The following is a 144,179-nucleotide window of genomic DNA, read 5'->3' on the forward strand; positions in this document are numbered from 1 at the left end:
CCAATAATTAAATGTAAATTGACTACACATTTCGAAGGAAAAAAGCAAAATTTCCCCCCAGAAGGGATTACAAACAAGCCAGAACTAATGGTATAGTATCTCCAGGAATTTAATTTTCAATGCAACATGAAAGTAAAAGGTTGAAAAAAGATATACCATGAAAACCACAACAACAGGAGACTCCTTGAAACTGAAATTATATTCAAGAGAGAAGACTTCAAAACAAGAGCATCACTAGAATAAAAGAAGCATATTTGTCAGGGCCAATGGGCTGTTTCATCAAAGGCACATAGTAATTCTAAGCACTGTTTTCATTGGATTCATACAGCTTAAGTATTTGTGTATTTTTAAGCATAGAAGGAAAATCTGCAGGAATTTTTTTTGGCAGGTTGTTCTCTTTTTCCTTTTCCTGACTTAATTCTCTCTATCACTTCAGTTGATTGCATACTTAGATGTTGGATCTTGTTTTGTAAGTCAATGAATGCTATTTTGTGCATCATTATTATTGCCTATTCTTTTCACTTCCTGATTCACTGGTCTTTAGTGTCACTACTTAATTGTTGTATATCATCATTTTGAAACAAATTGGTGCGTTAAAATATATAGCTTTAGAGAGTCTGGGAGAAGACGGCAGAGGAGCAACAGAGCCCTAGCTGAGCTCCCTCCAACATCGCAGTCTTCCCATCCCAGAGAAACTTTTACTTCTAGAAAGACAGCAAAAGTAAGTTATAACACTACAGGGATTCTGGCCAGGAAGAAAAAAATTGACATTGCTGGCCTGAAAATACAGATTTGAGCTCCGGGCGGTGACCCGCGCCACACCAGTGCTGGTGCTGGCACAGCGCCCCACACTCCCCGCAGCTAAAGCACTCAACGGAGACCGGGGAGAAATCCTCCAGACGGCGGCATACAGACAGATTGCAGGCTGAGCATGGACGGGCCGAAATCACAGAGAAAGCTTGAGTACGCCCACGAAAGACATTCTCACTCCCACCCACAGAGCAGATCCTTCCCCCAAGGCCAGAGCAAAGCGCCATCTTTGACACTGGCATAGGGTCAGACCAGACTGGAACTAAAGCGGGCCTGGGGAAAGCGAGGACAAAGCAGCCATCTTTGAAAAGGGCAAGAGGGACCAATCAGTGAGAGCCAGCTCCGCCCAGGAGAATGCCCCCTGCCCTGGAGGGAGGCTTGTCCTGGGTTGCGGCTCACACACTCAGGTGAACTCAGCCAGAGGTGCCCCGCCCCGCCCGCCATAAATTCTAAATTAAAACCGAAAGCTGCTAACAGCTACCAGCAGCACGGAACAGCCAGATGGGAGAACAAACAGTTCCCGAGACAGATAATCGGTCCTGTCACAGGGGAAGTCCAACTCCCAGCCTGAAAGGGAGCTGAATTCCATAGCCAGCTCTGCCCAGACCCAGGAGGGAGGAGCCTCCCCCAAGCAAGTGTCTCTCAGCCAGGAAAACAAGGCCAGAGGCGCCCCGCCCTGCTGAGTTCACAGCCTATTCAAAGCCAGGCGTTAAAGGCTGTGGCCCCACAACAGACGGAAGGAGCCACGGTTCCCAAGTCTGTTCACGTCCCCATCTACAGTTGATGACCAAGGCCTACCTGCAAGCTGTGTGAACCACAGAGCCCCAGGATTTCACTAACAGAAGAGGGTCAGAACAGATCTACCCCCTGCAAACTGAAAGCAAGTCAAACCAGCCAAGCAGCAAAATAAACTGCAGACCATCACAAGGAAACCAGAGACTGGGGAAAGACCACCCAAACAAGGAGGACTCCATTTTTTTTTTTCCAAAACATTTTTTTTTTTTTTTTTTTTGGCCAGTCCTGGGCCTTGGACTCAGGGCCGGAGCACTGTCCCTGACTTCTTCCCGCTCAAGGCTAGCACTTTGCCACTTGAGCCACAGCGCCGCTTCTGGCCGTTTTCTGTATATGTGGTGCTGGGGAATCGAACCTAGGGCCTCGTGTATCCGAGGCAGGCACTCTTGCCACTAGGCTATATCCCCAGCCCCCAAAACATTTTTTAAGCTTTGTTACTTTTTTTTTTTTTCTCATTTCTGAAACATCATTGGTTTTTTGGTTCTCCATTTATACCTGTTTGTTTTATCAGTTTTTTTTTTTTGAGGTTTTATATTTGCTTTGTTTTTTTTTTTTTTGGTTGTTCATTTTACTGTTTTTTTTTTCTTTTTTTAAATAACTTTTCTCTGTTTTGTGAATTTGTCTTCCAGCATTTTTTCTTTATTTCTCTCTTCTCATTCTTTTTCTTTAAAAATTTACTTTCCTAGGAATAACTCCTCTACTCTTTTCTTCTAACACCCCATTGACTATCATTGTAACCTTGTTCTTTCTACTGATTCTACTCTTCTCCACATTTCCACATCGCTGAAACTAAACCACATCATCACCCCCCATACACTTTACTCTATTACCTTTACTATCTCTAACTTACCCTCCTGACTTACTTCCAGGACCTCCAGATTCCATTGACCTCTGGTTATTGGATAGAGGCTATCCCTGCTCAGTCTGAGTGAATCAAAGGAGTTCAAAGACAAAGCCTGCCAGTCCAAAAAGAACTTACTATAAGAATGAGAATTGCTCATAGGGTTGTAACAGTAAATAAATAACTACTGACTATAGGGCTCAGAAGTGGTTGTTATATCAAAATTGTATTCTTTAGGAATACCAAATCTAAATGTATATACAGGTATACAAGGCATCTGTATATAACTGTGAACTTCTAAGATTTACACAACAGTGCTTGGTAAGGTCTGCTTTGAGTCTTAAACGGTGCTCACGAGTGCTTGTAGATTGGTATTCCCAATCCAAATGGGCAGAAGAAACACAAGAAAGATGGCAAACAATGAAGGCTCATCTCCCACTCAAAACAAGTAGGAAGCAGAGCAGTCAATCAAAGACATAGAAGAGAACCCTCAAAAAGCTCTACAAAGTCTACTGATCAGAATGTTAAATGAAAAGTTTGAATCTCTTCAGTCAACTATTCTAGAGCGTGAGAAAGTAAACAAAAAATTAATGGAGAATTTCATGGCCTCCACAAATAGAAAGATAATTGAACTTCAAGAGTCAAACGAAAAGACTGTTACCCAGCTAAAAGATTTGAGAGACAACACTCAAAACCAAATCAATGAAGTAAATGAAGTAAAGAAGTCCATGCAGGACCTAACAGATAAGTATAGCAAGGATATGGAGATCATCAGGAAAATCCAGTCAAAAGGAAAAGAGATTCGAAATCAAGTAGCTAGCCTACAGTCCCGACTAACTGAAGCAGAGAATAGAATCTCAGGAGCTGAAGATTCCCTAGAATCTATGGAGAAAAATAAAAAAAAATCAATACAAAACCAATCCAATCAACAAAACAGATACCTCCAGGAGATTCAAGATACAATCAGGATAATAGGTATTGAGGAAAACCTGGAGAAGGAAGTTAATGGAATAGACAAACTCTTTACCAGAATATTAGCCGAGAACTTCCCAAATATCCAAAAGGATAGGCCTATACAGATACAAGAAGCATTTAGAACCCCAAACCGACCAGACCAGAATAGGACATCCCACCGACACATTTTGATCAAAACAGGATCAGTAGAGTCCAAGGAAAGAATCCTTAAATCTGTTAGGGAGAAGAAAACAATAACATATAAAGGAAAAGCCATCAGAATTACCCCAGACTTCTCAGCAGAGACCATGAAACAAGGAGAGCCTAGAATGGGGTATGCCAAACCCTAAATAAAAATGACTACCAACCAAGAATAGTGTACCCAGCTAAACGCTCTTTCATAGCCGAAGGTCAAATAAAAGTCTTCCACAGTAAGGAAAAACTGAAACAATATATCTCCACCAAACCAGCTTTACAGAAAATCCTCAAAGATGTACTATACAGGGAAAATAAACAAGATCCCAATGCAGACAGAGAAATGGACCCTAAATAGTAAACCAGAATATCAGATCAACAAATGGGAAGACTCAGCCTTTAACAAGATAGGGATAATGAAAGGAACAAATGATCAGCTCTCAATCCTAACCCTCAACATTAATGGACTTAATTCTCCAATCAAACGACATAGGCTCATAAGTTGGATCAAAAATCAAGATCCATCTTTCTGCTGCCTCCAAGAGACACATCTATCCAGCAAAAGTAAACATCTTCTAAAAGTGAAAGGCTGGAATCAAATCTATCAAGCAAATGGCCCCCATAAGCAGGCTGGAGTTGCAATCCTAGTATCAGACAAAATTAACTTCAAATTAAAAAAGGTAAGAAGACAAATAAGGTTACTACATACTAGTAAAGGGATCTCTCCTACAGGAAGATATATCCAAATATCTACACACCAAATACAAGAGCACCCAACTTCATCAAACAAACACTACTGACTCTAAAAATACTCGTAGACCCAAACACATTGATAGTTGGGGATTTTAATGCTCCACTATCACCTCTGGACAGATCAACATGCCAAAAACTGAACAAAGAAACCACAAAATTAAATAATTGCATAGACCAACTAGACTTAATCAACATCTACAGAATATTCCACCAAGCAACAACAGAATACACATTCTTCTCAGCAGCACATGGAACATTCTCCAAAATAGAGCACATCTTAGGGCACAAAGAAAATCTGTACAATTCACAAGTATCAAAACCATTCCCTGCATTCTCTCAGACCACAATGGAATAAAATTAGAGCTCAACTCAAACAACCATCACAGAAAATCCTTCAGTTCATGGAGATGAAACAACACACTGCTGAACCATCAGTGGGTCATTGAAGAAATTAAAACGGAAATTCAAATGTTTATGGAACTCAACCAAGATGAGGATGCAAAGTACCAACTCCTTTGGGACACAGCAAAGGCAGTACTCAGAGGAAAATTTATATCACTGAATGCATACACCAACAAACTGGAGAAACAGCAACTCAATCATTTAAGAAAGCACCTTAATTTCCTTGAAAGAGAACAACAAGCCAAACCCCAAGTCAATAGACAGGAGCAAATAATTAAAAACAAATCAGAATTAAATCAATTAGAGATGAAAAAACCATCGAAAGAATCAACAAAACAAAGAGTTGGTTCTTTGAAAAAATCAACAAGACAGACAGACCCCTAGCAAAGCTGACCAAAAAATGAAGGCAGCACACTCAAATAAACAAGATAGGAGATGAAATAGGTAACATCACCAGAGATACAACCAAAATTCAGACCATAATAAGGGACTATTTTGCAAACTTTTATGCCAACAAATTCGAGAGCTTGGAAGAAATGGATGATTTCCTAGAAAAAATTCATATCCCCAAACTCAACCATGAAGATTTAAACCTTCTAAACAGACCCATTTCCAGTATTGAAATAGAAACGGCAATAAGTGATCTCCCAATTCAAGAAAAGTCCAGGTCCAGACGGATTCACAGCAGAATTCTACAAGGCCTCCAAAACAGAACTCACTCCAATATTTCTCAAACTCTTCAATGAAATTGAAAGAGAATGTTCACTATCAGACACACTTTATGAAGCCAGTATAACCCTCATCCCAAAACCAGGCAGGAACTCTTCACGGAAAGAGGACTACAGACCGATCTCCCTGATGAACATAGATGCAAAAATTCTCAACAAAATTCTGGCCAATCGACTTCAACAGGTCATCAAAAAAATCATACACCACGATCAAACTGAATTCATCACAGGGATGCAAAGTTGATTTAATATACGCAAGTCAATGTAATCCACCACATCAACCGGAGCAAGGTAAAGAACCACAGAGTTTTATCTCTGGATGCGGAAAAAGCGTTCGATAAAATCCAGCACCCATTTATGCTAAAAGCCCTGGAAAAACTGGGATTCCAGGGAACATTCCTGAATATAATCAAGGCAGTTTATGACAAACCAACAGCAAGCATAACTCTAAATGGTGAAAAACTAAAGCCATTCCCTTTAAAATCAGGAACAAGGCAGGGATGTCCACTCTCTCCCCTGCTCTTCAACATAGTACTAGAATTCCTAGCCAGAGAAATTAGGCAAGAAGAAAATATAAAGGGGATCCAAACAGGAAAAGATGAAGTTAAACTTTCTCTCTTCGCAGATGACATGATCCTATACCTAAAGAACCCCATAGAGTCTATCCCCAAGGTACTACAGCTGATCCAAAACTTTGGCAAAGTTGCAGGATATAATATAAACCCTCAAAAATCGAACGGCCTTTCTCTATGCTAACAACTCGAAGACCGAGGCTGAAATCAGGAAAGTAACTCCTTTTGCAATAGCCTCAAAGAACATAAAATACCTAGGAATAACCTTAACCAAAGAAGTGAAAGACCTCTATGATGAGAACTATAAAAACATGAAAAATGAAATTAAGGCAGAACTAAAGAAATGGAAAAACCTCCCATGCTCCTGGATTGGGAGGATTAATATAATCAAAATGGCAATATTGCCAAAGGCTATCTACAAATTCAATGCAATACCCATTAATATCCCAACACCATTTTTTTTAATGAAATAGAGGAAGTAATCCAGAAATGTATATGGAACAATAAAAGACCCAGATTAACAAAAACAATCCTAAGCAGAAAGAACAGTGCTGGAGGAATTACAATATCAAACTTCAAGCTGTATTATAAAGCTATAGTAATAAAAAACAGCTTGGTATTGGCACCGGAACAGGCCTGAAGACCAATGGAACAGAATTGAAGACCCAGAAATGAACCCACAGAACTATGCCTACTTAATCTTTGATAAAGGAGCTAAAACAATAGTTTAGAAGAAAGATAGCCTCTTTAACAATTGGTGCTGGAAAAACTGGTTCAACACATGCAACAAACTAAAATTAGATCCTTATATATCACCCTGCACCAAAATCAATTCCAAATTGATCAAAGACCTCGAAAACAAATCAGACACCCTGAAAACACTAAAGGAAGGAGTAGGAGAAACACCTGGGCTCCTTGGCGCAGGACGGAACTTCCTTAACAAAGACCCAGAAAGGCTACAAATCAAAGAAAGGTTGGACAAATGGGACTGCATCAAACTGCAAAGCTTCTGAAGGGCAAAGGACTTAGCTCACAAGATAAACAGAAAGCCCACAGACTGGGAGTAGATCTTTACCAGCCATTCAACGGACAAAGGTCTCATATCTAAAATATATGCAGAACTAAAAAAATTACCTTCTTCCAAAACAAAACCGCACAGAACCAATAGCCCCCTCATCAAGTGGGCTAAAGACTTACAAAGAGACTTCTCTGATGAGGAAATGAGAATGGCCAAGAGACATATGAAAAAGTGCTCTACATCTTTGGCCATAAAAGAAATGCAAATCAAAACAACATTGAGATTCCATCTCACCCCAGTAAGAATGTCATATATCAAGAAAAGTAACAACAATTGTTGGAGGGGATGTGGCCAAAAGGGAACCCTACTTCATTGTTGGTGGGAATGTAAACTGGTTCAGCCACTCTGGCAAGCAGTATGGAGATTCCTCAGAAGGCTGAACATACAACTCCCCTATGACCCAGCGGCCTCACTTTTGGTATCTATCCAAAAGACCACCAACAAAATCACACTAAAGCCACCAGCACAACAATGTTCATTGCAGCACAATTTGTAATAGCTAGAATCTGGAACCAACCCAGATGCCCCTCAGTAGACGAATGGATCAGGACAATGTGGTACATATACTCAATGGAATTTTATGCCTCTATCAGAAAGAATGACATTGCCCCATTTGTAAGGAAATGGAAGGACTTGGAAAAACTTATACTAAGTGAAGTGAGCCAGACCCAAAGAAACATGGACTCTATGGTCTCCCTTATAGGGAATAATTAGCACAGGTTTAGGCTAGTCACAGCAGAGGATCACATGAGCCCAATAGCTATACCCTTAAGAACACATAAGATGATGCTTAGTGAAATGAACTCCATGTTATGGAAATGATTGTTATATCACAGTTGTAACTACTTTCAACGTCCCATGTGTATCTGTAGCTTCTACTATTGAAGATGTTCTTGTATCGCCTTCCTGTGGTTGTACCTACACTATCTCTGTATCTTATCTGAGTATATTGGAAACCATGTATAGTGGTATTAGAACTAGGAAATTGAAAGGAAATACCAAAATCGAGAGACACAGGGTAAAAAAAGACAAACAACTACAAAAGCAATACTTGCAAAACTGTTTGGTGTAAATGAACTGAACAACTCATGGGGGGGGGGGGAGGAAGGGAGGGGGAAGGAGGAAGGGAATGAGGGACGAGGTAACAAACAGTACAAGAAATGTATCCAATGCCTAAGGTATGGAAATGTAACCTCCATGTAATTAGGTTTGATAATGAAAAAAAGAATCTGGAAAAGGAAAAAAATATATATAGCTTTAATGGTTTTTCCAATATTCCTTCTTTGCTGAAGTTATCCATCTATTAATATATTCCTTTCATCTTTTCCTATTGAACACAAATTTTTTAAATCCTTTCTGATCATTCCAGGATCTTGATAACCTATAGTAGCTTCTGATGTTTTTGCTTCCTTATAATTCTGATGATTGCGGCCACTTTGCTGGCCTTATCATTTATTCCTGTACTTCCAATATTATGGAAGAAAAGTGAGGATTGAAGATTAATGTTCTTCTTCCTCTCACCTCCACCAGAAATTTCTATTTTCTTTCCTCTTCTGTTGGCTAAGGTGAAGAGGAGTTATTGGGATTTCATCAAGGTTTTGGAGATAAAGCTTACCTCTGGTTAGTCCTAAAGGAATTTTCTTTTATTTGAGATAAAGGGAGAGGGTGGAAGAGAGGGCTGATTGAATGATTTCTTTCTCTTTGTTGGTTCTGTCTTTCTTTCATTTTCTCAGCCAATTCAGCAGTGCCCAGCAGTCACTACTGTGTTGAGCTCCTAGCTGTAGTGTGTGGCCATCTTTCAAGCCCTAATTCTTCCCTATCATGGCTGAAGACTCAGCTCACTTCATCTCAAAGAAAAGTTATGGGACTTGAATAGCCTTTTGCAATTCTGGCTTCCTTACCTGCCAGTTGCATTGCTACTTATAATAAACTTTTCATCTATCCTTTGCCATGTCTATTGAATGAACATTGATATGTTTTATGGGATGATTTCTGCATTATTCTTTTTTTAAATTGTTCTTATGGAAGTTAAGGTCTCTGTACCCTGTTTGGAAGAAGGAATTGACTATTGAACTTTATAACATATTTTTGAAAATCAGTTCAAATGTTAGTTTGTAGGAATCTTTATTGAACCTTATATTTAATACTAATTCTGCCAAGTGCTGATTTCCAGAGACTCTTGTCTCTAAGAAACCAATAAGAAGCCGGAAGTGGATGCAATGTGGCTCTGAGCTCAAGTGTCAGTACCAGCACACACACACACACACACACACACACCACCACCACCACCAACAACAACAACAACAACAACAAAAACCAAACACACACACACACGCGCACAAACAATATTGATTTTTCTCTTGTCATCCCTATATACAACCAACTCAGCTAGACTACCTCAGAGGACTGAGTTGGACCTAACATTTAACCTTCCAGATGATATTACACTATCTGAGTTCCAGCATAACACCTTGCTCATCTTTTTAGTTCCAATAATTAGTTGGAATGCTGATTCACAATACATCCATTAAGAAAAGTCATAGAGCACACTCTTTGTTCTCCTGCCTCTGTGGCCTCAGTCATATCAGGGTTTCCTCATTGCATGAAAGCCTCCTCTTCATCATTCAGCTCAGTGAACTTCTTTTCATGCAGACTCAGACCCCTTCCCAGAGCCCTCTTCAGAGCAATTGCAAACTTGGTAGCTTGAGTGATGTTCCAACCTACAGCAGAATACAAATATGGAAGATGGAAAGTGGCTTAAAATGGCTCATGGTTAGAGCTCTGAGTTTCCATTTAATCCATCTGAAATCTTACGTGTGTGTCTTTCTTTTTCTGAACTCTGTAAATACAATGACTGGCACTCAATGGGCACTCTATATTATAACTGGCAGTTGTTATTGTTATGTATAATATCAATAAAATGGTTTTCATTGTTATAGAGCAATTTGCAAATATTTTGTGAATGAGTGCATGAAAAAATGACATATGGAATGAATGTTGTTTTATGTAGTAATTTGTGTTGTGCTAGTCTTCAATTAAAATAAAACATTGCAAATTTCAGATATATTAGACTGTCTTTTGTGGGTCATCACAATTTTTAGACAGAAATAAATAAATAGCAATAGTAACAGTAAATGCTGATTAAGTCTTTATGTAGCAGATTGATATATACTATGTAGGAATATCCGCCCCGCAGATAAAACTTTTGCTAGCTAACTGAACAGACATATAACAATTTATGTTCTATAATTCTCAAGTACATAAAAATTCAGACTGAATATTTTTTTCTGAATAACTGAGGAATTTTTTATTTCCCACAGTAAAAGCATGTTATAGATGATATCTGGCTGTTAGAGAAACTTATCTCTTTTTTGTTGTTGGCCAGCAATAATATATTTGACACTTCAAGTTGATATGCATTTGCATTTCAGTTGTAGTCATCATCCTTGTTTTTTTCCTGTAATAAAATATTGCAAAGGCAAAAGAAGAAGAAGATAAATCCAGGAAGATAAATGGACACATCTACACACTTCCAAAACATAAACAAAATGAAGATTGTGAGAGTCCACAAATCAATTTTGCGTTGTAGAGGCTCATTATCTGTTATCTTGCTTGACTGAACAGTTCTACAATCAAACAATAATTAGAGCCCATTTATTTGTTCTTTTATGGCATATTTCACAAAGCACTGTGTGGGATTGAAACAGGCTTTCTACCAACGAGGCCCATTTTTCTCTTGGATGTCAGGAGACTCTCATCCTCAATGTGCTTTCAAGTTGTCTCTTTCCTCTTTGCTTGATTTTCCTTGTCTACAATTTACAATGTGCTGAGCTGAAAGTCACTTTACAAGCAAACATACCTAGTGTATTGTTTCTTCTTTTGGCAGTGAGTTAGTATAGTATTTTGAAAATCACAGAAGTTTGTTTTTTTTTTTTCCTGCTGATTCAGCAGCATTTCAAATGAAAGTACTCTTAAAGATGATTTGTTTTTTCGTAGCTTATATGTTTTGTCATGGTCTGCATTTCTCTTGGCATAAAAGGCTCCCTCTTGCCTTTTCCTTTTATTTATTGGCGACTGCACTAACAATAGTTTTCCTGGAGGCAGAGAAATTTCTTACCTTCTGACTTCTTGCTGGTCAACACAACTCTTTACTTTGACAGGTTACATTTGGGAATGAAATATTAATACATAAAACTAAGCAATGTTTCAAGAAAGACAAAACAAGGAAATAAAACCTCTGATAATTTTCTCACATCTTAAGAAAAGTGTTTGTTTCAAATGCATGTGTATGTTGCAATGGGTTATTAATATATTTTTGAATTAATGTAATTTACAAATCTCCCTTTCCTCCCTTCTTTGTTTTTTCCTTCCTTCCTTGATGCAAATTCTCTTTGCTTTTTGTATCAAATAAATTAAATTCAATATCCCTGGAGGGATTTTTGGTACAGCTCACTGTTCAACTTCTGTTTTATAGAAGAAACAGGCAAGGAATATTATTAATATAGTATTTCCAATTAAAATGTTAATATAGGCAACTTTGATGACTTGAAAAATGAGATAAATTGTGTTTATTTTGAAAGGACTGATTGTCACTTTCACTCTCCTTTAGAACATGCGGAGACACTGATGCTTAGTTTCAACAAAACAGAACAAAACAAAGCAAGGTACTACTTGTAATTGCAGCAAAACTGAATATGAACAGATAAGAAAAAATTCCAGGTATATGAACTCCAATTTTGTCTCCTTATTATTGATTGATAGACTGATTGATAGTGCTAATACTATGGCTTGAACAAAGCTCCTCAAGCTTGCTTACTGTGGTTGGTGTTCTACCACTTGGGTTATGCATCCAGCCTTGATTTTTGCTGGTTATTTTGTAGATGGAGTCTCAAGGGTTTTCTTTCCAAATCCAGCTGGCTTTATACCTCGATCCTCAAATCTCAGCCTCCTGTGTAGGTGGGATTACAGGTAAAAACCACTGGCACTCAGCTATTCACTTAATTTAAGGTATATGTAAATTCATTTGGATACTAGATCATAAATCTATTACTCTACTATACAAATAAGACTTTTCAATTATGACAGAATTGAGGTTTAATAAAACTTATCATCATACTTATTTAAAATTTGATCCATGGGCCATCTATTTTTATAATTATCTACATTGAGGAATTCTTATTTTTTTTTGAAAAGTGTATTTTTCTCTCCTTAATTTGTGAAGGCCTAAATCATTTATGCTATTCATTGTGTGCTGCAAAAATGTCAGATCTCTAAGAATGTTTTATTCTGTTATTCTCAACACCTGTATTTCTTTCTTCTATGATGAGCAAAAAATATGTCCTTATTAGCATCATTTGTGAAGGTCTCTAATTACAATCTCCTCAAGAATCACATTCCCAACAAGACCCCCACCCCACAGGTGCTATTTATGCATTTTAAACTTTAGGAGCCATTGTTTTCAGATAAACCTAAATATTGCCATTGTTATCAGTGACAAGCCTTTGCCCTTAACGGTGGCAGCCATGTGTTGGAGAGCAAAATGATTTAGAAAGCAAATAAAGTCCACTGTCAAGCACACGATCTTCTCATCCTTATAACTCTTTAAGAGTGACTGCCTGGACGGACGAGGGTTTACCTTCCACACTGGCTGAAGTTCCCATCTTCTATCCAGTAGACACATTTGGTCATCTTTCTTGTCCTAGTGTACCTGGTGAGTCATCTACATTTCCTTATTGGTCCTCTCCCCTCCACCCATCTCCCTAGCCCTTGCTAATTCTGGCTAATTCTAAACTTAAACTTACCTCTGTTGCATTTGCATTCCTACTAACTCCCTGGTGATTTCATCCTTTCTAATGGCTTTCCTCCATCACTTCTATGATAAAATAAGGGTGTCAGCGATTCTAATTCTTATCTACTGTTTTTCCTGTTACTCTATTCTACCAGTATCCTCACCATCTTTAAACCATTTTCTTCCACCTCCCATTTCTATGCATGCAGGACTAATATACTTTCTGCCTCTTTCAGCAAGCCCTACCTGCCCCAGTCTCTTCATGTGCCATCAGGTACATGTCTGCTTCAAAGTAAGTGTTGCTGCCTAGAGCCTTCCTGACCTCCCAGTCTTTCAGACTCACAACCTTGAAAACTGCAGTGCCATTGTCACTCATGATGCATTTTGACAATGGGACCACCTGACCCAAATCCAGGGAAGTGCATTCTACAGCCCTCAGCTTCCACAGTCAGCAGGCAGAGTTGATAAAAGTTAGGACAGATCTAAGAACAAATAGAAGCCAAAGAGAAGCATAACTTAAATATATTTGGGAATTATAGCCTATCAGAATTAGATGGGTCATTTTAATTTGCCTGAATTTATCCATGGCTCAGGACTGAGAATGGATTCAAAATGGATTAATTAACATATTGGAGCAAAATATCTGTAAAGCTAACCTCCAGTCTCTCTGTCCTTTCTCAGGCTGGGGTTTCCTCATGGAAAATTAAAGATTGTAATAAAATGTTGATGTTTTGGAGCTTTACCTTTGCCCCACTAAATCTGAATTTCCAAGGTTGAGTGTTGATATTTACTTATACTTTAGTTAGAAATACTACCAGAGAGATAATACTGAGACTAGATGGAGAAGAACCTTCAGGAATAAGGAGTTCCCCTCCACAGATGTCAAACTTCTTGGCAGCTTTCCACAGCACCTGCTGGCAAGGATAAAAATCAATGCAGCTTTCTTTCCTTTAGGCACTGAGCATTCTGTCTCAGCAGAGTTGGAATGCAAAAGGCTTACTGCATCCTGATGGCAGGAGAAGGCCTGGAAACAACAATCACCAAACATATTTTCCTTGTTCTGTTGTTTTCATTTGGGGTGGATGTACAGGGTGTTGGAACTCAGGCTTTATACATGCTCAGGTAGCTACTCAGCTCCTTGAACCACTTTTTGCTATAATTTTCATTTGAGCTAAGATATGAATTTTGGCAGAGGCTAGTCTAGGTCAAGATCTTCTATTAATGTAGGTGGAATGACAGGAGCAAACCTCCACAACCTTGCCTTTTCTGTAGCTATCTTATTTTGCCCAGTTGTCGTGGAACTATAATTCTTCTTACTTCTACCTTTAGAATATCTAGAGTTACAGGAAAGGCATTGGTTAGAATAACATTTTTGTTGTTGTTTGCTTGTTTAAACCAATTAATTATTACTTTCATTTTTAATCCCTTAATATTGTATGCTTTTTGGAAAATAAGCAACTGTATTTGTTGACAGAATTATTAAAATCCTAAATTGAGGCGTGTACATAATGCAATCAGAAAACAAATGACATCTAAGCCAGGAATCTAAACCATGACTGTGGGAATAAAACTTTTTTTTAAGTCTTCAAGAAGAATTGGTATTTTGACATTTGCTGTGTAAAGACTCTGAAGACGTTAAAAGAAAGCTGACAAAACATTTTTAAATGTTAGGTTATAGGACAACTCCACCCAATGGATTTCTGTTGAATTTCACCTGGGTTAGGAAACTATTTCTGTCCACCAAATATAGTCTGGACATGCATTTAGCTAGTCACAGCCATATGAAAAGAAAGCAATTAGGGAAGTGGACAGAAAAAGGGTAGAAAAGAAATACATCTAGATAAATAGACCTTGACCTGTGTGGGGAATGTGGAGTCAAATATATTTTCTGTTTTGAATGCATTTTTTCCATTTCCTCTCACCCTATCTCTCTCTGTATCTGTTTATATGAACTTAGCTGAAAGGGTCAATAAAAACCATTTTGGAAGAAACATTTACACAGGGCTTGCTGGCCAGTTTCCGGGCAATGTAGACAACAAAAGGTTAAGCTCTTAGTTGTGACTTGTAATCCAATAGTACAATGAGACCAGAAGTGAGATAATTGCATTTTACTCTGACTCTTTCCATTAAATTGATGTGCTGTTATGGACAAATAATTTAATATATCTTCTTTGGTTTCCTCCTTAGTAAAATACAGAAAGCCACATTAGCTGTTTTAACTTTTCTCCCACTCTCCCTCCTTGCTGACTGTTTCCCCACAAGTTGTAAAGTTCATTTCTAACATAGTGTGTTATGAGTATCACTGTTGCATTGGTCCACCTTTTGTCCTGTGTCTTACTACTTTGTGACTCCCCTTCCCTTTCCCAAGTCAGATAAATGTATATGCAAGACACAAGGTGACAAAAATAAAAAAAAAAAAACAGTGACAACAGGGGATAAACCACAAGGGGAAAATGAAAGAAAAAAAGAAAGAACTGCATATAGTACATTAAAAAAACAAAAACAAAATCCCTCTTGTTTCCATATCACTGAGTTCATTTCCATTAGCATCTTTTTATATGGTCATATGCACATAGCTGTTAAGCTATTGTGATCCTCTCCTAGGACTATCTTAGACATATGCTAATTATGATAAATAAGGGAAGCCATGGAACCTATGTTTTTTGGGCTTGGCTTGGTTCACTTAATATGATTTTTTTCCATGGTGGAGTTTTTTCAGTTGAGTATTTCTCATGAATCCTTAAGTTTTAAGTCTCAATCCATATGCAATGTCTGAAGACAGACATTATTTTTATTTACATAAGGGTTGGTCTTGGAGCTTACTTGGACCTGCAGGAAGATAGTTCCCCACAACATAAGAATTTAGTCATAAGACGTCTCCCTTGTCAGAAGAGAGGCTTGGAAATATAATCTCTGAATAGTCTGCTGTATTAGTTGGTTAAACATGGGAGCAAAGGGTGTTTTATTTATACTTAACAGTTTTCTCTCAGAAAAAAAAAGGGATTATGAGACAGAGACATTGGATGGAATCTGTCCATTATATTTTCTTCTATTTGACTTGATCTTAGTCTCTGGCTTTACCTTCAGTATCTACATGGTAATTCCCAAACCTGTATCTCCAGCTCTGATTTCTACCTTGAGCTCCAGATTGCCACAATAAACAACATGAGTCAACTGTTCATTTGACATGATTTGCCATGTCAAATCATTACATCTTACTAATACACACCCTAATTCCAGAAGACAGCTTTCATTCCTCTACTTCAAAGGAAAGCAATGGCTGATATTTGCTTTTAGTTTATTTTAGAATAAAAGCCAGGAGTGTTGGATGGGAGCGCTCATCCTAGCAGTGGACTGTCTTTCTAGCTTTCTCGTAGTCAGGTGCGGTTCAGAGACTAAGATTTGCCCCACGGGATGCAGTTCCAAGCCATTGGTGTGAGGAAATGTTCTGGGTAGCTTCCAGAACACATGCACATTGTTCCTGAAAATGCTTCGGAAACCAGTTTGGCAATTTCCTATGAAGTAAAACATAAAGTTACTATTTGACCCAGTAGTTCTACTTCTAGAACTTGAGAGATATGAAAACGTTTACTCCAAGGAAAGGAAAGTACTTGTTCACACAATAACTGGCAAGTGAATTTCTATAGCAATATTATTCATTATGGTCTCAATCAACTGTCCATTAAAAGGTGAGTGTAAAAACAAATTTCAGTGCATCTATTCCATGGAATCTTCCTCAGTAACAAAAGGGAACAGTCTGTTAATATATATATAGACTCAAGTGAGCCACTGTGGGCAATGCAGCAAGTGATGCACAGAGTGGTACAAACTAGTGTTCGACTTCTAATGTATTGTAAAATAGGGAAAATTATACCATGGCGGCAGAAAGATTGGTGTTTCTTTGAATTCCATTAATGTAGGGGTATAGAATGCAAAAGAGGCAAATAGAAACACATACGCATATGTATATGAAGTATGTGAGTATATGATCTGTATACCCATATATTATTTATATTAAATAAGCATTATGTTGGTAGTTCATTTAAGCTTTGGCAAATATGTATCATATACGTGATACATACATACATGTATATATGTAGTATACGTCATATATATGCATTAATCAATTGGTTTAAAAGAAAACATGGCTTTAAGAGAACAATGGGAATCAACGGAAAATGGATCATTTTTTGCTTTGAGGTAAGCATGTCAGCTCTGCACCCCACCCATGTCCCCTATGAACCCCTAGTCTGTGAGCTAAAATGCATAGTTCTGTTACTATGTAGTAGTTTATGAGAAAAGAGGCCCGTTGCGCCACCTTGTTCCAGGTCTTTCATGTCCAAACCAAGGAATTGAGTAGGACCCAGAGGGATAGTCTCAAAGGAACATGAGTGTTTATGAAGCTGTTGAGGGTCAATGTGAGTGTGCAATGGAGAGACCAAGAAGTTAGAGACATCAGGAATGCAGGACATCTGCCAAGGAGAAACACCACCATCAAAGGCCAACAGAGATCAGGCAGGTGGTAACTGGAGAGGCCACACAGCAGGTCTTTGCAAGCTCGAGCTCACATGTACTACCCACAGTCTTTTGTTACAGCATGGAGTGAGAGGATTCAGTTCGTTCTGTTGGCTTTCAGCATGGATCTCTCTTATTTTCTTATCCCCCCCTCCCATTTTGGGAATGTTTATTCTGTTTCATTGTATAGTGATTATGTAATTTTCCTCTCAGAATGTGCAAGGAATTCCTAAAGATGAAAAATCATGAGATCCCTGACAAATGAGTCATTGTTTAATTTACCGACAGATTCAGAATTTGAACAGACTACTGGGAGGTGATGGTGATGGAGTGTGGTTGGCGGAAGCAGGACTCTGGAGATGTATCTTTGGGGGCTCCATTTTGTCCCGCCTCTTCCTGTTCCTGCTGTATTCTGATTTCAAGCTGATGTTATGTGAGTTTCTCTGATTTTCCACATCCTCCTGATCGAGGTGAAATCTCCTAAAGAGTGATTGAAAAGAAACCATCTCTTCCTTAAGAATAAATGTAAAAATTAATCATTGTGAAAAGAAGCAATTCTCAAAATAGAAATGACCAGTAGGGAAGTCTCAGCTCATTACCTCAAGTGCAAATTTTGAGATCTAATTTCCACAGAATTGTTATTGAAAGAGATATAAAAGATGTGTCTTCACTTGACAACTCTTTTTTCCTTCACATCTTTTGGGCTTGGCTGGAAGCTTGATGACAAGTTGAATGAAAATTTGGAGACCTTTCTATGAACTTCAAGTTTCTGAGATCCTTTTGTCCTTCAAGACTAAATTTCAATCTGTATTGCGTACACTTGAGAGAGAAGTCAGTGTTTATCTCGTTTAATCTACTGCTGTGCTAGATGTTGTTTTAGTAGTCATTCTCTAACTTTATCCAGTTACTAAATCTTTAATACAATCAATTTGTGGTTATCTTGTCCATACTATTACATTTAAACTACTCTCTGATCCTTCTGTTAGCTTGCTGGTTCTCTGTCTCCAATCTCTAGTTACTGATGTAATCTTGTAAGTCTAGAAATTATTTATCATTCCTTTGTGTAGACCTTGCGCATGACTTTCAAAATTAACTAAATTAACCACCTGAGCCAATGCACCCCTTCTGCCTTTTTCTGTTTATATGGTACTGAGGAATCGAACCCAAGGCTTTATGTATGTTGGGCAAGCACTCTACCACTAAGCCACAGTCATTGTCTACATTTTTTTTTATTCAACCCATTCTGAGTTTTCCTGCCCCAGGACATTGATGTTTTCCTTTGAAAAATATCTCAGCTTTTCCAACAGAGGGTCCCAATCACTATGGAACTATTATAAACACAACTTCTTCAGAGAGGTTTTGTTTTGACTATGCAATCTAAAAATAGCATTTCACTCTAAGAAAGGGTCTAACTGCTTGATTTGTTTCACTCTTTTGATGGAATGAACTAATAAAATTAGTGCATGAATAGATCATATTTTTCTGTTTAATAAGATATACATTAAAGAATAATAACAGTTTATTAATTTTGTTACATGGTATACCACTAAAAAAATACCACCTATATAATAGGTATTCAATACTATATGTTGAATGAATGAATGTTACCTAAAATTATAATTCGAATATTTTTACCCTAACAGTCCTACAAAATACTTGTGTGTGGGGTTATTCATTCCTAAGCCTTTTATCTAATTGATTTCAAGACTTTTGATAATTATTTATGCATGAATACTGACCTCTCCTCTCCTCTCTTTTCCTCTCCTCTGCTCTCTTCTCTTCTTCTTCCCTCCTCTTGTTCTTCTCTCTCTCTTTTCTGAAGATTAAACTCAGATCATTGTGCTTGCTAGTTAAGTTCTCTACCACTTGAGACCCATTACAGTTCCTTTGGCTTTAGTACTTTGCAGGTAGAATCTTGTATCTTTCTTGTCTGTCTGGCCTTATGCTGTGATCCTCTGACCTCTGCCTCCTGTGTAACTGGTATCTGAGGCATGTACTACCACTTACAGATGCGTACTCGAGGTCTTACCTTACTAACAGTTCTGTTTCCCATGTATCTGTGATTATACGAATGAGGAGCCGCATCTAGTTTCCTTTCAGTTTTCTTCAGCCTTGATCTCTTTACCTTGGCTGTCTTCTAAAGTTGGTTTCTTATTTAGTCTCTCCTTGGTCTTAACTGTATGATTTTGTCTTACCTCCTCTCACCCCTTCTTCTGAATGATTCCTAAGTATCTTGCATGTTGAATTAGTTCTAGAAATGCACAGATTCTCTAAAGTTTTCATATTTGGAATTTTTTGTGTATGCTGTTGCAGGTTGAGCCCAGTATCTGTTCAGCATGTTAACCACAGACGCTATAATGAGCATTTTTTTCCTGTGACTCATCATCATCATCATTATCATTATCATCAATCATCATCACCATCTCACTGGAAGTTTGCCTATGTTTTACTCTATCTAGAACATTCCCCATTTGCACACCTTCTCAAAACAATCTGGAGCTCTTACTCAACCCCCTGAGCTCAAATTAGACATCACTCTCAGCTAAGAAGAATTTCTCAAGCCCAAGCTATTGTCCTCTCAACTTTCTGCAGTTATTTTCCATTATTGTCAGTAACCTCCGTCTCAATCATGTTCTCCTCAAACACAGACTGTAAATGTCTTGTTTGCAGTTACAGACTTTGTCAGAACACTTGGAACACAGTAGGATCTCAAAAAAAAAAAATGGTGAGTGTCTGAGCAAACATGGTGTTTTACCAAAGCTTGCTATGTGAGACAGACTATTGATTTCTGAATTAGCATGTAAACAGGTTCATAGGTTATACCAACTTATTGTGGATCTAAAGAATGGTAATGCTGGTGAGCTCCCTGTTGGAGAGAGAGTTGAGAAAGCCCCCTTAGAATGTTTCATTCTGTGGAAGTAGTACTGATACTATAACATGTCTCACAAAAAATCTAATGAAAAATCTACCCTTGGGGATCAAAACTGTAGGAAAATAAAGTTGATGAAAGAAAATTACTTTCAGACATCTTATATCAGACAAACCCTGGAACTCTTGCTTTGTGCTTCTCAGCTTGCGTGCAAAAAAGAAAATGCAAATTCCCAAATTAAGTTCAGCTTATAGTACATAATCTCTCAAAGAGTAGGATTCACTTATTAAAACTTGGCAAGGATCAGAAATGAACGACGTTTTCATTCTAAAATGCCACCTTTTCTCTTTTCCAGACTAGCTTTTTCCTAAAGCTCAATCAATTATGAGTAATTGTCTGCTAGCAAAATGAGCACAGCTAAACTTAAAGCAAATAAACTAAGAAATTAAAGTGATTAAAAATACACAAGAACTGTTAGCATTTTTTAGGGAAATGGCTTTAAAACTATGCCAAAATAATCGTGTTATATACATACATCTATCTAGGAAGATGAACGTAAAACTATGAGAATCATAGATTAAATCTCTTCAGCAGTTTAAGGAATTTTCTAGAAATTTAGAGCTGGACTTGCTTATCGAGATTGTGCATTTTACACACATTTTATGACCTTTCCTGTAGTCATTTTACTCATAGTTATTTGTTCTGAATAATCAAATCCATTCATGTCAACTTAACAAAAGGGAATATGTTTTAAGGAATGCGCTGTGTAGAATGTCATCAGGAAAGAAAAAGTTTCCAGAAAGATGTATTCCTCATCTTTTTATCTCGCCATCTCCTTCATTGTTTCTTCATTTAATCCTACTATTTTCCTTTCTGTTGTTCACATTCTAGGCCATGTGATAGTTTTTAAATCTCAGTTTTTCATTTTCAGAAGATAGAATCAAACAGACTCTTGTCCAATAAGCCATCACTCGGGTGAACTGGGCTAAGGGTTAAAACATGGCCGCCAAGACCCACAGATCACTGCGGGCCCACAGAGCATGGAGAGGCTTGATCTAGCTGCTCATCAGGCCTCTGAGTGGAAGCAAGGAGTACCCGCTAGGAGATCTGAGACTACAGAGAAGATAGTGCATTCGTGTGCAAATAAATGTTCTCAGTTTGCATTTGACTTCATCATGTGAATTATATCTTTGCTTTCCCTGGACCTATTAACATGAACAACTGAAACAGTATCATTTATAAGAGTATTGATGTTGGCAACATAAGCTTGGAGGACACTGACAGTTATTTAACCCTCCTCTCTTTTCCCCTCCCTTCCCTCCTCAGTTCTCCCCCTCCCCTTTCTTTCCCTCCTCTTCATCCCCCTTCCCTTCTTCTTTCCCCTCCTTCCTTTCCCTTTACAAAAACATTTTTTCTTCTTCATTTCTATTTTTTTTCCATTTCCTTTTGCCACTCTGTGACTTATACGCTTGTCGGCAGTGAAAGCACGCACGGCTCTAAAATGAGTTATAAACATCAAGTAATAAATTCAGTCAGATTGTCAGGGCCTTTCAGTGAACGATGCTGGGAAAGGCAGTGGAGTTCAGATTCCATATCGCTCTATTTTAAGGATGCTGGATGAATGTCTTGCTGAAAAACGTCTCTACAGTTTTATAAAGGCTCCTAGGATAATTTGAACATATTGACTGAGGGCTGCTTAATGAAACTTTGCCTGTTCAACAACCTGAATGTTAATTTTGCAACTTGGAAGGCACTGTACACTGTGCACAATGCCGTGATGATTTCCCCCCAGTTGTAAAACAGATACAATAATTTCCTGGTGTTATGGAAATTTATCTACTGGCTACTTCTCTGTCATGAATGGTGGCTAGAAATGACATGCTAAGGAAAATTATAAAAGCAACCTCACCTGTAAACTATAACATGTTTCACCTTCTTAAGCTTATTTACTCAGGTGGCATTTAAACATATCTATATCATACCAATTTAGGTTTTATAGAAGTCTCATTTATAATTTTTTACTAACTTCTACATCCCAGTTATCCTTGGCAACTTAAGAAACACAGCACAGTGGCTGGGGATATGGCCTAGTGGCAAGAGTGCTCACCTCGAATACACAAGTCCTGGGTTCGATTCCCTAGCACCACATATACAGAAAATGGCCAGAAGTGGCGCTGTGGCTCAAGTGGCAGAGTGGTAGCCTTGAGCAAAAAGAAGCCAGGGACAGTGCTCGGGCCCTGAGTCCAAGGCCCAGGACCAGCCCCCCCCCCAAAAAAAAGAAACATAGCACATACGTAATAGGATGTGTTACATATGTAATATATAATAGGATTAAATTGAGAGACTACTTTGGGAAGTGACTGATACCTTGTGTCCCATTTCCTATCAAAGGAAGAGGCATAGTGCTATCAAAATATCATTTCAAAGCCAGGCAGTGGTGGCTGTAATGTGTAATTCTAGCTTCACAGGATGCTGGAACCTGAGAACTACATCTTCAGGCTGGACAGAAAAGTCCATGAGACTCCTATCTCCAAATAACTTGCCAAACCAGCCAAAGGCCTGCTTGGGGCTTTAAGCTATCAGGTGTGGTTCATGTAGTAGAGTATCAGATGTGGGTGAAAGAAAAAACAGGTGGAAGTGCAAGGATTTAAGCCTTTGCACCAGCATGCATGCATGCACACACATACACACATGCATACACACATAATTTCAATACTTAAATAAGATGTTCTATAAATATAGACTGCACACGCATCCTCATTTATTTCATTCCTAAAAAAGGAAGCCATCTGAATAGCAAAGCTATCTTAAAGGAAAGTTGACAGGGTGACTATATATAGGCACTGAGAAAAAAATATTGGTACAAGATTTCTAAGTTACATAGTAAGTTGGTTAATACTTACCATGCAGTAAAACCACCATTCTTATTATTTTGTTGAAAAGGAAGATAATTATGTATCTCCATACAAAAACTAAAAAGTGCTACAAATAAACATATACATTTCTAGAATGTAGAGCCCTTCTCAACAATAATGATATTTAAACATTTTGTTTGAGAATAAGATGACATTGCATAATCCTAGAGAGAAGGACATGAAAATACCTGCAGTTGTGTTTCTAACCTTATATCTAAGTTTTTGATAATATTTGTTTGTGGTATCTAACGTCATTTTAAAATGTTATTATTATAGCTATGACAAATTGTGCTGCGATGAACATTGTTGTGCTGGTGGCATTACTGTGATTTTGTTTGTGGTCTTTTGGATAGATACCAAAAAGTGGGGCTGCTGGGTCATAGGGGAGTTCCAGATTTAGCCTTCTGAGGAATCTCCATACTGCTTGCCAGAGTGGCTGAACCAGTTTACATTCCCACCAACAATGAAGTAGGGTTCCCTTTTGGCCACATCCCCTCCAACAATAGTTATTGTTAGTTTTCTTGATATATGACATTCTTACTGGGGTGAGATGGAATCTCAATGTTGTTTTGATTTGCATTTCTTTTATGGCCAAAGATGTAGAGCACTTTTTCATATGTCTCTTGGCCATTCTCATTTCCTCATCAGAGAAGTCTCTTTGTAAGTCTTTAGCCCACTTGATGAGCAGGCTATTAGTTCTTTGCGGTTTTGTTTTGGAGGAAGGTAATTTTTTTTTAGTTCTGCATATATTTTAGAGATAAGGCCTTTGTCCGTTGAATGGCCGGTAAAGATCTTCTCCCAGTCTGTGGGCTTTCTGTTTATCTTGCGAGCTATGTCCTTTGCCGTGCAGAAGCTTTGCAGTTTGATGCAGTCCCATTTGTCCAACCTTTCTTTGATTTGTAGCCTTTCTGGGTCCAGATGCCCCTCAGTAGATGAATGGATCAGGAAAATGTGGTACATATACACAATGGAATTTTATGCCTCTGTCAGAAAGAATGACATTGCCCCATTTGTAAGGAAATGGAAGAACTTGGAAAAAAATTATACTAAGTGAAGTAAGCCAGACCCAAAGAAATATGGACTCTATGGCCTCCCTTATTGGGAATAATTAGTACAGGTTTAGGCAAGTCATAGCAGAGCATCACAAGAGCCCAATAGCTATACCCTTAAGATCACATAAGATGATGCTAAGTGAAATGATCTCCATGTTATGGAAACGATTGTGATATCAAAGTTGTAACTACTTTCAACGACCCAACTGTACCTGTAGTTTCTATTATTGATGATGATCTTGAATCAACTTCCTGTGGTTGTACCTACACTGTCTCTGTATCTTATCTGAGTATATTGGAAACCGTGTATACTGGTATTAGAAGTAGGAAATTGAAAGGGAATAACAAAGTTGAGAGACACAGGGTAAAAAAAAGACAAGCAATTACAAAAGCAATACTTGCAAAACTGTTTGGTGTAAGTGAACTGAACTCCTCAGGGGGGGGGAAAGGGAAAGTGGGAGGAGGGAGGAGGGGTATGAGGGACAAGGTATCGAACAGTACAAGAAATGTATCCAATGCCTAACCTATGAAACTGTAACCTCTCTGTACACCAGTTTGATAATAAAAATTTGAAAAAAATGTTATTATTATAAAGGTGATGTACAGAGTGGCTAGTTATATAAGTCAGGTAATGAGTACATTTCCTTGCTCTCTCCCAGTTTTTCTCTTTTGTCCCGGCCCACAAGTTGTGGCTTATTTTCCATATAGTATTGAGTGAGTACCACTACTGCATTTATTCCCCTCCATTTTTGTGTCTCTCCTTTTTCCCCACAAAGACAGATAAATGAACAAAAAATACAAAAAAGAAGAAAAAGTGTTCTTTTCATTTCTTGGAGTTCACTTCAACAAATATTATTAAATGATCAGAGGAACAGAGAGGCCTTGTGCCTTTGCGTTCCTCCCCTGAGTGTTCTCCTTTGGTCTCACTGAGTGTGACTGCCTAGCTTCAACCTCATCTCGGATGCATTAGTAGTATTTGCCACCATGGGTCCCTGAAGTTGGGGACCAACGAGCTGGTTCTTTTTCCAATTTTGTGCAAATTTTATTATGATAATGGTTTAAGTAGTTGTACAGAAGGGTGCCATTTAACAAAACAGTTTATGAATACATGCATCTTGATCAGTGTCACCCCTTCAACATTCCTACCCCACTTCAACCACCCCACTCCTTCCCTTATGTTACTTCATTCTGTGGTACATACAAATAATTCTTCCCTCCATTTCCCCCCTCCTTTCTCTCTTCAATCATCTACCCTTCTCTCCTTGCCCTTGCCCCCTTGGATGCACCCATTTCCTGGTGTTGATTTTGTTGTCATTTGAATATCAGAAGTGCATGTGCTAGGCTGGGTGCAGGTGACTGTGGTAGCTACCCTGTCCTCCTCAGCCAAGAAGGAAAAGACTGCAATGAGATTCTCTGGAGGTCAGACAGGAAATGGGACAAGAGCAAGCCAGCCATTGTGAGTTATGTCTAGAACCATCATGATCCCATACAGATAAGCAGGAACAACCAATCCCTCAATGGTGTGGGACTCAGAAAGCAGAAGAGCTGAAGGGATGCAGGGCAGGCTGTTAATGAGGGCAGGGAAGATTGTCTAACACAGGGAGATTGGCTGGTTCCTCCAGGAAGGCTTGCTTTGAATACCTGGCAAGAACAAACCCAGTGAAACTGGGCTTTTCTGACTCAATCCAATTACCCTTTCCTACAATTGCAATGTAGGCAACTCATAAAACTGAATGAAACCAGTTGGCTGATGAAGAAAATCAACAAACCTTTCTCAACAGGTCCTTGATTTCAGCTTTCTATTCTTTAATGGCCACTACTTCAAAAGTTGAAAATATTAATGCTAACGGGCACACAAAGTTTTGACAGTTAAGGGGGAGGGCATTTTTAGGCTAACTTCAAGAACTTGTATCCCCTGTGGCTGATCAGGAACATCCTAAAGCTTGCCATAAGTTTCCTCTAGTTAGAGTCACAAAATAAATATAGGTTAATGTGTTTAATTTGATATTTAATAGTAATATGTGGTGTGTGTGTGTGTGTGTGTGTGTGTGCATGTAAGAAAGAGTGGACAAGTGAGTTTTGGGTGGTAGTGGGGTTTGAGCTCAGCTCTTTGCACTTGCTAGGCTGGCATATTATCACTGCACCTATAAACCCAGCCCATTTTGTGCTACTTACTTTTTGAATACAGTCTTTCATTCATGCCCAAGGCTGATCTGAATTTTGTTCCTCCTATTAATGCTTCCCTCATAGTAGAGATGGTTCTGTGCTACCGCACTCGGCCTTTATTGCGTGAGCTGGAGATCTTGTGAGTTTGGGGCCTAGCTTGGCCTTGAACCATGATTCTCCTGGTCTCTGCCTCCAAAGTTGCCAGGATTGAAAGTGTAAAGTACTGTGTGGAGATACAATGGGTCTCTGAAAGCATAACCTGAATCTATGTTTTTATAGTCTGTCCTTGCCATCTCTACATGGTGGGGGATTGACCTGTCTTTCAAGTGAATATACTTGGTTGGGAAATCGTGTGTTCAAATTGTGCCTTCATAGTATAGCACAATGAAGCACACCTTTGTGAAACCCTCTCCTGACACAGGCAGGCAGCTCATTTGCAGGATTGCTGGCAGGTCAGCTGGCTGTGCTCTGTCTCTCTGGAGAGGATACAGGTTTCCCAGAAGTGTCATTGGGTTTACACGTGTCATGTCATTTTGTCCTTAGTCACACTTTCCACTTCTTAGTTTGCTGGGACTTTGAACGGGCTCACACTTTGGCTGTGCAGTTCCTAAACATAAATAAGAGAATGGGTTTTTTTTCGTTTTGTTTTGTTTTCTTTGTTTTTCTTTTTTTCCCGTCCTGGGGCTTGGACTTTGGGCATGGGAACTATCCCTGAACTTCTTTGTACTTCAGCACTCTACCACTTGAGCCACAGCATCACTTCCAGTGTTTTCTGATTGGTTTATTGGAGATAAGAGTCTCACGAATTTTCCTGCCTGGGCTGGCTTGGAAAATCGTTCCTCAGATCTCAGCTTCCTGAATGGCTATGATTACAAGCGTGAGCCACCAGCGTCCAGCTGATAATGTTCTTCTAGTACTTTGAAAAATACATTTTATATATTATATTTTTTTATGATTTATTTTTTTCCTGGTGATGCCAGGAAATGCATTAAGAATTCTTTCTTACAGATGCCACTGCTCTTTGCTGGAACAACGCGGGGTGGGGGTTGGGGGTAGGGGTTATATACTGTTTTCTTGGAATGTCCCTGGCCAGGGTGGCTTTGAGTCTTTCTCTTTTACTACATTCCAACACACTCTTGACTATGTAAGCTAAACGAGAATCCTTAATTACTTTTCATGTCTTTATTTTTTTCTTCATAGCACCAGGCATGCATTTATATGTATTTATAGATTGTATTGATTGTTGTGTATATTTATAGTTCCTTCCCTTCTAGCCCTTTCCCAGGGACTCTCTGGCTCCCTCTGCCGGTAGACAGCGGCAGGACCAAGTGTTCTGGTTGCCAAGGCAGCGAGATGACGCGGTAACCAAGGAGACCAAGGCGGAAGCTCTGGCCTGCCCTTGGATGGCAGAGGGTCCCCAGGTGAGCCGGCGGACTGCGGGTGCAGCAGGGTGGTGGAGGGTCCTATCCAGCGGTGGGGCAGGTCTGGGCCCTGCTGGAGCAGCAGGGCCATGGGAAAGGGGGGCCCTTGCGGGGTGCCATGGGTGTAGCCAGCAGGTGCTGCTTTGCACTGTCAGTGTCCGCCCTCAGGCAAGGAGGGACTCTGGCCCAGGAGTTTTGCAAACAGCTTTTCAGCCCATGATGCTAACAGAGCCACGAACGGAGGCTGAAGCCCAGAGAGAGAAATCTGGGCCTACACCAATTGTACATTTCTGTAGTTTCCTCTTTCCAGACGCTCCTCTCTTTTGTCCTTTGAAGTCCTTTGTGCCTGTGAATATTTCATTCTCTGGGAAACTCTACCACATTCTCTTTGGTTAGCTTGCTGCCTGCCTGCCTGGCCCCATACTCCCACTCCACTCTTGACGTCCACTCCTGTCAAGCAAAGGAATGTGTGGGCCCTGCTTCTGAAGAATATTCCCCCTTCTATCCAAAATAGACATTAGAGACGCCAAGGTACATAAGTTCAGTTATATTGATAGCTAGCTTGACTTTTAAATATATATAAAGTTAGCAAGTCTCATTAGAAAAAGTCTGGTGGAATTGAAGGTACACAGGACTGAATTTATGCAAACTATATACTTATGGCAATCTAACAACTTCTACACTTGGCTTTAATAACAAATCGTACAAGCTACATAGAAGCCAGCCCTGATATCTTGCAATATTACCCGTTCTATTATAAAAGAGTTACCTGCAAGGAACTCCTTTGTGTACATTCTTTAGTACATGAACCGTTCTTGTGACTGTATTATTTGCTGCTTTGTCTTTTTCCTGTTTCCTTCTCTGGAGTTCAGAAGGATTGGCCATTTTTCCTGATCTCCTTCACCTGGTTAATCAGTCTGTAACTTGATATTAGGCCCCGGGACAGATTTGATGTATTATTTAGTTGACTGTAAATTAGTCTGATGGCAGTTGAAAGAAAAATAAAAGCAGGTTTGTTTTAGGAAACAAGGTGTGTTTGTTTAAATTGTTTGTAGGGCAGATTGTACAATAAATTGATAGCAAATGGAAAAAAGAAGCACATTGTTATCCGCATTTACAGTGTGTAGATTGTAGTAATTGCTGAGAATTCAAAGATCAAAGGTAGGATGGATTTCACTTGTATATGTAATGATGCAAATAAATAATAACACAAGACAGCAGATACGTAGAAAAGGATCTTTCTACACTTGATGCACTTTAAGAGTAGCTCATTTTTGATTGAGGACATCTTCAGGAGAGGGTGGCCTTCAAACTGGGCAAATGAAACTTGAAGAGCAGTAACGTGGAACATGAAGCAAGGGTGGGATGCTTAGAAGAAAACCTTCAGTTCTAAGCAGGACAACTGGGGATTATTTTTCTTCTGGATACAAGGAACAATTTAGAACCTAAAATGAGAAACATCAAATTGGTACACAAGGGTTTTCAGTGATAGCTACAGACATTGCTGTAAACTTTGGGAATTAATATCAAAGTCCCTACATTTCCTTTTAATGCATGACAGGTAAAGAGTGAGAGAGGGAAGATCACTTCAAGTCCCCTAGAGGATATGACTTAGCGATTTTAAGGGGATAGATTTCAAATGTTTAGATTTTGAATACTAAGAGGAATTCATAAGACTGGGAGTGAAATAGGAACTCTGGTTTTCACCAGAACCTATGAACTTAAATATCTGTACGCCTAAAATACTCAACGAAAGCACCCAGGGTGATAGTATGCAAAAATGTCACACTGAGAGATATTTGAGTGAGATTTAGAAGAAACACAGTACTTTCACTGTTGCTTTTAATCATAGATAGTCTTGTTGATGTGGAAATAATAATAATTGAATGCTTCTTGACCTGTGTGTTGGTCCTGCTTTTTTGAGGTAGCTAGAGAGAGGTCCTCATGGTGTCAGAGATGGGAGGGAGCAGAGCTGAGGAGGAAGCCCGATTGCCACACTGTGTGCTAGCTAGTTCCCAAGCTGTCACTTTCCCCAACCTGGAGTGCTCTTGCAGCCTCTGCAGAGCCCATTGCTTTACAGCTCAGAGATCTGGAAAATTCCATTTCATACCCGGCACATAAAGAGGATCTTTCTGATCCCAAGGTTCAAGCTCATGCTCATTTAAAGGTCTTTTGACCTTAAACGTGGTGAATGTAGGATCTCTATTTCCTCTGAGGTGAAAGGGTGAATGCAGCCTGGAGCTGCTCCTAGCAGGCTCCATTTAGGGCCCAAGCTGCCTGGGTGTGGCCAAGTTGTTCAAGCGTAAGGTGTTATACCAGGAAGTGCAGTGGTCACTGTGCTCCTTAGATTTAAAAAAATATTTTAATATGATATATTCACTTAGGAAAAGGAATACATTGAAAATTCCTTTCCTAATTTATCCATTTAGGAAAACCTTAATTATCAGGTAAAATAGCATTCCTTTGATAGTATGAAGCAAATGCTTTTAATGAAATTATTATTTTTTTCATTTCAAGTTCCTTCCTGACATCTTGCCCTCTGTGACACCTAATGGCCTAAATGTGGGAATGCATCCAAGGATTACTGGTTAGACTCTTTAAAAATATATATTAAGTTTTTAAGGAGACCTTTATGGTAATAAAATTGTTTGGGGGAGGGGCTAAGGTGATCTGAGTTAATGGACGAATCAACTCACCTCAGATTCATGTTTAATGACAATGTCTCATCCTGAAAACGATGGTCTCATGTTAGTTTCTAGGGTACCAGGGGCACCCTGGGTGCATGCAGGTCATCCTCCCCACCCCCACCCCATTCTATGGCAGCACACCTTGATGACTGAGCTTTTTGCCAAATGACATCATCAAGCTCATGAACAATTTTGGGTCTTATTGGACGCCTCCATGTGGGCAGAAATAGGATTGGAAAACAGTGAAACAATGCAATTGAGTGAATCATAAAGCAAGGAAGTTTTCCAAATCATTACTAATCTTTTGGTATTTAACTGGAAAACAAAAATGGGGTAAACTAAGGACACAGTAATGATGAGGTTTGCGTAATACAAGTGATCTGTATCCCTCTGGCTTCATCAGGTAACTGAAGTTCTGTGCTTGGCTCTTCATGCTAATGACTTTGTTACAGCCTTGCTGTCCCTAGAAAAGGTGACTAATTCTCTATTGGCTCTACCAAAAGGAGCAGAGAGAGCAGCATGACTCACAATTACAGTCTTCCTATTGTTTTCTTCATGCAAAAAATTGGCTTAGGTGTGTGACTTGATAAGACATTGAATTGAGAAGAGGCCTTCCTAATTGCATTCAGTGAAGTGAAATGCCCTCTGAATAAGACCATTTATTGGCTAAATCACATTACCAGCAGAGTTATAAATCACAATCATCTAAATCTAATGAGATCTACAGACTTCTCTTTCATTTTCTGTGTAGGCAAAATCTGTCATTGTGCCCCAGCTTGCCTCAAATGCATGTATGCATTCAAATGTGCTTGCATTGTACATCTTAGTGTGTAAAGGAAACTAGGAGGATTTTACATTCTCCAGATTAACCAGAGAGATTAATTTTGCCGTTTTTGTCTTGTATTTCCAATGAGACTCAGATAACCATATGGATTTTCTCAGAGACAGAAACAAGAGTAGTGTGGAGTTGTCCATGCTGGAGGAGGCAAGCGGGTGGCATGGCTCTTCACAATGAGACAAGAATGCCGTGCACCACATTTCTGAGCCAGATATTGCTCATGATTTTTAGAGACAGCTTTTGTAGCTTCTGTTTTCTGAAAAATAGACAAAGGTACTTCCTACAAAGATGACTGTCTAAGATGGGGGAGAAGGGAGTTCCATTTGAGAAGGTGGCCCTCTCTTTCCCCCACTTCAAACAACACTTTAACTTTCTATGCCTGGGGTATATCTTTAGCTCTATCTGACACTCATTCATAGACAAGACTTAGTGGCAGGGTCTGAGACCGTTCTTTTACTGAGAACACCTCAAATAGTACAATTGCGTCTATGAGCTTTCCCTGGTCTGAGCTCCTCTAACCAACTCCCCCTCTCCTTTACCAGGACATTCTATGCTTGCAGTAGGGATTAGAAAGAAGCAAACAACTTATTTTTTCTTCTTTTTAAACTGGGTTGGAGATGCAAATATTTTCAACTACTATATTACTTAAAATGCAAAATTATCTTTTTGAGATCGTGTTTTGAAATTATACTCAGAGAATAATATCTTTCCAAATTTCCTTCAAGGAAATAAAAATCTCAGGGTTAGGTTTGATTTTTGGAGTTAGTTCCTTCCAATAATTTAGATATGAGAGATTGAATTAGTTGACCCTGGTACATAATCATTTATTTTATTTTTTGTTATCCTTTCAACTTTTTACCATTGGTGCATAATATTTGTACATGTTTATGTGACAGAACATGAGAACTATATATAATAGTTAATGATGAAATTCAGTTAATTGGTCAGGGGAAAGAGAAGGATAGTTTGATACATGGTGAAATCTATGTGTTTAGTGTTACTACTTCTTTAAGCATTTATTTCTATGTGTTGGAAGCCCTCAGAGTCTTCTAGTTATTTAAACATACAATGCATACTATCAACGTCTTACGGTGCTAGACAATATCAGGACTAATTCCTTTTCTCTGTGGTCTACTAGCTATGATTCCCTTTCATCCCTTTTCCTACTCCCCTTCTTAAACTTTAGTGATCACAGTTCCACTCTCTTCTATTTTTTTAAAGCTTCCATCAATGACTGAGAACCTGTGTTATTTGCCATTCTGTGCTTGGCTAACTTTACATAATATTTTCTGGTTCCATTTCTGTTCTCACAAATGACAGAATGTATTCTTTGTTTCCTGGCTGGAACACTGTTGTATGTATATACATTATACTGTATGTATATACATTATATTTATTATTACATTATTATTATATACCATATAGTATTATATAAATTATCATTAAATTCATACAATATCCTCCCAAGGGACCAATGTTGGAGAACTTATTTGGTTGTGTGAACTTTCCATGTGATTACTCCAATTCTGCAGTTGTCTTCAAGTCATTCAGCAAATTTTCCAGACATATCTTCTGTTTTGTTTTTCTCAAAACTTTCCAATGATTCTTGTTAGGTACAGAATAAATTTCATGTGATTGAACTTGGCATGTAAACTGTATTTCTACGCTTTGGGCCAGGGTGTAGCTCAGTGGTAGACCTCTTGTCTGGCATGCACAGAAACTGTGGGTTGAATTCACAACACCGAAGAAAATAGCCACCGTGATTGAGTCTCAGCCTCTGTCTATACCCATGTTCACATTTCCTTTCATGTACCTTGGACGTCAACTAGGTTAAAGTAGCCCACAGTCTCAATGCATGGCTGTTTTGTTTTTTTTTTTGCCCTCACAGATTGGAATATTTATCCAACCTTTATCTTCAGCCATAAGCTTTCTTTCTCCTTCAAGGCTTCACATAAATGCTGGCCAGCTTGACTTTTCTCCTCTCTACTGCTTCCTATATTATTACATCTATAAATTTTATGGCCCTTATAATTCTACCTTGTTTTATGGCTTTTATATGCAGGTATTATATGCCCTGTTTTATGCGAATTCATTTGAACCCAGAAAACAAGTCTCCTTGGGCATTGCTATACTATGCCTTTCAGCTGAGGGCCTTGCTTATATCAGAGATTAATAAATATTTATTGGGGTTATAGGCAAATAGAAAGCCATCTGTAAATTGGCAGCATTATCACTTGGACATTTAAAAATATGGCTACTGTTATATTTCTTTAGGAGCTTTTGAAACTTAATTTTTTATATGAAAAGTTAGTAATTCCTATGATTTAGTAATGTGGTATTACAGGGTAAATTGTTATAGAACCATGAATAATTGGGAGACTCAGGATGCTGGGTGTACTGAATAATTTAATTTTCTGGCTAACTCAGAATTAAAGACAAGATCCTTTCGACTTCATTTCTTGTTGAAAATTTCTTTCTGAAATATGCTAATTTCTGATCTGAGCCAAAGAGTATCATTAAAATTTTCTTTGATAAGTGAGAATATAAAAATGCCTTTGGGTAATTATTACATACTTTTAATTCTCCTTTTACGTTGCCATATGTGTAAAGAAAGGTGTTTGGGTTTGGATTATGCCCAAAAGTTCTTTTCATTTTGCAATATATGTAACCTTTTAAATTACGTTTGGGTGGGAATGAATAGCTGATAAGCCTACATGCATGGTGCAGTAATGGGAATACATTTTGAGAATCACATTAACAGGAAATTTTGTAGTTGTAGAAACATCAAAAAATGTATAAATATGAACTGAGATTGATATAAATTTAGTGATCTGGTCTTTATCAAAATTCTATGAGGCAATAACTAAATATATTTTTATATCTATGACCACAGGGGGAAAAAAAAACTGTAATCAATGCTTTACAATGTCTTAAACCAATGCATTCTTTACTTTAATTGCTTCACTAGTAAATTGTTAAAAAACAGATTAGTGAAATTTCAGTTCCATTTGATATATTTATTTAACTTATGACATAGTGTATTTTTGCTGTTTAACTTTTGAGCCTTTTCTTCCTAGAGTGTTTTTTTTAATGTGTGGTTTTCAACTTTAACTTGTATTGCTTTATGTGCAGAGTAATTCTTTTGTCTTTGTTATTTTTCAGAATTTTTCACAAACTAGAATAATCTGAAGTCAATATTAAGACAAGAATCATGAACACCAAAGATTTTGTAGTTATCCCATGGGGCAAGCCTGGAAATTCGGTAAAGCTAAAATATAAGTAAGTACACACACGTACAGAAAATGTATGCTTGCCTATTGCCTTATTCCTTAGGTAGAAAGAATTGACAAGTTTTCCACACATTGTAAACTATTCTTTTTGTGCAAGTCTGATGAACATTAAACTCAAAATTTCTAAATGGGTGTCTTTAGTTTCTCCATATTGTTACATTTTTAACTGTAAGATTATTTATTTACTTATTGGTGAGATTTGAACTCAGGTTCCATACCTGCTAGAAAGCATCATTAGTATCTGAGCCTTGCCTCCAGCCCTTTTTTTTTTTTTCCAGATGAGGTCTAGCATTTGTTTTTGTTTTTTTTTAATGGTTACTATTTTATTGAATTTGAGAATAGGCAAATCTGATCTATGGGAACATAAATCAGAGTAGTTTATCAGGAGTGAGGATTGGAGGTAGACTGGTAAGGACTATGAGGAATTTTTAAAAATTTCTGTATTGTTAAAGTGATGTACAGAGGGGTTATATTTTCATACACGAGGCAGTGTGTACATTTCTTATTTAACATGTTACCTCCTCCCTCATTTTTCTTCCATCTTTCCCCTTCCTTCCTCCCCCCCCCACACCATGAGGTATACAGTTAGTTGGTCTACAGCCTATAGTTTTGTAAGTATTGCTGTTGCATTGGTTCATCTTTTATACTTTGTTTCTCCATTTTGATGTTCTCCTTCCCTTCCCTAGTTCCAGCAAACATATATACAATTTCCAGGGCACCAAAATCAGTTCCAGTGACATCAGGGGTAAAGGAAATGATAGAATCCATGTTCTTTTGGGTCTGGTTCACTTCACTTAGTATGACTTTTTACCAAGTCCTTCCATTTCCTTACGAATGGGGCAATGTCATTCTTTCTGATAGAGGCATAGAATTTCATTGTGTATATGTACCATATTTTCTTGATCCACTCATCTCTTCAGGGGCATCTGGGTTGGTTCCATACTTTAGCAATGGTAAATAATGCTTCTATGAACATGAGTGTGCTGATAGCTTTAGTATGGTCTTGCTTGTATTCTTTTTTTTTTTTTTTTTTTGGCCAGTTCTGGGCCTTGGACTCAGGGCCTGAGCACTGTCCCTGGCTTCTTCCCGCTCAAGGCTAGCACTCTGCCACTTGAGCCACAGCCCCGCTTCTGGCCGTTTTCTGTATATGTGGTGCTGGGGAATCGAACCTAGGGCCTCGTGTATCCGAGGCAGGCACTCTTGCCACTAGGCTATATCCCCAGCCCGCTTGTATTCTTTTGGGTAGATGTCCAAATGTGGTGCTGCTGGGTCATAGGGGAGCTCTATGCTTAGCCTTTTGAGGAATCTCCACACTGCTTTCCAGAGTGGTTGAACAAGTTTACACTCTTACCAACAGTGTGGTAGGGTTCTTTTTTGGCCACATCCCCTCCAGCATCTGTTGTTATTAGTTTTCTTGATAATGGACATTCTTACTTGGGTGAGGTAGAATCTCAATGTGGCCCAGAAACATAACAAATCAAAGAAAGGTTGGACAAATGGGATTGAATCCAACTGGAGAGCTTCTGCATGGAAAAGGGCATAGCTTGCAAGATAAATAGAAAGCCCACAGATTGGGAGATGTTCACTGGCCATACAACAGACAAAGACCTCATATCTAAAATATATGTAGAAATCAAAAAATTAAATTTCCCCAAAACAAATCCTCAAAGAACCAACTTCCCTCTTAACAAATGGGTGAAAGACCTAAAAAGAGACTTCTCTGAAGAGGAAATGAGAATGGCCAAGAGATACATGAAGAAGTGCTCAACATCACTGGCCATAAAAGAAATGTAAATCAAAACAACATTGAGATTCTAGCATTTGTTTTTTGACAGGGCTAGTCTGAGACTGAGATTGTCTTACTTAGGCCTCCATTGTAGCTGAGATTTAAGGATTTGAACCCTCACACCTGACTTGTTTGTTTAGATAAGGGTCTCATCAAGTTTTTTAAACCATAATCCTAGCTCTTCAGAAGGATTAGATCTGAGGATCACAGTTCAAAGCCAATCTAGACAAGAAAGTGTGTGAAGCTCTTAACTCCCATCTCTTCCAACCCCACCCATACCCTCAATTTACCTGGTTCCGTTTTCACATACATATGTTGAACATTATGACTTTATTCATTCACCCTTTATCCAAATGGAGAGGTTATTCTTGATGTGGAAGGTGTATGTGTATTTTTTGACAATGAAGATGTGACGTGCATTATTTGATCCTGGGTGTATGTTTTAGCTCTTTGTGTCTGTATTGACATTCATTTACTGAGTATTAATCGATGCACACGTTGCCTATGCTGTCCTGGGGACCTGGATTGAAGAAGCTCGGGTCTTTGTTTGCCCAGTGGGTGGCACAGAGTGTGAAGTCTGATCCCAGCCACAATGGAGCACAGAGTGCGGCGTGTGTGTGTGTGTGTGTGTGTGTGTGTGTGTGTGTGTGTGTGTGTGTGTGGTGAACACGGAGCCTCAGAGAACAGGGTGCAGGCTGCAGGGGGTCGGGATGGTTCCAAGATTTATACAGAGTAGCAGAAAGTTTGGGTGATTGTTGGGTGAATTATTTGCTTTAAATCCTCTGCTTCTGGCGACTTGGATATACTAAAATCAAGAGTATGCAAATCCGAAAAGAAAATGCTCTATTTGCTTCTCATAGATACATATTTAAAGCCGGCACCTATATGAAGTGGATTACAGTTGCAAACCATCAGCAATTGAAGGTGAAATGCTTTGTGAGACTTGAAGATGTACAGTGCTTTAAGGAGAATACTCGATGAAAGATGCTAACGTCATAAACCAAACTTCTAGAAATTCCTAGAAATGGCTATTACTTAATTATCATTACTAATTTTTGATTAACTTTAAGGGTAAAAATATGATATAAAATTACTTTTTCTCTTTGGCTTTGTTTGCTTGCTGTAAACAAACATTTAAATCTCCTGTCTTCAGAAATGCTCAAGAACTGCGAATGGAGAAAGTACAGTTAGAATTGGAGAATGAAGAGATGAAAAAGACATTCCAAGAGTTTCAATCCACAAGAAGCAAAGAAAAGGAAGAAATACAGTGAGTGACATTTTTAGAGCCATTTTTATAAGAGAAGAAAATTAAAATGAGAGGAATAAGCAGAATCTTTCTTAAGATGCTAATTTAACTGTGTAGTAATTGTGCTACTTAACAGTGCTAATTCAGCTGAATTATGTAAAGAACTGATTTAAATGTTAAGATTATTGTAGCAAAATTTTTAGTGCAGGGACAGTATAATTTCCCCCCAGTGAATGGGAATATTGGATTTGACTCCCTGGCTCTGACTTTTTTTCTGTACCATTTATTTAGAGCCCACTCTAGTAAAATTTCTATGGCTTTCATTTCTCCTCAACTTTATTTGGCTTAATCCCTTCATGTTTCCCTTCTTACATCAAAGTCAATGGTTTGTAGTACAGAATATTTATGACAACAGTGCAAATTTCCTTATTTCTCAGAATACTACTATCAACAACACTTTATGTTAGGGCAGCTTTATTTAGTATAAAGAGTTTTCACTTACATACACCAGAACCAGAAGAATCTATGAGTAGGATAGAAATATTTTTAGCAAATACTAGTTAGTTGGTATTTTGTTACCGAATACTCCCAAATATCACACTTAAATATAGATTCTAATTTAACGGAGAGGTAAATGATTTAACTGTGGTTTTTTACTATAAAAGTAATTTACAAAGTGGTTTGAAGGACAATAGATCTGAGAGCAGAGTGATGGAAATGACCTCTTTTCACCCCATTTTTTTTTTCTGGCACCAACTGTAGTAGTGAAAATTCTTTGCAACACAGATGGCTCATGCTTGCACAAGTCTCTCAGTGCTCCTATGCAAGTTCAGCATATGTAACTGATGCCCATTGTGTTCTATACATGATATGGTCTCTCAATTTTGAGATAGTATGTAAATTTTGTCTTACTATGGTGCTTAGTACACTCATATCTTACTTTGTATGTTCATATCTTGCTATGTTCCTTAATTGATATTGTCACACAGTGACTTATCTCATTTCCTTGGGTCTAAATTCCATGGTCTGTGATTACTTCATCATATATTTCTCTGTATGTGTGTGCCTCTCTCTCTCTCTCTCTCTCTCTCTGTGTGTGTGTGTGAGTGTGTGTGTGTTCCACTCCCAGGACTTGAACTCTGGGCCTTGGTGGTGTCCCTGAGCTTTTGTGCTCAAGCTTAGTGCTCTACCGCTTGACCCACACTTCTACTTCTGCCTTTTTGGTAGTAAGTTGTTAATAAAAGTCTCATGGATTGTCCTGCCAAGGCTAGTTTTGAACTGCGATCCTACTATCCCAGCCTCTGGAGTAACTAGGATTGCAGGTGTGAGCCACCAGCACCTAGCTCAACATGTATTTTTGCTTACATACAAGGACATTTATGGGGATAAACTCCTCCTCAATAAATTTAAGTTAAACTGTGTGTATATCTAATACTGGGTAGACATTGAAATGTTTTCTAAATCTGCTTTAAAGATTTTTTTCAATTTTTTATTATCCAACTGATGTACAGAGAGGTTACAGTTTCATATGTTAGGCATTGGATACATTTCTTTTTTTTTTTTTTTTTTGGCCAGTCCTGGGCCTTGGACTCAGGGCCTGAGCACTGTCCCTGGCTTCTTCCTGCTCAAGGCTAGCACTCTGCCACTTGAGCCACAGCACCGCTTCTGGCCGTTTTCTGTATATGTGGTGCTGGGGAATCGAACCTAGGGCCTCATGTATCCAAGGCAGGCACTCTTGCCACTAGGCCATATCCCCAGCCCGGCATTGGATACATTTCTTGTACTGTTTGTTACCTTGTCCCTCACACCCCCCACCCTCCTCCCCCTTTCCCTTTCCCCCCCTGAGGTGTTCAGTTCACTTTCACCAAACAGTTTTGCAAGTATTGCTTTTGTAGTATTTTAATGATCTATGGAGCAGAAGAGGCCATGTTCAGTGCATTTATTGATGGTGATCTGTACATTCAATGTACTTTTGTTCTTAAAGTCAGGATCATTAGTTGTAATTCATTATGACCTGAAGAGTATCTTCTCAACAATTAGTGACCTTCCCAATATATTTATTCTAGTTTCAGTGATAAGTATTTTTAGAGTTCAATTCTTCAACAAGATTGCATGGCATACATACATTCACTTTATAAGTAGAATGTTGTTTTCTTCAAGGCATCTCATGTTACCTGTCATTCAGGAAGATAAAGTTTGTTGTTGGACTTTACAATAAATTATAACATTCCTCTATGAGTCAGAATCACCTCCCCAAATCAATTTTTCCTGGTGGCAGAAACTCTTCTGTTTTTTTTTTTTTTTCCCCAAAAGCTTATTCTAAAGCTTGACTGAGTTTTTAGAATCGTTGTGTTCTTTGCTAAAGTCGCTAAGGTCACACAGATGGCAAATGCTATATCCAAAATGAGAACCTGCCACTCAGTGGGCAGGGAGCTAGAAGCCCAGTGTTCTAATTTAGGATTTATTATTTATTAACTATATGACATTGGCCAACTTGTCTTATTACTTTTTAAATGAAAATTGGACTCTTTCTGCTGGTACTTTCAGAAAAATTCTGTGAAGCTCAGCTAAAAAATACTCTGCAAACAGTGAAAGTAAACATTGGCTCCTTTTACCCTGTGTCACTTTTTAATGGGGGAGCAGCTTTTAAGTCTTTATAAGAAATGTGTCACCAAATAGATCTGCTGACTCTCTAAGAAGGGGGAGTGGGGTTGTTTTGTTGTCTTCTTCTCTTTGCATTTGTGGATGCTTAGTTTTAAAAACTGCATATGTCTCTGTAAAGTTTCCTATTAACCTGAAAAACTATCCCCAGCCATTCTAAATGTCAAAATCAGAATTTCTTCATCTGTGTTTGGAGATTTGCCTTTTATTCATTTATCTGCAAACATCACATATATGATAGTCATATTTCAAAATGATGATATTAGATCATTATTGGTATTTTGCTTTCTTTTGGTGGTGGTTTGTTATGCTTTACCTTCTGAATTTCTATTCCCTGAAACAGTGACAGTGTATTTGTTTTCATTAAAAGGGGAAATGTTTTAGTAATCACATTTTCTTTTGTTTATGTCTGTTGAAGGTCAAGTGGATATCACTGGAAATCTGGAAAAGTGGGTAGAGTGGGCAATCAGTCACACGCAATGTCACAAAATAAAAGAAATGCAATTAAGGTAAAAAGATACTATTTGATTATCAGGCAGGTTGCAAACCAAGGAGACATAAATTACTTTTCATTGTTTGCATTTTCTTCCATACTCAGGAATCAATTTTTTCTTGTTTTAACAACTTCACAGAGTATTAGATGTTTAAATTTATTTTGTCAGTTAATATGCAGCTTTCATTATTCTAATATGTTTTTGATTTTCATTCATAAAGTTGATTTGGACTTTCTCTCCAATTCCAAACAGAAAAATTTCCATTAAATTCAATTCTGGTTTCAAATATGTACAAGGGAACTACATAATAAAAGCAAATGTGAATTTTTCTAACAAATTATAGGCTTTACTTCTAACTTGGTATCATTTCACATATGTTTAGTTCTTTCATATCCTTCATGACATATAATTATTCATATAGTGCTACTTCCATGTGTGATATGAAAGAGAAAATTGCATTCAATTTTGAACTATCCATTTGCTTTATCTTTACTGTGTATTGTAAACTATAACATTGCATTGTATTTAATATTAACACCAGCTAAAGGGTATATATATATATATATATATATATATAATAAAACTAGTTTCTGTATCCTTTAGTGCAAGTCTTGTGGCTTTGAAGTTTTAACACACATACATACACACACACACAGTTAAAATTTATTGTCTCAACTGACATCTAGAAACTTCTTGTTTGGCAATTCTAAATATTTTAGCTTCAAAAAAATTTATTTTATAGTGTCATTCTCTTAATGAGTTTCTTTAATTGAGTTAAAGCTTTATAGTCCACTTTAAGTTTTCATTATCTTTTGGAGGAGTGGCCCATGTTTCAGAGGTTATTATAAATGTATTAAAAATGCTGGCTGTGGGCTGGGGATATAGCCTAGTGGCAAGAGTGCCTGCCTCGGATACACGAGGCCCTAGGTTCGATTCCCCAGCACCACATATACAGAAAACGGCCAGAAGCGGCGCTGTGGCTCAAGTGGCAGAGTGCTAGCCTTGAGCGGGAAGAAGCCAGGGACAGTGCTCAGGCCCTGAGTCCAAGGCCCAGGACTGGCCCAAAAAAAAAAAAAATGCTGGCTGTGATGATTGAGCTGGTAATTTGGTTTTACACATAATAATGTTTATAAAATGGTGTTTTAGACTTGTAGTGAGGTATCTTTGTTCTCAAGGAGACTCTCTTCTAATGTAAATAACAAGGTGCCTCAAAATACTTCTTTATTAAAGTCAATAAACACTTCTGTAATCAACTCCATGTATGAGGAATAAAGTCTTTGAGAAGTAATATTTGGGTTCTACAGAGTTGAGAGTTTACTGGGTATATTTTTAAGTGGGAAAAAGAAGAGGAAATCAAAATCCCTCTTGCCACAATCAGAATTAAGGAGGGCGATGACTAAATTAGGTCTGACACATGTTGGTACATTGGGTGCCATTTTTATACCAGTCAGGTATTGATTTGGGTTTTTCTTTTCATGTACCTAAGTATTTATGACTTATTTCATTCCTGAGAGGCAATGTGTTGGTCTATGAATTCTTCTATATATTATTCAGATAAAGTAACTTGATATCAACTTGATGTCAAGTAACTTGACCTTGTTCTTGGTCAGATATCAGAGTGAAGGCCTGGGTTGGGTTTATTCTAAGATAATGGGTAAGGATATCTTGTACATTGCAAGAATGTGGAAAAGGAAAATATACAGGAGGCAAGTTTGGAAAACACGGGCCAGTAAGTGTTGTCTAATACCTGGTTCATTGAGAAGTATTTGTTGTGTATCTGTGTAGACCAGTGTTATTCATGGAGATGTTTTATACTGCCCAGGGATTGAAGATACACTCAGTTCTTATCAGTGAGCCAGGCCTTTTTGAAAACTTAAGTACAGACCAGAAATGTCATTACCTTCTTTGACACCTCCCATGACAAAGAATCATTTAGTACAGAAGGGAAGTGTGCTGAGGTCAGGAGAGCCTGAATTAGAGTCTGTAGATTGAAATGATTACTTGTATAATTCGATTTGTAATCTCGGGCAAGTCTTTTAATCTCTGATCCTCTTTTACCATTGGTGGTTAAACACTAGGTACTGTTGCTTAGAAATCATAACAAAGTCTCTATGAAAAATGAGAATACTAAAATAACTGATTGGATCAAACAACTCATTGGACGAATACACTCGATCTGATAATGACTAGCTCATCCTTTAGTTGGAAAGAGTGGGTGTCAGGAATAAAATCAACTGTGGTGGTGAACACAGGAGCAAACATTGACCTTTTGAAGTTTTAAGAGATTCTATGTTCCACTTTCCTATGTGAATTTTAGGACTGGGGAAATGAACTACTTTCAAGGAAATAGAGGAAGGATTGAAGCTACAGAGGTTCCAGTTGCTACTATGGTCTTTGAGTAGTTGACTTATTAAAAGAAATCCTCTGAGTTGAGGATGATGGAAGGAAAAGAAAACATGTAGAAATTTACATATCTGTCTCTATCATCTCTCTCTCTCTCTCTCTCTCTCTCTCTCTCTCTCTCTCTCTCCCTATCTATCATCTACCATCTATAGAGAGAGGTTGATTACAATAGGAGGTCAAATTAGATGCCATGGAATGTTACAACAGGAAAGTCATAACAGGTAACATCTGCCCAGTGGAAGGAAAGGCTCTGAGAAGAGAGAACTGGGGATACCACTGTGGGCATCGGGGCTGGCGGTTAGGAGGAGCAAGGAGTGGATGATCTCCAGCGGTTATCGGCTATCTGCATGGCTTTGTAGGAAACCCACGGTGTTATTTCATCACAATCGTGGGTAGACAGGGGCGGTCCAGGAGGGAGAGGAGGAAGGGGATGAAGGTTAGCACCGAGAAACTGTGAATCAGGGAGCGTGAAGGTGTGTCGTTCAGAGGCTGCTGGGGTGCCAGATTTGGTCACAATGGTGCCCGTTGGGCTGAAGAGGCTTTCAGAGGCTCCCAGGCGCAGCATGGCGAAGGTCTGCGCCTCCAGGTCGCCAGGAAAGCAGGGGCGGTGAGGAAACGCATCGGGTGCCTGGCGTCCTCAGTGCAGGGCCCTGGCGATCCCCTGTAGGTGACCTTGCTGGATGATGAGCTTGGGGCACCTTGCGGGGCCGTGGCTCCCAGGAGCGGATCCGGAGACCTTCGTTGTTCTCCTGTCCTGGTGAGAGCAGGCAAGGGGACTCACTTATCTGGACCACGCTTTGCAGAAAGTCATGTCCAGTGTGGGGCGGCATGGTGGAAAGGAACGATTTAATGTGCAGGGTAGTCGAATGCACATTTGATAAGGTTCTACGGAATTGTGGGGGAGCCTGGATGCAAAGACCGTCTAGAGGACGCGGCAGAGGTCCAGGCGGCCAACAGGGCGGGAGGGAGAGCATAGGCCCAGTGGCCCGCAGTGGACTCCGTGGACGCTGCCCTTGCGCATGGGCCAGTGGGCCGTGATGGGCAGCGAGGTTTGGGGCTGAGTGCCCCGTGGTCCTCACGGATTGGATAAGCACGAGTGCGCGCGTGTCACGTGGCTCTAACCCACCCCATTCCAACACCCAGCTTTTTCTGAAATAGTCAGATTTCCACTTTAAGGAGGAAATTCTCTCTCCCCAACCCCCACTTCAAAATAGCCCCTGGCTGCTTGCTCACTGAATCATTTTCAGGCAATTTGAATAAATTGAAACAAATATAACTCCATTCATAGAACAGTCAAAAAAAATCAGGGTAAAGGAAAAAAAATTATCACGTTTCTTGCATAGTGGTTCTATTTGGCTTTCAGTTATCTGTCCGTTCTGTGCAAGTAGCTTAGATCTCTGGCGCATTGCTATCCAGATGAGTCATTAAGGTAACCAGATCAGACAATTTGGTGATGAAAAAAAAATTTGAGATTAAATTGTGTCACTGGGATAATATTCCCAATTTACAAACAAAGGAGAAAGTGTGAGTCCTCTGAAAGTTGATTACTTGCATCTCATTTTCTTTTCTGCTGTGTTTGGGACGGAAAACATCTGAGCAGCTATTTCACAGAATATGGACAATAAGTATCATTTTCAAGCAACGCCACAGAGAATAATTAGGCTTAAATTTTCAAAGTGACTACAGTCAGTACAGCCAGAGATAGAGGCTGCCATTGTTCTCAGAACCTCATAGGCAAATTGGGCAACTGAGCATACACACTGCAAATTGGAAACAGTGTGTGAACTGACAGTGCTTGTATAAATGCACCCTGGATCGCTGCTTGTTTGTGGATTTTACATGTTGGTTTTAACAAGACCAGGGAGAATATGTTCAGCTAGCAGGTCTGTTTGGTTTCCTAAAATGTTCAGATCTGAGAATTTTAAATGACTATATCTAGAAGTGAACCATATGTATATATATGCATATATACATGTTAATAAGAGGAAAGTCAGGTCTCAAAAATAATATTTGAAGGTGAAGACCATGATGTGAAAGCATGCGGTTCTCCAAATTTGGCACATAAGAGAATAATACTTGTTTCTAGAGTTGTGTAAGCAGAATAGCTCAGTCAGAATTCAGCTCAGACTCAGTCTGTACAAATACTGGGCTTTGCATGCTTTCCAAAGAGGAGAAATGGAAAGAATTCATTCAGCCCTACAGCACTGTGAATGCTTGCAGTCCTTTGAAAGATCATTTAATGATCATCTATAATGGTTTGTGTTTTAAAGATTAATTTCTGATATATTTTTAAAAACTGGCTTATATGTATTGTATTTACATTTGCTTTTTCTTTTCAGTCAAATTTTAATTAAGTTTATGTGTACTTTAGTAATGATCTCCTACTAGTTTTATATTATTCTTTCACAAATTTTGGCACAAGATGTACCTCAATGCTACAGTTTTCTTATGCTTTTGTTAGAGATTTAATTAAAATTTCTTTAAACAAGAGAATCGATACCTGACAAATAATATCTATTTCATTCATAGTTTCCTGGTGGAAAACTGAAATTAAAACTACTGAAGCACGAGAGTAAAGGTAAACAGTTTATGTCTATATTACTGGTTGAAAAGTATGTGGTTCAACGTTCTTCGATTTCTTCTGAATTACATGCAGAGTTAGAGTGCCAGCCTTCTCTATATAGCAGAAGGGCCCTTAACCAGCACTTTCCTCCTTCCCTACTTTCCTTCGTGTCTCTCCCTCCCTGTCAGGAGCAGGCATGAAATCAGGACCTTTTGCTCTCACTCAGCTTTATCACTTACTGGTGTTCTACCATTGAGCCACACCTCCAATGCAGCTTTTTGTTGATTGATTGGAGGTAGAATCTCTTCAACATTTCTGCTGGCTTCTAATCGAGATGATCAGTTCAAAGAAACCTAAATAGATTACAGGCAAGAGCCACGCACACCAGTGACATTTTGATTTTCAAAATTAGTTTTATTTAGTCATTTTTGGAGGTCTGGTTATGTGGCAAAAATACTACCTTACAATGTAATTGTAATAACACATCTTATAGGTGAGGGATTTCAACGCATTGTTCCTTGAATTGTGTTGATATATTATTCAAACCATTGAGAATATTTAACAATATGGAATGGTAAATCATACTATTTCAGGAAATTAAAATAACATTGAAAAATTGCTTTATATTTAATACCATAATTTCAAATTGTAAAGAAAAAAAATCATGGTTTTGGATTTGTAATAATTCCAGAGGATATAAGCTATTTTTCCTGGAGGATAAAGAAGTTCCACTTTGAATGATTCACATAGTTTGGTACAATGAGTTATAGAAATATAAATACAATATTTACATAATATACATTATATACAAACTTTCATGTATTTTTGTATGAATGTATACACATATATATGTATATATGCACATACATATATTATTATATATGTATAAAACTATACTTAAGATTCTACCCAGATATGGGAAAGCATCACAGGAATTTGTCAAGTATAAGATTTTTAGTGCTTTGTAGTTTAAAATGCTCACCGCACTATAGTTTTGAGCAGTGGATGTGGCGGCTGTATGTGGTCTTGGGCCCGGGAGTGCTCCAATAGGCTGCTATGAGAATTACAGTAAAATGATCATCAGATTTGCCTACCTATCATTCTCACAGAGTATCAAATACTGGTAATTTTGAAATGTTTACAGTTCCCTGACTGAATCAGAAAACTAAGCATCATATTTAATAGTGATTGGTCTGACATGCTTTTCCTTTCAGAGACAGTGAGACCGCCAGTTAAGTACAAAATGGCAAATTCTCCTGGAAGTGAAAAACCCAAGACAAAAGGGAAGATTTGTGGACAGTGTGAGAAAAAAGCTGCTCTCCTAGTACGTACTCTATGGTAAAAATATACATGAAATTTCCATGGCCTTACCCACCTTTCCCAACATAATTTATCTCCATCCCCAGCCATCTCTTATTCTTATGACTATGTGCTTTCTAAAATGGATGTCTGACCTTACTTGCTGAATTACATTCTCTCCTTCCTTCCTTCCTTCCTTCCTTCCTTCCTTCCTTCCTTCCTTCCTTCCTTCCTTCCTCTCCACCTCCCTCCCTCCCTCCCTCCCTCCCTCCCTCCCTCCCTCCCTCTCCACCTCCCTCCCTCCCTTCCTTCTTTCCTTTCTTTTTTGGTAGTGCTCATGCAAGTGCAAGGCACTTGATGCAATTGAATTATTTGCTCAGCTCTCACTCTACAATTTGAGCTATACCTTCAGACTAGCTGTTGGTGGTTTTATGGAGATAAAGCCTAGTAGAATTTTTCTGCCTTGAAATGCAATCCTGTGAATCTTAGCCTCTAGCATATCCAGGATTACAAATGTGACCACTGGCTCTCAGCTTGCATCCTTTTATTCTTCTGTAAAGATTCCACTTTCTCTAGTGACTTCCCTTCTTCCAGCCATACCTGTCAACCCAAGCATGCAACAATGTCTACCATCTAAAGTCAAAACTCAAACTAAACAACAAAATTCTTTTAGATCTCCAAATCTCCCTCCTCACTCTGTTTTAACAAACCCCAGTGGGAAATTGCCTTTTCTTGCTCGCTATCATACTCTCTTCTTTTTGTTCACCATTCTGGTGAACAGATGCCTTTTGAAAGACTATGTCAAGATACAGAATGGTATTTAACCGCAGAAAATGCCGCTTCCAATCTATAACCAACACACATGACCTGCTGGTCTTCTTTCAAACCACAGATTCAGTACTGTCTATTCTTTCACTTTATATAAAGTGAACACACACACACACACACAGATACACACACATTAATCACCTCTTGGCCTTATTTCCTCCATATGGTTAGTAATCCATGCTGTTAAATTTATTTTTAATTTGTTTCTTTCTATTACTAAGTACACTTCATGGTATGGCGATACCACAATTTGTTTATCCAGTCTTGTGCTGAATGTCATTTGAGTTATATAGATTTTATTGCTTATGTTCTCTGAAAAGCTATTAACTGAAATTGAAATAAAACAGGTAAAGTCCTTTTTCATGATTCTCTTTTCATTGGTACAGTATTTTGAACACTCAAATAATTGCGTATTGGGTACACAGTCACTCAAAAGACTGAGATCTCAGGATTGCAGTTTGGGAACATGGCCTAGTGGCAAAGGGTGCTTGCCTTGTATACATGAAGCCCTGTGTTCAATTCCTCAGCACCACATATATATTAAAAGGCCAGACGTGGCACTTGGCTCAAGTGGTAGAGTACTAGCCTTGAGTAAAAAGAAGCCAGGGACAGTGCTCAGGCCCTGAGTCCAAGGCCCAGGACTGTCAAAAAAAAAAAAAAAAAGAACTCCATGCTCTGAATTAAAGCCCAAGTTCCTGGCATACTTTCACTTCAGGCTTTTGGTTGGTTAATTTAAGATAAGAATCTTTCAGATTTTTTCTGCTTCAAAGTGGGCTACTCAGTCTCCTGATCAACTTTTGTTCAGGATTTGTGCATCTGTATTTATCAAAGATAAATTGTTTGTTGTGACCATGTTAAGCTTTAGTATTAGGTTACCACTGGCCTCATAAAATAAGTGTATTTATTTGAGTCTTTTTCTTCTTAGTTGAGCTAGGCATTGCTTGAAGGCTATGGTACATATAGTGTGTTGTAAATAGGGCTTGAGCTGGAAATAAAGAATTCATTTTTTTTTTTTTTAGAGAAAAGTAAAGTAAGACAGAATTGCAGATAGGAGACATATGTCTTGTCTGGAAGCAGATGAGAGTGACAATCATCTAATAACTGGGTTGCTTGAAAATTGTTAGATGCAGCGGCTGGGATTTAGATCCTAAATATTCCTGAAGAATTTTATTAAGATTCTCTCTCTCTCTCCATATCATTATATATGTATACACACATACACACGCTACATGTTATTGGCCTATCTTAAGTGTGAACACAGATTTCACTATGGCATTTCCACACAATCATATATATGTACTTTAATCACTGGCCCTACCTCAATTACTCTTTTCTTTCTTTCTTTTTTCCATTTGCTTTTTTCTTTTCTCTTTGTGCTGTGATTAAGGCTTGAACTCTGGGCCCCATGACCTTGCGTGATTTTTTTTTCACAATTGACCTGCTACCTCTTGAGCCCTACCTCCAGTCTAGCTTTTTGCTAGTTAATCACAGATGGAAATTTTCAGACTTTTCTACTTTAGCTGACTTTGTTCTGAAATTCTCTGAAGCTCAGCCTCCAGAGTAGCTAGGATTATAGACAAGACAGTCTCTGGTGCCCAGATCAAAACTTTTCCCTTACAACCCTCTCCCTCTCAAACAAGGATTTTCTTTGAGATGAAATGAAAACCAAGTTTCATAATAGCTGTCAAAAACATAATAAACTATTTCAAATGTAGGTTAGGGTGAAGTAAAGCACCGTCATGTTATATTACGTTTAGTTCTTAGCTTCTAGCGTTGCGTCTAACATTGCTGGGTGGATAGTAGGAATATATTTTCTTTTCTTTTCCTGTCCTTCCTTGGGGAAAAATGGCACACAGGAGATCACAGTTAAAAAATCATATTTTGAAAGCTTCAGTCTCAATTTTTCCTATTAATGATTATATGATCTCAGCAAATCATAATTCTAGCGAGGTTTTCTCATCTCTAAAACAAGATCATAAGATCAACATCATTCTGAAATAATAATAATAATGATCTAACATGTCTGAAGTAATTGGCATGGCTGGGACTCAGAGAAGAGACAATAGTGTTTGTTAGTACAATGCAAGGCAATGTGCCACAGGACTTGGTGACGGAAGGTCATATTTTGGTGACAAAGACAAGTTTCAAATCTTCCCAACTGCTTCTTTTTAAAATTGAAGTGGATTTAGGCTATTTTTACATACCTAAAGTGAAAGCAATAGCATAAGACTGTATACTTATTTGGCCTACATGGAAAATTTAAACTCAAATGGGTTTTGAAATTGTGGTACAACCACTGTGCCATTCCTGGGGTTAACGATGCACGTGCTAACGTTGAGCTCCGTGTTCTCGTCTTGAAGATGCATATGTGTTGGGGACGCGTCCTTCTCAATGATGTCTGTGTTTTCCTGCCAGTGTTACAAGGCTGCTTAAGATCTTTCCATTTCGCAATCATTTCAACCCCACTGAAATCCAAATATGCTTGTATAACCAAATATGGAAGAAAGCTTACTCTGCAACTCTAGTTTTGCTCTTCCAGCCTACAAAGATGTGCTTGGCTTACTTTCATTTAAGATCTGTTAACAAATACTTGCCTTAGAATTATATGCTGGAATGCATTTTATATTACACTAGATTACAGAAAAGGCCAAAGATGAGACATTCACTAAAAATTAGAAGGTATCTAAAAAGAAAATGATGCAGAACACATTTTGAAATCTATATTAATGTAGTAGTACTACCATATGTGAAATCACAGATTTTAAATTTATGCTGCACTTAAAATTGTGAAAGTAGGACGATGCTACCGTGATTGCCTAAGACCTTGTAGCTCTTGAAATGAGATCGCATGCTAGACCTAATGTTTATTTTTCTTCTATTTAAGTAACAGATTCGGTTTTATATAGTTAATCATATTTGAAGAGTATGCTTTAGGATTGTGATAAAATATTAGGCCATTCAGTTATTTGAAATACTGCATTTTACTTTAAGCAGGTTTTAGCAAGGTTTTCCCAGTAAGTGGTTAGTGGTTGTGTTAATGATTATTAATGTATCCTATAGTTAAAAGCTTGAGGTCTGAGTGAGAGGAGCGTTCAATTTCTGTCTCCATCATTAGAATGGCATGGGTGACTGTGGACAAATTCTCAATTACTGAGTTCCTTTTTACCTTGAACTCACAACGTGGAGATGTCATTGTTCATCCAACCTTACAGGGCTGCTTGTGAAGACTAAGTAAAATGGAACTTATGGAAGCCTCTAGATCACTGAGTTGCTATTCATGAAAAGTTGAGGATAGGCCAGGTGCCAGTGGCTCATGCTTGCTAGCCTCAGAAGGCGGAGACCTGAAGATCATGGTTCAAAGCCAGCTGGAACAGAAAAGTCCACGAGACTCTTTTCTCTAATAAAAATAAAAAAATCACAGCGAGAGCCAACCTGAGTGAGTGTGTTCAGTAATGTCACTCAGGCCTTGAATTTAAGCTCCAGGAAAGGGGGGGGGGGCGCGTAGAAAGGAAAAGAGCTCAGGATATTGCAAGTATTATTTTATTTTAACTCACCTTTGTTAGCTTCAATTTAGCACATTAAATGTCTTCCATCTTCATTTTCTTTATAATGTGTTCTCAGTTTATATTTGATAAACTTGTCTAACTATTGGACATGACCCGGTCATCACGTTAGGGCTTTCGGTGTCATTTTAAAATTAGAAGACTTCAAGTCTTCTGGGAGAGATTACACACTCCATAATCCCTGGTAACGGGGAAGCTGAGAGTGTAGGATCATGGTTGGAGGTCAGCCAAAAAGCTAGAGTAGACCTCGGGGGGAGGGGTACCCCTCTGGTCCCAGGCCAGGGCCGAACCTGCGGCTGGGAGAAGAGCCTTGCAGGCTGGAAGGTTCTCCACACCCCCACGGGGAATATGGCCTCTCAGGAGCTCCACTTGGGGGTCTCCCCCACAACAGGAAGCCCGCAGGAGAGGGGCCCCAGCTTCAATGGTGGGCAGGAAGAACTGGAGTCCTTCAAACAAAATTAAGCCACAAACAAACACCACACACACACACACACACACACACACACACACACACACACACACACACACACACACACACGACAAAACCTGGCTGCAGGCCAGCCTAGCAGCTCAACAACCTTAGTTCAAATCCTCGATTTCTGTACCCACACTATCACTGTATCTTATCTGATTACACTGGAAACTGTATATAGTGGTATTAGAACTAGGGAAGTGAAAGGGAATATCAAAATCGAGAGACACAGGATAAAAAGACTAACAACCCCAAAAGCAACACTTGCAAAACCATTTGGTGTAAACCAACTGAAAAGTCATGGGAGGGAGAGGGAAAGCGGGAGGGGGAGTGGGGAATGAAGGAGGAGGTAACATATAGTACAGGAAATGTACCCAAGGCCTATGGTATGAAACTGTAACCTCTCTGTACATCACTTTGACAATTAAAAAAAAAATACTGACTTTCCTGTTGGGTTTACAGCCAGAGTTGAGTCTTCTTCCTTTTATCTGACACATCCCTGCACAAAAAGGAAATAAAGTGGAGAATGGGCAGCTGGGGCGGAGGGGGGGGGGGAGAGGGGGGCCTCTGACAGGATAGGGAAGAGGGGCACAGAGCAACGCGCTCCTTTCAAGTCTTCCAGACTCTCTCCCCAACCCCTCTGCGTCCTTCATGCACCTGCGCACTGGGGAGATGAGCTCAGAACCCTTTCCTAGCTGTTTATGCTGCTGGCAGTGGGGTTGCTACAAGGTAGAAAAGCGCAGTGGTAACTTATCTGTAGTTCAAAAAAAGAGTTGTCTTCTCCGACCCCCCCCCCCCCCAAACACTCAGTCATGTTTGAGCCAAGTTAGGTACAGATGTGTTTCACTTTTGAAGACCTTACACCTGAAAACATTATCTGTGTCATTTAAAATTACATTTTGACACCATGGAGAATTGGGAAGTCATTTTATTATTTAAAAGCTATGTGGACATTGGGATACAGTTCTTTTCTTTTTCCCTCATAAAGTTCCCTCCAAAGTTCCTTTGGAAACTTTTCTAAAGAGTACTTTAGAAACTGTATTGTGAGAATCAATCTCTTTCGTGCAAGTGTCTGGTTACATATTTGGTTTAAAATTAACTGTGTCATTAAATGCTCACGTAAGTCAATAAAGTCATTAAAATAAATATATGAAATAAGCAATAATATGATTTTTCTTTTTTGCCTGTGAAATAAGGCTGCTTTTTTAAAATCAGGTCAAAAAGTTTGAAGTGAATCTACTGGCTGTTTTTCATCTTAATTAGAAACCCTACATCCATACATGAACCTACCTTGCAGCTATGGCATTTATTTTATGGAAGTAATTAAGTGTTTACACTTTAGTTGTCCTGAAAGGTTGAAATCTTTGTGATTTTTTTTTGGGGGGGGTCTGCTTTGTCCTAATGACCTGTAGGTAATCTATGTGGGACACGAGCATGGGAAGGATGAAATAGCAGTTAAACTTTTTGCAACATCACAGTGTCATTCTTGTCGTCATACATGTACCATGTTCTTTTAAGGTATGCCTTGAATGTGGCGAAGAATATTGCACAAGCTGCTTTGCTAAAATTCACCAGAAGGGGGCACTCAAGCTCCACAGAACAACACTTTTACAGGTAGGCCTTTCTACACTGTTTTACTGCAGTGTATTTATAATACGTTTGAACATAAAGGCATTTAAAACAGTTTTGAGAATACTGGATGATTTATACTCGTTTCTAAAATTCTATAGTGTACAGACAGTCGTGACATATATCTTAAACTTATTTAATTGAGCGCTAATCAAGATTCTATTTTGCTATTTAAACGGTTTTAATATAGGTCCTAAAAACACTTTGGCTTGATTAGAATCTTTAGATTATGCATTCTACCTGTACACTTGACATTTAAAATTGGGCAATTTTTCTATCCATTGTGGTTTTAAATGAACACATGGCTTATTTTACAAATCATTTCTACCTAGTTTATTAGTAAAAATCTCTTGTGTTATTTCATGCATATTGTAAAGTATTTTATCTTTGTCATTACATTTTGACATCCTTAAAGAGGAGAGTTTGTCTCACAAGCTCCACTTTGCTTTTCATGTATTAGGAACTTTTATTTTTTCCTATGTTCTTGTCTTTGTTTTGCCCGTTTTTCTAATCTTAATCAAGTCTTTTAAATGCCAGTCCAATGGAAATCTGAATTGCTCAACAATAACTTCTGTTCGGTATAGAGATGACATTTAATGATTGATGCATTGATATGTCATCTATTTAATTCCTTTTGTTCAGTAATTTACTCAACATATATTCTTTTTTTTTGGCCAGTCCTGGGCCTTGAACTCAGGGCCTGAGCACTGTCCCTGGCTTCCTTTTGTTCAAGGCTAGCACTCTGCCACTTGAGCCACAGTGCCATTTCTGGCTTTTTCTATATATGTGGTGCTGAGGAATGGAACCCAGGGCTTCATGTATACGAGGCGAGCACTCTTGCCACTAGGCCATATTTCCAGGCCTTCACTGTGTATTCTTTTTTTTTTTTTTTTTGGCCAGTCCTGGGCCTTGGACTCTGGGCCTGAGCACTGTCCCTGGCTTCTTCCCGCTCAAGGCTAGCACTCCGCCACTTGAGCCACAGCGCCGCTTCTGGCCGTTTTCTGTATATGTGGTGCTGGGGAATCGAACCTAGGGCCTCGTGTATCCGAGGCAGGCACTCTTGCCACTAGGCTATATCCCCAGTCCCCACTGTGTATTCTTGAGCGCTGTCTGGCAGCAGGACCAGCTGCTTCATAAAGACGCCTACTTTGAGGATCCTGCTCTTAAGGTCTTGGAGATAAAGGCAAGCAGGGACAAAGACCTTGTGGCGTGGACTAAAGGTTTCTCTCCCCAAACTAAGGGAAGTGACCACACCTGTGCTAAAAATTTTAGATCATTGGTAGCTTTCAATCTCCACATGTCTTCTCAACATAAATAGTGACAGCATTTGAATATGCTGATGACATAGGCTATGGTCATCAATAAACATTGTACCTAACTTGAGTACCGAAGTCAGGTACTGAGAATGATCATTCAGCGTGTCCAGCTTCCAGGTAGAAGTGACAGGGTGAATAAGACATGACTCTGTTTCTTCCTTTCCTCAGAAGATTAAAATGGAATGATTCTACAAAATGAAAACATATCTTTATAAAAATGAGTCTAGGGCTGGGATGGAGCTCAGTGGCAAAGTGCTTGTGTGGCAAATGTAATGTCCTGGGTTCGCTCCCCAGTATCAAAAAAACCCCATCTAAACAACAACAAAAAGCAAAGGCCAATGCAACAGTGATACCCACAGATAATTTGTTGGAAATGAACATTACAACTTGGGGGGAGGGAAAGTGGGAGAAAAGTGAAGGTGTGGGTGTTCAACAAAAACTGTACTCACTATGTAACTGTAACCCTTCTGTACATCACCTTGACAATAAAATGAAATAAAAAAGACAAAAATATAGTCATAAAACCCACAAAGAACAGAAAGGAAACCCTTTAAAAAGAGATTCCAGTTGCTTAGGTATACATAATATAGGGTTTAGCTGAAAATGCTGCATTTGGAAAATAATATAGTACAGATACTCTATTGTAACTCCACACGAGGCTTTTCTCATTTAGTGTTTATTCCCCTGTGTCTGAGTTGCCACTCAATGAAGTTCAGCCTCCGGTGAGCTCATGTAGGGGCTACAAAGAAGAATAAATGATTCATTCCCTCCCCTGCAGTAGGTAAGCACCAGGGCCCTTATCTGAGTAAAATCCCTTTTCCCTAGTTCTCTTCTCTCCCTGTCTTTGTTTCTCCCTCTCTATCTCTGGATTTTAATGTACGTGCTGGGTTTTAACATGCATGGCTTCTTGTTCTCCAGATGTTGATATAATATGGATCCAACCTCTCAAAGGACACTGTAGAACATTCAGGATTTTCTATTTCATATTATTATCGCAATGAAAATGCATCTCATATTTTAACTTAAGAATGGGACCATAACTTATGAGTCGTGATCTTATGAAATTCTAAACGTAGAATGGAAAAAAAAGTGAAAAGTATTTATTTTACATGTTTGAAATAAAATCCAGGTTTGGTAATTAAAAAAATCAACTTTTGATTAAAATTCCTTGGTGCTGGGCAGCACCTCTGCAGAGAGTGTTGAGAGAGACCTGAAGACTCGCCTCCATGTTTATTAAAGTATAATTGACTGCTACTGTGTTCTCTTGAGATGTACATGCTCATGTTTTACTATGTGTATAGGTTGGGAATCTATCTCCAAAACCAAGATAACAGATCTCTCCATAGCCTTATAATTTTCTTCTCTCTCTCTCTCTCTCTTTTTTTTTAATTTGTTCTACTGCCAGCATCACATTTTCCAGTTTTGATTGCAGGGGAGGGAAGGCTGTTAAGCCACAAATAGCAAAATGATATTTCAGTTTCTAGTGAATCTTACATTGTAGAAGGCACATTTATTTTCAAAAGTTAGTTTGAATAGATTTCATATCTGTAGAAATTAAAAGACATATTGAATAATCATGAATTGTGGATAGGCTTCTTCAGATACAAGGATTCATTAAGTTAAATAAAGGTAGGTGTTGGGAGTTAGGGTTAAGTTTGGGTTGGGTTTAGGATAAAGGTTAGGGGAGAGGTTGGGTTAAAGCTGGGGTTGGGTTAGTGTTAGAGCTACGTTAGGTTTGGGGTTAGAGTTAGGTCTAGGCTTGGGGGTTGGGTTAGTGTTAGTTAAGGGTTAAGGTGAGGGAGAAGAAACTGTGATCTTCATGTTTCTTCTTTGTGTTTTCCTCCACTCTGTGGATCCTGAAGTTGTTTGTTACTTATGGGTTGGGTGCATGTCTTGATCTGACTTTGCCACTAAGGAGGTGGTGGTGTAATAATTGTTCTTATCCTCGTACACATAGATGCCATTCTGGAAACTTACTTCTTTTCTACTGCTATTACTCTCTTTCTGTGTCATGGCATTTTATCTACTGATACCACTAAGGAATGGAGGGCTTTGAACAAAACTGTATTCTCTAAATCATTCAAGTAAATTTTTCCTCTAAAACAAAATTGTAAATACAATATTTAAATTCCACATGTGTTTAAAATGATGCAGCATTTTGTATCATTTGAATTATTTTCTCTGGCAGAATGTCTTTCAGGCTTACCCAATTCAGAGATTATATTATCTTCTTTGTTTTTAAGATTGACTCAAATTTCCTTGCATGTACACAGGTGCTTTTTCTTAAGGAAGAAGAAAAGTAGTGAGATCTTGTGCCATATTTATGTGTTTGCCAGTGGGAATCATTGCATCATAACAGGCATATATCACATGTCATACCACTTATGTCACCTATTCCCTGTTAGAAGTCATGTGATACCAAAAAATATATCTCAACCAATGTAATAACAACTGAATGAATAAACAAAGTTCTTTGAAGGAAACTCTTTCAAAATGCTTTCCATATTTCCTCCCATTTTTGTAAATAGATTATGTATTACTGTTTTTCAACTATTGTTTGATTACCTGTGATTAAAACACTTAATCAAATAGGCATCATCCTGTGATAGATTTTGTTGTGATTCATACTTCCCCCGCTTCTATTATAGCCTTACCCATCCCTTGCCATTAAATCTTGTCTTTAATTGTAGCTCTGTCGTTTCCCCCCATATTTCCTTTTGTTTTTCCCAGTCATCTTATTCCTTTTTCCCTCTCTCTCCCTTCTCTTTGACTACACATAAGAGTTATTGTCCAGATGGGCCACTTGGTCATTGATGAGTGCGAATCTATTGTGCATAGACTTCACTTATGCAGGTTAGTGTGTTTGAAGCTTTCAAGCATTTTGGAACTGGGGCAGTTATGAGGTGTTGTTGATTGATGAATTTCTACCTAGTGTGAGAAGTGAGGACAGACCCATGTCAGGCAGATACCAATCCATTTGGCCTACAGCTCCGATGAATGATGAATGGCTTTACACTTTGTTTTTACTAGTGTATGATGCAGTGACTGGTTATTAGGAAGTGTAGCTCTATTTGACAGTTGTAAACAGTTCCATTCCTCATTCTACAGCCCTGTTAGTCCTGTAAATCTACGACTCAGTCATTTGCCCTGGCATGTCTTGTTTTAGTAAAATGATTAATCCTTGAAAATATGAAAGTAAGCTGTTACTATATCCATTTTGACTGACTTGAAAGGACATTTGGTTTGATTAAGATTGATTTGTGGCAGTGATTTCAAGTATCTATTGCCTTTACTTCCTTTGACTTCTAGTACATAGTTAATTATGCTCACTTTAGGCAGAGATACATGACAGAAATGACTAAGTGTGGACATGCTAATTCTATGTATAGAAAGACCAGCCACACTGAGGCTGGAAAGGAAATGTTTCCAGGTAACGAATAAGGTCTTCATAGTCAGACATTTTTATTTCCTTTCCATAATAAATATTCAGACTGAAGAGAGAAGCATATTTTAGAGAGAAGAATGGAGAAAATAAATAGAAGATATTGTGTTAAGTATTACATATAAGCAGGAGGCTAGATTTAATAGATCATTAATAGAGTATGATAGACATCTTTTCTTAATTGAGAAGATACATTGGAAGGCTAGCCTAGCAAAAAGTTATCAACAAAGAAGCCAGGCATAGTGGTCAATGTCTGGGAGCCCAGCTAACGAAAGTTCACAAGTAGGAGGATTATGATCCTTGCTGGGCTCAGGGCAAAAGTACGAGATTCTAGCTGAAAAAAATAGAGTAAAAGAGCTGTTACATGGATCATCATAAGCCCCTGCATAGTAGGAATGGGCCTGAAAATCTAATTTCAGAACCAGCAGAGGTAAAACTGGAAACCATAGGGACCAGGAGATGGGTGGAAGTGGAAGAAGAAAACATACCTGTCAGTAGTCCATGTTTTCTAGTATTTCCAACGAAAAATATGCCAGGATAAACATGGATATGCTTGGAAATGTTTGCCTGAACATACAGGACCACATGATTAGCCTAAATCTCAGTAAATGTCACAATACTATGTGTGCTTAGGAAATCTGTACTTTTGTTTTGTGCTTTTTAACAATCAACAATGGTGTATAGCAGCTTTCTATCTCAATATTGAGGAGCAAGCAGTGCTTTCGAGCCCAAGTGTGTCAGTTTGGACATTGTCGCAATGACTGGATGGTGTTAACTGTTGTGGGAGTCCTCCCTCATTGGCACTTAGTGCTCACCCTCCTCTGTGGATGGAGCAGGGCCTGCAGATGGCTCAGCTTGAGTCTCTCCCCCAGATATGCCTTTCCCACGGGCATATGCTATTTGTGGAGTTGCTCATCCCAGAAGTAGCCTACTGTAGGCTTTATCTGTTTTCTGGCTCTCTAACCAAATGCCACAGCCTTGTGACTTATTAATCATACGAGTTTATTTGGTTTTCAGGTTTGGAAACTGGTCCGTCTAAACTTGGGGGGAAGCTTCTGGCCGCCCCTCCTTGCTAGTGAGAATTCTGCAGAGCTCTGAGGTGGTGGGACATTGGGACATTGTGTGGTAGGAAAAGGCTTAGAAGAGACAGAGCGTATATTAACTGAAATACGGTAGACTAGAGAGACTGCAAACAATGTAATTCCTTAGAAAGACAAAGGGAAAGCCCCACACATTCAACTCTGTCTTCATGACTTCATCTCACCTGCTCTCAGATCTTATGGTCTTACATTGGGGATTATGTTTCCACATAAATATTTTTTGGGAGCATTAGATTATAATGCAGCCTCACAAAACCCACTCATCCTCTAAGCACAATTCAGAACAACCTCTAGCTGGCCATTGTGGCTCCCTTGGTGTGTGCTTGACAAGGAAGCTTTCTCTCCCCCACCATCTTCCTTCCTTTCTCTCCCCCCATCTTCCTTCCTTTCTCTCCCCCCATCTTCCTTCCTTTCTCTCCTCCCATCTTCCTTCCTTTGCTTGCCCACAAGTGCCCCCCCCCAAGCCGTCATGGGCCCTAGCAGATCTCAGAGGGGCAAATCAGGAGTTATTTCCAGGAGCCCAACACAGGACCCTCTTGAATGCAGAGTAAAATTACAGATGATCTTTGTCCAAGTTTTCATGTAGGCTAGACTTTTGGAAGGCCTAATTCTGAATAAATTGAGAAATAGATATTGGAATTGTAAGGTAGAAAGAAAAATGTTAACTTTAAGACTGATACAGTCAGGATTAGTGGCTGTGCTATAGATGCTTAGACAAATTGAGATTTGATGTTTTCTTGAACGGAATGTATTTCTTCCCCCAATAGAAACATTTCATTTTGGTAGGGCAGAGCCTTGCCAAAGGGTTGATGATGAGTGTCTAGACGGTAATGAAGAACTCTGAGTCCCTAAAGAGAGACTTTAGGCAGGGTGGTGGTGAGCATGCTTACTTTCTCTGCCCAAAGTCATCAGAATGATGGACAAGTACAGATGTGATTGACAAGTACGATTGACAAATGTGCATGTCCTCTAGAAATAAAGGACCCAAATTGATTCACATGGTTTTATAGTCCAGGTTATCAAATATCTAAAGAAAGCATATTGGCTTGCCAGTTATATTATGTAATAATATAAATGCATATTAACAATTAAGTATTGTCATTCTTTTTGGCCAGTCCTGGGGCTTGGACTCAGTGCCTGAGCATTGTCCCTGGCTTCTCTTTGCTTAAGGCGAGCACTCTACCTCTTGAGCTACAGTGCCACTTCAGCTTTTTCTATTTATGTGGTACTGAGGAATCAAATCCAGGGCTTCATGCACACTAGGCAAGCACCCTACCACTAAGCCACATTTCCAGTCCCATCATTTTAAATTTAGTTCTTAACTATGTGTAACTCCTTTTCCTTGTACTCAAGGTCAGTGTTCATTGCTTTCAGTACGATTGCTGTTGCCTACTGCTTCCTTGGGACAAGGATTTTTAGAATTATGTGGCTACTTACCATTCTCTTGTATCACATCTCCTGATGCATTTCACGTCCTTTAAGAAGAACTGATTCCTGTGCATTGCTGTAGTCTTAGCCTCTGGTCTTGCCCATACAAATCCATGTTTGAACAGGAAAGACCATTTCCATGTGGTTTTGGTTTTTACTTCCTTGATGACCAAGTGTGTGGTTTCCTTACACGTGTCTTCATGACTCTCTGTACACATTGCTTAAGTCTCAAGGAAATCTAACTGGGAGATGGTTTTAATACTATTCAAATCAGTGCAGTGGCATCTGATGATGAATGTTAGATGCTAGAATGGAGAGTTCAGGGAAGGAAGGGAAGACTGCAATGGGCAGAAGCAGGGGACCTCTAAGTGCACTATGAATAAAGGAAGAGTAAACCCCTCAGTGGCACAGTGGTGTGACACAGAAATACCTGACAGTAGGCATGTTAGCAGGTTGGAGGGTTCAGGTGGAGATGTCCTGAATCAACCTCCAAGGGAGAGCCAGGTTTTCTGTGATGTCTACGCTACAGAATCTTTCAGATAAACTTGATATATGCAAGCTCAGAATCTGGCAGGGTTGTTGAGCTGAACAGATTATATGACAATCGATATAAAAAGTATTCTGTTCATAGCAGGGGCTGCATATATTAGACTTTATTAGTTAGGAGAAAGTAGTAGCAGAAATTCAACCCTCTTTCTGTGTCTTTTACATTTAAAACCTAGAAGGCAAAGTTAAAGGAGTGACAATTTGACCAAAGAATGATGAAAGTATTTGCTTCATGTTTAGAATTTTTTTCATAGCTTTATTGAGGGATGACTGAAATACAGAAGACAGTACATAATTAACATATACACTTTGACAGATTTTGACATACAATTGCACCCATGGTATCACTGTAGTTATGACAGCTAACATAAGCATTACTTAACTTTCCTGTATGTATGCATGTGTGTACATGGCTCTAGGTACATATGTATGAATTTATGTGCAGATGAATGTATTTATATGTGTTTGTGTATATGTATAGGTGTGTTAGAAACACTTAACATGGATCAAGAAAAGACATGCTATCTGAAATAAGACAGTAAAAGGCACAAAACTCCACTTAGCATGGTCTATAAAATAACCTTGCAGAAGAGAGAGGGGCACATGGTTCAGTGGATCTTGACAGTGGAGCAGAGGTATTTCTGTCTGCAGGCAGCAGTATAGAATCAGCTAAGGTGTCCAAAGAAAACGTGCTACATAAATACCATGGAATATTACGCTGTTGGAAAGAAAAATGAAGTTAAGTCATTTGCAGGAAAATAGAATTGGAAACCATTATGTTGAGCAAGACAAAAAGCGCTGGAACAAAGCCAAATGTTGTCCATGCTTCCTCATTTATGAGACCTACCCCTAAAACAATGAGGAGGCTGCTGCTGCTGCAGAGGTGATGAAGGAGAAGATGATGATGATGATGGTGATGATGATGGTGATGATGATGGTGATAGTGATGGGATATGAATGTAAAAGACGGGCAGTCTGAGGGAATAGAGAGTGGAAGAAGAGAAGCAAAAGGATACTGAAGGATGGAGAGGACTTAAATACAGACAGTCAGACGGACAGAAGTCTACCAAAAATGTTTGAGAAAGGGAGTGTACAGGATGCGTGAGTGGAATAATCTTGACCTGCTAGTACTATCAATGCATGTCACTTCAAAGTCAAAGCTATTAGAAAAGATGGATTTGAAGAAGTAAGGTACATAAGAAAACATAACTAGAGTGTAAGAAATTGTTGGGGCACTGGTGCCTTTAGTTAACAATAGGGAATTGTGAACACAGGGCTGTTTCCATAAGGGGTCTAATACATACTTCGTGAAGCTTCTGTAAAACCAACAGTGAATTAATTTGCCTTGCTTCTTGTCCAAACATCAGATAGCAGAGGGTAAGCTCTGCAGGGAAGGCCGGGGACATCAGCTCTGTGCCATGGCTGAAACTTCGTTCGGCTGCACTGACAATGGCGTCTGAAGGCCTTCCGAATTGCGGGGCTTCGGGGAGGACTCATGCTTTTTCATGGACTTTGACAAGTTTCATAGTAATTTCCTTTGTTCTTTCTTAATGCTCATTGGTCCTGTGGGATGCAAACTGTCTAGTCAGGATGAAATTCCAATACTTTATCTACAAATCAAGTATGAAAAAGTTTGCTGTTAGGGAATTCCACTATGTCTCAAACTCTGTCAAGTCATTGGATCTGAAATCATATTGCTCCTTGTGTAGCTCAGATGTGAATAATTGTAGAATGCCTCTAACTCATCCGAATGCATTCATCATACATGAAAATACAGCCCCTAAACAATGCCAAGTACTTGATAAGATAACTAATATAGGCATATTTACATGATAACAAAGCTCCAAGCAGAAATAAAATTGCAGGTGTGAATTTCCTGTGTTTCCGTCTTGTTCTTGCTCCCCTGTAAGATTTCTCTTTGGGTAGGATTTTTTTTTAATGCTGTAATAAAGTTTGAAAGGCATAATTATTTAGAACTAAACCATGTCATTTTTCTTGATTCCAAATGATTTAAGAAAGTTTGACAATGTTAGTTTTTCTGAGCTATTACATTTCTATGTGATATTATCTTATTTTAGCTGGTCTGGATGCATTTTGTGTCTTTTTTGTGTCATCTTATTTTGTCATAGTGCTAAAATACTGAAACCACATTAGTTTTATTTCACATCATTTATCTGTTGAATAATAAATTATACCTACCATAACTCATCTTTGTCTCGATCTGTGCTCAGTTTTATTATCCTTTTATGTGTCAGGGAAGAATAACATTAAATAAATCTTTGATTAATAAAAATTCATAAAAAAATCAGACCTTTCCAGGAAAGGTGAATAAATTGTTTCTTGAGTTCGATTTCAAGTTACATGTTGCTGGAAAACATAAATTTCAGCCATATGAATTTTCCATTTCTAGTGTTTAATTTCTGTCCAGGTTAGGGTAAGTTCAATAAGTAGTCTTAGCTTCAGATTATTAATATTGTACACCAACACTACTTCTCTGTCTTTAGATAGATGCTGAGCAGAATGGGATTTCAACATGCGATTCTGCTGAGCTCCAGAACTCTTAATTTTCTTTTACTCTATACCTTTCTGTAGTTTTATGGAGACTTTAGTGACTGCCTCATATTCTTTATTTTCCAGTTTTCTGCTTTCTGGACATTCTTTTACTTGTCCTCTGTTTCTTCCCCTTCCTGCCTTGCAGTCAATTCTTGGTCCTAACAGTAGATCACATCTTTGTTCAAACTCTGGGCTTCAGTCTTGGTAGATAGGTGTTTTACCACCTGAGCCATACCCCCAGCTCTTTTAGCTTTAGCTCTTAATCAGACAGAATTTTGTGGTTCTGCCTGGCTAGTTTAGATTGCAAATCCTCCAACTTAGACCTCTGTCGTAGCTAGGATTACAGCCTTGTACCACCGTAGCTGGCTTATTGGTTGAGCTAGGGAAGCTTCCTACTGCTTTATCCAGACTATGTAATTTCCTATCTCGGCGTCCTGTGTTGCTGGGATTATAAGTGTGAGTTACCACTCTCATCTGAAAGGCAATTTTCTAAAAAAGAATTATTCATATGGTATACATTTAAAAAACCTTAAAACTTTAAAAGTCTTCAAATTTAAGTTTACTTTTAACTGATTCATAACATTCAAGTCATAAATGTGTAAATAAGTAAATTTAGTATGTAACTCCGTATTACAAAAGGATTTTTTAAATTTGACCTTTCTAAGTCCCAACTCTATTCAACAATCACAGTAATTTGTGGATTTATACTGATTCTCCAGTTCTGCTGTAAGAGAACTTTCCTCTCCAGGAATATGGTTATATCTCTTTCCCTTCTTTATTTGCCTAGTGAATTTAAGAGAAATAACAGAACTCTCCTACAGAGTTCTGGATTGCTAGTTTTTAATGCAAGGCTGTGCTTGCAATCAAATTTTGTTTCTACCAACAATCAATGAAAGTCAATGATACAAAACAAGACTTTGGCCAGGTAAAGTGTTCCATGCCTGTAATCCCAGCCCTTGGGAGGTGGAGAATTGTGGGTCTGAGACCAACCTGGACCACAGAGCAAGAGTCAGCCTTATAAACTAAACTGAGAAAAGCAAAACAAAAAAGCAGAGCAGCCACGGCAATACCATGGAAGGAGATATTCCCACACAGCTTTTCAAACTTGCACAGTTAGTCAGGGGTACACTGGAACTGGAAAGTTCTACGTCACATAAAGAGCCGTGGCTTTGTCAACTGCACCATACATATTTATCGCTGTATAGCCAAACAAATTGCATGATGGTGTTAGGCTTTTGAAGCACCCACACTACCATATTGCACATGATTAAAAAAATAGAAGTGCAACTTTTAACTCTTTGACCTTAACTTTCACAAGGTGCCATCCATTCCCCAAAGCTATAAAATCTCAACCTTCTTTTCTTTGATTAATGACACATTGTCCGCGTGATGGATTCTTCTAGAGTGTAATTTGAAAGATACAATCATTTTGGGGGGAGAGTTCATGTGAGAATTTAGGTAGTGAGTGGACATAACAGGGAACTTCCTTGCCTCCTTGCCAGGCCAGCGTTGGGGGGAGGGGGGAGACATGGAGGCCTGCTGTCAGGTCCTAAGTCATTCTCTTCAGGTTCCACTGTAAGCTTCTGTCCTGCCATGAGTCATGGGATTTACTACATCTTCTGAGGATTGTTTCAGTTTGGTTTTTAAAACATTTGTCACATGTATAGCAGTTTGCCAGGTAATTTTATATCCTTGTGGTCCTCTTCTCCTCATGTTACTTCTCATTAGTGCTGATCAATCATTTACTTTTTTTTGTGGGGGGGAGTGGGGGAGTTGACAGTAGGACTTGAACTCAGAGCCCTGGGCACTGTCTCTGAACTCCTTTTGATCAAGGCTAGCGCTCTACCACTTGAGCCATTGCTCCACTTTTGATTTTCTGGTGGTGAATTGGAGATAAAAGTCTCACAGACTTTCCTGCTCCTGGTGGCTTGGAACCTCAGTCCTCAGATCTCAGCCTCCTGCATAGCTAGGAATATAGGCATGAGCCATCACTGCCCAGCTTTGATTTCAAATTTTATTTATTATTATTATTATTTTGGCCAGTCATGGGCCTTGGACTCCGGGCCTGAGCACTGTCCCTGGCTTCTTCTTGCTCAAGGCTAGCACTCTGCCACTTGAACCTCAGCGCCACTTCTGGCCATTTTCTGCATATGTGGTGCTGGGGAATCGAACCCAGGGCTTGATGTATAGGAGGCAAGTACTCTTGCCACTAGGCCATATTCCCAGCCCAGATGTCAAATTCTATATGCAGAAGATGAACAGAGATTTATCTCAGAGTTGAGCTCCAAACAAGCAAAATATTTTAATGCATGTCACAGATTTATAGTGAATATAAAATTAGTCCATGTTAAATACCATAACTTTCCTGTTTTTACTGATTTGTTACTTATTAGTTAACATAGTATTTATTACATTATGAAAGGTTACATTTATGTGAACTCTGAGAATAAAGCTTCCAGAAATACAGTCCAAATTTTAGACAGTAGTCACCCTCGGGTATTATTAGTGAATTAGTATGTACCTCTATTTAATAAATGTAAAATGTCTATCTATCTATCTATCTATCTATCTATCTATCTATCTATCTATGCATGGGTGCATGCTGGTTCTGGGTCTTGAACTTGGGGCCTGGATACTGTTACTGAAGTTTCTTGCTCAAGACTGGTGCTAAGCCACTTGAGTCATAGTTTTACTTTCATTTCTTTTAGTGGCTAACTAGAGATTAATTAGAGAATCTCTATTCAGACTTTAATGCCTGGGATAGTTTTCAGCCTTGATCCTCAGATCTCAACCTCCTGCTTAGGTTGGACTACAGATATGAGGCACCTGCACCAGGCTATAGTTTATTTATATATTTTGTCCTACATAAAATATAATATACATATATATTCATGTATGTATTAAAACATAGAAAATGAAACCACTTAACTTTTGTATAAATGGTTCTATTCACAACTGAAGTTTTGTGGGTTATTTGAAGAAAGGAAAATGTTAATATCTACCAGAGACAAAACTTAATATGCTTGGTTTCAGAAAACCAGAAGTCAAATATATTTCCTGCATTATTAAGACTAAAATAAACTTGAAAATGAAATGATCTAGGAGAGGCTCAACATGTTATTTAACAGTGACTAGGCTTTTTGATGTATACTTTATCCATAGAATGAGAACCATAAATATCTGTACACTTTCCTTGTATACTTTTTTAAATAGGAGAAATAAAGTATGTATATGCAGTATGTGTATAATGAAACATAATATTTAAATGTATAATATTTCTGGAAAAATATTTTTCAGTTATTGACATTTTATTTATTTTTTAATTTAATTCTTCTTTATTTTTTATTGTCAAAGTGAAGTATAGAGTGGTTACAGTTTCATATGTAAGGGAGTGAGTATATTTCTTATCCAACTTGTTAACCTACTCCCTCATTTTTTCCTTTTCTCCCGCCTGCCCTATTTATTTATATTTAATCTGGTAAAGTTACAGGACTTGAAGATTCTTTGCTAAAAAGTCCAGTTTACCAATTATCCATGATTCTCTGCTTTCGGGAATATATTTAACTTACCACTTTTTTTTGCATTTGTCAGATTTTTATTATGTAAACTGAAAATATTATAAATATTATTGGGGCATTCATAGCAGGACTCACTGTAGGACAAGAATAATATTGTTTTATATTAGTTACATCTGTACACAGTTAAATGATTATTCCATCTTACTGATACTATTGCCTTTCCTGTTTTATAGACATGAAATGAAACTAGACATAAGTGCTTTGAAATCTACAGACCATGTTTTGGGGTGGTACTAGGGATTGCACTGTAAAGTTATTTTTTAAAAAGATTCCATATTTTTGCCAAAGTCAGCCTTGATTGCAGTTATCCTACCTGTGGATCCCACGTAGCTGGGATAACAGGTGAACGCCATCACACCTTGTTTACTTGTTGAGAGGGGTGTCTCTCTGCTTGCTTGGCCAAGGCCAGTGACCTTCTTGATTGCTGCCTGATAAGTAGCTGGCATTACCTGCAAGTACTGTGCTCCACTCTGAAATCCACAGACATTTATTCGAGGCAAAATCAACTTTCTATAAGATTATGTTTTAAAATACTAGTTAAAAGTCAGGTGTCTCAGAAAGCTGATTTATTATCATTGCAGGTTGAGTTTCATTGGATAGCATTTCTTTCAGAAACAGAGGCTTCATAGATCTAAATGGGCATTTTGATGACTTTGGAGAGAATTTGTCAGATATACTATGTAATGTAGGCAGCAAATATTGAGAAAATATGCACATGGGCTGCATCTGTCATATTTATATAGCTACTTCATTAATTCAGTGTTAAATAACATGAGTTAATTTGATGTTCACTGAATTACTGCAGGATCAGACTGCAGAGAATCTTAATCGACATACAGAATGGTCACAATGGAAACACTTCAGCATAATCTTAGCGATTTAAATTGGTAACTGGATGAAAAATTTAGAAATAGGAATGTCTCCATGGGAAAGCACATCGATTTTCCCCCTGATCCCTGCTGATTTTTTTGGCATTTGCCAGGAAAGTGAGGCTTATTTCTTGACTTCCCAATACCAGATGCTTAAGGTGCCTCTAACATTCTGGATCTTCCCTCAAGGGATGGAGTGCAAGCCCGGTGGGCTCCTGACTAGTTCAGTCTCTGCTGGATAATGACCCTTGAGAGAGAACTCCCAACCCAGGCCATTTTTTATCTCAGGTGGTCCAGGATGTTAGAGGGGGCAGAGCTGTGGGAGGGGTTTAAAGGTCCCAGAAATCACAGTGCAGAGCCCAGGAAAGATGGTGGTGAGAGGAGGCCTTCCTGTCAGCCAAGGCAGGAATGAGGAACAGCTTACTAGGCAACTACAGCAAGAGGCTGTCTCCCCACACTTTGAATAGCATATACTTTCTGAAAGTGTCTTTAGCATCAAGGAGCATTCATTATTGCAGATTGAGCTCCCTCCCTTTAGTTCTCCCATCACAATCTATGAAGGAAATAATACACTTACTTTTTGGGGCTTGGCATCCTGGAAAGGCTGATAGTGGTTGGAGACATGGCCACACTTTCACCGACTGACCACCGCATGATATTTGAATTCTCTACACTTCAGTTTCTAGACCTAAACCAAAGAGATTAAAAACAATTATGTGTTAGAGTTGACTCGAGGATTAAAGATGCTTCCAAGCCACTTGGAACAGTTGGGACACCAGCTGATGGTGGCTGTCACTGTTCTAATGGTTGATAAAAATGTCAACTTTTCTTTTCCCCCTGGTATTGAGGCTTGAATCCAGGCCTTGGGTGCTGTCCCTGAGTTTTTTTGCTCAAGCTTATCTTTTGACTTTGAGGTGATTAAATTAGAAATAAAACTCTGAAACTTTCCTGCCCAGGCTGGCTTTGAACCATAATCCTCAGATCTCAGTCCACTGAGCAGCTAGCATGACAGGCGTGAGCCACTGGCACCTTGATTTAGAGATTAATTAATATGTACTCACCTTTCTGTGACATGCAATGAGTAAGGACAGTTTGGTTTGTTATTTCTAAACTAGAGAAGCTGACGTTAGGCTCTTGAGTCATAGTTCATTCCTCTTTATTTAATAGTCAAAATCCCAAATATTGTCCAGTGTGTTGGATGCTGCCCATCGATTCATAAAGGAAACAAATCCGGATGAATCGAAAGGAGGGAGTATTTCAGTGAAAGATGCCAGCAGAAATCAGAGCGGACCTATGTCCCCACCTGCTCGGGCTAGCAGCTCTCAGGTAAGCTGGGCCAGACGGACCAGGCTGGAATCCACAGATCTAAGTTGAGCAACGGGGTTTTAGAGATTCATGTATCATATCACGGGTTTGTGTTTTATTAGTCAAATATATGTTAGCTCTAAAATGATGTTTAAGGAGGAGGTTAGTGTGGTTCCATCGAAAACTGATCTTGTTTATGAATGATATTTCTACTATATGAATTTTGGGGCATTTGTATCCTGTCAAGAATTTAACAAGAATGTGAAGGAAACATTAATAGAAAGTCCATGAAGCAATATAACAATTTTTATATAAGTCCAGATTTCAGAGAGACTAAAAATACAAATGCTTTCTCCTATTTTTAGGTGACAAGCAATTTCATAATTTAAAAACTATTCTTTTTGTACCAGTCCTGGACTTTATTTCAGGGCCTGGGTGCTATTCCTGAGCTGCTTTTGTTCCAGTATAGTACTCTACCACTGACCCACAGCTCCGTTTTTGGCTTTTTGTGATTGACTGGAGAAGAGTCTCACAGACTTTTCTGCCCAGGATGGCTTCAAACAGATCATAAGATCTCAGTTTCCCGAGGAGCTAGCATAGTCACGAGCCACCAGCACCTGGCTATTTAAAAAGAAGATTGATATAAAATTCTGGTACTCATCCAGGTTTTCTACTTATCTTATGATATGCTGAATATGTTTTTAAATCAGATAATCATTTTATAACAGACTTGCATGTTTTATTTTTTTCCTCCAATTCTGTGGCTTGAACTCAGGGCCTGGGCACTGTCCCTGAGCTCTTTTGTTCAAGGTTAGCGTTCTACCACTTGAGCCACAACACCCTTTCTTCCTTTTTCTGAGTAGTTTATTGGAGAAATCTCAGCCTCCTGAGTAGCTAGGATTACAGGTGTGAATCATGTGGACAGGTTGGCTGTGTGGGTTCTTTAGTAGGAGTCCCCTGTAGTTCTCACCCTTTTAGAGATCACCATCCCATCCCCTGCACTTCTGAAGCTGAATGACTTGGCTGGTAAGGAGGCTTGCTACTTGCTGACTAAGGGTCTGAGCTCTACTGAGGTCTGTCAGATTTTAGACTCATGTTCATGAGATGAAAAGAGAATGAAGTCTATGTTAGCCAAAGCTCTTCCCAGAAGAGGAACTGTGTTCGCATCTTTCTAGCAAGCAGTGTTTTCATCTCTCTCCCTTCCCTTCCTAATTCCCTTCCTCCCACTCTTTCTCCCTTCCATCTTTACTTTCTTCTTTCCTTTTTTCCTCCCCTTCCTTCCTCCTTCCCTTCCTCCTTCCCTTCTGACCTTCTTTCCTTGTGTGGCAATCAAGAAGCAGTTTGAAATCAGGGTCCCATGCTTACTAGGGAAATCCTCTACCACTTGGACCACACCTCCAGCCTGTTTTTTTTTTTCTTTAGTTACTTTTTTCCTATTAGTGGCTTATGTGATCTGGTGGAACCTTGAAATTGCAGAAATTCAAAAGAAGCTTTTGAACAGAGCTACTTGAGCAGAATTTTCATGGGTGTGGTACACACCTTTAATCCCAGTGCTCAGGAGTCTGAGCCAGGAGGATCATGAGCTAGATAGAGGCAGGTCTGCAATACACAGCAACATTTTATCTGGTGGCTTTTTAGGGGGGACACTGATGAATAATAACCTAAGAAGAAATCAAGCCTATCATACTAATTTATTTTATAATTGCCAATTCAAGGAAGCATTAATATATTTAAGTAAGTTCCTTAAAAAATACCATCCCAAATGAAAATACAGATGATTTATAATGACAAGTCATTAACCTCACCTGTATTTTAAGACTCCAGGAAATGTTCTGAAACACAGTTTGATGCATTTTGCACTGTTTTAGGTAAAAAGAAGCACAACAGAAAGAGGGGAATGCACAAGTCCCGGGGAGCAGCCCTTATGTGAAGGAGCTTTTGATGAATCAGCTTCTGCCCGGTCTTTCCAAGAAGCATTAAACCACTGGAGAGCTGGAAACCCTGACAACCAGAAGAAATGCAATTCACAGGCAGGAAAACCAGGTATGGCTGCTACTGAAATGCTCAGTCATCATAATGTCAGGGTGGCTTCCATGATTCCCTTTCTCTGAGGAGAAATGCAATGCTTGGAAACCTCAGCACCTTGCTCTCCATCCTTCAGGGGGCACTTGGCATGCACTCTTGGATGGAGGCAGATAGCATAGTAGCCTATGGGTATTTTACTTTGGTTTCCTTTGTAAATTCAGGCTGTCAAATGAATGCTGTGCATTTTAGTGGTCTTTCACCTTTTATTCTTTTAGCGAGAAAGAGTTGTTGGGGTAACAATTCCATGTTAGAGCTCTTAATTGTGACATCTGAAATGAGAGAATCTGTGAGGCAGATAAATAGCAAGATTTTTAGGTGTCTATTGAAAAAATATGATTTCAAGATTTCTGGTAACTTAAGCAAGGCAATTTATTGGTGTTTGAAAATATTCTTGACTTTTCTTCTCACTCTCTCTGTCTCTGTATCTGTCAGGCTGAAGCTTGAATTCAGGGTCTTATACTTGCTAGGAAGTTACCCTACCATTGGGCCACATTATTTTTGAGTTAGTGTCCTACTTTTGGCCTGCACATGCATCTGGATTGTGATCCACCTATTACTAGGTTTCTTGTAGTTGTTTGGGGAGTTGGCTTGGGGAGATGTAGATGTTATGGTTGAGAGTGTACAATCTACTCAGTTATCCTGTACACACTGTGAGGACCTGGGGGACCATTCCCTACTAAGTCATTAAGCACTGTCACCTTTAATCCAATTTGTTGTGGCTATATTTGTCTTATAGCTGAAGATGGTTGTGAAGGGAAAGAATTGAGCTGTCTGATTTCCACAAAAAAAATTATAATAATGGGAATCTAGAATGGTGAGATGGATGTGAGCACATAATTGATAAAATTGCAAAGGAAAATGATCAAAATGTTACAGGAAAGGGTAATGACCAGGAGGGTTTATTCACAGTGGTGTAGGATGCTAAGTAGAGGACCTAAGAGTAGATACAGTTGTACAGCATCCTGTTCTATCCAAATAGTAGGATGACTATTATGTAGTCATCAAGCATTACTTGGGGGTATCATAGTGAGGATTTAGTTTTATGATGTTGCTAGGCTTAAGATCTATAGACACTGTACACAAAATCATCCTACCATATGTATACATTTTTTTGGAAGCCTTCACTGAAAGAACTTTTGGCTATTTGCTAGGGTAAATACACAAGGAAGAAAGGAAATCCACAGTGGGCATGTGAATATTGCTATTAATATTATTATTATTATTAATCATCTAACATTGATTTATTCTTTTCTCTATTATTCACTTGAATATATATTATACCAATGTCCACAGTTAGTAAGATTTGTGGAGATGAGGCTATCAATGAAGTCTTGCTTTGATTCATTCTCTTATCAGATGACCATAGGGTTGCTTTATTACACCTGAATATATATTTGAGGAGAGTAATGGAATAATCTCTATATTGGGAATTTGGAAGTTAGAGTGGTGGCACAACGCTTGTCACAGTGACACATTACTAGATCCATAGAATATGACATCCCTTCCATTTCTATGCTACAATAACATGGCTGAAGCAATACGATAGTTCTGAGAATTGAGGAGATCATGCCATTGCCAAATGTTGTTTTAAAAATATTCATATTTAAAGCTGAGTCCTGGTGGCTCATCCATGTAATCGTGGCTACTCAGGAAGCTAAAAACTGAGGATCACAGTTCAAAGCCAGCCTGGCAGGAAAATCTGTGGAACACTTTTCTCAAATTAAGCACAAAAAAGTCAGAAGTGGAGCTGTGGCTCAGTGGTAGAGTGCTAGCCTTGAGCAACAAAATCTCAGGGATAACACTCAGGTCCTAAATTCAACCCCCAGGATCAGCACCAAAAAAAAAAAATCACATTTAACTTTAGTTTGGTACAACAGATAATGATCTAGAAGTGTGACTATACGTATAAACTTGACTAGATAAAAAGGAAATTAATCACTGTTGCTTTGTGGATGTTGGTTAAACACCAACAACCAAAGCACATTCTTTGTAATTAAGAGCAGCTATTGACCCTACTGTGTATTTAGCACAGTAAATGGTTTCCTTGAGCAGCCAACTTGCAACCACTCAGAGAGCCATCCTTGCTATTGTAGCACAGACTGAGCATTTATGTATTCTAATACAACTATGTTCCAATAAACCTTTATTATCAAGCACAGAAATTAGTCCAGATGAAAATAGTGGGCTGGAGTTTGGTTATGAACTCTACTTTGCTAAACCCTCATCCAGTAAATCCATTCTTTACTATGTCTTTCACTAAGGAAATGGAAGGACGAGGAAAAAATTATACTAAGTGAAGGGAGCCAGACCCAAAGAAACATGGACTCTATGGTCTCCCTCATAGGGAATATTTAGCACAGGTTTAGGCTAGTCACAGCAGAGAATCACAAGAGCCTAATAGCTATGCCCAATGAATGCATAAGATGATGCTATGTTAAATGAATTCCATGTTATTGAAAACGGTTATATCACTGTTGTAATTACTTTCAACATGCCATGTGAAACTGTAGCTTCTATTGTTGATGATCCACTTGTATTTCCTTCCTGTGGTTGTACCCCCACTATCACTGTATTTCATCTGAGTACCCTGGAAACTGTATATACTGTTATTAGAACTAGAGAAGTGAAAGGGAATATCAAAATTGAGAGACAAAGGATAAAATGACAACTCCAAAAGCAATACTTGCAAAACCATCTGGTGTAAACCAAGTAAACAAGTCATGGGGGAAGCGGAAGAGGGGGACAGGGAAGAGTGGAATGAGGGAGGAGGTAGCAAACAGTATAAGAAATGTACCCAATGCCTAGCATATGAAACTGTAACCTCTCTGTACATCACTTTTACAATAAATAAGAAAAAAAAGATAATCAGAAATTGATAGATTAAAAAATAAAACAAAATTTGTGTCAGTATACCTCTACAATAAGGTGTGTTTATTGCAAGGGAATATTGAAGAAAATTGCCTATAACTGTCATTATTTCATTAAGATTTAACATTTTTAGCATTATTTAAATCTTAATCTATTGTTGAATAGACAAATGCTGAAGCACCTTTGCTTCTTGAGTGAAGATACGGGAATTTATAGGCTTGGCCTTATGAATTATTCACACTGGACTTGTATTTGTAGCTTCATCAGAAGAATGTGAAGTGCAAACTAATCTGAAAATTTGGAGTGAACCAATTAATATTGAATTTGCCGAAGACAGTCTATCATATATGGAGAAATTATGGCTTAGAAAACACAGGAGGTATTTTCTGAATTTTTAAAAATTTTATTAGGAAACATAAAAGCTGGTTGTGCCTGCCTTTCTATAGCAATTTTTGCATAAGTATTTTAAAAGCAATATTAAATTCCTTTGAAGCTGCTTCTGTTTATGCAATAATTTTAATTATACTTATAGAGGGTGCAATCCTGATTTAGAATTTGACTTGAAACATAAAACTGGGTATGTGAGAAAAAGGGACAAATACAGGCTAGACTTTAAGAATAATAAGGAAATTAATGTAATAGAAGATTACTTTGAATACTCTTGCTGTCAGATCATTAGCACTTGCATAAACATTGGAGGCCAGAGTGTTCCCAGACTATTTTGAAGTTAACTACACTTTTGATTTTATAAACTTATTAACAATCCCCCAAAACATTTTATTCCAAGACTATATTCCTAGATGCATCATTAATTGTATTATGTCTCTAATAAAACACCTGGTAGACACAACATAAGAGAGGAAAGAATATTTCAGCTCATTCTTTTAGGAGTTTTGGTCCCATACCCTTTGGCCTACTTTCCTTGGGAAGAACATGATGGGTGCAGGAGCTGGTGGCATGTGATAGAGATCTGTTCCTGTCATGCTGGACAGAAGAGAGGAAAGGAAAACAGGAAGGGGTTGAACAAAGATAAAACCCCAAAGGACATACCATATATCTTAGATATTGTACTTCCTTCAACTGCACCCCACCTCTTCCTGCTTATCTCCTCAAAGTATGCCATTGGACTGCCCATCAAGGGATGAATCCATTCACTAAGTCAGAAGCATCATGATCTAATCATGCCTAGAGGAGTCACCTTCACAGACACACCCAGAGGTGTGCTTTTCTATCTCTAGAAATTTCCCCATCCATTCAAGTTGACCATTAGGATTATCAGTTACAACCGTTTTATAAATTGCTTAAAATCTATTAAAAGATTCACAAAATTATGAACTAGTACACATACTTAACTATCACATGTGATTGTCATAATTCTACTATCATACTGATGCATAGGAGGGACAGGGTAAAGATCCTAAGCTTAGTTTCTCTAGATCAGAGGTCTTCACATTTCATTGCTTTTTCTCATTGGGAAAGCATCAGAAAATACAACGTTCTTTAGTAGGTCTGAACATGAGAGAGTGTCTCCCAAGTCCTCAAGCCCTTGTTTCACCTTCGCCATTTCCTGAGGAGGTACATTCATCTTCTAATATTCTGACATATGGGTTTGAAGCTCAGCATTAAAAAAAAAAACATTTTCTGTCCAGCCATTCCCTGATCAGATTTACAATCATTTGTCATATGTTCACCCAACTGAATTCATCAGTGGTCCATAAATATTTGCTAGAGCAAATAGTTTCTAGAGCAAAACAGAGAGGTGAATATTATTGAAAATGATATTTCATCCATTCTCTCTTTGGCACCATCTTTATCAAAAAGCATTTGTTCCAGGGTCTGACTAGCCCAGAATCCAGACATAGCCTGCTGTTGGGATAGCTGTTCATTCCTGGGCAAATCAGTTAGATTTTATTGGTCCAAGTTTGCTCATTAGGAAAAGTACTGAGTATAGAATAAGCAATGGCCTGTACCTCAGCCCTCCATTATGTAGAGTCTGCAAATCTGTGGGCAAGAGTTTTTGGCTCATAAAATCAGAGGCATGATCACTTCCCGAAGAAATATCTGGTTATCAGCATATTTATGTGCATATATAATGAATAATTGGTGCAGCAGGGTCAGCTTGAACTAGGAACTGGTTTTTGGTGCCCAGAAACTGGTTGTGAATATTCACTTTGATATTAGAATTGATAGCTTCATTATGGCTGTAGGGGTTCCCCTCTTTTCAGTTGGTTTATACAGAAATCTGAAAACTATAAAAGTAGTCTATATTTATCTGAAGATGCACATTCCTTGTGTTCACAAGTATGCAAAACCACATGCTATCAGAATATTACAAATATTTTGTGTTTGCACAATTTGAAAAAGAGGCAATGCAAGGTTCTATTACCATTAATGATGTAGGGGTAGCGGACAAGGTGTTAGAATTCAAATTCCTGTTTGTCACCTACTCCCTAAATCACTCCATGTGTCTAGTAGGTTCCTCATTATTGACTCAGTTTCATCATGTGTTAAGCCAGAACAACACCACTGCTTATTGGACATACTGCTATTAAAATTTAATGTACTGAAAATAGAACAGTTGTTTCTTGAATTTTAAATTAATGTTTACTAATGTCATTCAGACAGCCCAGACTTTTATGTGGGGAGACACATAGACTCACTTGTTCTAAAAGGGCTATGTAGCTATTAATCTTAGTTAAAAATGACCTCCCTTCTCTCCCCAGTGATGTGGGAATGAAATACACACTTGACCTCTTGGGAAGTCCTGGGCCTTTCTCCTTGCCTTCCATTTGTCTTGCCTGTGTCAATCCTCAATGTTAATTAGATAACTGATGCTCCAACATCAGCACCTGTCTTCCAAACCATTGGGACCTATTTCATCATCACCCCACTGGCAAGCTGGAAGTCCAGACAAATGCCCACTGATTCCCTTAGAACTCCAACAACTGAATGGTCAAACTGCTGAGCTAAAACACACACTTGTAAATGAGCTTTTTAAATAGCTTGACGTGTTGCAGAGGCGCCATGGGGCTTTGGAGAGAATTCTCGACTTACAGCATTACTTTGTTTTTCATCTTAAACAGTAGGATATAAGACTGATTAAAAAATATCTTGTGTGATGTTCAGTTGCAATCTAAAACGTTTAACCCATTGAGATTCTATTATACAATCATTATTTTATGCTGTGGATTAAAGGTACACTTAGGGTTTCCTTGGTAGTTTTGTGGACACTTGGACAAATGAAAAAAGAACTTTCAAGTAACACATTTTGATTTTTTTGGAAAACTGTGTCTTTCTTGTGGTAGAACGTCTCAGGAGCTGCAGAATGCACTGTCCGATCCAGTCATGTGTGCACAAGAAACAACAAATGAGGCACAGTGCTCCTGGAATGAAAACGATGATGATGAAGATAATAGTGATGGTCAGCAAGGCTTTGATCAAATCTTTCAAATTCTGTTATTGAAAATCACTTCCAGCAAGCATTAAGTAGCCTCTGCTTCCACTATGCTTTAAGCAGCCAGGGAAGCTGCAACCCTTTATCTGCCAGATGAGAATCACGCATGCTCTCCTCATTCTCTAGACTGACTTTGCCTTAGAGAGTTTCATTTAAAAATCGAAGGCCACCTGGGCCCTGGTGTTTCACAGTTGTAATTCTAGTTATGTGGGAGGCTAAAACTGGGAGAATTATAGTTCAAGGCCAACCCTTGGCAGAAAACTTTGTGAGACACCCCCCTTCCCTTTAAGGGATTCCTGGGTGCAGTGTTACCCTGTTGTCATCCTAGTGATGCAGGAAACTGAGAGTAGGAGATCAAAATTCTAGGTCAGGCTAGCCTCCATCATAGGGAAGAGAAACAGGAGATGATTGGACAAGCCTGTCATCTCACCTATAGCAGAAAGCCTAAAATAGATAACTCAAGGTCCAGGCTTGTGCCAGGGAAAGGATCAAGAACCTTTCTCCATAAGAACTTGTATGAAAAAGAACTGGGGTTATGGCTTAGTGGTAGAGCCCCTACCTAGTAAGTGTGAGACTCCTGAACTCAAACCCCAGTAACTCATTACAAATAAAAATAAGAACATGAGTGATAAGAATCAGCATATTTTCTAGATCTAGAGAAGCTGGCAATATTTCTATGTTTGTATGGATGCCCCAGAAAAGATGATTCTTGTATTGCTTGCAGAAGAAAGTCAGGAAGGAAATTATCAGATGAGAGGTAATCAGAGTCTCTGAAATTATCAGGGAAATGAAATGATCAGAATCTTTGGTGATGTCTTCAATCTTGTTTTCTAGATGAGGAGACCAAAATACAGCCTCCCACTCCTATTTTGCCAGTAGAAGAAATAAAACTAGAGAGACTAGCGCCATCGCTAACGATAATCGAACTGGATGATGTAAGTGTCCAGCTGCTCTTCATGTTCCTCGATGAACAAGATCCATACGCCAACACTTATACCTCTGTGTTATTGTTGATGTAATTTCTTACATAACTCATCTAAATTTAAGAGAAATTTATACATGTTTAAATTTAAACACTGACAACAATGAGGCAGCATAAATTTTTTAATGTAGAGTGTAAATTTGTGAGCTAAATTGATATTTCTACTTCATTTTGGAGGAGAGAAAACATTGCACTATGATAACTTATGGGGTGTAGTTTGGTGTTTGTTTTAATTCTATACATTATCAGGCTTTTATGTAAACTTCCATTTTTATGTAGTATATGTTAAATAGAATTTAAATACAAATGAATTTTATTGTCTATTTAAAGGAAGAAATAGAATTTAGGGTTTAAGAAGTTTGTTGTTGCAATAAGTTGTACAGGGACCCCTAATAGACACAAACAAAATCATCTAGAAGCAGGGCCCATCAGATAGAGCCAGGAGCCCCTGAGTGAGGTTTAGGGTTTGACAGAGTCAAATTTCCTTACCAAAATTAATCACTTCAATACCAAAATTAATCAGCTGTCTCAGAAAAGAATGGGCCTGTTTAATGCTTGCTTGCTTTCTCTTACGTGCTCTCTCTCCCTTCCTTCCTTCCTTCCTTCCTTCCTTCCTTCCTTCCTTCCTTCCTTCCTTCCTTCCTTTTCATCATTTATGGTCCTTCCTTTTCATCATTTATGGAGCTTGAAGTCAGGGATGGATGCTGTACCTGATTTCTTTTTGCTCAAGTCCAGTGCTCTATCACTTTGAGCCACAGTCTAGTGCTCTTTCAAGTTGAGCCATAGCTCAACTTCCATTTTCTGGTGGTTAATTGGAGAGAAGAGTCTCATGGATGTTCCTGCCCAGACTGGCTTGGCACTGTGATCCTCATATCTTAGCCTCCTCAGTAGCTAGGATTACACACCTAAGTCACAAGCACCCAGCTTTCTTGTTTAGATTGGTACTTGGTGACATTTTCTTTTTCTTCTCTCTCATTAGCATTGTTTTCATTTCTCCTCTGGGTTAGTTTGAGACATTGAGCAAATGCACGCAGATATACACATGTATACACACATTCACATACATGCTATTTCCTGACGTTTTGGTGCATTGAATACATTTATGATATGGCAGTCAGAGAACTAGGAACCACTAAGTCTTAAGTCTACTTGGTGCTTAGTAATTGCCTAATGAAATACAAATTATTACTGTAGGCTCCATGTGTGCTAGTTGTGACAAAGTAACTGACAATTCCAGCACATTCAGTGACAAAAGAATTGGATTTGCTTAGTTCTCCTAGAATTGCAGGCTATAATTAGAGTACTCATGATATCATTTGTTGGGAGAAAATACTCTTAAGTGTCACTCGCCATTAGCCGGCTACTGTATAATAAATCTGCTAAAGATACCAATATTATTTTACATATATTTATTAAGACTTGTGAAGAGGAATTGGAAGAACATGCTGTTCCTTACAAAGTTGAACTCGCTGATTCAGACAGTCAACTAAGGTAAGGTCTTTATAATTCATATGTGGATTTTATTAAAAAAATCAAACATGAAAATCAGGAATATCTTTAAATGAGAAATTCATGGGGTCAAAGATGTGCCTCTAATGTTAATTTTAATTACGCCTTCTAAAACTTCATGTACAGAAATATTATTTATACACATTCAGCAATTTAAAGAAATGGACTCCAGTGATAAGTTTGTACTGTTGCTTCATATTTGGATTGTTTAATAGATTGTTATGAATTTGTGTCATGTATTTCATATTAACTTTATTCCCTAAGGTTGTTCTTTAGTTTGCTATGAACCCTAAGTGAAAGATATGGAAATGGTGAAACTGAGAAATTTAAAGAGTTTGTTTACTATAGATTACCTCTTAGGTAGATTTTTAATAATATAATAAACTACATTAATGAAGACTAACAGTTTATTATGTAATTGTTTTGTAGAATTTTTCTCATGATCAATATGAAAAATAATACCTTGATCTATTTGTTCTCAATGTTAAATATTGCCCCACCTTCTTTTCGCCACTGAGAATTATGAATTTACGTGTTTTGGTCCTGAAATTATTGACTTTAATAAAGAGGAGAATAAAGTTTTCTTCATGAGCTCTGATCTATTAGTACTATTTCTTCAGATCAACTTGGGCCTTTTTATTGTTTCATGACAGCTCTGGGTCTAAGGGTGGCTTTTGTATGCACAAATACCTCCATCTCTACACCTAGAGCCAGATATCTGCCATTGATCAGTATGCACATGAAAGAAGGACATAGACAGGAGATAATTTTTCTAATTATCAGATAAAAGCTTTATATCCACTGTGGAATTCTCAGTAAATGAATAGCATTTTTGCTGACTTTTTAGCATTTTTGCTAAGTCTTTGCTATGACCAAGGTGAATTACTGAGTTGGAGTTATTGAAATGGAGTTTCATGAACTTTTCTGCCAGCCTGGTTTGGAATCATGAGCCTTCCAATCTGAGCTAGCATTACAGTCCTGAGGCTCTGCCTCACTGTTATTTCCTGAACAAATAATAGGTTCATATGTTAAACCATCAAAGTTCAATGAGTTTTTCAGGTAACTCCATTTGGAAGAAGGAACATTAGAACTAGGAAAGTGAAAGGGAATACCAAATTCGAGAGACACAGGATTAAAAGACAAACGACTCCAAAAGCAATACTTGCAAACTGTTTGGTGTAAACCAACTGAACATCTCATGAGAGGAGAGGGAAAGGGGGAGGGGGGATGGGGGAATGAGGGAGGAGGTAACAAACAGTACAAGAAATGTATCCAATGCCTAATGTATGAAACTGTAACCTCTCTGTACATCACTTTGACAATAAATAAGAAAAGCAAGCAAGCAAACAAAAACCAAAATTATTTGAAATTTTGCCACAAAATTGAATTTGATCAGTTACTTATCCCATTAACACATAAGATTTAGTTACCTGTAGTTTACACTATGTGAACAATAAAGTTAAAATCAGTACCAAGGTACAAAACCGACATTAATATTAAAGAAACTTTGCTTTAAAAACAAGAGTATTTTATAACATGTCTTTTAACTTTGCAATTGTGCGTGTCTTCAAACCTGGAAGTTTTACATTTCCCGATTGTCAGAAGAGTGGATTTCCCTATGAAATTGACATCTATCAACATCATATTACAAATAAGGGGAAGACAGACTTCTCAAGTCTTTGCCTGAGAAGCAGCTCTTCCTATGGCAACATTAATTTCCAAGGTAATGATTCCTCTTCTTGCTAATATTATCTACAATGAATATTTGGAGTCCAGACAAATTTGTCTGTAGAACAGAAAACTCCTGGAGTCTACAAAGGTTTTTCCCATTCTGCTTATTATAGCCCTTAGAAGAAAATGGATTGAAAATATAACATTGTTTAGCAAAGACTCTTCTTAATCAATGGGATAATGTAGATCAGAAATAGAAGCCTATCTAAAGCTCTTTCTACAAGGTATTGTAGACTAAACTAGCACTGGAAAGATTAAATAGATGAACTTTTAGTGACAAAAGTCATAATGCCAATCTGTTGTCCTTACTTTCAACTAAGTATTTCCCCATGCTCAAAGTATTCCCTTTATACTGATGGAAAGGTTTATATGAGATAAAGCCTACAACACATCTTCATCTTTATGTGTCATTGTTACTAGTAGTACCTTGATTTTCCAGATTAGCATTTTATGGGTAAATGCCTAGCTTTTCTTTCCTGATTGTGAGGGAGTTTTCTAGATTTGCAGTAAGTTATCCTAGCTAGACCAGGAGTCAGCTTTGGCGTTCATTCCTTTCAATCTCCGCATCACTATCAAATATTACTGCTTCCATTTGACTTCATTTTGTTGATCTAAACATTAGAACTAGATAATATCCTGGCTTCCACTCAAACATTGTACCTGACTGATCCAACATAAAGAAAATGGATACTTACTTCTTATGTGAAGAACTTGAGAGATTCTTGGGGAGATACAATAATTTGTAAGCTTTACGATAACCTTGAAGATGGGGCAAGAGAAAGCAAGGAACAGGTTGATATGGGGGAACCTTTCTGTTCTCGCCATTTTCAGTGACTAAGAGCCCTTGACTCTTTAGGGCCAAGTATGAACCTCATCTGTATTATAATTCCGGCCTTTATTAGGTTCCAGATCTGATCCAGAAATAAGTGGTTGGCGGGAAAGTATCAGATTCCAATATCCAATGGGAAAATAATGACCCAATAATCTTAAAGACACTCTCAAATTGTTCATTCTTAGAATTCATTTAGGTATGTATCAGAATTGAGCAGAAATTCTGGTTTTCCTGTAGGCCCTCTATCCCCACAGCTGCAGGCGCAGTATCACCACTGCACTCCACCAACGCTCATGCTTTTACTAACAAATGATAGTCAAGTAATCAACTGCAAATGTCTTGGTCAATTTCCTTACTGAAGGGCATATTGGAGGTTTGGAGGCTTTCTCAATCATGAATAAAATTGACATTCACACCCACATGTGAGCTCTTAATAAGTCACATTTGGGAATCTACCAAGGGAAAATGATGGCTCGGGTATATGGAAGAATGCATTGGGTTTTGAGTTAGGTGTTTGTGGCTTATGACTGTAATCCTAGCTATGCAGGAAGCTCACAACTGAGGATGACAGTTCAAGACCAACCTTAGCAGAAAACTCTGAGAGACTTGTATCTCCAATTAATCAGCAAAATGAAGGACTAGAGGTGAAGTCCAAAGGGGAAAACACCATTCATGACAGAAAAGCCAAGCTGAAGTCCCAGAAATAGTACCAAAAATAAGAAATTGACAAAGTGGCTACAAAGATCCTCAACCACTTTTGTTGTCAGTGTTTCAGATTTATTCTACTCTAGTACTTTTGTAGTGATGGCTTATTTTTTTTTTTGTTTTCAAATCCCTAACGACACATGATTTAATTTTGAATGTTTTTTGTAGTAGCACTGGGGCTTGCACGAAGGCCTCAATTTCTTCTTCACTTTTTCCACTCTTAGCTGTTACTCTACCACTTGGACCACCTTTTCCAGTTTTGTCTTTTTTCTGGTTAGTTGAAGATCAGAGTTGCTCTGATTTGTCTGCACAGGCTAGCTTTGAACCTCTGCCCTCAGATCTCAAACTCCAGCTAGGATTATAGGTGTCAAACACCAATGCTCAGCATTTTGAACAGTTTTTAAAATATTTGTGTGTATCTACGTGTGTATATATATATTATGTATATATGACAACTATATCTATGTATATATAGAATAACGCATATATATGTGTGTGTGCGTATATATATATTCTAAAGTTCCCTGCAAAATAACCTCTTGTTAACTTTCATTAGTCTATCTCATTAACATTTGACTGTATAGTGATTGCCACTTATGAATATAAGCAATGCGGAAGTGTTTTAATACTGAATCCTCAGTAATGAACTTGTAATCATTTTGATGACTAAAACTTGAATTTTAATCTATTTAATCAAGTTACTGGAAATCCATTTATTTACCTCTTGTAAATATGTCCTTTTCCATGGCAGGAACCTCAGATACAGATACTGACAGCACTGTGGATAAACATGTTCATTCTTCTGACATCGACAACACAGGGGAAAATAGTTCTTCTGCAAAAAATGGAAGAGAAAAATGTATCAGCATGGAAAGTAACAAAACGCTGGATGATGGCTGCCCAGCACCAGTGAGGGAGAACTCCTTTCCCAGAACAGACGTAGATGAACCCTCTACTGAGGAGAAATTCTGCGAGGAAACTGGGGAATCCTCAGACTGCAGCAACTTGCGTGGAAGGCCTTACCTGGAAGACTCTAAAGCTACAGACTCACCACTGGTAGTTGATTTTTATATTTATTACTGTAATGACTTGTTTTCTAAAGAAACTCTGAAGAAAGTGTCATTTTGATCCAGTGCATCCTTCTATGTTCCTGTGTGCTACAGCTATATTTACCATCAGCTAACTTAACATCAATCAAAGAGTAACTTCTTTGATGAAGAAGAATAGGGCGAGTGTAGTTTTAATAAAAATGAATTCTACTTCAAAGGCATAAGAGCTTAAGTGACTCATTGTCACATGTAAAATATATATTTAAATCTATTCTATATACTAGAAATTGTTAGTAATTGTGGTGAATAATAAGTGACTTGGAGATTGTATAGAATTACACTTTTCATAATTCTTAATACTTATTGAAAATGGATTTTCTGGAGACTAAACTCAAAAAGGGAACAAAAATGCTGAGTAAGGTATATTGAGGCTGCTGCTAGGATATTTCAGCTTGGGGTGCTGGCTTTCTGCTTCCTACTTTGTCACAGATGTGGTGACACTGGGTGACATCAATGGGAATTGAGTCCCCCACAGATACTCTAGGATCTTAAATGTCAGCTGAGGAGAAATGAGCACAGGGGTAAGATGAGGAATGAAAACTGATGCCTGCAAGGGAGCAGGGCCACTTGCTGCCAATTTCTAATGTGCTGTGTGTTCCAACTTCTTTCCCCTCATGAAAAAAAAAATTAGACAGACCTATGAGGTTACTTCTGCAGGTAAACTTCTAAGAAGCCATAACAAAATGGATAATCTAATTGTTCAACTTTTTGTGGAACATGTAAAAAGCAAAAACCCCTCAGTTATTTTCCAATGCCACTTTAATTTTGATGGAGAAATTGGGAAAACACTATACCCAACTATATAAATTAAGACATCAAAGCACTCCAGTATGTTATATACCAAAAAAAAAACAACAAATAAGCTTTATTTGGGCAATTCAGACAGTTGGTGGACACAGTAAAAACATGATAAATATTGCTAAATCAGTAAATAAAGTATACCTTCCATTGTCCTAAAACAGGATGTCTTATAAATTCTCACAGATACTTAATCTGTGTTTAAATAATGCAAAGTGATACAGGAACCAAAATGAATGAGATACAACTACTTTCATTAAGAGGGATGACACATCTACAAAATATGTTTCAGTTTAATTGTAAAAGATTTGATTTGCAGAGTATAAATGTGGCAACATTTTATAAGCATTTACCATCACTATATCTTTATATGGATATTCCTAAGAAATTGATTATTTTGAAATACTTTGGAATAGAGAAAATCAACATAGCATACTAGGCAATTAATCTCAATTTATAAAGACTAGAGGATTTTTAAAATATAGGTATCTAAAACTAGTCTATGGCCATACCACCCTGAACGTACCCGATCTCGTCTAATCTCGGAAGCTAAGCAGGGTCGGGCCTGGTATAGTATTTGGATGGGAGATATCTAAAACAAAATCTTAAAAATGTTTAAATAGTTGTACAAAAGAGTTGGTTCTTTTTATAAATAATGAAAGTACTATGTTAATGAATTCCAGTGTAATTGTAATTGATGAGTAAAAAATAGTGGCAATGTTTTCACACACACACACACACACACACACACACACACACACACTTCTATCCTTTGTAACAGGACCCAAACTCAATGGCCAGCTATAGCTGGCAAGCGTGATGAGCTATGTATGTGATGAATAACTGATGAGTTACAGCTAGAGAGAACTACTCACAGGAGGCCTGTAGACCAAGAACTTTCTAGACTCACCATTGGAAGCACTGGACCTCAATTCAGTTTACAGACTGAAATTTTGCTTTGGGAGAATTCATTAAATCCATTCTGATTAGACTTGAACTGCTCCTTTTCTTCTTTTTCTCTGGTAGAAGCTATTTTTTTGAGCAGAAAGCATGTACAAACCCATTCTGTACCAGAGAAATAATCATGTTCAAAGAAGTAAGAGGATTTTTAGCTTCTATGTTTCCAGACAAAATCTGAGTACAACACTGTTCCTTGTAAAGTGAGGCGGAACCTGCTATTGGATCATGCGTTAAGTTATATGTAATAAGTGTTCTTGGTCCTAGTTCTAAAACTACCAGTAACTAACTTTGTGCACTTGGACAAAAATGAAAATGCAACTATATATAAGCCAAGACTGTGAAGATATTTCCAAATTTACAGTTGTATAACACAAATATGAGCTTCCTTAGAGTCAAAAGAATTTTGGTATTTGATGATCAAAATTTGGGGGAGATGAGAAAGATATCCTGAAAACAAAGACTTGGATTTGTCTTTGAATGTCATTCATTACTAGTTTGGAATGCATTTCATTTGTATGGTTTATAAATTTACATAGAGTTATAGAAGTTTGCTCTGCATTCTTTTGACACAGACTATACTTGGGCATTAATTAGGTCAATTATGGAACTGTTAAATACCAGTATCTTCTCTGATTATATTTTTAGCTCAACTAGAGATCTTCTCTATTACCAATTTGTTTCCTGCTAGATTTATATATTTTAAAAATTCCTGTTTCTAGTCTAACCTACAACTAGAGGATATATCAGAATGGATTATTAGAGTATTGGCATAAACCTAAGCTTCAACTTAACACAACCTCTATTTAAAACTTAATCTGATAGTTTAGTTACAGAAATCCATGTTACTTCTTTGCTGATTGTCTCAGATTCTTAGTCATGTACTTGCTTCATGATTATTATTTTGCTAATTGTATATTTTTTCCAGTGACTACAATCAGATCAGATACATTTTACTTGGCAGTTTACTTTCAACTTTTGAAATTATTTTATATTTAGACATTAGTTTAAAGACACTGGGTGAGAAAGGGACTATAATCTTATTTTTTTTAGAAAGGCAACAATGGAAGAAAACAAAAGAAGGAAGACAGAAAGGAAAAGTTTTATTTCCTGAACTCATGTATTCCTTAGATTGATGGAAATTTTCAGATAATTCTGGTTTGTACGCTTCTCATAACATTTTGTACAGAAACATCATGTTATTATGTCTCCATAGTTAGAACATAAATTCTAGAGCAGAACTTGTACTAGTATGTGGGAAGGTGTTCAGTAAACTAATGTTCTTCTTTGTTTTAGGAAGGTCGAAAATAAACTTATTTTTTTGAGTATTTTGTTTTCTAGTTGTTAAAAGAAATAGCCCTCAGAAGTAAACCTATAACTGAACAATACCAAGGACTTGAAAGATTCTTTATTGGTAATAAAGATGAAAAACTCAACTTATCTCCTTCTCATAAAAGCTTAGAAAGCAACCATTCCAGTAACCACGTTACACTCACAGGTAAATGCAAATGTGGAATTAGGTCCCCCATGGACCAATCTAATAAACTTCTCATTTATGGCATATGCTGATTAGCTTGATCTGGCCATTCCAGCCTGTATTCAAATTTTAAAACATCATGTTTCACACCATAAATATATTCAGTTTAGTCAAAAACAGCATGTTTTTTGCCATTTATGTGAGGCTTTCATTTTTGGTTCTGTAATCTCCTTTATTGGCTAAACTATGCTGTTTTGATTATTGTACCTTGGGGTTATAAGTTTAAGAAATAGAAATGCAAATTATTCAGCTCTTGTTTTAAGCTTGCTTTGGCTGTTTAGAATGACTTGTGCTGATATGTGATTTTTTAGAATGATTTTTTCCTATTCATGCAAAACAATGTCACTGGACTTCTGATAGTGAGTATGTGACATCTATAAATACTTCGTGGTCACCTGCTGTGTCACAGTAATAAGTTTGGTGGTCCATAAGGAGGGATGTGTTTCACAATGACATCCTCTTATCATTTTGTCATTCTTAGGAGACAGAGCATGGGTCCCAGACACGAGTGTAAGTTCATATGTGGACAGTGTGGTTACCTCGGGTATCCTGAAGAACACCCAGAACCCATCACCCAGCACGAAGTCACAAAAAAGAGGTAAGACCAGAAGCAATGCAACAGTGCCATAATAATGCCTCACTTTATTTAGCCAATCATGTCTTAACAGTTTACTGGGAAATTGAATAGTAGTTTTCACAATAATAATTCATTTTAACTAAATGTCCTGAGCTTTTCTTCTAAAACCAACCACCCAACCAGTCAACCAACCAATTGTAAAAACAAAAAACTAAACAAAACACCCTAGAAACAAGTGTATGCATTATTCCATTCAGAAATAATCCTCCAAAGATTTACAGCCTTTACTTATTATGTTTAGTTACTGATAATGCATTAGGGAATGCTATTTGTAAAACAGAGTTCCAGGTATAGTACATTTTGAGAAATTTTCACAGAAAAACACTGTAGAAGTATTGGGTGGATGCCAGATATCCTGCAGTAGTGAATTTAGGCAAGTCAACACAAACATGATTGGTGTGTGATTAGTATGCTTAGCCCTGGGGATAAGGGCCTCCCTCACATTTTCCTGGTTTTAGAAAGCTCATGGAAGGGGAAGGATAATTAACAAGGTAGAGATATGCCTTGGTCTAAAGCTTCTCCAAGCCAGAAACTTAATTATATATGATTTGAACACACACACATTTGTATGTAAAATTTATCCATGAGTATCTGAATGTATGTATGTATGTTTGCATGTATGTGTGTATGTATGTATGTATCTATGATTTATATGTCTCTCTGGCCTAAAAATCTATGACTAAATCTCTAGCTACCCTGGATCATTTGTGTATGCACTTAGGTTGAGAATTCATCAGACACATTTTTTTTTCCTGCAGTAGAAAAGCCATCTATTTATGACAAATGTTTTTTTGGCTTTATAATTTGGTACCTGTTCTCACATCAAATTCTAAAGTAGCCTGAAAAATCCTAGCATCTTTTGAGGCTTTTCAAATGAACTGTTTCAAGTGACTATGAATCAATTAAATTAAATGCATGTGCATACTCTATGAGATGCATGTGTGTGTGTGCACACGCATGTGTGCCCATATGTGTGCATATACCTCTATTGTAATGAGGCTTAAACTCAGGGCCTGGGCATGGTCTATGGTCTTTGTTGCTCAAGGCTAGCACTCTACCATTTGGGCCATCGCTCCACTTCAGCCCTTTTGGTGGTTAGCTGGAGGTAAGAGTCTCATGGACTTTCCTGTCCACATTGACTTGGAAACACAATCCTCTATTCTCTGTCTCTTGTATAGCTAGGATTACAGGCATGAGCCACAGGCACCTGGTGGCTACCAGCTCCTGGCTCTATAAGAAATGTATTGTGCACCTGCATCTTAACAAATGCGTGTAAAGTATCAATTTGAGCAGATCAGCCACAGTCAATAATTTGCCATTAGCAACATTAGGTCCTGCTCCTTTCAGCTAGGCTGATATTTGGTACAACATAAGCCTTTGTGTCTTGACTCAGGAACTGAGAGGCCAGTGTAGAGGTTCTTCCCGGTTAAGGGTAGCAAACCAACTGGACAACTCCAGTAGAGCAGATGGCTTGCTCTGGAGATCACTGTTGGACAGGCTGATTCCTTCAGACTGGGAGCTGCTTCATTTAGCTCAGGGATCTGCATCTACCAACAACTCTGTTCCATCCAAATTCATCTTTTGGGAAAACTGCTCTTATAGATTTTCAAACAAATAAATTATACTGCATATATTATGATACCGCTTACAAAAGGACTATGAATGACGAACTTTTGCAAATTTATAGGTAATTCATGATAGGATATCCAGTTTTTTCTTCTTTTTTCTTTTTTTGTGCTGGTTCAAGCTGGGGCTTGAACTCAGTTACTCCCATTCAGCTTTTTGTCTCAAAGCTAGTGCTCTATCATTTGGACCACACCTCCATTTGTAACTTTTTGGTAGTTAATTGGAGATAAGTGTCCCTTCATCAGTCTGCCCTGGCTGGCTGCTCAGATCTCCTGAGTCCCTAGAATTGGATTATAGGCATGAGCCACTGGTAGAACACATTAGGCATATGTTTTAGGAATAGAGATAATAAACTACTGACTTTGCCATTGAAAATACAGAAGATGTTAGAGACTATGTGGACTTCAGTCGGAAGTTAAGGACATTTATCATTTAGCGAAGTTGAGAAATGGCTTTCTGGACATAACCGTAGCCTACTGTTTTTTCTGGATATGCCAAACGTAATAGAAATCCTATCTTGTTAGCTTGTGCCAGTGGATGAAGAGATGCCACTTCCTCTATGGTCTCAAAAGTTGCAAGTGTAAAAATATAGTTGCTACAAAATTGGTGTTCAGCATCCAGTCCATTGACTTTCTTCACTCTTTGCCCACCCCACCTTCCTGATTCCATCACAGAAACATGCTAAGTGTGACCTTGGAGCACCCTTTGCTCCTACTTGCTCAATCAGTCACACACACCTTTTTCATTTGTAAATACAAATGATTTCTGTTTCTCAATCCAGCTCAAGTCTACCCATTTCCCCTCCATTGTTCCTGTGAGCCCAAGCCAGTTGCCACTCTCTCTCACCTGTCTTCCTATTTCTCTTGAGCACTTTTCCCCAACCCACCTTGCTATAGTTTATTTTCAAGACCTACCATTTACAACCAGTGAATAAACTGTTTATATTTATAGTCTGAAAGTGGTTTATATTTATTCATATTTATATATTTATATATAGCATCTAATTTCTGCAGAGTAAATAACACTTTCTCTAAGTTATAACCATAAATAGAATCATGTTATTCTGCTGCATAAAAGGCACTTCCTACAGAAAGTGGGAAAACATTACCTGATTCTTCCTCATTCATGAGTGTCAGTCCTGTTGAAGACTTTCTAGGTGACATTTGAGACCATCCTGCCCTATGCTGGTGTCTTGAGTCTCTCTGTCACTTTCATCTTCCTCATAGAATCAGTCATGGTCATTTGACGTAGATATTTCCTGCAGTCTCCCTACTTGGTTAGAAAATGGGTGAGTACGAGCTTGTCCTGTTCATTGGTTTGTTTTGAGAGAACAGGAGCCGGCACACTAACATCTCAACCAGTGTTTCTAAATGTGGGAATTCAGATCGGTGAGTTCAGAAAGACAGTGTTGGTAAAACGTGAAGACTTGAGGGTAGGGACAGCGTCTCATTCACTTTTAAATATCCTGATTGTGACACCATGCCTGGCAGTTTTAGGAGTTAATAACTGACTTGAAAATTGAATTGGGCTTAGTATTAATTCACAGGTTCTCAGAGTTTGGAGGGATTTAAGGCTCGCTGTCCAATTCCTTAATTTTACACGTGAGATGTGGCCTGCCTTGTTCCAACTCATACCCTGATCCCTAGGTCAGTGAGATGAGGCCATAAATTCTTTCCAACCCACTTCATTTCCAGCTGCTCAAAACATTTCTTTATCCAACTTTAGAATTCTTAGAAGTTCACTTGCCATTCTGCTGAGATGATTAATCCTCACTCCTTTTCACAGTGGATCAAGAATATTAATAGACATGCTTGAAAACTTTATTTAGGACTAAAACATTGGGTTCTTGGTTCACAATGATATTATTCTTGTTGATATAATTGCATTTCATCAAGTTCTCCTGTTGTATTTAAAATAGCAAGAACATTATTATGACATTAAATATTATCCAGAGAGTAATGTATTTTTCATATTATTACCAACATTTTTGTGACCATTAATATTATTCAGTTTTATCTAATATTCAGCAGTTTCACTAAGTAACTACAGAACATCTAGTCTCTAGTTAAACCCAAAGAAAATTTATTTTGTTATATTTAGAGTATAATGTATTCTTATTAATAATTCCCTAAGGTTACATTGCGAGTGATAGTGCAAGTTATTCCAAAAGATATATTTTATGGTTGTAATGTGCAACAGGGTTATTTTTTAGTATATTATGGTGTGGTCACTTCAACAGTAGCCGTTTTCATTAGTGCCATCTTAATGTTAAATCCAATTTGTACCTTGGTAATGATATTAATAAGCTTATAAATTTAAAGACAACAGAAAATGATCCACTTACTTCAACAAGCAAGAGAAAAAATAAAGAATCAAACTGGAGCTGCTTCCATTTTGTTCTCTGGTTTGGTTTCTGTAAATCACACTAGATGCATTTCCAGTTTAGTGTTCTGCTTCATGCTGATCCTAAATCTGACCCATCCCTTGTGTACATATATATTTTCTCAGTTGGGCTCAATTAGCCTCAGTAGCTGTACGATCCAGATGCTGCTATAGGAGTTCGGCTACTGTTGTGCTCTCCTGAGTTTTCCGAAGGGCATCTATTCTATTTTAAATTTCCTTCACTTCCTGTTTTCCTATGTTGGCAGAAGTCCAGACCTTACTAATAATGTCTTCCAGTTGTTTGTATTTTAATAAGTGTTCTGAATTGATTTAACTTTTGCCTTGGTTGAGACCTCCCATAAAGAATGTGGTTTCCTCATAGATCCAGACCTTTGCATTCTGCAGAGAATTTGTGTTGTAACCTCAGGGTGAAGGTGTTCCTGGGGCTTTTCTACTGGGCCTCCCAACTAGGAGTGACAAGCTTGCTCTCCTAGGGAGCTGTGAAGGAAATATTGATTCTTTTCATGGTGTTCATAAAATGGGAAACCTCTTCCAGAGGCTGTGCATTAAAATGATTCTTAAGCAAGAGACAGTATGCTGTAAACCAACTTTACAACTTGGTGTGAGGGGATTGAGGAGCAAGGAAGGTGGGAGAAAAATTAGGGAGGAGATAACAAGTTTGACAAGAAATGTACTCACTGCCTTACGTATGTATCTGTAACCGCTCGGTACATCACCTTGAAAATAAAATTAAAATAAAAAAAGACAGAGGCAGACATAGGAAGACCACAGCTCAAGGTTGGCTTGGGAAAAAGCTAAGAAGTGCTCATCGCAGAAAGAAGCGAGAAGTGGTAGAGTTCTCCAGTGATGGCAGCTAGTAGAGTAGGGGAGAGCTGGAGGATTGTGATTTGAGGCTGACTGGGACAAAAGGACAAGAGCAGATCTGAAAAAACAAAACCCAAAGGGTTGAGGGTATGGCTCAAGTGGTAGGGCACTTGCCTAGCATGTACGAAGTCTTGAATTCAACCCCAAATCTCTGGGGGAAAAAAACCCAACAAACCTTAAGGATGTGTGTATATATGTATATACAATACACAAACACACAAGTTATATGCATATACACACAGTCATGTCCGTGTCCATAAATATATGCACATACACACATATGGATATAAATATGTCTCTGTACACATGTATATGTATGTGTATACAAATGATATAACTTATGTGAATATATAGGGATATATGGTTGTCAGTTACTTTTCTTCAAAACGGCAGGAACAACCCCTGGTGGACCATAGAACCTGATGGACGCTCTATCAGCACAAGGTTTCTGCACCTTTAAGAGTCCAGGAAAGTATTCCGTGGGGTAGCTGAGAATTATCTGGTGTTCTAGGAAATTAGAGCTATCACTTCAATTACGTTGCATCCTGTATTTTGCTATTGAATTGACATGTGCTTTTCCCTATTAGCCTACTTTATCCCCATCTTTAAAAAGAAAGACTGACCTCTACAGCCTCCACCCCAGGTGGCTCATTAGTAGCAGTACCCCCACCCCCAGCACTGGGTGGTAGTGCCGTGCAACTTAAAAACATGGCACAGACAGACGTGGAGACAGTGTTGTACAGTGTAATGTTGACTTGTTTTGCTTTAGCTAATATTCTTTAATTAAGGACACCCAGTCTGTCTTCTGAACATAGAAAAACCACTCAGAAGTGTTTTCTTTGAGTCACCCTTGGAAAGGAATTTGAGATTAACACGCTGTGTTCAGCTATATGAGATTATCTCCAATGCTTGGTTATTTTCCTATTTTCAAGGGTTTAGAATTTTGCATTTTTAAATGTTCACTTGGAAATATAAAAACAGTTGATTTAGTGTGTGTGTATGTGTGTGTGTGTGTGTGTGTGTGTGTGTGTGTGTGTGTGTGCTGGTACTAGGTTGTGAAATCAGGGCCTTGCTCTCACTGAGCTTGCTTGCTTATGGATGATATTTTAACACTTGGCCCATGCCCCATGCTCAGATTTTTATTTTTATTATTTTTTTTGCCAGCCAATTGGACATTAGAGCCTCCTCAACTTTTTTCCTCAGGCTGGCTCTGAACCTTGATCTACTCAGTCTCCGGAGTAGCTAGGATTTCATTTTATCAGCACCTAGGTTAATATATACACATATTTTTGTATTTTTGTCTTAGTCCAGAAATCACATCGACCTTCAACAGCAAATTTGCCACTTTCCAACTCTGTGAAGAAAAGTTCCTGCCTTTTATCCCCTCGCCCTCGATCAAGCACAGCTCCTGCCCCGTCACCACCGAGAGCCGCTTCCGCAATCTCTGAAATTGAGTATATTGATAGGACAGAGCACAATGAGCCCTCGTTAGATAACGCTGCAGACCTGCAAGCTTTACACTCTCTGGAAGAAGAATTATATGTGCTGAGAAATCTTGCAGGTAATGCTATATTTTTCATGCTAGATAATGTTAAGCCTGCCCTTTGTCTCATTCTTCATATGTTGCTCTAACAGAAACAAACAAGCATTTAAAAAAAAAAAGACTTTTCTCTTTTATTGAAAAACATCAACCTTTGTGTTTGTTTCCTTTGGGTAGCACTTGATAACATCTTGGGAAAATGTATACATTATGTGGCTTAACAAGCATGCCCTTGACAGCCCCATCAAGCCCTCGTAGGACGTGAACAATGACATAAAGTCCCTTTGGGCACAGAGGAAAAAAAAGTTTAAACAATATATTAGTGATATTTTTTCTAGTAGAGTTAGCTAGTTTATTTTTAATTTTTTTCCTTTGCATTTATAGCTTTTCTTCTATGCAAGAATTTTAGTGCTTATCTGCTTGTCTACTCTTTAATGTTTTACATAGTTTTAAAATTTTTTATTATGATGATGAAGGTGATGTACCGACGGGTTACAGTTATGTAAGTCAAATAAAGAGTACTTTTCATTTTGGACAATGGGTATCACTTAAATGAAAAGTAGTCTCCTAAAGAGATTGCTTTAATTTTTTTCTATGACTCTTTTGGTAGCTTTTTATTTTGTTGTAATTGCAAACCTAGGGAAAATCTGCAAGAAATGCAAAAATAATACATAAAACTCTGAATCCATGCATAAAATCTTCCAGTTTCAACTCTTTCTCTTTCTTTTTGTCTTTCTCTGACTCCTTCTCTCTTTTTGCACACATACAGAGCTCTTTTTTTGAACTATTTCAAAGAGGGTCACAGATATGGTAACGTCATCAAAGATATTTCTGTCTATGCTTTCTCAAAATAATAATAATACCTTTTATTAAAGGACAATGATCAACATAACAAAGTCAACACTGCTACAATATGATTCTCTATTCCACAGGACTTATTTGATTTTTAAAATGTTTTAATAGTGTTTGTTATAGCCTACTGTTTTCTGGCAAAAAGATCCAATCAAGGAATGGAGGACCATTGAATAACTTCCCTTTTTGTGACTGAAATGTTGTATTATCTTGGAGATAAATTTTACTCTACCTAAAATTTGTCTTCATTTCATTTGTAGCCAAAGGACTTGTGGGTTCTAATGTATGATTTTGATGTTTTTTTTTAACTTTAATTTTATTGTTAAGGTGATGTACAGAGGGGTTACAATTACATATGCGAGGTACTGAGTACATTTCTTGTCATACTTGTAACCTCCTCCATCGTTTTTCTCACTTTCCCTCTCCTTTATTTTGCATACTATATGGATCCTTGGATTCATCTGGGTGGACAAATTCAGTTACGGTGTCAATTCTTGGTGTCTTACTTGCATATGCTTACTGTGGACTGCTCTGTTTATACCACATATCTTTTCTGATAAAAATGACACTAAATTACGGCTGAAATCCTTGGTCAGTGTTTCCAATGGAGTCCCTGCCTTGGGTTGGATTTCACACTCTTTTATGGATCCGGCTAATTCAAAGGCACAGGGAGGAGGAGAGGACGGAGATCAAGGTCCATTGGTTTAACATCTGGGCTTGCTTTCCTTTTCCTAAATTTTGTTAAACATCAAACATTTTAGGATTTGACCTCAAGCATACTGTGCCTCTCTGTGGACATCTATAAGTTTATAATTTTGTTTTGTTTTACTGCTGAGCTCTTGTAGTGTTTTAGAGGCTTTAAACAGATTGTAGACACATTTTCCTAACTTCCCTTCATTCACGTGTCTTCAGGCTAACGTGGTGTGGGTGAGACTTTCCGTTCTCTTGTGGCTTTCCTATTCCTGTTGCTAGTTTGAGGCTAGGGTACTGGGTTGAGTAGATGAAATACGTGAGAATGTAACCCAGCCTCACCACAGTAAATCTTGTCTCTAATTCTGGTTGCCCTGTGTCAAAATTTATTTTGGGATCTCTATCTCTATTTGATTTCTAATTTTATGTTTTTTGTTTATTTATATAAATAAATGACTCAGTAAGTGGATTTCAAAACAGGTAAAGGTTTATAACTCACTTCTACCTTCATTTATTTATTCCTCTTTTTCCTTATGTCATTGGTAGATCATGAGGCTTGAACTTGGGGTCTGGGTACTCTCCCTGATCGTTTTTGCCCAATTCTAGCTCTCTACCACTTTGAGCCACACTGCCACTTCCCATTTTCTGATGGTTAATTGGAGATAAGAGTCTCATTGACTTTCCCGCTTAGGCTGGCTTTGATCATCAGATCTCAGCCTCCTGAGTAGCTTTACAGGCGTGAGCCACCAGGTTCCAGTTTATTTATTCCTCTTAATTACTAAACATTGAAATTAATCTTCTGGAAGTGAATTCCTACAAGAAAGGCTTCAGAAATAAAGCAAAGACAAGTCTGAACTAAATCTACAGATCTTAATTGGAAAATAAAAGACATATTTTGACAAACTGATAAATCCCATTATGTACGAAGAGAAGATAGAAATGAACCAATAGTAGTGTTGTTGTTTTTTTTTCCTGTTATCCTAACCTTTCTATTTTCTCTATCATTTTTCTTTCACAAGAGCTTCGTTCGGTGCCTGTGTCACTGTTTTCTGGGATAGCAGCGCCAGTGTTTTCTCTTAGAATGCAGCACGTTTTCTCTCGTGGAGCTCCCCTTCACAGTGCACAACCTCTGCACTGCAGGCCTTTTCTGTGGCTCCTCTACAGAGCCTCACACATACTACCCAGGGTTGGTGCACTTCCACTGGTAAGATGGAATTTGCATGAGTGAACGTTCTGAGGAAGGGAAAATAAGGCTGGTCACCCTGGTCAACCCAGGAGTCACTGAGGTAACAGTTGCTCCAGTGAACTAAAACCTCAGTGAGGAAAAAGTTTCTGATTCTGCATAAGAACCTCGTCTTCTACTTAGCATCCATGGGGGCAGAAGCTGTCTGCAAAACCGTCTGTGAGATCTGGCCTCACAAAGCTACAGCGAGCATCATGACCCTTGAGGAAAATGTACATGTGCTCAGGTCCCCCCATGAATAACACACCCATGTGACAAGCAACCTTTCTGCTCTGTTTTCTTTTCATTCCAGCTTATGTCTCCTTTTTCTTCCTAAGCTCCATGAGAAAAAAAAATACTCCAAGAAGCAAGGAGAATAAAAGGAAGAAAATAAATGGCATGGTTCCTCCTTTCATTTAGGTTGCTATAGCTATCAGAGGCCACTGCTGATCTAGCCGAGGTGAACCAAGGTGTGTGTGTGTGTGTGTGTGTGTGTGTGTGTGTGTGTGTGTGTGTGTGTGTGTGTAGGCTGCAAAGAAAGTTCTCAGATTAGACCAGAGACAGGAAATTAGTATTGTTGAAAGCCAGGCCCAGCTCCAAGGAGTCTGGATATCACTAGATATCCAGTCTAGATATCACTCATTAGCTTCATTAGTGGACAACTTCCTTTCTTAATTTCTTTTGTGTGTGTGTGTGTGTGTGTGTGTGTGTGTGTGTGTTGAGAGTGTTACAGAGTTAGAAACGTTACGGGGTTTGAGGGAAGGGATTCCCCGTCCCTCCAAGAGTCCACCACTCAGGGACAGTCTTAAGCAAAAAGATGAATTTATTGGGGAAGCATAAAGTGGGCTGACGGGCCAGGGACACAGCGCAGACTGAGGAGCTGCCACAGTGATCCAGAGCAGTCCTCAAATTGGGGTTTATAAAAGTAAAAGCATAGCACAGATGTAGGGTCTTGATGCAGGGGGTAGAGCAAGCAATAAATTCACAGATGTAGGAGGTAAAGCATGCAACAAAACAAGCGTTGCACAGATGTAGGAAGTTAACACAGGGGGTGGAGCAAGTAACAAATAAGCAAGCCATTTACAGAAGCAGAATTTTGGAGTCAGGTTGACCTAATCTACTCCCCCCCCAACATTTCCTGTCATGTTTCCCTAATCAAGATGGAGTCAGCTGTACTCCCTACAATAGGGAACAGGGGAGCAGGATGGTCCTCGGGCTTGAACTCAGGTCCTGGGCTACATTGAGCTGTTTTTGCTCAATGTCAGTGTTCTACCACTTGAGTCACAGCTTTGCTTCCGCCTTTTTGGTGGCTAATTAGAGATAAATCTGAGGGACTTTCCTGCCTAGATTATCTGAGTAGCTAGGATGATAGCCATGAGCTATTGTTACCAAGGTAATATCTCTCTTCTCACAAATCTCTCTCTCTCTCTCTCTCTCTCTCTCTCTCTCTCGCTCGCTCTGTCTGTCCGTCCTTCTCTGTTTGCCCCTTCTTCTATGGATAAAAGCTAAGCATAATGAAGGTTCTATCTAAAAGCATTGCTGATTGAATTAAATTATGTATGAATATTCTATCTGGGAAATTTATCTCTATCTTCTCATATAACTAATAGTGCCTACCATATAGTCAGTCCTCAAACACTGATGGATTATAGGCGAAAGCATTCAGTGTAACTTCCCACAGACAATAAGGTAGGGTACTCTTATGAGACTTAAGTTTTAGTCAGTTCTAAGAGCTGTGCTCTGTGTTGCTTCAGGGGTTGTATTTATTATTCCTTCCACAGATATCTTTGTAAATCACACAGTATTCCCCTTATTAATGAGCTGAAAGTATCAGTATAATCTACTTACTGAGGTACCTTATCAGTTTGGAGATATTGTGAAGGCCTGGGGAAATTTGCAAAAATATGCATTATGAAATAGTATTAGTAAAAAATGCACTTTAAAATATTTACTTTTTTAATAGCCTAGAAAGATTAATTTGAAACACAGTTGTTTATGGCTTAAGGGTGTTAGTGGGCCTCAAGTCCTCATAGAAATCTTATGTTTGCATAAGCTGAGAGCTGGTTCACTGAACTAAGTAATCAAGGAGAAAAAGTGTTTGTTTGTTTTTAAACAAGAAAATATACATTAAAACAAAAACTAAGCTTAACCTGACCCTAGCTGGAACTGCAGCTTCTGTTCACAGGTCGATCACTGAGTAATAAATTAAATTCTGGAGATGCCCACCCAATGGAAATGGCTAGCTATCAAATTATGTATCCATCTCTTACAAAGGCAGCAGCTTTGGTAACTCTACTCCAGCCATTATGCTTCTGGGTGACTTGAATTTACAGAAAAGTATTTGAAAAATTAAGTATTGATCAGAGGTGTGGCTGTCAGCATGTAAAATTGACACACAGAATATGAGGCCACCCATTCATGAGTAGCAATGATCACTTGTTGGATTAATTTTATCATTTTGAGACACAGATTACTATATATCCCAGGTTGGATAGTCTTGAATTGGGTAATCTCTTAGCTTCAGTCACCTGTGTGCTGATACTAGGATAACAGGCATGCACTATCAACTTTGACTTTTCAGTTGGCCTTAATTGCACCATGTAGGTAAGGCAGGTGCTATTCTAAATTTCTCCTTTTAGGTTCAGCCTGGGAGGCCCTGAGCAAGGCAATGACTTCATAAACACTGGCAGATCTGCCCCTATATCACATGACAGAACTACAAATAAAATAAAACTCTCACCTCACATCAGTATATGACCATGCAAGAGAGGGTACAGTCACCGTGAAGGTGAAAGGATGGGAAAAATAAGAAAAAGAGGCACAAGACCAAAAGTAAGACACTGAGAGCCTGCCAGTTCTGTCCAGCAGATTCTATGACAGTGGCAAAAGGGATTTTTGTTAGCATATATGGATTACAAAGAATTCTCTCTGCTCTCTTTCTAAACATGGCTGCAATGTATTTTGATCCAATTTACCTCCTTTGTTGTTATTTTTAAAAATTTATTTTTCCACATTCCCCTTTGGAATATTTATATACGTGTATATGCATAAAGGTGTGTATATGTATATACATACATAGATACATAGATACATATATTGAATGGCTTCAGAATTTGAACTGCACCTGGAAACTACATTTATTTAAAAAATTCCCCTTTCGGTATTATTGTTCTTATGAAAATTCTTACCGATCAGAGAAAGATAGACACTTACTTCAGGGATTAATAAAGAAATTTGACTTCTATACCTCCTCAACCATCAGCTAACTTCCTCACTGTTACGTAAAATTTTCTTGTAGAAATGTCAGTCCAGCCTTATTTGGCACTCTATTAGAAGAATCAGATTCTTAGATTTTTTTTTTAGTGCTTTTTAGTTTCAACACTAACTTGTAATAAGGTTTTTGCAAATAGTACTGTTTTTTTTCTGTCTGGACTTTTCCATTACTAAAGTCAAATGATGGGCTGGGAATGTGACTTAGTGGTAGAGTGCTCGCCTAGCATGCATGAAGCCCTGGATTCGATTTCTCATTACCACATACACAGAAAAAGCCAGAAGTGGGTAATGTGGCTCAAGTGGTAGAGTGCTAGACTTGAGAAAAAAAAAAAAGCCAGAAACAGTGCTCAGACCCTGAGTCAAGCCCAGGACTAGCAAAAAAAAAATAAATAAATAAAAATAAATAAAGTCAAATGATGTCACCTTTGCTCTTACTGACTTCGCACATTTATTTTGGAATATAAATTTGAGAATTTGTGATTCAACCAAATAGATTTATTCCATTTGTATGATCTAATTTAGCTTTAACGAGGTTCGTTCAATTGTAGCTTAAAAATCTCATAAAGTAGAATCAGAAAGCCTTTCCTGGTAGGATTCCTCAGACCTAAATGTTTTGATGTAGCTTTAGTTCTATAAAAATCATTTAAAATAATGTATTGTCTCCTGTACTGGGAGACTGTTCCTTTCTACCAAATTGTATAAATGTACCTTGGGTAGCTAGATTCTTTCACCTTGCAGAAATCAGGAAAGGAGACAATAGCTTACAACTAAAGCATCAGATTCTGGAATAGAGTAATTCATAGTATTTGGCAGGCAAAAAGGGCATGGTTTATTTCCAGCTGTTCTGCTTTCCAGTTTATTTGTTGGTCCTCCAATTTCTAACCCCTATGTGAGGTTAATGAGGATGGGGGTGTTTACGTGGTTTTCACTTATTAGCTTAAGAATCTTTTGGGATCTAGTCAACCTTTCCTGACTGCTTGAGGAAAGGCAGGACAGAAATCATCAACCTAAAGCTACTTATTTTACCCATGTATCATAATTTGAACATGACTGGGCTAAAACAATTGTAAGGACACCTTACCTCAGTCGGTGTATTGTATCTTTTCCTGGCAGTAATGTAATTTATTCTCCACAGGAAATCTTTGCCTGGTTAAAAACTTCATTCTACTGCTAATTTAGGAAAAGGAAATGAAAACATCTCTGTAGTGTAGAACCTAATACTTGTCATTTGGTGTTTGATCCTTCTGATGTACTTGCATATACATGAAATGAGGAGTAGCACTCAATGACAGCTTTAATACCATTATAGTATAATTTTCTGTATATATTAGATAGCTTTTACAACTTCAGCAATGCCAAAACAAGGGCTTTATTGAAGCCCTTTTGATATAAAGATATGGTTGCATAAACATTTTGTTTGCATAACTTGCACAGTTTTTTGTCCCTACCTAGGCTGAACTTTAGCTAGCTTGATTTAAAAAGAAAAAAGGAGAGGATTTTTAAGGTTTATTCCTACTTCAGATACAAATAATTATTTACCAAAAGCAAGGGAGTCACAGAGGAGTGAGCAGCTTTGCTAAGGTTAAAACCTTCCTCAGGGTGTGCAGGGAAATCCTTTACTTCTTAGAGGAAAAAAAAATTTAAAAAGTTTAACATCTACGCAACTTGAGAAGTTGCATTATAGTCTAACTGTAAAGAAGGACCATTTGATTTCCTTTGAGATTTTGTGAGTTCTCTCTCAGTCTAGTTGATTCATAGTATAAATACAATGTGTGTTTAAGTTGATAGTGATTAAGATGACATGACACACATAGATCTATGTAAAACTCAGTGCCAAACATTCCAAGCAAGCATTCTCCCTCATCAATTTCCATGTAATCTCAGATTAAAATCTCATAGCCAATTTAGGTCCTATTCCACTGACCTACAAACATTTGGAAATTGAGATAGGGTAATTCCAATCTGTGACGACTTCCTTTTGCACTGCTTGCATTTGTTGTGGATAAACTTCCAGCAGTATATGCTATGTTTATTTCTTGAGCTCCTTTGTTAATAATGTGTCCAATAAAATATTTCAGATTCTTCAGAAAGGTTTAGCAGTCCAGTCTCAGATGAGTTACCAGCATCCAACAATGACTGGCCAAATACAATGCAGATTTCCACCGATTTCTTTAACACCACACTCATGAGCGAGTCCTGCTCCACAGAGGACTTAAGGTAGGTTATGTATTAGGGCACCTCATAGTAAAGTTGGGGCAAACACAATTAATAATCTTTACTATATGAAGAAAAATGGTCTCCTGTAGGGATCATTTCTGTGGCCAGTCTTTGTAAAATATTTAGGCTCTTTGCTGAATTGAGTAAAATTCACACCTGAGGAAAAAGCTTACAAAGTTACTACTTTAATAGGATAATACAGTTCTCTGCTTTACAATGTGCATCATAATAGGGAAAAGACATGTGGAATTTAATATTTCTACCAAAGTTTTCCTTACTCTGAAACCTAGATATCCTCCTTGAACTAATTAACCTACTAAATTTCACTATTTTACAGTAATAGAATCATTCTCCAGGAAAACAGTTTCTAGGCTGGAATACTATTGGGACATTTCTTTCCTGAAATGGAGTTTAGGTTATTAACAATATTTTAATCTGTATAATTTCATTTTTTCTTCACATAAGGTAGTGATATAGATGGGAATCAACTTGTATTCCTAATTAAAGTTTCTGAAAAGCAAACTCCTGTGTAGCTACATTTTTGACCTACTGTAATTTTTGGAGAAGGAGGATGGTTCCTTTTAGCATTTCTAAGTAAGATAAATGTGCAATCAAAGTCCTTTGAGTATAAATTTCTTTGGCTAAAGTCTAATATTACAGTCAAAAGTAATCAGGACTTTGTTTTTGTGTCACTCTAAGAAGGAAATCATTTAGCTTTGGCTCTTGAATTGTTTTCTCTTTTTCATTTTTAACACTAAGCGGCTTTTTAAAAATGCATCAATATGAAGCTTCTGTTTTCCATAAAATGTCATTAAAATTCAACCAAATGCAGATGTATTCACCATTATTTCCTAAAAGAAAGTAGTAAGACTATAAAGAGAACAAACAGTAAAAAGTAGAATTTTTTAAAGTAACTACCTTTTCCTTATATTTGCTCTACTTGAATGAGTGGAACTTTTATCACAGATATATCTGCACTGGTCCATAGATCGAAGCTGATGAACTGTTTTAGATTTTATGGTATATGAAAAAAATGATGTGTTATATTCATCAGAGGACAAAGGATTTCATATTGGATGTATAGGTATAAGACTATAGCTAGCTAGCTATATCTATACCTATATGAATGAAAATCTAAGTGGCCTCAGAAAGAAAAATATGACTTATATATAAATTCCTCGGTGGTCCTCCTGAGATACCTTTGTTTCCTACATGGGTGAGGAAATCTGTCTATCTCCACTGCCCCCCAAATTCCACCCCCTTAATAAAGACATGCAGTGCAATAAAATAACTGAACATAATTTTGGTCTTGGCATATCTTAACTATATTATCACCTTATCCTAATAATTTAGTCTATATAAGTGAAGTGATTCCTCTGGCGGCGTGTTTATTGGGGTTCTGTGAAATGATCAACCTGATGATGACTGTGGTTGATGGTGAAGCTGAAGCCTTGCGTGCTTCTGAAGTCTCTTCCCGGATCATCAACAGAAGATGCCACCAGTGACCGTAACATCCTCTCTCCATGTGTCCATTGTGGCTTTATTTCTTAGGAGTGGGAAAATGATGAGGATTTCTCATTAAAAGGAGGGCTTAGATTCCTGGGCATGTTGAAAATTATAGCTGAGTCTAGTAAAACCGCCTCATACCTGCTAGCTTCCAATGACTTCAATATATGTATGTAGTATCGATCAGAAGATAAATGAAAGCTGAAACCTGCTTCTATATATTGTGTATTGATTCTTTAATGTATCTGCAGCTTTTCTGGAAAAGATTCCCAAATCCAATCTGCGCTGTCATTTTCTGGGAGCAGTACTGATGAGGAGGAAGAAGATTTTCTTGACAAGCAGCATGTCATCAAACTCCCATGGTCAAAGAAGATTTAAGGATCATTTGTTCATGATTTTCCCATTTTTGTATCCAGAGTAAAGCCTAAAACTGAAACAGTACGAATTACCTGTCCAGGTACTGAAAGTTTGAATTATTGTTTCTGAAGCTTCAAGGCTTGTAAACTAATAAAGGTTGATGGAATTAGAAGTGTTAGCTCTTTCATTTCAAATAACAAATGTGTCAACTATGCTAAACCATCATGCAGATTATGTTATGAAAATTTGATAAATGATAAGAAATAATATTTATAACTATGTCTATGGAATCTATCAGACAACAGAACATGGTTATATTTAAAGTAATGTTTCATTGTTCAATGATGATTAAGGTAACTATGTCATTACAGGAGTATTTGTGATAGCAATATCATAGTAATCATTATCAACAATCAAACATTTAACTAGTTTTGTTATCTACTGGCCTTTGTCATAGTGCAAAAGTTCTCATTACTTTAAAAGTTGGTGCTAGAATTACAAAGGAGGTGAAAGAGAGTATGGACACAATTCTTGTCATAGTCAATTTTAGTAAATCACAGAAATGGTCCCAAAGCATGTTATTTTGGGAGGGTCAATTTAAGGTTTAATTTTATGTGTGACTCAATTGTTTGATCAGAGATTATGCTACATGTATCTGTAAAGAAACTTTTTGAGATTACTAGAGGTCGCTTAAAGCAGATTATTCTCCATTATACGGGTGAGCCTTATCCATCAATTTGAATGTCTTAAAAAGAAACAAGGTCTTCTGAGGTAATTACAGATAGTTCCTTATTAGGTTTCTTTTAGGCTAAAGTTATATCATCATTTTGGCCCTGTCTGGAACTTGCCAGTTCATACCACAGATTTTGGAGTTGACAGTGGCCTCTTTCTATCTCTGTTTCTGTCTCTGTTTCCATCTCTATTTTTCTGTCTGTCTGTCTGTCTCTCTCATTTGTCTCTTTTTCTATCCTCTTTGTTTCTGCCTCACCTTTTCTCTGTCTCTCTACACATAGATGCATACACATGCATATATATTGGGGTTTGGAGAGCTCTAATTTAAGATATTTGCAGAACCACTGACAATGTCACAGGAAATAACCCAGTGGAAGAATTTTGCTGGTGTTACTCCTTATGAAAGACTTGTGGCTGGTCACTGTAAATTTATCTTTGGTGCTTTTACTATAGTATCAATAAGTTAAACTTTGATTCACATATGTCGTCTCCTTCCAGGTTAACTTCCAGGAAACACCGATAGTCATTTCTATGACTGTTCATATAAATGCTCTTTATTGGAGGTCGTTGATATAAGTGCCCGTCACTTTGTCAAATTTAACATTGAAAGAGAAATAAATATCTTGTGAAAGAATGTGGCTCTCCAGCAACTTTTTCCTTTCCTCTTCACATTTCCGCTTTCAAAAACCCATAGACATAACATTGAATCATGCTTGAATCAACATGCTTCGAGTCAGAAGTCCTTCTGGCATCTGGTCCCTGAGGCTTCTTGCTAAGAAGCTCAGTCTTTAAAATGGAGATTGCCTGCTCATCTGTCATAATACTTTTTCCTTCCAGGATAGCTGTCCAGGTTAAAAATTCCTTGACTCTTCTCCTTCTGAAGACAACTCATTCCCTTCTAATGAAGAAGCAAATAGTTTCTCTGGTCTTGATTTAAAAACTAAGGCTCTTTTCTCAGAAAAAACAACAACAACATAGAAAACAATTGATGTTTGTGATGTTTTGATCCTGTTAGAGAAGGATTTTACTACCTCTTGTCCCTACTGGTGTTCAGCCCTTACTTTAATCTTTTCTGAATTGGATATGAAGATAGTATATAAAACCATTCATTGCCTATAATAATAATGAAATTAATATTAAACTGATAATTAAATTTAACCAGTGCAGCTCTGATCACAATGTTGGAATACCTTTGTCGGTTGATTCTAGTATGGTATTGAATTTAAACATGATGGGTCTCCTTGGAAGAGCAGAAGAGGGAAGCCTTTCCTTACATTTATTTGCTTTCCATAATCACACGTTTAGAAGTGTTCTTTAATTTCATTGCTGTTACTCTAATGAGGAAATGAAATCTGAATAAGATGAGAGCTTTTGCCAGAAGCAGAGTCAATATATTCATTCATTCATTTTGAGCTGAAGCTTGAAATTACTTTTAAAGGCCTGCTCCTAGTTCTGCTTATAGAATTGAAAGTTACAGATATTCTAGAAGGCTCCAGGCCATATTGCTAAGTTAGTACAGGGTCCCTGAGAAACTGTTGGGTAAATGACCATATGATTTCACATACATGGTGGCCATGCTTCATACCCAGACTTCTCTACTGCTATAAAAATCACCTGAAACTCAATTCATTTACAGCTCTTCTCATTCTATGTAATAGAAACAAGTGGAGGTTAAATTGTCTCAAATAGTTTTAAGCACATCATTTGATATCTATTGAAGCTATATCTAATACATATAGGATATATACCTACATATATGTATGTATAATATGTGTATATACACATGCAGAAGAATATAAGTCAGAGTGCAGTAGAGGTACTTGAATACCTATGTTTATTGTGGGAATAAACAGAAATATCTTAGATGCTCTGAAACTGATAAATGGATCAAAAATGTGTTATACATGTACAATGGAATATTATTTAGCTATTAAGGAGAATAAAATTATGTTATTTCCAAATAAATAAGTAGAACTAGCAATCTTCATGTTAAACAAATTAAACTAGATTTAGGGGAATGTCTCAGCTTTTCTCTCATCAGTGGATGATTTAAAAGATAAATGTATACATAAACATACAGGATAATATATATATATATGATATATGTGCTACATATATCATATATAACCATATATATAACCATGAAGATATAGAGGAAGATTTAATGGAAGGGAAAGAGGGACAAGAGCATTGGTACTTGTGGAACTGTTTAAAGATTTTTTGGAGGGGAGAATAAATAATGTTAGAAGGTGAACAACATTGAAACACACTGTGACTTTGAATGAACTTAGCAAAAGAAAATTCACCAAAAGCTGTTGAATAATAGTGGGTTGTGGGGTCAAGAAAGGTGAAATTAAACAAGGGAGTCAGCCTGATGAAAACACTGTAAATGCTTGTGCGAAATAACCATGGCAAAAACCTTTTGAGCAATTAACACACCCTAAAAAATGAATGACAGGAAAAAGAAAACAGGTCTTGTCTAGGGGATGGGGCCTAATGAAAGGGGGAGGGCAGATAGGGAGGGTGAAGAAGGGCAATATGACCAAGACAGTTTATGTAGAGTAGGTAACAAAAAGATTGTTAAGATTGATTTGGGGAGAGGAAGTTGTGGGAGAGTGACAGAAGATGAACTGACCAAGGTACATTGATTGCCTGTATGGACATGCCAATATAAACACCTTTTGTATAATTAATTGATGCTAATAAAAATGTGGAAAATATATTAATGGACAGTGAACACAAAAGTCACTTTATGCATTCATATATATGAGGTGCTTTGAAAACAATTTTTGACCAAGTGACTATTTCAAAACAACTTTCTATCTGTACTTAGACACATCCAGATATCAGATATTTTACAGAATTCACTGATTCAGAAAAAAAAACACCAGTTCTTTCTGTCTGATTCAATTTTTAGAAAGACCTTAAGCAATGCGCATCACATCCAGGTTTTAGCACATGCTATTTCTCATTCTTGATCTTGAAATGTACTTTCTCAAAGAGCATTTTCTAAATCTCTATCCACACAAATTCTCCTCACCTCTTCTGGCTTCTTTCTAATGGCAATCTTGCCTTACTTTGGTCCTGCAGAATACATAATTTTGAATACATTGGCATGGTTTGAAAGATATGCTTTTCAAGTAGGCTGTGCATTTCACCTGGGCATGTATTGTGGCCAATTTTATTATTTGCATACTTAATCCAGTAGACGCCTAGTGTGGCCTAGGATGTCACTAGTGAATTAATGATGTAGTTGATAAACTGTTCTCAGACTCTACCGTTTCCCCAGGGGGACACATTTGTATTGAGCGAATCCCAAGCACACTGTGGGGCCTGAGAATATCCCTGATTTGTCTGTTATCATCCCTTGTCAGGACTTTCTGACAGTTACTCATATGTAGACAAATTAATGGTGGAATGATAAGTAAATTTAGGGTGGATACAAATAAGCCACAACAATCACTGAATATCCAAACAGTGGATACTTGCAGTGACTTGGAAGATCTGGTTGAATGATATGTAACACTTGTGTTTCTGTATATTTGGATTTATTTTATTAACAACTTTCTGAAACCTTGTTCCATATGTTCCCAGCTTCCTTTCATCATGTATAAGTTAAAAGGTTTTAAATCCTAAAATGGTAACTGCAATTTATAAATACCCGGCACATCATACTTTCAAAGAGGAATGGTTTTTACAACATACTATTTATATCTTCCCAAATCTGTTTTAATAGGATATTCTGTTTCATCATAATTTTCATCCCTGGTTATTTATCACTAACTCTATTTGCATGAAAACAATGTTTATTTCCTCAGAGTTCATCTATACTGTAGTTTATTCCTTACCTAAAGTCATAATTCTTTTTTAGTGACACCCTGATTGTTCGCTGGGTAAATGATTATGATGTTGCAAACACAATTATGACTTGAGCTGAGGAATAAGCAGCAGGCATAGATGAACTCTGAGGAAATAAAGAGTCTCCTTTCCCATGCAAATTACTTCCATAGTTAAGAAAAGGAGAGGATATTCTTAAGGCTCTCCATAGGGTGACAGTTATGCTTGAAGTGAAAAGAATTAATTGATTGATTGGAATTCTTCTTTAAATGCATAGAATATACAATAACAGAGTGGGATCATAGTCTGTAAGGTCTCTCTATACTCTTACATCTGCTAGAAGGATGCACATGCATTGCTTTTGTTCCAGAAAACAAAATGTATGCATCTATTCTACATATAACTAACCTTTGAAGATTTCCAAGGGGAAAATTCTTCATTCTTATTTTACAATTAATTACACTTTTTATATTTAACACAGGTGTAAAAGGGATATTACAGGGTACATTTTTATACAATACTCTTTTTGCATAATTGTCTTAATTGTTGGTGTTCTTTGTTGCTCAGTTAAATGAGCTGTGGTTTCAAGTGGTAGAGTGCTAGCTTTGAGCAAAAGATCTCAGGAATAGTGCCAAGGCCGTGCTTCAAGCCCCATAGTTGGCCAGAATAAAATGGCAATGTGCATAAATGTCTCTGTATTTAAAAAGGGACCTAGATGCTTTGGTACAAGATGAACAGATGTGCATTTTTTTTTCCAAAAAATACACCTATGGCACAACTCTCAAAGAACATTTCAGGTTATTCCATCACTTAGGATGTGGTTTAATTTTATAATACACAAAATATATTACTTGCATGGCAATTATATTTCACAGTGAGCAGGCAGGATTTTCTGTGGGAATTACATCTCACCAGGCTGTGTCCACTCTCAAGGTCACTTCCTCATGTGAGATGCTGACCAGTTTCTAGGCCACATTTGGGTCCCAGAGTTCAGAATGGGGCGAATGACAAGAACAAACAGGCCCCACCTACCTGTCTTTCTTGAAATTACTTCCTCTTGGTTACACAGTACTTCTACCTTCTAACTAAGCAATCCATGGAGTTGCAAGGGAATTGCACTTAGAACAGATGAAATGAACACATTGCTTGATCAGGATAAAACTGATCCATGTTACAAGTATCACTTGTGTTTTTCTTTGCATTAATACACAGCTCATCTTTTAAGACCATTGGAAATTTTGCAGCTAATGTGATTTGAAATATGTGCCGGTGATTGAAACCACTGTTTTGAGAAATAAATGAGTCACATTCAGAGACACTGCTAATACTTAAATTACTGTATTTCTTATATAACCTACAACTCTATTTTAGTCTTTTATTATGTCTGTACAAAGGAATAATGCACACAAGCAGAGAACTCATCATTATGCAGCTTAAAGTTTTCACCTTAGGACTTCTTGAAACACATTCCACATCTCTTTAAAGTTCAGACTTTGGGCTAATGCCCAAATGCAATCTGCTCTGGCAAACATTTCCAATGTACTGCGTTCAAAAAAAAAGTATGCTATGAAATATTTGTCTCAAATGAATATTCCAATATTAGGATATTTTGAAACCTATGATATTGGAAGCTTTTACAGGAATACAACAGAGAAAAAATATGAAGTATCTTATAGAAATGTTGAATAATAGAGTAGTAGAATCCAGTGGGCCAGAGATATGGTTTCATGATATGGTCCCATAAAACAATGCTTATTAAATTGCTTACACTCCATGTGTAAAATGAGTGTTGTGTTCAAGGAACTTTCTGAGAGACAGGATTTCTTGATTTAGGAATGTGTGTGAAAGCAAATGAGTTACTAAACGAATACATGTATGCTTGGATGTGTTTTATATAAATGAAGTCTTTGTAAAACTGAAGAAAAACCCTCTACTCCCAACCAACCATTTGAGATCCTTCTTTAGATTCCCTAGAAGAATTCTGGTTCCCTTTATAAAGCTAGTATTCTGCAAGTTATATTGTGAAAGAATTGTTACCTATGGGATAGGCTAGTATCCATTTATTCTAGAAACAGACTCCAGAGAATCATGGATAGCAAATTGTTCCTCTTCTCCAATTTAGCAAAACCCACCCACATTTTACCTAACGGTGGGCAGATGTCTATGTTGATAAGTGACTTCTAGTTAGTTTTTTTTGTCATCAAGTACAGAAAGCCAGTCATGATATTAACATCAAATGTGATTTGCTTTAGTCAGAAGTAAAATGGGTTGGAAATGTAAGGACCAGGAGTGCAGAAAAGCTGGTTTCAAGGGGCATTAAGGTTATGGGGACCTGAGGACTTTCCCTGAGGTAGGTAGTGTGTGTTCATGAGTGCTTTTCTTGGGTCTGTAGCTGTCATTTTTGCTGATTGGCTTTTACTCACTCCCACATTCTGCGTAGGACCAACAACTTAATTTATTTGAGTCCATTCCCTTCTCACTCTACTTTATAGCCTTCCCCTGAGCTCTAATCAGACAGCTATTTTAATCTTTCAGATTGGTTTTCCAAATCTAAATCAGAAGGGAGATGTCGGATGGGTTTAGTTTATATTTTCAAGTCAAGACACATGGTAGACTAATGAGGCCCTGGTACTGGGTCAGAGCCAAATAACGACTGCTAGACCCTGATGGGGAGGGAGGGAAGGAGGGAAGGGAAGGATGAAAAATTTGAAATAGAACATGGCCTGAGGGAGCGGAGGTCAAGGGCAGGGAGGGCAGACATAAGGCTCAGTATACTTATGTTAAAACAGAGCCAGAAAACTTGGGGGGTGAGGACAGATGGGGAAGAATGATGGGAGACACAAGGGGATACATAGTACTCGTGAACAGACATGTTAAATTAAAACCCCTTTGTATAATTAAAAGATAGTGTTTGAAGTCTTCACATTTTAATTTTTAATGCTTAAGTTTTAATTTTGTTTATTTGTTTTGTTTTTGTTGCCAGTCCTGGGGCATGGACTCAGGGCCTGAGCCCTGTCCCTGGCTTCTTTTTGCTCAAGGCCAGCACTCTACCTCTTGAGCCACAGTGCCACTTCCGGCTTTTTTCTATATATGTGGTGCTGAGGAATCAAACCCAGGGCTTCATGTATACAAGGCAAGCACTTTACCACTAGGCCATATTCCCAGCCCCTTAAGTTTTAATTTTTTAACTAAACACACACACACACACACACACACACACACACACACACACACACACGCACACACACACACACACACAGCAGGCTTCTACATCTCAGCTGGTCCAGATTTCCTAACTGGGGTAATCTTTAAAAGGTAGAAGTGGGCCTAGATGTTATAGTCTTCCTTGGAAGAGGAGTAGAGAAAAGAATCAGGATGGAAGGAGGTTTACAGAACAGAGTCTGGAATATGTGCTTCTGCGGGGAGGATGAAGGCAGCAAGGGGCATGGGTTATGCAAGGCTGGCAGCTACTCAGGAGCACTCTGCCTCCATGGGTACAGGGTAGGGAGTACAGTCCCGCTTGTCTCAGGCCAGTGCTAGGGGACTAGTGCCAGGGGGCTAGGATTCAGGTGAAAATGGCATTCTCTTCTAGAAATGAGTAACCTCAAGATTCATTTTACATTCATTTCTGAGGTCCTCATTAGGTATGTCTACTTTTCTAGTATTGACCTATTTGACAAGCCAGGAATTGAAATTTCACATTGAAGTCACCTGTGGACAAAGCTGTTTATGAAAGTCCCAAGAGACTTTTCAAGGGCCAGGAAAAATGCAGCAGGTGCCTTTCTAGCTATGCAGGACAGGATGTGTCTAGAGGAAGCTCAAGTCTGTGTCACACATTTTCCTTGCTGTTATTGATGCTTGAAATGGCCCCATTTTCTCATTTAGGGAGGAAGAACTAAACCCCAAGCAGATGCTTGTGAATAACACAAGAGATAATGATAATAAAACTTTTTACCAAAGATATGTCCCCTCCTGCTGTTAGACAATTACTATATATGTCAGAAAACAAGCCATATATCTGCCAATTAACATTGCGCTGGGGGTAAGTGGTTTGTTTTCCAAGTTTGAAACAATTATACTTTGACAGTATCACTCTTCTCTCTAGGTTTGAGGTTTATTATGACATCATTAAAAGCACATTTAGCTGGTCATAGTGAAACACTGTTCATTGTACTGAAAAAAGCAGCCATAATTTTATTTTTAATATTTCTAAAAAGTACATCTTTTCATGAATTAAAACACCCAATTTAGTACCCTTAAATAAGTGACCTTTTCTTCTTATATATACAAGAATGACATATTCAAATCTCACCAAATGGGAAATCTTTCACTCAATAGTGGTTTGTATTCTGGATGTAGAAATGAAAATACTCAGATTTTTAAAATCAGATTTAGAGAGGTTATTTTATTTAATCTTATTCTATACCACTGTAAGAAGAAAAGTGTTTGACCATTTTCTTTATGGATTTTTAAATATACAAAGTGTAAATCCAGGTTAAACTTCAAATTTCTTGGAAAACCTTTGGATTTCTCACCACAGATTTGGTACAATTATATAGCAGGTTGAATTCCCAGCTCCTGCTTAATCTAAAAATTTCTTCTTACAGAAGAGATAGCAAATTTTCCTCTTCAATTGTCAGATTCTTTCGAGTCCATGTCTTATTTATCCCTTCCTATTGTAGTTATTTTGCTCCTCTTACTAGTAAAATTCCTCAACAGAGATGTCTGTCTCAGAGAGGTGTTTCATTTCTCCCCATACTTGGGTTCTCTTTAACTTATTCAAATTGGGCTCATGTTGTGCCACTTGACTATGTGTTCCTCCCAATGAACTCCATGGTTCCTGGAGGTCATTTCACTTCTCAAAATCATTTGATATGTTGGACCACTGTGTTATCCCCACCCTTTTTTTATTCCTTTATTGTTAAAGTGATGTCCAGAGACGTTACACTTTCATACCTGAGGCAATGTGTACATTTCTTATTCAACTTGTTACCTCCTCCCTCATTTTTGTTACTCTTGAGATGGTGCTCCACATATCCTTGTGTACTGTCCATCTCACGATTTCCTTATTACTTCTCCTAATTGTTCCTATGTTAGTAGGCCACTGAGTCAGGACATTGGCTACAAAGAAACACATTCTCATTCAAGTCTATACTCATTAACCACTATACTTGTTGTAGTCCTAACTACAACAAAACCATAAAGCATAGTTTATTATTGATTTATAGAATGGAACTAGCTTAGTTTTAGGTGGAAGGATTGAATTGAGGCCTCGTTTAATTTTTAGAAAGACATCTGAATAGAAATATATTTCCTGTGATCTACAATTATTCTTTAAAATACATTTCTTTGAAAATGATTAAAAATCTCTTACGTTAATTTGTCTTGTACATTCAACTAATTTTGGTTAACAGAAATATCAAAGCAAGCTCTCAAACTCATCACCTAATGAGACATGTCACCTCAAGCATCAGTCATTGTAATCAGTGTAATAAACACTTTGACAATTATATATTAGAAGTAGTCATGGAGTACATAAATGATTTAAATATGAATCCTGCCTCAAGGATTTTGTGGTCTGAAAGGGAGGTAAAAATACTAATGAATACAGGACAACACTTTTGATAGTTGTGTAGAGAAAGCTTTTATGGAAAGATTCATGTTCAATTTAAGTCTTGGGATTCATTTTCCCAACTAGGATGGTTTGGTGGAAGATAAAAAGCATTCCTTAAGAAAATAAATAAGATAGATATTGTTTGAGTGTAGAGGGTGGCGATTAACTTTTGCGTATGTCATTAATGATTATTTGTACCTGTATTCAGGAAATTTATAGCTGGAAGACAGAAGACAATCTTTGTGGGCTAAGACTATCTTATGATTTTCCACCAGTGTATTCAAAGTTGCAGAGATTTGATATTCTGTCCAAGAGCAACAAGGCAGAAAGCTTTGTTTCTTCAGACATATATTACATAGTGCTGTCCGGGTGGAGGAAGCCAAAAGGGAATGGCTGATGCTATGTGTTGATGAACTGAAGCTGGCCGTAATGGAAGAGATGTACAGAATAGCAGAGATCTTATTTGCCATCGAGTATTGCTGGACAAGTAGCACCAGGAATCTCCAGCAAGACGAATAATGTGCAGCATTAATCCACACAACTTCTGAGATACTCACTTCGGTGTCATGTGCAGTCTGGCATGCAACACAGTGGGGCTCAGTTCGAGGCTAGGCCAGCCCGCCAGCATCCAGAAGGATGCAACTCAGCAGGGGAGAGCTGGAAGAGGTAATACATACCTGATACCCTAGCCATGATAGCAAGCCGAAAAGAGTTAAATTGCAGTCCAAGTGTGTATCTGGGCAGAAATCCAAAGTAATAAGTGAAAACTGGGGCAGGGGACATGGTTCAATGGGACAGTGCCCATCTCGTGAATATGGGGTCCTGACTTCAAAACTCAGTGTCATGAAAATATCAACAGAGAGAAAAATGGTTTATACGACTGATTTTTCAAACTGTGTTCCAGAGAGCATGGTTTCTGAGAAGACGCTCTGGGGAGGGCCGCAGAGTTAGAGATCTCAACTTAGGCTCAAGATTCATCTTGAGTTGTTTCAATACATCATGTACGCAACTTGTATTCAAGTTTGACATTTCGTTAAACATCTCTTCCTTGTTGATCTTTTATCCAAGTTGTTCCTCCACTAAACTTTTGTCATCTCAAGTCTTTAAATGACAGTGCTCTACAGTGCGAAATAATAGGTCTTTCTTTGGTGTTCAAGTGAATCAGAACTGTGCGCATGCTCAGTGTAGTGCAATGGACAAAAACCCAAGGTAGACTGCGAATCTCTTTGTGTAGAAGAAATTTAGCTGTACTCAAGGCTGAGTCGTTGATGTGACACAGTCCTTTTTTCAAGAAGCACTGTTCCTCTTCATTTCTGCTGAAAAGAGTTTAGAGATACACTTAAAGGTTGAAGTGACTCTACAACCTATTTTCATTAACTCCTAAGAAGCTGAATAAATAAAAGAGCTTTTAAAGTATTTACGTAAAAAAGAACCCTAAATATCTGAGGATTTTTCTACTCTTAGGGAAGGTGTTAGAAGATAATTTGGAGGGAGAACTATAGAGATTAAGAGAACCTGGGCCCAAGACTGGCAGAGGGGCTCAAGGATGGAGCTCCATATATTGTGATTTCTTCCTACCACTTTAATGATGATTTTCATCTATGTTATTACTGTGAAATTAATTTGAGAGTCATACTGCTTTCTTCTCTGGAAGAATATAATTCAGCAATGGTCTTGATCCTGTCTCGACAATATCTAAATCTTAAGCCTGCCAATGTATCAAAAATACACAGAACGAAGAAAGTAGACATATCAATGTACATATGAGACATCTGAGAACCATATAGCAAAATGTCTTTAATTGCTATGCCTAGGAATGTGTTGGCTGGTTAAGTCAAAGGCTCATTGGAAAGCCAATCTAAAGGGCTCCTAATTGGCATGTGTTCCACTCTACTAATGTCTTGTTTCCTACCCACTATGTTGCATCTTCTTTGTGTGTTTGCCAAACAGACCAAACTGAGCTGCTGTGTAGATTAAAATGCTCGAGGCATTAAAATCTCCAGTTATTCCACTCTTACTGACTGCTAATTAAAAAAATATTTTAAAAAAGAAAAGTCCCAACAATTATCTCTGTTAGAGAAATCATTCTCTTCTAATGCCATGTACAGTATTTAATAAAATAAATATTTAAATTTAATTTTATTTAGTTAATAAGGAGATAATAACTGCATTTTGAGGCTATGAGTAAATGTAGCAAGCCAAAAATAAAGTTCTAGGGACTGTATATATATGAACTCAGACCAAGAAAATACTATCATTTTAAGGCTAAAATTTTGCCTGAATATACAATGTGACTAATACATTACCAAGGGTGTTTGTTCATTAATCATACTTCTGAAAGAGGAGAAAGAGAATAGAAAATAAAAAGCTAGAGGTTTCTTAAAATATCAATTTAACTCAACAGTTTTATAAAGGAAACTTAAGGGCCAGGAATGTTAAGTGACTGGGCCTAGAATCAGAGATCCGGATTCAGGGCTAAAATTTAATTTCAATTCTTGGAATTTTTCACACAAAATTATTTCCTACACTTTACTTTTGATTTCCTAGATTGTATTCCATAAGAAATATCTGTTTTGTTCTTTTTTTATAGAAAAAATGAAAACCATGAACTTGAATAACTGTTACGTTTGTAGAACTGTGCTGAGAATTTTAAGCTTAAGAACAACTATACTGACTTTCAAAAGAGAGTTCTGCAGGGTATTGAGTGGGGGTGGGTGAAGAAGCAGAGGGGATGGACAGTGTGGTAGGAGGGCTGGAATTCAAGCAGTCTGTGGAGTTAAGTAGGTGCTTGTTAATGCAGAAAGAAAACTGGAAATCACTATTGGCCTACATCACCATGAAGCTGTTAAATCTAAGTAATGTCCCCTTTTGCTAGCTACAGCCAGAGAGATCATGGCTTGGAAAATTAAGACAGAAATGGTTCAGCCATGCTCAGTCCTTCATCCTGGGTTCTTGTATCAGGCACAGTACCTTTAAATCAGTATGAGTGATCTAGCTTAAAGAGCTATACCTGGGGAAAACACACAACCATCTACCTGTGAGATAAGTAATGACTTAAGAAGGGTGGAAAATGAATACTTTTTCCAGTTTCAAAAAAAACCCAAACTATTTCTTTGTATTTCATTGATTTGAATAAGTTCCTCATGTATTTTGAATATTAACTCCTTCTCAGATATATGACTTGCAAATGTTTTCTCCCTTCCTCTACATAGGCTATCTGTGAATTTTGCCAATATTTTGCCCTTTATGATGATGAAATAATTTAAAATAATTCAGTTAAATTGACTTTTACTGTTATTTACATGTGATATACAAAAAAATTATCACCAAGGTTAATATTAAGCCTTGCTTCTATGTTTATTTTTGCTTTTTCAGGAGTTTTGTGGATTTATATATTACACTTAAATTCTCAATCTGGTTTAATTGATTTGCTTGTGTCCCATTTCTTTTTTTCTTTCTTTTTTTTTTTTTTTTTGCGAGTCCCGGGGCTTGGACTCAGGGCCTGAGCACTGTCCCTGGCTTCCTTTTGCTCAAGGCTAGCACTCTGCCACTTGAGACACAGCACCACTTCTGGCCATTTTCTGTATATGTGGTGGGAACTGGGAATTGAACCCAGGGCCTCATGTATACGAGGCAAGCACTCTTGCCACTAGGCCATATCCCCAGCCCTTGTGTTCCATTTCTTAGACTGGATTTTACAGTGTAACCCAGGCTGGCCTGTAATTGAAGTTCCTCCTTGCTTCAAGGGTCCTGAGTGTTTGGATCATATGTATGGACTACTATGTTGGGCATTTTGAGTTAACTTTCATGTTAGGTATAACAATACCTGGTTTAATCCCATTGAATGTGGATATTGATATGTTTCAAAAACCATTTAAAGGAGAGAAACTTGCTTTTGCCCATGGTGACATTGCACTGTTCCTGTCACAGATTGTATATACATGCTTGGCTTTATATCTGAGCATTTGATTTCATACCAGTATCACACTACTGTAGTGACACTAGCATTGAAACATAACTTGAAATTTGGAAGTGTAAGGTCTCTTACTTTGCTTTTCTTTCTCAAGATTGTTTTTAATACTCAGGTCTTTCATGGTTACAATTGACTTTTAGAAATGCTTTTATTATCTCAATGGAAAATGCTTTTATAGTTGTGATTGAGGTTATATTGGATGATTTGCACATTGCATTGGTAGTACTGAGAATTTAGCAATATTAATTCTTCCAAGTTACAAGCAAACTAACTCTTTCATTTGCTTGCCTCATCTTCAATTTCCTTTTGCAATGAAATTATTATGTCAAGGGCCTATCTTTGCTTCCAGGTCCATTATAGCATTGCTCACAGTAGCCACAATAAACTTTTAGTTTATTTTAGAACTAACCTTTAGTATTTATATTAATTCATGTGTGTTTGTGTGAATGGTAAGCTCTTTCATAGTTTGTTTGCTGTTTTAAGTAAGGTCTCCCTATGTAACCCATTCTGGCCTTGAACTCACAATTCCCCTGACTTCTGAGTAGTCCGATTAAAGTGTGCATGTTTCCTGCTTTCAAATGGCTGAAAGTTTCTATTCCATAATACTCTATTATATAAATACCCTAACTATTTGTTATCTTGCTTTCTTTGCCTCAATCTTCTTATTTCTTCTTTACATTTTCTTCTTCCTTCTCTTCAATAGTAAGAGCTAATTTTGTCTAATTGTTTCACGTACCCAGAAGAAATAAATCTTCCTTTTGAAGGGAAGGGGAAGAGGCCCCTAGGGTTCTGTTCTCAGTATCTTTTAACCCAGATATATTATTACAGAGTTTCCTGGTTAAAGGCAATTCTTCCCTTATACCTGGACCAACTGTTTAGAAATGGATTTTACCTTAGCGTTATGAAAACCTAGTTAAACCAAAGTTCATGGTATTTTTTTTTGGCCAGTCCTGAGGCTTGAACTCAGGGCCAGAGAAACTCTGTGGGTTGTTGCAAGTTTCCCATAGCCTATTTGGCACAACAAAGACTGGAAGGAATTGCTTGGACTCGAAATCCAGCACTATTGCTGTTGTCTTACTCAAGGATCAGCTAGGATACGTTTCGTTGTCTTGTCTTTTGACATCTTTATGCAACAGGTAGTCAGTGGAAGGCATGACGCCAGTGCTTAAACGTTTCCAAGATGGTCATTAACACATCCTCAGTCCATGCCCCCGAGTACTGGAAAATTCACTGTAAGCATCTGAATTCTTCACAGGTTATAAAGTTAGTGACTTTGCCTGACAATAACTGGAGTAGGCTGCTCTTGCCAATACTTCTTTGAGAGCTGTGGCCTATGCTTTGTGAAGAAAAAAATATTTTTAGTTTATAAAGGGAAAAAGAAACTGAAAGAAAAGAATAAAAAAGGAAGATGATCATTAATGGAAAAGCTTTTGTGGCATTCCATTGACACACAATTATATATTTCTCTATGTTTCCCTGATATTTCATGGCCAGTGATTTTATTCATTCCTGCTTGAGTAAAATAAAATTAACCTCACTAAACCTGCTCATGTATTTCTATTAAACTTTTGTGATAGTTCCTTTCAATCTGTCACTACACTTATGCATACAGCCAGAGAGAATCTTTCTGCATATAATCAGTGCTAAGGGCTAAATTAGGACCTCTCTAAATTTATATGCTGATATCTCAACCCCAAGCACCTTAGAATGTAGCTGTGTTTGGAGATAAGGTGATTAAAGAAGCGATTAATTTACAGTTGGACTATTAAGATAGGGCTCTGTTGCAACCTTCTAGAAACAGGAAGAAATGCCAGGATGAGAAAAAGGAGGAAGGGCCATCTGAGGACACTGTCACAGAGAGACAGAGAGACAGAGAGAGACACAGGGAGGGAGGGAGGGAGGGAGAGAGGAAGGGAAGGAAGGAGAGAGGTGTCTCAGGAGAAAACAGGTCTGCTGACACATTGGTTATGGCTTTTAGTCTCCAAATTGTAAGGAAAATAAATTGTGTCATCGAAGCCATGTTGTCCCTCATATTGTATTATGGTCACCCTAGGGGACTGATTGAATACATTAATGCAGTTAGTCTCATGCTTTTTCTATAGTTCAGTTTAGATGAACATTTTTCCATGTCACTGAAAATCCTTCATGAAATAATATCCCATTATGGAGAAATAGCACATTTTAATTAACCCTCTATGTGAAGACAGTTGGCTTTTGTGTGTTCATGGAAAGAACTTTTAAAGTTGAGAAATTATGAAAACGAAGGTCCCTTAAGATGGCCTGAATAGGAAGCAATTGGGGATGACTAGCTGGGAAAAATTAATGATGTGGACAGTTTATGTCCCCCAAGAGTGGTAACAATAGGCTTCTTGTTTGCCACTGTATATATCCTGTTCTCCTCATGGTATCCCAGGAATGCTGCACCCACTGAAGGATCTCCAGTGTGTTCATGTGAGCCATCATTTTCAAGGTTTTAAGCCACCTGGCTGGTATTGACTTCATTTGCAGTAAAACAATGAAGAATCAACTTTCTCATTTTCTTTTTCAGGCCTTTCATTTCTGAATAGTCATTGGGACTCAGTTTGGATTCCATTAAAACAATAAAGGGGATGACTAGCAGGACCTTACTCGTTTCTGATTGTTGTCTTTTGATCCTTGAACTCTGATGCTACTGCTTTCAAATAGCATTTCACAGACCCTTGCCCGCTCAGATTGATTAGTTCAGCTTTCTACGTTATTTTAAAACAGAACTATGGAGATATTAAATCCTAACGAGGTTCATACATCTTCAAGGGCTGGTTCACAGCTACTTAACCTTTGTCCTGATAAAGTATCTCAGGAACTTGAGGCAAAGAGTATAGCTACCCAGCACATGGCTATATTACTTTAGTTTCAAGAACAAACTTCTTTGACACCTAAAGAACATCACGATATAATATTCTTGAACAGTTTATCTATATCAAAGCTCTTTCAACCTTGGTTACATCTGACAACATCATTAACTCTCAGACTGATGAACACCACCAGGATGATGATGCTAAGCACCTCTCATCTTCTCTTCACCTATGCCAACTCCGAGGGACCAAATGACACAGAGCAGACGCATATACCACAAATAATAGTTATCCATTTCTTGTGTAAGTCTGATGTACAATCTTATTTCAACCAGACAATGCATATGTTCCCTATTTTTTTTTATATCTGATAGAGTACTTGACATGAAGATGTGATGTCGACTTCCAAAAAGAGAGCAAGAAAGTTTTCGGTTAAAGACTGTAGGCATTTCTCCATCATCTCCTGTTCACGTGCCTATTTTGTCTCTTTTGAGAAAGTATTTTTTAAAACATTATTTGAAATGCAGAGACACAACAAGCAGCAGCAATCTAAATCTCAAATTCCTGTAGTTTGACTCACACTGTTATTTTTAGTTATTTGAGTTGTCATTTTTAGACAGGTTTTTTTTTTGCGATTTACATGAAAAATGAGACAATTCTTTCTTAATGCAGTTTTCTTCACAGGGTCCTGATTTGATTATATCAGAACCTAAAATAAATTAGTATAAATTTGGTTATTTCTTAGAACTAAGAATACTCAGTACTCTTCATTTACTGATTGGGACCTATCGATAATGGGGCATGTACAATTAGTTTAGACGAAGGAACCATTCCCTGATTTTTGAACTGTTTAATGAGGAATAATAAATAAGAAAGATGTTTCACAATCTGTAGAAGGGAAGTTACAAGAGACTTAAGTTAATGAAAGAGACTTTGGAGTATTAAAATAAAACCACATTCTGAAAAGGTCTAAAAATAATTTGATTTATGGAAGTACAAGGTAGATTTCCTTCTCAATCTATATCCATCTCAACCACAGTTTAAGACATTAAGTACACTGAACAGTTGTAAGCTGTGTTTGAATCACTGTTCACATGGAACTGTATTTTACTATGAAATACTTGGGGAGTTTCCCAAAAGGTAACACATCCTAAACCTACTGCATGAACTACACCTTCTGGAATGAAGCTCAAAAGTTCCATGTAAAAGAAATTCCAAAGAATAAGGAAGTTTGAAAATAACGGAATGAGGGAGGAGGTAACAAACAGTACAAGAAATGTACCCAATGCCTAAAGTATGAAACTGTAACCTCTCTCTACACCAGTTTGACAATAAAATTTTTAAAAACAACGGAATGAGATGATTTGCTCATCTTTAGACTACTGGCTTTCGCATCCTAACTTAGGTCCAATTATCCTCTATTTCCAAATTAACTTCAAATTTACATCCTAGCGCTCTCGCTCTGTGTGTGTGTGTGTGTGTGTGTGTGTGTGTGTGTGTGTGTTGTTGTTGTTGTGATCCTGAGTCTTGAACTCAGGGCTTGGACTTTGTCCTAGAGTGTTTTGCTCAAGGCCAGCGCTATACCACTTGAGAGACAGCTCCACTTCTGGCTTTTTGGAGGTGTACTAGAGATAAGAGTCTTAAGAACTTTCTGAGCTTGCTTCAAACCTTGATTCTCACATCTCAGCCTCCTGAGTGGCTAGGATTAGAGGTGTGAGCCACCGGTGCCTGGCTTCATACTGTCCATCTTCTAAGGCCCATGTTCAAAGCTATCTGTTTATAAAATGTAAGGAAATCTTTCAGAACGATGGAATAGCTTTCTTCTACTTTTAGATCACAGCTGTCTCATGGACAAAATTGGCTTCCTTACTGGAACTAATTCATTGGCTCTCTGGGGATGGAGAATTGATTGCATTCTCTTCCTCTACAGGTTGACAGAGTACTCATTACTGTAAATAATTCAATAAATAATTCAATAAATTCAATAAATAATTCAATAAATATTATCAAGTAGAATTCAAACCATGGTTTCAGCCTCCAGGGGAAATGGGGCAAAGAAGGAAGATGGCTGCTCCAGACACACATGTGATTCTTTATTGACAGTACATTAGAACATAAGCCCCAGGACAATCTGAGAAACTTTAACACTTTTTTTAAATGTTGGGCTTCAGATTCAGAATTTATCCCTTTTGAGAGTCCTGTAGAAATAAGATTATGTGGAAGTCAGATCACCCTCTAGGAGGTAAGTTTCTCAGGGCATTTATGCTTGAATTCCAAATCAAATATTTACTCTTATTATGTCACATGCAATGTTGAGGGACATTTTTTAAATTTAATGTTCAAATTTAGCTCATCTACTGGGTTGAATTGTGTTCCAGTCCCTCCTGCCAAATTCAGGCTACTCAGAACCTGTGAATATGACTGGTATTTGGAATTAGCGCATTTCCAATCAGCTATAATCAAGTTAGAATGAGGTCTAAATGACTAAGTAGACACTAATCTAATTTACCACGTTGTAAGAAGAGAAGAAGACACATAGAGAAGAATGCCACAGGAGAATAGAGGCAGAAATGGAAAGGAAGCATGCATAAATCAAGGGTTGCCAGCAACTATTAGCAGCTGAAAGATTCAGAGCAGGATTTTTTTTCCAGAGTCTTCAGAGGCAGTAGGGCCTTGTCAACATTTTGATCTCAGTGAGTGCTTTCCAGAGCTGGGAGAGAAAGCTCCTCTGTTATGTGAAACCATGTTGCTTGTAGTAATTTTTAATTATTGTTCTCTAAGACTGATATATTTGTTCTTTTATTTGTCAAATTTGAAAGTCCTAGGGAGGGTCTCTCCATTCTCCTAAGGTCATTCATTTAGTCAGAGTACCTGGTATCTAAGGATAGCAGATACATTGTGATTACCATTTATCTAATAATTGCTGGAAGTATCTGATACATAGCAAAAGGATGCAAATTTGAAACTGGATTGGAAAATGGGCAGAAAATAATTAGACTTAAAGTAGGTATCATGAGCAAATTGTCCAGGAGTTCATGTGAATTATCTCTACCTGATAGCTATGTTACAATGTAAGTGTTAATTATCTATCTATCCTTATGTTTTTAAGACAAATAATTTAAAAGACTGGGGCACATAGCCATTTGAATTGGTTATGAGAGGATATGGCTTTTTGATAGAATCTAACCTCCAGTAAAAATGTATCAGTGGTTCACATATCCTTGTATGTAAGTGAACCCACACATTGTAGAAATTCCATTGCCCACATTTCTTAACTCACTAGAAGCTGCATGGTGAAAGAAAAAGCTTCTAGATGTGATTATCTGGGTCAGGTGTATATAATCACATACTTAGATGCTTAGTCCTGCATTTCTATGCAGCTGTATGTAATTTCCAGGCGGGAGCTTTCCTGAATGCAGTTCTTGTATACCCTGATGTTTCCCTGACTGTGTCTGCCTGTCTGTGTGACAGGACTATTTTTGAGATGCTGTGGCTGGCACTCTAGTCATTGGAAAGGACCAGTAGAAGTGGAAAGGTCATGCCTTTGCAGTGAATCTGATAAGAAGATACAGGTTTCTCTTGCAAAGCCTGTTTGCATCACAGCCCTTTTAGTTCATCAGCCAGCCCAAACCACTAGAGTTTCAGCCCTGTAAGCCCACAATCTTAGCTTAGTGTTGCAGCTCAGTCTCAAGCCATAGCTGCCATTTTCATGGCAGCCACACTGCTGACTGCTGGCCTGTGGATTTCTGGGGTTGTTGTGTCAGACATTGTACAAAAGAAGTTCACCGACAAAGAGTAAAAGTATCTGCTACTGCTCTCTGCCTTGTTAAATGAGCCTTGTCTTATACCATGGAATGTGCTCACATTGGCTACCCCTATTTTAACTTGTTGTTTTGGAATGTGATTTATTTGATTGGTCAAGTCCCCTTCTGATAAGCAGTTAATTTCTAGTCAGGTCCTTCTGCAAATTCCCTCCCCACGGTGACAGGAAAGTTGTCAAAAGTAGAAGATGTAGAAAGGTCTAGAAAAGGGCAGATGCAGGAGGTTCTGTTTCATGCTGGAACCTCAGTTGAAATAATATTTTCTCTTTCCCATCATTTCTTGTTCCCAGGCCAAAAAGACCTAGGCTGTCCCGGGACTCTGGGTCCCAAATAGTCTATTCTTTCAACCCTCAATGTAGAACAATAGAGAGTAGATAAATCTACCAATTCTGTCAGCCTTTTTTTTTTTAAGGCGGAACTGTGGAATTCATGTATGCTATGCTAGCCAATTGGTCGACAACTGAGCTAACTGTTAAGCACATATATGTCTACTCTACCACCTCTTAGTTGGTGCATTTGTGAGAGACAGCTCCCCTTCTCGTAGGTGAGTTTAATTTAGGAGGACTGACAACAGTCACAAAGGGGAACTGTCTTTCATGTCACCTGCTATTGTTTTCTTCTGTGTCTCCATCCTACTGTCTCCTTTTTGCACATGGTGAAATCACTTACCAAACCAAATCTTTCTGTCTAGATTTTTTTCTCCATTTTTGGTTTTCCATTGTTTTCTCTTTTATCTTCTTTTCCTTCCTCCCTCCCCCCTTCTCTCTGTCTCTATCTCTATCTATGTCTCTGTCTCTGTCTCCTTTTAAAAGAATGCAAACAAAACCAAAGTGGATGGAAGATTGCATTGAAAACAAATATTAAATTGCTTTCCAGAAAAGCTCAATGTACATGTACTCTTACCATATGACTTTTACTTCCAATTTTTAAAAGCTGAACTAAAGACTTGCCAAAACTCCTGAGCGCTGTGTGTGTGACCAGAGTAACCCTTGGAAGCCTGATTGGAACAGAGCACTTTCGAAGGTACATGATGCCATTCACACATCCAGTGGCTGGAGTTTTAATGAAATGATACAAATGCCTAACTCAGAAAACAGCTGGCAGCTAGAGATCCAGCGTTTTCTTTAAAGCTTTGTCTTTCTATTCAGATCTGATCAGAGTTATTATCCCTTTCATCTCTCTAGAACTTGACACAATTTTATAGATCATTTAGACGAGTCTTTTCCATTTAACATTTCAGTTCTTAAAACACAGCCACTTCGAATACATAGATTTCATTTTCAGTGTTGCCCTTTTGAAGTAGCCACAAAATTTATTTGACTGAAATTTTACTTAAAAGAGATAGACTGTCTTTTTATTTGATAAATACACAATTGATTTTCTTGTCTCTGTGTTTCATGTGTGTTACAAGTTTTTTGCACTAAGCACTAGGATTTCTATGTCTAGGACAATAAAAAAGTTAAGGGAAAGGGGCACTTTTTAGATTTAATGAAACCCTTTCACCAACTCTCAGGGAGTTAGGTGTAATGAGGCTGTTTCTCTTATGCTAGGTAAAATGATACTCCTCACATAGCTGAGATTCCTGGAGAAGGGTTCAGTCTCTTTTTCTTTAGGAGGGTGGCTAATTCTCAAATTATAGTAAATGTATTGTTGTATTTCTTAACAAGATCCTCTAAGGGATCTTGTTTTGATTTAGAAATAAAACTTCAGAATAGAAAGAAGTAGACCACATAATCCCATTTATAAGTGGAATCTCAAAATTAAAGTAGAATGCTGGAGCTGGGTCATTAAAGGAAAAATTGGGGATATATTACTGGTAAATAGTTACAATATCTTAATCTAACTGAAAGAATAAATGTAACATGCCTATTGTATAACATGAAGACTGGTGGTGGTAAACATGTATAGTATTCCTGAAAAAATGTATGTAACATAGTATTCATGTTAAATAGCTATATTTTGTCCTCACATCACATTATACATAGTAAATATGTGATTTTGTCCATCATTAGAAAAGAATGAAGAAAGGAATGCACATAGAAAATAATTTTTTATTACCAATTAACAAGATATTTCTAAAAATAGCCCTCAATACACTGATCCATTCTGCTTAGAAATTAGACAGCAAGCATGTATAAATATTCTGACATTTAGTTTGTTCAAGTTCTAGCAATTCAAGAGAACTGCAAGAGATTAAAGCTACTTACATTTATATAAGAATGAATGTGTCTGCTGTGTGTGTATAAGTTTGTATCTTCAAAAGACAGTTTATCCTTGGGATACATAATATACTATGAGTAACTGAATATGAGTGACAAGAATAACTGAATAAGAACTTAGTGAGAGATGTTAAAATGATAATTCTTGCACATTCATTTTAACTAACAATGGGGTTTTTACTCTATAATAGAGTACTACTTTACATAAGGTACTATTACATTATGTGGGAAAATAGTACTGCATTTTAGAAAAGTAGTTATATATAATGTATAAAAATACAGAATATTTAAAAGACATGAGAAGTTTTTCTTTGATCATGTTCCTCTGAAATCAACAGAACCATAAGATTTCTTACTTATTGCCTCTGTAGAGACAGAGACTATGTAACTTCCTCTATAAATATGTGGACAGAGAATATAGTTGTTATAAGTCATTGTTATTTTATGCACACAATATTAAGATGTAGTGTAATTTTGTAAATAAAACAGAAGTATATCAATATAACTAAAGTAATAAATTTTGGAATATGTTTCATTTACATTTTTCCTTATTTTTCATATATGTTTACAGATATCTAGGCTTCAATGCAGCTAAATATGTATTTTAACAGGATGAGGTGAATCATGCAAACTTTTCAGAGAGCTGTTGCACCTAATTTGGAAAAGGCTTTCCTAGAAAAATCTTGATTCAAGATTTGAGTCCATCCTTCAGGTGTAGATGAATGCTTGCTGATGTAACAATGAAAGAGTCAAGGGATCAGGAAATCAATCGCAAAGAAGCTTGCATTCCAAACTGATTGCAAAAGCTGACATAGGACTCTGAATGGAAATACTTACCTCTCTAGGAATGAGAACTCTTGTTGACTTTTGTATGATCCTACTTTTGGAATGTAATTTTTTTGTATACAGCTGGTGTCACCAGACAATTTTAGAGAAAATGCTCTTCTGAAAGCAAAGGAAACATCTCAGGTAAGAAATGGGGCCACTGCATTTATTCCAGTATACTTGGAGTTTTTGATTATGTAAAAGTCAACACTTGCTTGTTGTTTTGACAGTTTTCTTATATCAATACATAACCAAATAGCTTTGTTGTGGTTATTCTCAAAGAAAGAAAGTCAAAGTAGGAATTATTTACTTTAGCAAGGCTTGGAATTACTTCTCTTATTTTGAAACTATTGCAATAAAGATTATTTCATGGGATGAATTCAGTGGCATCTATGGATTAGTAACAGAAAACAACTTTGAAAGGTGTGTTCATTTACTTTTTTTTTTTGCCAGTCCTGGGCCTTAGACTCAGGGCCTGAGCACTGTCCCTGGCTTCTCTTTGCTCAAGGCTAGCACTCTGCCACTTGAGTCACAGTGCCACTTCTGGCCATTTTCTGTATATGTGGTGCTGGGGAATCGAACCCAGGGCTTCAAGTATACAAGGCAAGCGCTCTTGCCACTAGGCCATATCCCCAGCCCTGTTCATTTACTTTTAAAACCTCTACTTCTCAAGCACAAACTTCTTTATGTTTTCAAGTTAGTGTTCCCTTTATCAAGTAAGTATTTAAAATATTTTAGCATATATCTGAAATCCTGCTACCATAGAAAATTCTGTACTCAATACCACTAACATGTGCATGCTTAAAATGAACCATTGAATGAGTCATGTATATTGATATTGAAGGAGTCATGTATATTCATGACCTCCCTATAGATGAAAATCAAGGGTAATATTATCTTTCCAGTCACTAGCAACCTTAACTAGCGTGGGCTGCAGATAGAGGTCTACTTGAATTACATTTATTTTCTAATTCTTCTGTTTAAATCAGTAACATGGAAAATATAAGCCGTCTATTTTTATTGAAATACAGAGAGGTTGAACTCTTTCTGAATATTGCTGGGGTAGAATAGAGTGTCTGTGTAAATTTTCAGGTTCTTGTCTGGAATTGTGTTGACGAGAACCCTTCTCAGCTTGTTCTAACAGGAGGTTCTTTCAATGTCACCACAGATATTCAACAGCCAGGTTCAAAGGGGAACTTGCCTTGGCTGATGGAAAGGCCATACTCATTTTTAAGGAGTTTTGGTGATGCAGGACTTGTGGCTCAGGCCTGGAATCCTAGCTATTCAGGAGGCTGAGATCTGAGGACATGGTTCAAAGCCAACCCTGGCAGGAAAGTCTGCAAGACTTCAATGAACCATCAGAAAAATGGAAATGGTGCTATGGCTCAAGTGGTATAGAGTGCTAGCCTTGAGCTTGAAGAGTTTAGGGACAGTGCCCAAGACAAGAGTTCAAGCCCCATGACTGACAAAAAAAAAAAAAAAAAGGTTCAGTGACATTGCTAAATGATCCATATGATATCAGATTTATTTCAGACATAGTATTTTTAATTATTAGTGGAAGGAAAAACAATTTGGGTATGTTTTGTAGTGTATATAATTCATTTTAACTATCAGATATACTATGAATTTCCCACATAATGCATAAATATCAGATGAATCTCCTAAACTTAAATGAAGACAGGTGGATTTGATGACAGATGGTTCAAGTCTAGGGACAATTTTTGATTAGTTTATATTAGGAACCAGTGATGAGTACTCTTTGTCGTGACAGGCTGACTTTGATTTTTCTTTAAGCTACTGTATACAGCAGAATTGATGTATGTTAAAATCAACTGCCGGCTTCAATTTTTTTTTTAAAGTTTTTATTATAAAACTGATGTACAGAGAGGTTACAGTTTCACACGTTAGGCATTGGATACATTTCTTGTACTGTTTGTTTGTTACCTTGTCCCTCATACCCCCCTCCCCCCTCCCCCTTTCCCCCCCCAGGTGTTCAGTTCACTTACACCAAACAGTTTTGCAAGTATTGCTTTTGTTGTTGTTTCTCATATTTTACCCTTTGTTTCTCAATTTTGGTATTCCCTTTCAATTTCCTAATTCTAATACCAGTACACACTGTTTCTCATACACTCAGATAAGATTACAGAGATAGTGTAGATACAATCACAAGAAGGTGATACACGAACATCATCAATAGTAGAAACTACAGATACACATGGGATGTTGAAAGTAGTTACAACTCTGATATAACAATCATTTTCATAAAATGGAGTTCATTTCACTTAGTATCATCTTATGGTATCATAAGGGTATAATGAAATCACAATGTTTTAGTAATTATGTTCTCTGGAAGATTCTGAAAATGTTAGTATAATAGCAGATGGTGTGAGTCTACAGAATAAAGCTTACTGTAACTACCAGGACGTAAGATTATTTTATTAAATTTCAATCTGATAAGTGCTGGTAGTAACAAACTCTATATTCTCAATAGAGCCACACATCTTGCATTTGTATGTAAATATTTTTTGAAACATGCTAATTTGCTATATTTTGTCCTCACTTGAGGGGGGTGAGAATGTTGAAAGAGTGACACTGATCAAGATGCATTGTGATAATAAACTGCTTTGTTAAATTCCAACTCCTTTATACAATGACTTAAAAACAGTTTTGAAAGAGTATTTCTAAAAGAATAGCTTATTAAAAAGACTTCTAGTTCCAATACCAGTATACACGGTTTCCAATATACTCAGATAAGATTACAGAGATAGTGCAGGTACAATCACAGAAAGGTGATACAAGAACATCATCAATAATAGAAGCTACAGATACACATGGGACGTTGAAATTAGTTACAACTGTGATATAACAATTGTCTCCATAACATGGAGTTCATTTCACTTAGCATCATCTTAGGTGTTCATAAGGGTATAGCTATTGGGCCTTGTGATGCTCTGCTATGACTTGCCTAAACCTGTACTAATTATTCCCAATATGGGAGACCATAGAGTCCCTGTTTCTTTGGGTCTGGCTCACTTCACTTAGTAGGAAATTGAAAGGGAATACCAAAATTGAGAGACACAGGGTAAAAAAAGACAAACAACTACAAAAGCAATACTTGCAAAACTGTTCGGTGTAAGTGAACTGAACACCTCAGGGGGGGGGGAAAGGGTAAGGGGGAGGGGGCAGGGGGGTATGAGGGACAATGTAACAAACAGTACAAGAAATGTATCCAATGCCTAACATATGAAACTGTAACCTCTCTGTACATCAGTTTGATAATAAAAATTTGAAAAAAATAAAATAATAAAATAAAAAGAGTTCTAAAAGCATTTTAGGACTCGTCATTGTTTTATACTAAGTAGAAAGAAATTATCATAGCTCATAATTTTATGCAAAGGACATCAACCTCTTACAGCCAGGGTCCCAGTCAATTTGAATGATTAACAGGAGAGATAATAATGAGTTTATTTTCAATTATATAGATCAAGATAACTTTAAACAGATTGCTTATGAGGATAATGCAATGCTGACTACCAAAAAGAATTAACAGCATGTACCTTTATATTTATACAACATGTTTTCTAGAGAAAGTCTAAGATTAACAAGGCTAGTATTCAAAGCAACTTTTCACTTTTCAGTGAGGAGATAGTAAAGAAATAAATGAAAGAAACAGATTGCCAGGATTTGATGGTATTATGCTTAGTTCTGAGCAGAGGTATAGGGAGATTTTTCTTGTCTAAAGTTTATATAATTTTTTTTTATTTTTAGCTGGGCATTGGTGGCTCATGCCTGTAATCCCAGATGCTATCTGAGGATGGAAGTTTGAAGCCAACTTCATCAGGAGTCTGTGAAAGTCATATCTCTAGCAAACTACCAAAAAGAGGCATACACAGAAAGTAGATCTGGGTCTCAAGTCATAGACCACCAGCCTTGAGCAAGCAGACAGACAGTGTCCACACCCTGAGTTCATGCCATAGGCCCTGAGTTCAAGGCCCAGGACTAGACACCCCCCCCCAAAAAAAAAAAACACAACCCACAACCAAAGTTTATACAATTTTTGGTGGAGTTCTTGAAAATGCAAATGCTTACATGTGTAGTTTGGTTGGGCAATGAATATTTATTAGAACAAACCATGAAATTACAGCAAAGCACCATTTTAAAAAAACAGGTAAATACTATTCTGTCACAAATTCAGTGAAACGATGTAGGTCTCTATGTACCTGCCTAAGATTGGGAGAATGCATGTATAAACCACCTAAAGCCTTGGTCTAGAAAGTTTGTACTTTGTTCTTCAAGTACTCAAGTACCTCCTTTCTGCCATGTTGCCCAAACTCAGCAGCTTTGATATTTTATGCCAGAACCTGGAGGGCCCAAACTTTCACTGCTGAAACTGAAGTTTGGTTTATCTGGGAGCTCCAAAGGAAAGCTAGTTCAAAATCTGCTTAGTTTATTGAAAGATTCTACTTTAAACGTGAACAAAAGGATGCAATTATGCAAAGAAGTGGCCAGTCATTGAGTTGGTAAACTGGATCTCCAGCATCAATGCAGGAACAAGTTAGCATGTGCATGTGACCATTCTCATGTCCCTTATCTTCATGACTAGACTTCTGGCCCCATGACAAACCTGTGAATTACAGAACGGGATTTGTTTTTCCTCAAGAAGGTCACAAGCTGATCATAGTGATAACATGCTTATATTTAATTATTTAATTTAGTCACCACAGTTTACCAGAAGGGATTAATGACCTTTCTGAAGGATTATGCATGTTTTCTGTATATGATTCTGTTATAGGACATTCATATGGTTTTGTACTATCTTGCTATCATGTGTAATACACTCTATTGACTTGTGAAAATTAAATTAAAAAGAAAAAAGTGTATGAAGAACCCAGGTGCCAGTGTAACTGAAGGGAAGGTAAGAAAACCATGCCTAACAGCAACAACAATTACAGCAAAAGAAAAGAAAATAACAAAACCAACAAAACAAAAACAAATGGACAAAAAGACTGACAGGGTATAGCACAAAAGTAGAGTATTTGACTGGCATACTCTGGGTACTAAGACAAAAAATATCACAAAATATACTACAAATCAGTAGTGCCTGTGTATGTATTTGTGTGTAAGTACATGTGTGTGTATGTGTGGGTGTGTGTATATCTTAATCTCAAGATTTTACTAACAGGCTGAGGTAATTGATACTAAACAAATTTTTTTTTTGTTTCCTTTTACTCTTTTTTATTAATGTATATGACATTTATTTTCTATCTTTTATTTTTTATTGTCAAAGTGATGTATAGAATGGTTGCAGTTTCATATGTAAGGCCGTGAGTACATTTTTATCAGACTTGTTACCTCCTTCCTCAGTTTTCTCCCATCTTTCTTCCTCCCCAATCCCCTCTCCCTGAGTTGTACAGTTGGTTTATACTATATAGTTTTGTAAGTATTGCTGTTGCATTGGTTTGACTTTTTATCTTTCCCTTTCCCTTCCCTAGTTCCAATACACACATATACATTATCCAGGGTACTAAAATCAGTTACAGTGATATCAGGGGTAAAACCATGGGAAAGAAAGGCAAAAGAAAAAAGGCAAGTGAAGCGAACCAGACCCAAAGAAACATGGACTTTATGGTTTCCCTTAAAGGGAATAATTAGTAGATGTTTAGGTTAGTCATAGTTGAAGATCACAGTAGCCCTATAGCTTTGCCCGTATGAACATATAAGATGATGCTAAATGAAATGAACTCCACGTTATGGAAAGAAGTGGTATATCATTTTTGTAATTATTTTCAACATGCCCTGTGAAACTGTACCCTTTTTTTCTTTTGTTTCCTCTTGTATTCCTTTCCACTGGTTTTACCCCTGATATCACTGTATCTGATCTTAGTACCCTGGATACTGCACATACTTGCATTAGAACTAAAGAAAGGAAAAGGAATAACAAAATTGAGAGACAAAGGATAAAAAGACAAACCATTCCAAAAGCAATACTTATAAAGCCATTTGGTGTAAACAACTGTACAACTCATGGGGAGGAGAGGGAAAGATGGAGGGGGAGTCAGGGGAAAAATGAGAGAGGGGGTAACAAGTTGGATAAGAAATGTACTCGGTGCCTTACATAAGAAACTGTAACCCCTCTGTACTTCACTTTGACAATAAAGAAAAAAGAAGAAAAAGGGCATAATTTCACGTTGTACGTTGAAAATAAAAACAACAATGATAAACCACTTGTTTCCATAACTTGGAATTCATTTCGCTTAGAATTTTGTAGGCTTTCTTTTGTCTAGCGACCAAATACTTTACTTGACACTGTTCCTCATGAATGAAAACTCAATAAGTGGACAAGGAAGTCACTAAACATGCCCCTTAGAAAAAGACTTGACAATGACCTATAAATACATGAAGTAATGCTCAATATCCCTGGCTATAACAGAAATGCAAATCATAACAACAGTGTGATTCCATCTCACTCCAATTAGAATAGCTATCATGAAGTGAAGTGAGCCAGACCCAAAGACACATGGACTCTATGGTCTCCCTCATAGGGAATAATTAGCACAGGTTTAGGCTAGTCAAAGCAGAGGATCACAAGAGCCCAATAGCTATGCCCTTATGAACACATAAGATAATGCTAAGTGAAATGAACTCCATGTTATGGAAGCGACTGTTATATCACTGTTGTAATTACTTTCAACATGCCAAGTGAAACCGTAGCTTCTATTGTTGATGATCCTTTTGTATCCCCTTCCTGTGGTTGTACCGCACTATCACTGTATCTCATCTGAGTACTTTGGAAACTGTATATACTGGTATTAGAACTAGGGAAGTGAAAGGGAATATCAAAATCGAGAGACAAAGAATAAAAGGACAAATGACTCCAAAAGCAATACTTGCAAAATCATTTGGTGTAAACCAACTGAACAACTCATGGGGAGGAGAGGGAAAGGGGGAGGGGGAAGGGGGGAATGAGGGACGCGGTAATAAACAGTACAAAAAATATACCCATGGCCTAACATATAAAACTGTAACCACTTTGTACATCACTTTTACAATAAATAAGAAAAAAAAAGAATCTGAACAAAAACAAACACTGGCAAGGATGTGTGAAAAAAGGACCCTTATGCATGATTTGTGTGAACGTGAGTGCAACCACTGTGGAAGACAAAATAGAAATTTCCAAAGGAACGAGATCTAGAGCTACATATTACCCTGTGATACCATTCTTGAGAATGTATCTAAAATATTGCACGTGTGAAAACAATAAAAACACCTCATGTTCATTGTGGTACTGTTCAAAATGGAAGAATGATGCAAATAGCCTAGATGCTCTACAACTGAAACTGAACATGCATGGCAATGCATATATGTGTATATATATATATATACACACACACACACATATATATATATATATAAATATAAAGTCTGTTGAGATGACTTCTATTCATCCATCATAAAAAATTAAATTATGTCATTTGCACAATGGATAGATATTTTAAAAAGTATCATAATGAATGAAGTCAGCCAGGCTCAGAAGGGCAAAGGGCGGTATATTTTTCTTCATATATCGATATTAGATATAAAGTATAAACTTATATGTAAATTAGTAAAGGGTTATATGCATATAAGCATAACTAAACTGACTAAAGCCTAGAATCAGCAGGCATTAATAACCTCTTTGTATGATGAATAGCCAGTTTAACAAACTGTTGTGATGCTGGTACATATTTAACTGGGGTCTGTGGGGACTCATGGCAGGACAGGCGATTGGGGAAAAGAAGGGTGAGTGAATACAGTCATAATATTCAATGTACACATGTGAAAATAGAACTAGGAAACCTGATGAGACAGGTGTGGGGTGGGGGAGAATGATGCATTTTATATATAAATGGACACATTTCACTGAAACTCCCTTGTGCAACTCTTTGAGGAGAAAATTTGTAGACTACAAATGAAATATGAAACTCACATTTCTAAAATTAGAAGTAATCCTTGTCTTCTCAACTGCATTTTAATGCCAAGTAATTCTTTCCATGATAGTTTCATTGATTTTTTTTCAGAAGGTTTAACTATGTTGATTTTAATTTCAGTTAGATTCTTTCTCCATCGTGATTTCTCTCTTTCTGTGCCAAATTTGCCTCTTCGATTTTGGTGTACTTTTTGGAAAAAAATTATTTCATTCCAGGGGTTCCAAGGATTTGGGCTTATTCTTTCCAGACTTTTTATCCATTGTTCTAACAAGAGAATGAGGAGATACCATTAATACATTTCTTTAGTAAGTTTCTATTCCATGACTCAATTTAGGAAATTGAGTTCATAAATCATATTTATCTTTTTATAAATATTGATAAATGAAATACTGGACAATTTTATGCTCAGTTTATACATGCATTTGTATCTCTTGGTACCATAACATCCTGTATTTTCCACTGAGTCCGCTCCAGACATGCTATTTATTGGGCTCCTTTCAATTTATTATTGAAGTGCTAATTGGAACTGCCGAATTTTGCATGACTTATAGCTAATGTTCCAAATAATATTTGCTTTCATTTCCCTAAGCCACTGCACAAGGAAATTTAGTGTGACCACAGAGTGCAGAGCTCTGTCATTCATCATAAAAAGAAAGATGTTTCTTGATTCTTTTTTCATTGCAAGCTTTCAATGTCAGTAGCAAGTTAGCACATCGCTTCTTGTCAGGAATATTCCAGCTTTGTTCACTGCACACCCCATCCTCTGGCATCAGCAGACCTGGTTCTGAGCACTCCAGATGGGACTCCAAGATTTTCTGAGCTATTCTCTCCAAAATAGGGTGGGGTAGCTGAGGGTTTTTTCTTCTTGCTAGTAAAATTGTCACATAGAACCACCAAGCTGTGATTTTGCTACTCCTTGTCAGGGATGGATTTTTCACAATTTCCCCTATGCTGCTAGAAATGTACTTGTTACTTTTGCCATTTCACTTGACAAACAGAAATGCCTTATCAGAATAAGGTTGGTGTCTTCTACGGCATAATGACAGGGAGTTAAACAAAATAGCACTGAGCAGTTTGAGTCTTCAGTAACAAACCTTTCCTATTTCAGCACTTCCTTTTCTCTGAAAATAAAATAATCTAAAGCCAGAAAACCAAAAGATATGAAAAACATCATCTTCTTTTTCCAGAGCAGAAACAGCTACAGATAATACTTCATACTCCACTTAGAAATAAAAAGTACATTTCAAATTTGAATAGGTAGAATTTCAAGGAGGAAAATATGGCAACCTATTCAGTGTGTTTTCATTCCTCCAGCACATCAAAAATGTACTTGAAGGTGAGTGCTTGTTTGTGATTCTTTAGCTCAAAGCTATGTCTTATTTTTTAAAATCAAACTTGGGTGAGGAATCACTTTTTGTGCATATTTGGTAGTTAGAATGTAAATTTACACAGAATAATTCATTTGGTCTTTCTGCTTCTCTTTGTAACTGTCCTTGTGAAACAAAGAAAGGAAGTAATGTGGTCCAACCTATATAATAGAAGTATTCTCCAATCCAAACCAGAAAGATCTAAGAGAGAATTTATAGATGCTAGAGGTTATATTTCCCATGGGAACTGAGTTCCTTCCCTCCCTTTACTCTTCCTTTGGTCCATCTCTTCCTCTTTTCTTCTCTTCCACCTTCCATTGCTCTAGTCACAACTGATGACTGCATCCACACTAGTACTTCATATCAATTTCAGTTAGCTATTGCAGTAAGAATGTAGAGATGAGTTGCTTTTGGTTTAATTTACATTTTGCTAGTTAAAATTATATTTTATATCATGGAAAATGTTTATTTCCTATTTGTGAAACTTCTATTCATATATTTTACCCTTTTTGTTTTGTTTTTGGGAGTTCTGAATATATTTTGGCAATAAGACCTTTATAAGGTATATAGTTAGTTAGCAAACATTTTCTGAGATATGCCTTGCTTTTTGTCTAATCTTACTTTTTGAAAAACAATTATTTAATTTTTATGGAATCTAATTTACTGAACTCTTCTCTAATGGACTGTAACTATGGCATTTTGACTTAAATTTTTATGCAAGGTAAAACATATGAATAACTGTTGTTCCACTGAATTTCTTCAGATGATATTTTTATCCAGACAAAAGTGTTAGGTCTCCACTCACTATGGCGTTCCATTAGTGTACAGGTATAACCTTTGTGTAACATGGCATTTTTGTTTGAAGTATAGTAGTAACCCCAGGAGTAAGGCAGTGTGATTCTTCCAGCTTTGTTTTCCTTTCCAAGTTGTGTTGGTTAATTTAGCTCACTTGTGCTTGTAGTGAATTTTTAAATCATCATGTCGATTTCCATTAAAGAGATCTTGCCAATACATCTAATGGCATGGCCTATGGGCTAAGCCTCAGGAAGAGATTATTTGTCTGTTCTCCTTTCCCTAACTTCAGGGAGTAGACACCAACACTCTAAAGGTGGCAAGATTTTCATTTTCCTGTCCTAAGTCCAGATGTTTATCTTGACTTAAGTCTTTCTCAGGAGAGGCAGGGAGAAGAGTCCAGGAGAGACTACATTTACACACCACTCTTTTCATCCCTCACACAATTACATTATGAGGGAAGTTTCCTCAGCCTTGTGTTTTCATCCCAATCATCCAGTCAGTACCATGTGAGGTCTCTGAGCAATCTCTCTGGAATCTGTGAATTCAACTTATACCTATGTTCCCCAGTGACTCCATCTTCTCCGGACTGCCCATACCTTGCCTTTAAAAATGGGGTGAAAGATTTACTGAATTAATCATGCCATTTCCCTTGGCTAAAAGTATATTATCCTCAAGGTAAGCAAGTATTCATATCCTTGGTCTTCTTAGAGGTCGTTTTTCTTCAAATTTTGTTAGTTGTTTAACCAGATACTTAGTTAGCTCTCTATGGTTCAAGAAAATGTGTAAATAAGTTGTTTAACTGTGGAAGTAGTGCTTTTCCTAGATGGACCGTGGATTCTTTTTGAATACTGCAAATTATGATGAGAATGTCAGCTTCCTCTTGATTGACCTATCCATGAACACGAATTTGATTCCCAAATAAAATACAGCTATGCAGAGTTGGTCTGCAGGCCTGTAATATTCAGTAAGAGACTGTGCTCTCAACTGTTCTTGGGTGCCTTGGTCAGTTTTGCTTAGTTGTTCAGCTGGATTCAAATGACCTGCAGACAGGCATTCTAGGATGGTATTAATGTCAGTTTTGACACTAGGAAATACTCTTTAATCTCTCACATGTCAAATGTCTTCCACACATTGTGAAAGTTTTATTTTACTACTTTCAATGAATTTTGATCTATCATCTACCACTGATCAAAATCAGCCCAAGTGATAATAAATTATAACCCCAGGGCATAGAGGAAGTAGAAGGGAGAGTCATATTTTAACTATAAGTTTAGATCATTCCCCAAAAATCCTTTCTCTTTTTTTCTTCAAAAGTAATATAATACCAATTTTAGTATATGATTGTAGATTTACTGAATCTTAGAATGAATAGATTTTAATTTCTGTAGATTGATTTGAAACAATCCAAGAAAACAAAAATTAAGTTTTATTGTCATTTGGTCTTTGCTTAGCTGAATCTGAAAGGAGGTGGTTAGAGTTCTATATTTAATGATCATGTGTTTTCTTAGTTTTCTGTAACATTTTACCCATAATGATGCTTGATTTTTTTTAACATTATCCCCTCTGGTAGCACCTAACCTTCACATTTTAGAATTGGTTTTAGTTCTTAATTTTGACCCTGTTGAAAAAGGGTAGATGATTTAATGGAGACTTATTGCTTTCCCTTATCTTAAAAACAACTACATAGATATACTTTTAGTGGATGGTCAAAAGTTGAATTTACATAAAACTAAAGAATATTAAGTTTTAGGCTCTTTTATCAACCCCTTTCTTTGGCCCAAACATTGATTTCTTATACTGCATTTTCTAAGCATTAGGAAATAAAATTGTATACATTTTAGGCTCCCATGAAACTGACTCCTTTGTTCTCATCATGGGTTAATTTTGTTATTGTTTTTTACTTTATTTTTTAAATAACTTATTTATTTTCAAAGTGATGTACAGAGGGGTTACAGTTTCATATGTAAGTCAGTGGGTATATTTCTTGTACAATTTGTTACCTCCTCCCTCATTTCACCCACCTCCTCCCCCTCTCCTTCTGCCCCAATGAATTGTTCAGTTGGTTTATATCACGTAGTTTTGTAAGTATTGCTTTTGGAATGGTTTGTGTTTGTATCCTTTGTCTCTCAATTTTGGTATTCCTTTTCCTTTCCCTAGTTCTAATACACATATGTACAGTATCCAGGGTACTAAGATCAGATATAGTGATAGCAGGAGTAAAACCACAGGAAAGGAACACAAGAGAAAAAATTAAAAAAATGAAAAAATACAGCTTCACATGGCATGTTGAAAATAATTACAAAAATGATATACCACTTGTTTCCATAACGTGGAGTTCATTTCATTTAGCATCATCTTACCTGTTCATATGGGCATAGCTATTGGGCTGTTGTGATCTTCTGCTGTGACTAGCCTAAACCTGTGCTAATTATTCCCTTTAAGGGAAACCATAGAGTCCATGTTTCTTTGGTTCTGGCTCACTTCACTTAGTAAAATTTTTTCCAAGTCCTTCCATTTCCTTACAAATGGGGCAGTGTTGTGCTGCAGTGAACATTGTTGTGCTGGTGGCTTTAGTGTGTCCTTGTTTGTAATCTTTTGGGTAGATGCCCAAGAGTGGGGCTGCTGGGGCATAGGGGAGTTGTATGTTTAGCCTTCTGAGGAACATCCATATGGATTTCCAGAGTGGCTGAACCAGTTTACATTTAAACCAGCAATGCAGTAGGGTTCCCTTTTGGCCACATCCCCTCCAGCATTTGTTGTTATTAGATTTCTTGATAATGGACATTCTTACTGGGGTGAGGTGGAATCTCAATGTTGTTTTGATTTGCATTTCTTTTATGGCCAGTGCTGTAGAGCACTCCTTCATGTGTCTCTTGGTCATTCTCATTTCCATTTCACAGAAGTCTCTTTGTAAGGCTTTAGCCCACTTGTTGAGTGGGCTGTTGATACTTTGAGGTTTTGTTTTGGAGGAATTTAATTTTTTTAGTTCTGCATATATTTTAGAAATGAGGCCTTTGTCTGTTGTATGTCCTGTAAATATCTTCTCCCAATCTGTGGGCTTCCTGTTTATCTTGCAAGCTATGTCCTTTGCCCTGAGGAAGCTCTACTGATTATTGTTATATAAAATAAGTTTGTCATAATTTTTACATGGGCTTAAACCATGATTAATGACATGAAAAATCATCTTTGATTCTGTCCCATTTGTCCAACCTTTCTTTGATTTGTTGCATTTCTGAGCCTTTACTAAGGAACTTTCATCCTGTGCCAAGGAGCCCAAGCGTTTCTCCTATTCCTTCTTGTAGTGTTTTCAGGGTGTCTGTTTTTATTTCGAGGCCTTTGATCCATTTGGAATTGATTTTGGTGCAGGGTGATATATAAGGATCTAATTTTAATTTGTTGCAGGTGTTGAACCAATTTTGCCATCACTGTTTGTTAAAGAGGCTATCTTTCTTCCATCCTACTTATTTAGCTCTTTCATCAAAGATTAAGTAGGCATAGTTCTGCGGGTTCATTTCTGGGTCTTCAGTTCTGTTCCATTGGTCATCAGGCCTGTTCTTGTGCCACTACCAAGCTGTTTTTATTACTATAGCTTTGTAATACAGCTTGAAGTTTAGTATTATAATTCCTCCAGCACTGTTCTTTCTACTAACGATTGTTTTTACTATTCTGGGTCTTTTATTGTTCCATATACATTTCTGGATTGCTTCCTCTAGTTCATTAAAAAATAGTGTTGGGATATTAACAGGTATTGCATTGAACTTGTAGATAGCCTTTGGTAATATTGCCATTTTGATAATATTAATCCTCCCAATCCAGGAACATGGGAGGTTTCTCCATTTCTTTAGTTCTGCCTTAATTTCATTTTTCATGTTTTTAAAGTTCTCATCATAGAGGTCTTTCACTTCTTTGGTTAAGGTTATTCCTAGGGATTTTATGCTATTGCAAAAGGAGTTGCTTTCCTGATTTCAGCCTTGGTCTTTGGGTCACTGGCATACAGAAAATCCATTGGTTTTTGAGGGTTTATTTTATATCTTGCTACTTTGTCAAAGTTTTGGATCAGCTCAAGTAGCTTGGGAGTAGAGTCTATGGGGTTCTTTAGATACAGGATCATGTCATCTGCAAAGAGAGAGAGTTTGACTTCATCTTTTTCTATTTGGGTCCCCTTTATGTCTTCCTCTTGCCTTATAGCTCTGGCTAGGAATTCTAGTACTATGTTGAAGAGGAGAGGGGAGAGTGGACAACCTTGTCTTGCTCCTGATTTGAGAGGAAATGGCTTAAGCTTTCCCCCATTAAGCGTAATGTTCGCTGTGGGTTTGTCATAGGCAGCCTTAATTATATTCAGGAATGTTCCCTGGAATCCTAGTTTCTCCAAAGCTTTTGTCATAAATGGGTGCTGGCTTTTATCAAATGCTTTATTCTGCATCTAGCGAAATAATCATGTGGTTCTTGACCTTGTTCCTGTTGATGTGGTAGACTACCTTGATTGACTTGCCTGTATTGAACCAGCTCTGCATACCGGGAATGAGTCCAGTTTGGTCATAATGTATGATTTTTTTTTTTTTTTGATGACCTGTTGAAGTCGATTGAGCACATTTTTGTTGAGAATTTTTGCGTCACTGTTCATCAAGGAAATGGGTCTATAGTTCTCTTTACTTGGTGAGTCCCTGCCTGGTTTTGGGGCTGGCATCATAGAA

The 144,179-nt window shown here is 37.7% G+C and overlaps 1 protein-coding gene across 1 annotated transcript; it reads left to right on the forward strand.

Moving 5' to 3' along the window:
* The first annotated feature begins 34,587 nt into the window (after positions 1-34,587).
* Zbbx (zinc finger B-box domain containing) lies at positions 34,588-105,522 on the forward strand. The gene is made up of 19 exons (XM_048345849.1): positions 34,588-34,655; positions 37,606-37,719; positions 40,778-40,868; positions 45,786-45,834; positions 47,034-47,143; positions 53,500-53,595; positions 69,610-69,768; positions 71,616-71,790; positions 74,959-75,079; positions 78,006-78,121; positions 78,989-79,089; positions 80,554-80,627; positions 82,226-82,368; positions 84,665-84,969; positions 88,119-88,275; positions 88,796-88,912; positions 95,151-95,405; positions 103,500-103,638; positions 105,396-105,522. The coding sequence occupies exons 1-19, from the start codon at positions 34,588-34,590 to the stop codon at positions 105,520-105,522; spliced, it is 2,517 nt and encodes an 838-aa protein (XP_048201806.1).
* The last annotated feature ends 38,657 nt before the right edge of the window (positions 105,523-144,179 follow it).

The sequence above is a fragment of the Perognathus longimembris genome, chromosome 5 (assembly GCF_023159225.1).
Source record: "Perognathus longimembris pacificus isolate PPM17 chromosome 5, ASM2315922v1, whole genome shotgun sequence".
In the NCBI taxonomy this organism is placed as follows: domain Eukaryota; kingdom Metazoa; phylum Chordata; class Mammalia; order Rodentia; family Heteromyidae; genus Perognathus; species Perognathus longimembris.

What these genes read in the sequence shown, in the direction of transcription:
- Zbbx (XM_048345849.1), top strand. Translation starts at nt 34,588, where the DNA reads ATGAACACCAAAGATTTTGTAGTTATCCCATGGGGCAAGCCTGGAAAT. An exon ending in AGAAAAAAGCTGCTCTCCTA is followed by an intron (nt 47,144 to 53,499) that starts GTACGTACTCTA and finishes TGTTCTTTTAAG; the next exon opens with GTATGCCTTGAATGTGGCGA. An exon ending in TAACCACGTTACACTCACAG is followed by an intron (nt 88,276 to 88,795) that starts GTAAATGCAAAT and finishes TGTCATTCTTAG; the next exon opens with GAGACAGAGCATGGGTCCCA.